This window comes from Mesoplodon bidens (assembly GCF_964165515.1).
Source record: "Mesoplodon bidens genome assembly, chromosome: 12".
Taxonomy (NCBI): Eukaryota; Metazoa; Chordata; class Mammalia; order Artiodactyla; family Ziphiidae; genus Mesoplodon; species Mesoplodon bidens.
Genome location: NC_138168.1, coordinates 79,490,959 through 79,634,423, shown reverse-complemented (window position 1 = coordinate 79,634,423; position 143,465 = coordinate 79,490,959). Strand labels below are relative to the sequence as shown.

Here is a 143,465-nt window from a genome sequence, read left to right as displayed (position 1 = left end):
TCTAGATTACCTAATACAATATAAATAGTAGCCAGTGCAAGGCAAATTCAAGTTTTGCTTTTTGGAACTTTCTGGAAATGTTTGAAAAATATTTTTGATATGCAGTGGGTAGACTCCGCAGCTGCAGAGCCCGTGGATAAGGAGGGCTGACTGTACAAGGCAGTAGGGAATATAGGAGGAACTATAGCTAGAGAGGCAGATAGGAGCCAGTTCACAGGGGCTTTTGTGGTCCAGATAAAGAGCCTAGATTTTATTCCAAGTGCAAAGCAAGGCCACTTTTCCTTCCTCCAAGACTAAGTTTCTCCCATGCCCTTATTCCATAGCCTTTGGCCTGGGTCTAAGTTTACCTCCAACAAACTCTCTTCAGTATCTTCCATTTCTTCCCTCTCCCATGTGCCCTTCCCCTCAACTTGACACATGCTTCAAGATCACCCATTAATTAAAAGAAATAAACGTCCCTTGATTCTGCTTCTCACTCCAACCAGTCCCATGTATATTTGTTTTCACTACACTTTCTTTAAAACCTCCTAATGATGGCAAACACACATAATGCTTATTTATGCCAGGCTCTGTTCTGACAGCCTTATCCTTAGTAACTCATTTAATCCTCACAACAACCTTATCAGGTGGTTATATGGTTATGCCCATTTCACAGATGAAGAAACTGAGGCAGGGGTCATTAATAACTTGCCCAAGGTCATCCCGCTAACAAGTGGCAATCCCAAGATTCCCAGGCAAACATTCTGGTGCCAGAGTCTTCCCTCTTAGTCTGGTTTGGTGCCCCGGGGCTTGCTCCTTGAACAGGACTTTTGTCTCCTCAGGTTGCTCAAGCAATTTTTTTAAGGCTGTTGTTGTTTTCCCTTCTTCCCCCACCTTCTTAAATTTCTCTGTCAATTTCATAGTGTTGAATACCTTCTCCATGGTGGGACACACTCCTCCCATGGCTCCTGTGCAGCTCACCTTTAACCCCCTTCTCCTTCCTCCCCGTGACACTAGCCCATTTCCAGAAACGAGCACCCGCACCCAGATCTCAGTACAACAGCTTCCTCACTGGTGCCGATCCTTTTAGGCTTCCCAGCTCCTAAACAGCTTCCCCACCACCGCAGTGAATGTCTCTGAAGCCCAGTTGTCACCAACACCCTGCTCAGATATATGCTCTGGTTCCACGTTTCCTACAGAACTGAGAGGTCATGGAGCCAGGTCAAGAAGACGGCAGTGGGCCTGGCCAGGTCAGTGGAGACTGGATGGAGGGGACAAGTGGCCCAGGAGCTGTGGGCCCTTTTGTCATACTCATCTACTGGGAACCTGATTTCTGCTTCCACAGGAGCAGGGGAACATGCAGTTTTCTTCATAGAAGTAGTTGAGCTTATTAACCAATAGATGCTCTTTAAAGTACGGTAAGGACAAAAAGAAGCATCTGTCTCTCCCTCCAGACCAGCTGTGCAACTTCTTTTCCTCACTTCTAACAGCTGAACAAGAGGGCCAGTATTTGGGATCCCCTGGGAATGGGACCTTTTTCTTTCTAATATCTCCAAATCTAAGATTTAATTTTTTTCAATGCAGTTTTTCTTCCCCACTACAGGTTTAAATCAATTTCAGAATGCCAGTTACTTACGGCGGACACATTTCAACAATTTTCTATGAAGAGCCCAAAGAAAGACACTGAAATTAGCCAATTTCTTCTCATTACTATAGTTGTACCAGTGGAATTTTTTTTCAATAATTTCTTAGTTTTTCAATGCAGTTGAAATTCTTTAGACCCTGACAAAAGAAAATGTAATTTTTAAGTGTTACTAGAAAATATAGAAGGAAATAACTGTCCAAGAGATTTAGGGGAATTGAAATAAAATAACTTAAATGATTTGAGAACTAAAATGGTATAAAATTCTTGTCTCTGTCTCTTTGTAGCAATCATTTGAGATAATATCTCTACATCCCTAAAAGAGGATATGGATAAGAATGAAATCACTTCTTAATATGCCATTCTGTTTTTGGAAAATGTGATAAAACATTTTATGTTAGCAGTCTGAGGTGATTTAGAAATCATTTATTTTTGAAGTATCTGAAACCTTTTAAGTCTTGGCATGGGATAAGGGAGGGTAGATCTATTTCTTAAAAGGAGAAGAAAAAGAAGGCTGGGAAGAATAGTGCTGGCCTAGTGGGATGACGGTGAGGCTAGTCATCTCTCTCCCTGCAAACACCCAGCTGTCACCCCCTGCCCAGCATCCTCACCTTCAGTTAGGTCATCAAGGCACTGGTTCTATACCTGCCGAAATCAAAGTTCACCCTGAATAGAAAATAAATGGTCAACAGTTACTCCCACTAAGCTCCAACCAGCCCAAGAGAGGAGTGGGGAGAGGAAAGAGCAGCCATGAGTAAACTTCTGTGTGGAAGACAGAGGAGGCCTTGCAGACAGCAGTCAAAATCCGCTGCCCTGACCATGGAAGAGCTATGTTTGCTCTGGTCCCGTGGCGTCCAGCTCTGGAGTCTTCTGCTTCCAAGTTCCGAGCTCACAATTCTCTACCCGCGTTGTCTCTTTAAAACAAAATCTCTCTGAGGCCAAATTTAATGATGAAATTAACAATGATTTATGTGTCATGACAGACACTTCTAAAAAACAAACCACTTTAAAAATCAGTTGCCTGGATGGCGCTTGGGTTCAAGTCCAATTCCCTGTTACCCTGCTATTTCTCTGACCCAACCCACCTCATTTTCTTGTTTAATGGAGGAGGCTCCCAGCCAGGAAAATAAGAGCATGAAAGCGACCGCGCAGGACACAGCTGCGAGCAAGGAAGAATACTAATTCTGCTCATTCTAAACTACACCCCTCCACAAAGAGAATTTCGGGTGCTCACAAAACTTGCTTTGATTTTTATCACCGCTATTTCTGTTCATAATAATAACAGTAATGCGACAAAAACATATTTTGAGAACTACAGGTTTTTGGCAGTTAGATTTGGCATATTTTCTACCTATTCTACAATTGAAGGCAGTAATTTGGAAAATACTTATGACTTTGTAAACCCAAACTCATCATAATAATAAAATGATTATGAGTGTTATCTCTTTTTCTCCTAAGACCATTTTCAAGACAATTCTCCATCTTCCTTTCCTATTTCCTTCTCAGTTTAGAAGTGGAAGAGTTTTGTTGAGGAAAAGGGTCGAAGGCAGAAAAAAAACAGACACATCAGATTTCTCTTAACTGACTCTAAGCAACAAGGCTGATTGGTCTCACAAACAAAAAAAGAGAAAACTTTACACGCGGGATAGGGAGATTGAGCTTGTTTTGCAAACTTTAAGAAAACAGTGCAGTTTGCATTGAGAAAAATAATTTACTATTTTTGTCAGGCAGGTGCTGTGTGTATGAACTTGTTTGGGTGCTCAATCGTTGACCTTTATCAGATGGGCTAGAGAGCCGGGATTTTGGCAGGTCACGCCGTCAAAGATAAATCTGTGCCTGGTATTTTTCTGCCAAAAGGAAAAGTACCTTCTCGTGTTATCTAAAGCGTTATCCTTATCATAACCTGATACATTTTTAATAGTTATTTCTTTGGTAATCATTTTTTTAATACGCTATAGGGTTTAATAGTAGATCACTTAGAAACTAAGTATCAGTGTTGCTTAAGTTCTCTAAATTAATTTACTTCAAAATATGGTAATGGTGTCCTTGTTTATTTGATCTCCCAGAAGGCTGACCTTCTCCCAGTAATCCATAAAAGCAGTGCTCACTTCCATCTGGTGGTAATACGAGTTTTCAGCATGTCCTGCAATCTAAATATGGTTTTCTCCATGGGATCTGTATTTCCTCACTTCTCTTCTTTGAAGCATGGTTGATTTACAATGTTGTATTCATTTCTGGTGTACAGCAAAGTGATTCAGTTATTCATATATAGACATATTCTTTTTCACATTCTTTTCCATTATGGTTTATGGTTTATTTATATTTCCTCACTTCTAAGTCACCATTTCAATCTTTTTCTTACTTCAAATTATGCTTACCTTTATCCACGTACCAAGAGTGTGATGTAACTGGCATGACATCAAAGGTAACCAGAGGGCAGTGGGGAAGCTGCTAAAACGCATCCAGGATCCTTCCTAGAAAGGACATCTTTGAAGAGCAGGGTCTGAGGCAGAGAGAGTCAAAGCAACCACCACAGAGAGAAGCCCACATTAAGCAACAGGGCTTCAGTGAAAACCTACATGCTCCAAGTTCTCTTTGGAGTTAATTTCCTTCACTCTTAGGCTGCTGATTCTTCCATAGTCTTATTTCTTCACTATCTGGAAGAATCGGTGCTTTGTTTTAGACCACAGCCATAGAACACATACAATCAGAACTTCCCTTGGGTATTGTTCTTGGGTGTCGGTCTCTAATTGTCCCCTGTTGTAAGGTTTTTTCTCCAACAAGATTGTCATCTCCTTGAAATCAGACAGTACTTTTTTTTGAGCCACGGTTAGCACCTCTCACAATCCTGGGGACAGGGTGAAAGCTCTCACAGGAAATGAATGGAATTGAACAAAGAAGGAGAACAAACCTAATTCTCACATCAGTGATTAATAACCCAAAGAAATGGCACTAATGCTTCAATTACTATGGACAATTAGTCTGAAAAAAAATTGAAACCAAAGGCACCAACCCTTTGGTGGGAACTAAGTCTGAGTCTATACTAGTCAGTTCTTACTAAATGTATTGAGAGAAATGCTGACACTTAGACTACGGTCCAGAAATCTCAGTTGCAGCAGAAGAAAAGGTCCCGAAATAAAAGTGGTGAGTAGATAAATATGAATGAGATGTTGAAGTACCCAACCCACAGGAAGATCTACAGGCCCTTGTTAATTAATTAACTAATTAATTTCTAAATCAACTCCTTCCTATAGTGGAGACACAACCTCAGACACCATGTGTCCCAGGTGTTGTATAAAACATGCCACATGTAATTGAATAATCACCAAAAAGGACACTGAGGCTCAAATAGGTGAGAAAAAGTCTCCAAGAGCATACAGCCAAATCCCACCTTACCGGTGGACTAGCCTACACCATCTGTTTAACAATGAGGATCATGACCCTCCGGTAGTTTAGGAGACTTACCCAATGTTACATTGGGTTTGGGGCCAAACCATTCCTAGAACCAGGCCTCCTGAGTCACACTTGAGGCATGCTTTCCATTATAGAATAAACAATGACTTAATTTACTAGCTGTACAAAAGTTTAACAAGAATTTTCCAGAGAAGCATGGAACACTCCACATTTTTTTTCTTATAAACAAAACACTTCATTTTCCAAATAACACGCTAAAGACTTTTAAAACTATTCTTTGCAACTAATGTTGAACAGAAACTGAGAAGTGGTGGAGTAGGTACTCCTTTGTCTCTGGTTCCTGGAGGCTGAGGCTCCTTCACTGAAGAGGAAGCAGAATCTCCAAACCCTTCCTCGTGATCCATCTCCTCTGGTTGTTGCCACTCACTGACCTGTGGTCTTCTCTGCTTTTCATGTCACGACCCATGGATTTGCTGACGCAGAAGTGGGGGATGAGGAGAGAGAGAGACCCTGGAGATACGGCACAGAGGTCGAGCTTAGCCCAAGACCCAGAGAGACCTGGGTTGGAAGCCTGCTTCTTTCATTTCCCAACTGTTGACTGAGGACAAATTATTTAACCTCTGTTTTCTCCCCTTTCACAATGTTGCTTATCCCAAGGTTGATATGAAGATGAAATGAAAATAAGTTCTCAGTAAGTATTAAACATGGTTATTATTTCCCAGAACTGGAAGTAAGGCTGTGTTGTTGTCCATTAAGTAAATGCTGGCAGCCTAAAGAAATGGGGAAGACATGGTGAAACTTTGGGTTCTGTGATGGATGGCAGACAGAGCTAATAATCACCCTGAATATACCAGTGAGGCCATGTTGGGGGTTAAAATACTGAAGTAACTCCATACCAGTTGTGTAAGAGCCACTAACTTGAGTCCCTGGAGTGACCTTTTGTGCCACCTGAACGGTCTTGTCTTCTCCCCCGGGAAGGCCTCCTCCCATTTCATTTCATCCAGCTAAAGGGTTAGCACTTGGCAACCTGGGAGATGGGTGGGGGGAGAAACCCAGGACTCTGCTCATATGCCTCTGGCCAGCATCCCTTCTGATTGATTGGTGCCCATAATTATTTTGGATATTTGTTTGCATTTGAAAAAATATTTGGTGGCATTAAGTCTTAAGCACCAAAATGAAAGCCATGCCAAGGTAAGTGCGTTTGTAACCTTTGTGCTAATTAGGAAAAAGCACTTCTTCCTCCCATTAGAAGCAACCCCTCACCAGGAGACACACCCTGGGGAGATGACTGGGTTTGAGCCTCCACTTATGTTTCATCTGGACACCCTGCTGCAAGGCATGGTATTATTATACAGCCGCTCTCCACTTCCCACCCTGATCCCCAGAATACATATTTCAAAACAGAAGCAACAGTAAGTTGCAAAATCTTTGTAAGGAAGTCCAAAGAAGTGTGGTTTTCCCCATGATATCTATTATATGGGTGCTTTGTTAAAAATATCAACTATCAAACTATTTCAGTTATTTTATTACTTTTTTTACTCTCTCTTCCCCCTTTAGTTTGCTTAGTACCTATTGCACTAGCTCTTAGAAAGTAATCCCAGTATTGGTCAATTTTAGCTTCACTTAGAATCAACTGGACAGCTTTTAAACGAAATACTGATTCTGGGCCCAAACCCCAAATCAATTAAACCAGAATGTCTCGGAGTGGAGCCTGAGCATTAGTATATAGTTTAAAGCTCCTCAGGATTATCTAACGTACAGCCAAGAATTAAAAGCACTGTCTTACAAACCGCTAGAAATTCAGAAATGAGGCAGGGTATTAGGGCTTGCCTGTGTGTGTGTGTGTGTGTGTGTGTGTGTGAGAGAGAGAGAGAGAGAGAGAGATCTCAGTTGTACTAATAAATAATTACTGTGAGTGAAACGTACATACAAAAGAATCTATATAACATATATATATATATATATTTAAATTACAATAGGAAAAAGAATATCTAAAATACAGCCCACTCAACCAAAGAACTGGAACATTTCCAAAATAAGCAAAGCCTACTTTTTTTGTTCCCTAATTCAGAGACTTTTCTTTTCCCTGGCTAGGTAACCACTACCCAGAATTTTGTTTCCATATTTCCCTTCTTTTTCTTTAAGTTTTTTTCCACGGGTGTATATTTCTTAATGAAATATTGTTTGCTTCTGCCTATTTTCAAATTTTTATGACTGGATTCCTACTGGATACATTCTTATGAGACTTCCTACTTTTAGCTCAAATTTATGTTTTGATGAATTTTACATGCTTTTCATTTAATCATCACAACAACCCCATAAATGAGGTTTGGAAGATGAGGAAACGCTTGAAAGGGCAAATAGTTTGATCAGAGCCACATTCCAACAGTGGCAGAAGTATCTTCAGAACATAGATCTGTTCATCTCAAAGTTTAGCCACTGAGCTATACTGACAAACCATTGTACTGAACTGGCCACAAAATCATAAGGAATATGAGAAATAAAGTCACGGGATAATGAAGTTGAGAGTTTAAGAACAACACAAATTATGCTAATCCATCATCCTAAGGTATGCTATGTTCACAGAAGTTGCCAGAGCAAGTCATAAAGTCCTTTGCAGAGTTTACTGGGAATTATACATTTTCCCCATAGAATGGATACATTCATTGAACCTACTAGGTGGATGTATAGAACTGATGTTCATCCTGATTTCTTTGAAAGTATTGAACTCCAAAGTGCTAAACTTATGACCATGCAGACACATCTACTATAAAATGGACATATTGCATATAGATAAATGCTAGTAATTCTCTTATTCTTTTTACCATTATAAATAAAGGTGTCTTTCCCACAAGCAATTATCAGTAACAATGTGTTATTTTCAGGTAAATTATGCCTATCAGTTCCTTATGTTTCTATACCTGTTGTCACCTTAATTTGGCTTTAATGATCAGCCATAATCTGCTATGAGTTTTAGGGGTAAACATTATGAGTTGATGTGTATATCACACACATTCTTTTTCTGTTCTTTTTTTTTTTAACTTAGTTGAGATTCACACTATAAACCTTTAGACTGTCATTTTGAATAGAAAGCTCTTGGTGTGGTTGGAGTGTTGGCAAGAAAGACATTTGCCTTCTTGACATTCCTATCAAGGGTCAGTCCCCAGACTTTGCTGACAACACAGGATGGCTTGCAGAGTCCTATAGAGCAACCCGCATACCCATTTATTCCTTAGTCATGAGAACTCAATGGTAAAAAGTGCTGGGACACTTGCATCATTGGGCAAACCAAATGGAAAACCATTTTATGAATGGAAGTTTGCAGGATAAACAATGGAACCAGAAAAGGGGAGAGTTGCTGGCTGATTCTATGTAGGAAAGACTAACCTCTGGGACTGAATGAGTCTGGGGTTCCAGTCGCCCCCTCTGTTGGTCAATGCATTGCCATTGCCTTGGCATTTCTCGATGCAGGCTCTTGGGGCTTCCCTTTAGTAAGTGCTAGGCAGGCTGTTTTCAGGAAAACCTTTTCTAGTAGACTTATGCACATATGTACTATAGCGTTTAAAAACCTGGATTTAGACCTAGGCTTGGCTGCTTTCCTAGCTCTGAGATCTTAGTTAGACATAAATTCTCTAAGCCTGGGTTTCCTTATCTGTAAAGCAAGAACGATGTTCCTTCCTCTTAGGATTATGTGAGGATTAAATGAGATTATAACTTGAATGCACTAAGAACAGAGTCCACCACATAGGAGGTGCTTAATATATGATATCTACTATTATTTTAAATAAAAATGTTAAAAGCACATATTAGTTATAAATATATATTTAATATTGGCATCTGAATTTTGCATGGAAGGGAAAATAATGCAAGGTTCTTGACTCATTGAAATAAACCGTCCTTAGAAAAGTGCTTTGTGCATACTGGGAATCAACTATTTTTATTAGGTAAGGAGTGTTAATAACCACAATTTTAATAAAATTACCAAACAACAGCATTGATTGTGTTTATGTGTAAGTAAGGATTATGAAATATTTCTTAAATTCAGAGTTCAGAAACGTAGACAGTTTATGGTTACCAAAGGGGAAAGGTGGGAGGGGGGAGGATAAATTAAGAATTTGGGAGTAACATATACACATTACTCTAAAATAGTGTATACTATTTATTATATATACTGTATTTTATATATACTATATATAAAATAGGTAACCAATAAGGACCTACTGTATAGTACAGGGAACTATACTCAATATTTTGTAATAACCTGTATGGGAAAATAATCTGAAAAGACTAGATATATATAACTGAATCACTTTGCTATACACCTAAAACTAACAAAACATTGTGAATCAACTAAACTTCAATAAAAAATTAATTAATTAATTAAAAAAAAGAAATGTAGAAGGGAAAAAGGATTTCAGAATCAATAAGTACTTTTGTGGGTCATTTCATCTACATGAAAGGAAATATTTAGAGAAACCAAAAAGGTCAAACTAACCTGAAGCCCAATTTTATTGACAAAAGTTTAAGTTACCTTTAGCATATTTCATTACACTGTAATCAGAACCATCAACAAATATTTACCAAGTGCCTACCACACTCAAGGCACCACAGTGTGGGCTGCATTCATGGTTAACTGATATGAAAAATTACTAAGAATTGTACAATAAGGTACCTGTCTCGGATGATTAAAATCTAACTGCGGAGACAGAATGTAGCATAAAAATAAATCTGTAAAAACAAAAAGTGACAAAAAACTATCCTACGAAATTTTCCAATGTTTTTTGGAATGTGCCTAGATTACCCTAATATTGAAAAATATTTTAAAACATAAAGCTTATGATGAGTAAATAATTCTCTAGTCATCACAAATTTTTGGTCAATAACCTCACAAAAGAGAGATTTTAGAATGAATGATATGAAAATGCCAATATTCAACAAATTTTTTAACATGCACAACCAGAAATTGTATATGGTTTAATTTCAGTGAGCCATTCTTTAGAGTCAGCCCTTATTTCTTCTGGGGCTTTTTCAGATCCGAGGTAAATATGTAGAGAAAAAAATTACATCATGTTCAAACTCAGAGACTGAAGAACTAGCACAAAAAGTTGATCAGTGTTGAAGAAAATTTCACTCAATACATTTAATAAAGAAAAAATATTTAATGCACATGGTAGAGCCACTCCAGTAACCTGTGTCAATGCAGTGATATTAACTAACAATCAAATTTAAAAATAATTTTCCCCAGAAAAGGACTTGTTTTGCTTAGAAGATTATGCAGTTTGCAAACATCTGTGGGCTACAATTGCTACCCAAAATATTTAACTTCACAGCAGATTGTAAGTAGTTTCAATGTAATATAATGGACAAAGTTTTATTTTTAAAGGTTCATGTCTTCAGAAGTTGTCCAGTTTGACTAATGTCCCTTTTTCCATGGTACAGTGGATCTCGAAATTTGAAATGCATCCATATGTTGCCATGTATTTTCAAAATAATTTTTAATTCCCACACAACATTAACTTATTTACAACCATAAATCTAAAATCTGAGTTTTTAAGAAGAAAGACATGTGATAACCTTACCTGAACAGACAAAGAAACATTTAAAAAAACAAATAATTAAAATGTGTTCCCTGTAAGTAAGAGATAGACTAATTTAATATAGTTGAAGAGTTGTTTCACTATCATTTGTTGATCTTCTAAAAACTCTCCTAATGTGAAAGATTGTCTTCATAATTTAGGAGCACTGAGAATCTAGGAACCTTGTATCTGCAAGTCCTTGAAGACACGAAACATTGTGCCCACTTATAGCCCACACTTACATCTCAGCATCACTTTATAGGAAACAAATTCTTTCTGCCTTGTATGATTGTAACCCATTCTGTGAGGCCTTGGTCTGATTACATCTTTTCCTAGCATGTAGATATTAGATTATCTGAAATAAATTTAATCAAGGAGAAAAAACTTAAAACTTAACCTTCTTAGAGAGCTAGAGAATATAACTCCTAATCAAATGAATCGGTTTCAGATTCTGAAGATATCTGAAGCTACACATTCATTTATCTGACTGATCAGAAATTTAGACCTACCAAAATAAAATCTATTAACCAAATTTTTTTGGACAAAGCTAACAAACACAGTTTGTTTAGGCATTTGTAGTATGTCTGGGAGAAACACTTCTGCTCTCAGATAAATTTGTGTACTGAAAGAAAGCACAGAACAGCTGTCTAAAAAGCCATCAATAATTTTTCCAAAAGATGACAAATATTCACAGTAAAGGGAAATCCTGACTGCCACTGGTATTCATGGTCAATACATCACAAGTTACTGAAAAATTGGTGTATAAAGTAATCAGCTTACATTCTGAGACTTAGAGCTAAAAAAAAAAACTGTATTTAGAAAAGAGATCCTGCAAAATACTAATTATAATAAGCAATGGGTTAATATTTGTAATATATAAAGAGCTCTTTAAAATTCTACTCAATACTCTGTAATGGCTTACATGGGAAAAGAATCTAAAAAAGAGTGGATATATGTATATGTATAACAGATTCACTTTGCTGTACACCTGAAACTAGCACAACGTTGTAAATCAACTATACTCCAATAAAAACTAAAAAAAATTTTTAATCTATTTTTTTAAATAGAACATGTGAACAGGAAAATTAGCCAAAGATCTACAAAAAACAAAATACTAAAGGCCAATAAACATACTTTTTTAAAGTTCAACCCCACTGGTAATCAAAGAGTTACAAATTTTTAAAACTGTATGCTTCCAGTTTTGAAATGATATTTATGGTGCTGATGATGTACAAAATAAGCCCTATGGGATGGCGCTGGGGGCAGTATAAATTGTTACAATCTTCCTAGACAGCACTTTGACTTCAGTTCAAAATCTCAAAACAATCACGAGAAAGAAAAGCTTTCTTATTGTCTCATCTACAGTTTGGAATAAAATAATTGAAAAAGTATCCCACTCGTAAAAGCAAAAAAAAAAATCTTTTATATATATATAAAGGATTCATTATGTTATAGACTCAGAAACTTAATACTATAAATGTAATCTAATTTCCAAAATCAGTCCCTGCATTGAGGCCTTCTGCAAGAATAAACACATGAGAATAGCCTAGATATATCTGAAAGAAGTAAGGAGAATAGTTAACCTGTGGGAGTTCCCTGGTGGTCCAGTGGTTAAGACTCTGCATTTCCAATGCAAGGGACGCGGGTTTGATCCCTGGTCGGGGAACTAAGATCACACATGCTCTGTGGTGCTGCCAAAAAAAAGTATTTAAAAAAAAGTTAACCTGCAAGTTTTGTTAGGCATTATTATTGAACTAAGATTGATTCAGTAAGAAAGAGTTCATTAATACAACCAAATTACAAGTTTAAGAAGAGTACTGTTGCATCGGGCTCTGTAGGGCAATGGATAGCACATTGGACTTCTGAAACAGTACTGTTGTGAGCTGAATTGTGTCCCTCCCCCCCAAAAATTCATATCTACACAGCATCTCAGAATGTGATTGTATTTGGAGATAAGGTCTTTAAATAGGTAATTAAATTATAATAAGGTCATTAGGGTGGGCACTAATCCAAGATGACTGGTATCCTTACAAGAAGAAGAAATTTGGACACAGAACACACACAGGGAAGACAATGCAAAGACACAAGGAGGCCAAGGAGAAAGGCCTCAGTAGAAACTAACCCTGCTGACACCTTGATCTTGGACTACTGGCCTCCAGAATTGTGAGAAAATAAATTTCTGTTGTTTAAGCCGCTCAGTCTGTGGCATTTGTTACAACAGCCCTATAACAACCTGAAATACAAGAACCAAATATATTTAATAATTTAGTATACGATGAAAATGGCATTTCAGCTCAGTGGGAAAAGAACATAAGCAAAACATTCTCTGACATAAATTGTAACAATGTTTTCTTAGGGCAGTCTTCCAAGGCAGCAGAAATAAAAGCAAGAATAAACAAATAGGACCTAATCAATTCCGTGAGGAAAGGATCGATTCAAAAAATTATTTTGGAATAATATATTGGGAGAAAATGAATTATTTTGAGTTAATAATTTGTATCTATACTGTAAAGCATAAACCAAAAAACCTTGGTTGGTCTTAATTTTTAATGAAAACATTATTATAGTAATAGAAGAAAAATAAATATAACCTTGAGGGATGGGAGAGCTTTTCTAAGCAGAATCTATATAGGAAAATATTGATAAGTTTGATCTATCAGGCTACCTGTCTCATGTATCAAACTTCAATTCATGTATGGGACTGTTTATGGGCTTTCAAATGTATTAAATTCTACATAGCAAAAAATACAAAAAGCAAAACTAAATGTTATACCTCAAATGAAGGAAAATATTTACTATGTATATAGTGAGAAAGAGTTTTTTTAATATAACTCTTTAATATAAAGAGTTTTTAATATAAAGAGTTCTGACTATTCAATGAGAAACAAATATCACAGTCAAAAAAATAGCCATGAATGGACAAAAGAAAAAATAAAAATGGCCAAAGGACATGAAAAAATATTCATCTTCACAGTAGTAACAAAAATACAAATTAATGAATGAGATATAACTTGTACTTATCAAATTAGCAAAGACTTTTTAAAAATAATAACAATGAGAATCTTTTCTTTTATATTTAGAACTTCTTTAAAAAAGATATTATTCCCTACCCAAAGTTCAACATATAGTCACCAAATTTTCTGCAAAAAAATTAAAGCTTGGTTTTTGACATTTAAGTCCTTGAGACATCTGGAGTTGAATTTTTTATGTGGTATGACACAGGAATCCAATTTTCAGTTTTACCTTTTCCCATTATATTTAACCATTTTTACCCAGTAGAATAATCCCTCCTTGCCTCAATAATCTAGCATGCCACCTCTGTTATATGCCAAACTTCAGTTTATAGGCTCTCAAACATATTCTGTTGGTCAATTTGTTTATTTCTATGTCAAGATCACACTGTCTTTTTTATGCTAGGTTCAGAATAAGTCCTAATGTCTAATAGAGCAAGACGCTCTCTTTACTTTTCTTCTTTAAAATGTTCTAGCTATTCTTAGCTCTTTACTTTTCCACAAAAATTTAATAATTAATTTATCAAGTATCACAAAAAACCTTGCTGGGACTTTTATTGGACTTTCACTGAAATTATAGATCACTTTGAGAATTGACATCCTCAAAATATTGTTTTCTCATGGATGAATATAATATAAACCTACTTACTTAGTCTTTTAATATCTCTTAATAAAGTTTTATGATTTTTTTCTCCAAGAAGTCTTTTAGCATTTTATATTGTTCTCAAGTTCTTCATATTCTCTAGTGTTAAAGAGTCTTTTTTTTTCCTGTCATTTTTCCTAGTACATTGAAATGATATTGACTTTTGTATATTAACTTTATATCCAACCATTTTGCTGCCTTCTCCTATCGTTCTGAATAATTTTTCTGAAGGTTCTTTAAGATTTTCTACATAAATAAGAATATAATTTGAAAATGATGGAATTATTTCTTTCCAATCTTTACGCTTGAACCTATAGTTCTCATAATCTTTGCTTCATATATTTTGAAGAAATTTAATTAGGTGTATACATGTTTAGAATGTATTACATCTTCCTTGTGAGTTGAAACGTATGTACTGCCTCTCTCTATTACTAATAATGATATTTGTCTAAAAGTGAGTCTTGTCTGACGTTTATAGTTCTACCACTTTCCTTTGGTTAATGTCTGTTCATTTTCTCTATCCCCTTATTTTTCTGGTTTTGTGTGTTTTTATGCTTCGGATATGGTCATAAGAAAAACGTAAGTCTGGCATATTTATGATCTAATTTGATAGTTCCTTTGAATGGGCAAATTTAATCCATTGGTAGTTATTGTAATTAGTGATACATCTGTAAACCTTTCTATCATCTTATTTTATTCTTTCAATTTGATTCCGCTTTCTGGTTTTTTTGTTTTTATTTATAGTTTCTCTTACTTTTTTTTTTTTTTACATCTTTATTGGAGTATCCGCTTTCTGTTTCTTTTTAGTCCTTTCTTATTTTTTTTCTTCCGCCAACAAGTTAAGAATTAAGCATAATCTCACATCCCTAATCTTTCCCCTACATCTTCATCAACTCCCTTAATGTGGAATTGATCTAGCATTTTAAGCCTGGATAATTATGAATAAACCTTCTCTTTTTTTATTCTTTGGTACTGATTATATCCTTAAGTCAACAAATTTTACCAAGATGTTTGATCATCTTTACTTCACACATCTCTGTGGGTGTGAAGGTGAAGAGTCTTGAGTACCAGAAATTACAATTACTTCCTGCCCCACCAAACATCTCCTTGTGTCTGCGTTCATCCTCAGCTACCGACAGACAGGCAGCATTAAGACGAGGCGGTCCTTAAATCACACCCACCCCCTCTTCTTTCCCTCAACTGCCTGCTCTCCCAGACAGCTTCCTCACTGCCTGGACTTTACGTCTGAGGATACACACCCCAGCAGTCTGAGCGGCAGCTGTGGGGGCAGACCCTGAATACTCCAAGCAAAAGCAGTACTCTAAAAACTCATCTTCTATTTTATCATCCCACAGCCACACCTGGCTGCAGCCATCACCCCAACAAACACACACACACACGTACACACACCAGTTCAAAACAATCCTCCCAGTTTTTTTCTGAATCTTAATGTTTTCTTTCTATGATCTGTCCCGATGTGAAAGATGAGAACCAGTGGTCACTGCTAGTTCAGCATCTTATAAGAACTCAAATCGTAGAAAACTTTATGTACAGAAATGTGCATCACAGGATCTTTATAACATTGAAACAGTTCTTTTAATCCATAGTAAAGTTTTAAATAAATAAATTGGATATATCCATAAGATAGAACACAATATAGCCATTAAATTATGTGTAGAAAAAACATCAAATGATGTAGAAAAATAGTTTTAATGGCTGATAAGTTTTTTAAAAATCAGTTTACAAAACTAGCTTGCAATATGATTTGAATTCTCTCTCTCTCTCTCTCTCTCTCTATATATATATATATATATATATACACACACACACACACACGAACACATGTTCACATACAAATAGATATAGTAGAATGCATGTAAATAGTGACAAAACCTGAGAAGGTCTGTAGTTCAGTTGACAGTATTTTACCAATGTCAATTTCCTTATTTTAATAATGGTTATGTGAGATGTTATCATTGGGGAACGCTAGGTAAAGGTTACATGGGAACTCTCTGTATTGTTTTTGTAACTTCCTGTGAGTCTAAACTTATTTTAAAATAAAAGGTTTTGTAAAGTATACATTGTGACAGAACTTTTTATGGGGGGAGGGGTCCTGCTTAGCAGTCATTCCTCCTTTCTGAGATCCCTTGACTTCCCTTTGGAGATTAAAAGTGTAAATATTACCCCACCGTGCACAGACAGTCTTGATGGAGTCCTAATCCAAGAGGCTTTCAAACTGCCAAGCCAAATGCATCCACAGAATCCATCACAGATGACTTCAGCAAGAAAATTCCTCTCATAGCCAAGGCCTAGAGACACAATCCAAGCTGGTCAAATCAGACCCTCTCTCCAGGGACTTTTCTTCTTGACCAGAGTGATGCAGCAAAGGAAGATGGTCAGAGGCTCTTCATTCCCAAGTACCCAAATAGCTCTTGTTGTCCTGGTCCTCCCATGGCGGTTACTCTATGATCTACGTGGCACCCATCCAACATAATCCCTTTTTGTTTGAGTTTACTGAAGCCAGCAAACAAAGAACTATAACTGAATAAATGGTGTCTTACCCATGCCCATTTTAAATAAACTGAAGTGAATTTGTCCTCCTGTGAACTCCCTTCCAATTAGGGACAATTGGTCACAGATTCTCATTTCTTTGAATAATAGCTCTAATTAAAATTTTTCCCAACTCTGCCAAAATTTAATAGATTCTTCCCATTTCTGTCTCTAGGGTCTCCAGACTGATACTTTCACAGAACACTTTTGTCTACCAGCTCAGTTTTTTGGCCAGACAGTCTTAAGATCATTGGTTTCACCTCAGGAAAATTCTCTGTCAAAACTAAAACACTTGTGCTCACAATTCTCTGGAACATTATTTAGACAAAGGACATCAATAGATTGATCACAGGTAAGACTACAAACTTTGGAATCAAACTGAGCTGACTGGAAGTTTGTCTTCACTCTGTGCTGGTGTTCATAGCTTGTGCAACTTACCTGGTCTCTTTGAACTTCTGTTTTCTCCTTCAAAAATGAAAGGTAATATCATTATCTTGTGGATTCTTTGGAGTATTAAGTAAAGAGTTTCTGTAATGCTCCTGAAACTGTGTCAGGCACAAAGCAGATAGTCACTGAACCTTTGGCTGTGCATCAAACAACTCAAGGAAGAAGAATAAAAAAATAAAAGAGGAAGAAGAGGAAAAAGAAAAGGAGGAATGAAAAGGGGAGAAATGTGCCCCTTCCTGTCGCATAAAGACAGAAGAATTAGAATGCTTTATGTTTTTGTATGACGTTATATACATCTTCTCTTTGTATCCTCACAACAGACTCATGAAATAGACAAAGCGAGTATTCTTTTTCCTGCTGTAATGAGGAGAAACTAAGGCATTGTGCTGAGTTAGGGGCAGAGCCAGGCCCAGAACTAAAGTTCTCACCCAGACTCTGTGATGTCCTCTGCCTGGTCCACATTTTTGAGAACATTTATAGATGACACCTACAACTGCCTAGTCCAGAAATATCTCCCTCCCATGCCAAAAATCAAGATAAGACCGTCACTGGTATTATAATCTGAACAATCTCTTAGGCTATGTGGGCAAAACAAAAAGTTTTATACGTGCAGAAAAGTAACAGATATAAAAACTGTCCCCTAGTCAAGTCATAAAATCAGGACAGCAATCTGCAAAATAGTTCAGACTATGTTACCTAGTGTACTGCAGTGTTATTCAATAAGCACTTGATTGTGTGACAGCGACAGGCCAGGACAAAATAATATGTATATTTTACGATGTATCATTATGAGCTGCATCAGCTCTCAAATCAACACAGGCATTTGATGTGTGACAGTATCAGGCCAGGACAAAATCTGACTTCGTAGTTCTCCTCTGCTGGAGAAGAGATGGCCTTGTAAAAAATTCTCTCTCCATGTTCTGTATTTTGTGATTTCAATAATAGCCCATTTAGGGTAGAAAAAGCAAATAATTCTAGCAAATGTATCACCACAATAAAGTATAACAATGAACAGGAGACACTTACATTCTACCACAGAATAATAGCTGGCTCTCATCACAACTTCAGTAATACAATGAAGAGTCTGTAGTGAACTTATCAAAATGTTTAATCTATAAGTGAAGGTACAATTCAAGGTAGACTCATAAAATGTTTGGTTTGAAAAAGCATTAGAAATTATTACCTTAACCACCATCCCCTTTCTCCATTTTTAGATCATGAATCTGAAGAGCAGAGAGGTTAAGTAACTTTCCAAGCTAACAAAGACACACCAAGTAAGATGGTAGAAAGATTTCAAGATTTGGAACCTGGAATATGAATTGTGTCTCTACATCATGACATTTCTATCACCTTTCTTATGTCATTTAATAATCTACACGTGAGTTATAATAATTCATATTTTGGAATTTGGGGGGGGGAATAGTCCAATTGTTTTCTCATAATAAAATGGTATAATGATAAAAAATAACAAAAATAATACCTATATCTTAGGCTGTAATGAGAATTAACTGACATGCCCTTTGTATTAAAAAGCACTTTGTAAACTGTAAATTTCCATGCAAATGTCAGTTATTAGTAATAGGATGCTGAGTGGTAGAAATTTCTTACTGCTTTCTCAAATTGCTGGATTCCACTGAGAGTTTTTAAAAGGTCAAGATTGTCTTATCCATCATTGTATCCTCAAAATCTATCAGAGTGCCTGGCATATAGAAGGCAGTCAACAAATTTGTGTTTTTTTAAATAACTAGATAATTAAATAGTGTGATGAATGTTGGAATTTGTTGAAAAGGATACTAATAAACCGTGAACAGGTTGGGAAGGGTGGAGGGGTGGAAACAATGGGATACCACTAAGGCACTATTTGGAGGAAAATTCAGAGCTCTTAAATGTATTCATTAGAAAACCAAAAAGACTAAAACTAAAGAGATAAGATTTCAACTCAAGAAATTGAAGAAAACAAAATAACATCTCCAAAAAAAATGTAGAAGAAAGAAATGAATAAATAAAAATGCAGAAATCAATAAATTTGCAAATAAAACTAAATGAGAAATTTTAAATTGTTGGCCAATAATACTTACAGCTTTTCTTTGAAAAAAAAAACAATAGGCATAATAGTATAGAGGTACTCTCTACAAGACTTGCTTTTTTCTATCCTCTCACTGCAATACTCTCCCCCAAATACTGTGCTCACACAAAGTGCCCCACCCTCTGCAACCCTGCAAAATTAGCATCAGAATAGCCCACTCCATCTGCTGTCACCACCATCTCTGATGCTCAGGGGAGACTAGCTCAACCAAGGTGCAAAGTTCTCTGACATCACAATACCTTGAAGGCTGTGAAAGGACAGTGCCCAGAAATAGAGGCAAAGATGGCCAGTGGGAGGGTGGGGACCACTGAGGATTCCCTCATTGCTGAGACACCTCTGCTGAAGTTCTGAGGGTGAAGCAAAAGATATCACAGTGATCTCTGGTGTTGACATAGTAATGAACCATCCTTTGCTGAACTTCACCAGAAAAAATTCTTATAAAAAGTACATCAGGGGTTTCCCTGGTGTCGCAGTGGTTGAGAGTCCGCCTGCCGATGCAGGGGACACAGGTTCGTGCCCCGGTCTGGGAGGATCCCACATGCCGTGGAGCGGCTGGGCCCGTGAGCCATGGCCGCTGAGCCTGCATGTCCGGAGCCTGTGCTCTGCAACAGGAGAGGCCACAACAGTGAGAGGCCCGAGTACCGAAAAAAAAAAAAAAGAAAGTACACCAACAATTACATAAAATTAACCAAAGATAGATGCCAGGAGATGAAACAATGCAGAATAAAACCTTTACAAGATGTGGAAAAAAGCAAGCACAAAAGCACATGGGACTAATAATACTCACACTAACGGTAGGTAGCACTTACCTGTACCAGACACGATTCTAAGTTCTTTACATGCATTAACTCTTAAATGTCACAGTATTGCACGGTAGGCACGATTAGGAACTCCATTTTACAAATAAGAAGCTGGGGCAGAACAGTTCATTTATTTTCTCTTGTTCACAATGCTCACAAATGGTGGAGGATTTGGATACATACCTTCTAGCTCCAGAATCTATGCTCTTAGCCACTATAAGTAACCCCAGTAATTAAAAAACAGACAAACAAACATGAATCTGGATGGCAATAGGATACCCTGACTCAGTAAATGATTTTATTTATGGATGGTTTTAAACATTAAAAAATAATTTTATTTATGGATGGTTTTAATGATTTTATTTATGGATGGCTTTTAAAAAGAAAAGTATTAATGCATCTGGCTAGATTGACAAAGTGTTATCATAACTGTGGCTATTGCTCTTCCTTATATACAGAACATCAAGATTTAGACAAATAATTGATATCACCTTGAATTCTATACATTTATTTGATTTCTATCTATTTGTACTAGGGCCTTTTTTTAAAATTTCATGTAGTCTATCCAAAATAAAACATCAACTTCTAAAAAGTGGGATAAAAAAGGTGATAATACAGAAATTTTGAAAAGTAAGGGCAGACTACATAAAAATTAGTAGTAAGAAAATTGAAATCTACACCATGCGGCTGAACTTCTAAAAATAATATGATTTATCAATATCGATATAAGAGTAAATGAACTTAAACATACCAGTAACCATAGAATAAATGAGAAAGTTAGTCAAAGTCTTCCTCCTAAGAAAAGCCCTGGGTCCAAATAGTTTTACAGGCAAAATTTATAAACCTCTCAAGCAACAGATCTATATAAACAGGCATCTCCTAGACCAGGAGTCAGGAAACTGAGATCAGGAGTCAGGAAACTGCAACGTAGGTTGGCCTGTCACCTGCTTTTGTAAATATAGTTTTATTGAAACACACACCCAGTCATTTGCGTATAGGCTTTGGCTGCTTTACTGCTATAAAGGCAGAGTCAAGGAGGTGCGAGAGGCCTAAACTACTTACTCTGTGACCCTTTACAAAAAAACTCTTCCTAGAGAGGGAGGAAATCCAATGGCCAATAAAAATATGTGGTAGCCATAAAAATGCACCACTCAGATCTGCTGTCGGGAACATACCTGACAGACTTCCTGGCTGTTGAGTTCACACCGAGACCACGATTCCCATGGGCTGCTTCAAGTCAGTGACTGAGCAAGAGGGCTGCTGGGTACAGGATTGCTGTGAGGCACGGGCACTGGACTGCTCTGACAGGTGACTTTGGTTCAAAGGCTCCACATCGGCCTGGGTGAAGCGTTCTAAGAACTGCACTGTGGTTGAGAGTCTGGCTCCCCAGCCCTCCTCTTCCCCTGCTCTCCTCCAAACTGCATGGCAATCCGACAGCTTCTACCACATCCATTGCTCTCTCCCCTTTTTTCCTTCACAGGCATTTTCCCTAATAAGCTTCTTGCACATCTGGTCTAGTCTTAGTGTCTGCTTCTCAGAGGACCTAAACTAGCATAACATGTAAAAATTGCTACCCGGGGCTTCCCTGGTGGCACAGTGGTTGAGAGTCTGCCTGCCGATGCAGGGGACATGGGTTCGTGTCCCGGTCCGGGAAGATCCCACATGCCGCGGAGCAGCTGGGCCCATGAGCCACGGCCGCTGGGCCTGCGCGTCTGGAGCCTGTGCTCCGCAACGGGAGAGGCCACAACAGTGAGAGGCCCGTGTACCGCCAAAAAAAAAAAAAAAAAAAAAAAAAATTGCTACCCTTATCTCTTCTTGCATTAGGAAAATGCAAAATGAAACAACTACACACCATTTTCACTCAGTCAGATTAGCAAGCTTTCTAAATTTGACACTATCAGTTGTTGATGACTGAGGAGAAACAGATTTTCCCATAATCTACTGAAAGTGAATTGGTTCTGCCATGTAAGAAGCCGTTTGAAAAGTGAGTGCACACTTTAACCCAGCAATGCTGCATCTCCATAATCATCCTAGAGGAGTACTTGAAATATATACAATAACACACATATAAGGTGTTTCATTGCAAGGCTGTTTATGATTGTGAAGAATTGGGAATATCCAACGGTATGATTAAATAAATTATGAAATATCTATGTTATGAAATACCACGCAGGATATCATGAGAGGGAAGATAGATCTATATGTATTGAAAGATCTCTAGACATCCTAGTAAGTGATGAAAGCAAGAGGTAGAGTAATACATACCATGTAATACCATTTACATTTAAAACTCCCAAAAACCTCTCTCCCTCTCTCTCTGTTTACACACACACACACACACACACACACACACACACGTATATATATTTATAAACTAATTATCAGTTTATTGTATTTAGGTAGAGGAATGAAATTAGGAGTGCTGAAGGAAATTTTAGCTTTACCTGATTTTTTGTTAATGTTCACATGGAGAATCTATTCATATATTATTTTCATGGAAAAAATCTATATTTTAAAAAATTCAAGTCGTATTAATTCTTTCTTTCTATGGGCTGCTGGGCAATATCGGAGGCTCCCTGAACACTGCACATAATGGCATGTATTCCATAGGTAGGATCTAGAAACTCCTCCAAAGAGCAAGGTTGAAAAGAAATCACATTATCTGGAGGTTCTGTTTCTATTAATTCAACAGAAACAGAAAGGCACTGCATGGTCATCAGCGAAGAATCCATAAAAGACTACTTCCAGTAAACTTTCTAATAGATAAGAGACAACTCATTCATGATAGATGGATAGATTGATAGACAAGAAGAAATACAAACACGTATATTCAATAGTTATCTAGATGTATCAAAATATACATCACACTATTTTTTGTCACTTGCAGTCAGTGTGACCCAGACTAAGCATCAAAGAGAAAAACCTGCTGTGTTTTTGGAGCAGGTTTTACAAAGGGAACTGACAGGTCACAAAGAGCTGTAAGAATCAAACTGTCTTCCTTTGAACGTGGTAACTACTTCTGTCCTCGAGACTCATAACTAGATACAGCGTTTTGTGAAGACCAAGCTTGGAAGCAAAGAACCTCACCTAGGCCAAATGCCAGTTCTTTTTCCACTTAGCCTCACTTTCATAGGACCCATTTACTGAAGATGAGATAGTTTATTTATCTGCCCAGGGTTATCCATCTAATCCTAATATCTCTCCCATGAAACCTTTTAATACTACATGAGCTGGACATCAATTCCTAAGAGCAGCTGGAGTGCATGTTTTGGCTTCCTCTTCAAAAAAAACAATATCTCTAATCATTAAGTTCTTGTCACCCTTAGCGCCCTCTTCCATGTTAGACTGTGGAGTAAACTGTGGAATCATGTAAGCAACAATGTTTTCTTAGTGCTTGGGGTTTTATGGCTGTTGATAGCAAACTAAGAGACCACTGGTTGTTATGAATCAATCTGAATCCCAGGATTGGGGACTTGGGGTTCTGTAGGAGCCTTGAGTAAGGTCTAAAAGGACTAGTGGGTTACTGCAGGCTGGCCATCTAGAAGTGAAGTTGGTCCACAGTCTTGCCCCTTTACCCACTTCTGCCCTGTCTACAGTCAGAATGTGCCTGTAGGGATACGTAAATGTAAGTGTCCTTGGCCTAAGGCCAACAGCCATATAGAGAAAGAATGTCAACAGAAAGATACTGTAGCCCAGGGCACCCTGTACCAAAGCAAGGCTCACTCACACCTCCTAGCACCATAGCCTTAATCTACCTGTGCCTCTGCATTCCACGGGTTTGCCTGTCTCTGCCAGCAGGACTTGGCATTCTTCCCTTTGCTGTGCCAACACAATCTTGTTTGTGCATCATGTTAGTTTACTTAACATAACAATGACTAACATCTCCTGAGTCCCAATCATAGGCGAGGCACTTTCCACCGGTGTTCTTATTTAATCCCCACAACAACCCCATGAGACAAGCATTACTTTTCGTCCCATTTTACTGCTAAAGATAAGAGTGACACATTGCCCAAATCAGCTTAAAAGTGGTGAATGAGGACTCAGCGCCAATCTCTTTGTTTTCAAAGCCCAAGCTCCCAACCACTATGTAATAAGATCTCCAATGTCTTAGCGCCACAAGTTGGTCACCAAATGACATTCAAGATTGTTTCTGACAAATCCAATTACATGGAAACCTTAGAGTATTAAATCAGTTTACATTCATTCATCCAAGAAACATTTACTACAGTTCCGCTGTGTCTCATTTCAGATGCAACAAAGATTCAAGCATCAGGAAGGTAATACATCTCAGGAACTCATAGTCTAGCAGAGGAGACAGACACAAAAATAACCATAATACAATGAGATAGAAGCAAAACAATGGAAAGACACTGACAATTCCCCTCTTCTCTCCAAAATTTTCCTATTTCTCAGCCTTAATTAGGTTACTCATTCTTTGATCATTTTCATAACTACATTTTTGCAGCTCACAAAGATTTTTTATTGTAATCTCTCTTGCACATAATATTATCAGATTTTTTTAAAAAACAACAACTTCCCAATTCTTTGCCCAAAATTTGATTATGGGGCTTCCCTGGTGGCACAGTGGTTAAGAATCTGCCTGCCAATTCAGGGGACACGGGTTCAAGCCCTGGTCGGGGAAGATCCCACATGCCGCGGAGCAACTCAGCCCATGTGCCACAACTACTGAGCCTGCGTGCCTAGAGCCCGTGCTCCGCAACAAGAGAAGCCACCGCAATGAGAATCCCGTGCACTGCAACAAAGAGTAGCCCCCGCTTGCCACAACTAGAGAAAGCCCACGGGCAGCAATGAAGACGAAACGCAGCCAAAAATAAATACATAAATAAAAATTTTTCTAATGAAACTAAAAAAAAATTTGATTATGATAGCTAATGGCTTTCTATTTGTTCTTAAAGTTTTTAAATGTTTTTGTCTACACAATGCTAAGACTAATTTAAATCTCCCAAAGGTTATTACCTTTAAAAATTGTTATGGGAAAAAAATTTGCAAAATACATAGCTGATAAAGTATTGTTATCCAAAATATACAAAGAACTCTTAAAAATCAAGAAGAAAACAAAAAACCCAATTAAAAAAATGAGCAAAAGATCTGAACAGACACCTCACCAAAGAAAATATACAGATAGCCAATAAACATATGGAAAGATGCTCCACGTTATTTGTCATTAGGAGATTGTAAATTAAAACAACAATGAGATACCACTACACACCTATTAGAATGACCAAAATCTGGAACACTGACAACACCAAATTCTGATAAGGATTCAGAGCAACAGGAAATCTCATTCATTACTGGTGGGAATGCAGATGATACAACCCCTTTGGAAGACAGTTTGGCAGTTCCTTACAAAACTAAACATTCTCTTACCATATGATCTAATAATCATGCTCCTTGGTATTCACCCACATGAGTTGAAAATGTATGTCCACACAGAAAATACACACAGATGTTTGTAGCATAACTGCCAAAACTTGGAAGCAACCAAAATGTCCTACAAGTAGGTGAATCAATAAATACACTGTGGTACATCCAGACAATGGAATATTATTCAGCACTAAAAAGAAATGAGCTGTCAGGGCAGCAAAATACATGGAGGAAACTTAAATGCATGTTACCAAGTGGAAGAAGCCAATCTGAAAAGACTATATACTGTATGATTCCAACTCTATGACATTCTGGAAAGCGCAAAACTATGGAGACAGTAACAAAGATCAGCGGTTTTCAGGGGTTGAGGGGGGGTGGCGATTGAATAGGCAGAGACCACAGAGGACTTTTAGGTCAGTGAAACTACTCTGTATGATACTATATTGATGGATACATGTCATTATACACTTGTCAAAACCCATAGAATGTACCACACCAGGAGTTGTAAAGCTATGGACTTTGGGTGATAATGGTGTAAATGTAGGTTCATTGATTGTAACAAATGTACCTCTTAAGTATAGGATTGTCATAGTGGTGAGGCTGTGCATGTGGGGAGAAGAGGTTATGTGGGAAATCTCTGTACCTTTCACTTAGGTTTGCTGTGAACCTAAAATGGCTCTTAAAAATAAATTCTTTTTTTTTATGTTCATTCAGAATTGATTGTTTTATCTATTCCATCCTAGCCATGGATTAAATGTATTTTCCCCAGAAGATTTATAATCCTCTCTAATGTCCAAATCACTCAAGTCATTTCATCTAAATGCAATGAATAAAAAGGGATTCAGCAAGGAAAGCTGAGTCACTGAGACACATCAGTGTTTGGTATACGTACTTCGGTTGGCCCATGTAGAAAGAGTAAGTCGCATGTCACATCTACTCAGCAGCCACAGTGCAAACAGGCTCTCATCCCTTCAAATACAATAACATTCAATATTATTTGGTCAACTTCTTAGAGCTCTCCAAAATAACCTAAGTCCTTACCCTACTCTTCTTACTAACCACATGTTTTGGAAAAACACCATTAGGGTGCAATTGGCACTGACATTTTCCAAATAAAACATTTATTTCTGAAAATATAAATTGTCTTATTTTTCTGTTGTAAACACTGGTTTTGTTGGCAAATGGAAATGTGAGTAGCAATTATCATGGTGAGGCAGTTGGAGTGTCTGTGGGGTTTCTTCGTATTTCCACAGGCCCAAGGCCACAGTGATGGCTTTCCCATCAGGCCTGAGTCCTGGCAACTCCCTTAGGTGCCTTCTGATGGACTTCTTGGCAACAGGACATAAGCCCACAATGTAGATGTGCTACTCTGAGCTCTTTGAAAACTCTTCTCTTTGCCCACAGCTGTCCATTTGCCATTGGGATTATAGAATTTGTGCTGCATTTTTATTACTATAGGTTTCATAAAAGGTGATGTTTCACAGTATTATGCAGACATGACAGAGGATGCTCCAATCATCTATTGCTGCATCGCAAACCAACCCCAAAAAAGCAATGGCCCAAAACAATACTAACTTATTAATCTCATGATTCTGTGGGTTCTGTTCATGACTGGACGCCCCCAGGTGGTTGCACTCAGCTGGAAAACTGGCTCAGGGTTAGGCTCACCCAGAACACTGGATGGCTGGGCCTCTCTCCCCGTGGGGTCTTAGAATCTCTCTCCAAAAAGACTAGCCGAGTCTGGTCTCTCTTGCATAGCATCTGGGTTTCAAGAGGGTAAGTCCCGATATGCAAGTGTTTATCAAACCTCTAGTTATATTACGCCCACTGATGTCCCATTGTCCAAAGCAAGTCACAGAACCAAGCCCGGAGTCATTGTGGAGTGGGGAAGGATTAGACAAGGGCATCAATACCAAGAGGCATGATTCACTAGTGGCCATCCATGTAACAGTCCACCCAGAGGGAGGAAAAAAATCAGTCTTTGATGATAGTGATTTAATCTAGGAACAAAGATATTCAATATGAAAGCATGATGACTGGACCTAGTAAGGGCTTAATAGTAATAATAATTTAATTAATATAATAATAACTAATATATACATAGACAATTATGCTATACCAGACATTGGACTAAACATTTTGTGTTATTATTTAACTTAACTCATAGCAACTGTAGAAGATTTGGTACCATTGTGAATCCTCATTTTACAGAGGAGAGAACTGATGCCCAAGTATGGAAGCAAACAGTAAAAGGTAGGGTCAGATGAGAATCCAGTGAGCACAACTCCATGGCCACGTTCTTCATCCCCATGGTATCAGACTTCTAAGCAAACGGTACAGCAGTCCCCACGACGGCGGCAGTAGCATGTCTTTTAAAAATAACCTTTAACATTCAGTTGAAGTCAATCTTCCTAACTCCCTAACCGGTGAGTCCGAGTGAGCTCCTGTCCACACAAAGATCTCTGTTGAGCAGACACCTTTCTTTCTTGGCCGCGCCCCTAGACTTCCGAGTCACCGGCTAATCCGCATACACAGATAAAGTTCCCATTCCCCTTCAGGACAGGGCACAGCCTGGCCAGGCCTCCACCTCCAGGGCCTGGCAGTAGGTTCCTCCTTGGAGGCGGCAGAAGAATGCAGGAGGAATAACAGTGGTTAGACCACCCAGTGCCCAGGGGAGCCACCTGACACTAGTCCCTTAACCTCCTTTAGACCGTTTCTTCAGCTTTAAAGTGAGGCTAGTAACAGTGTCTGCCTCAGAGAGTTTAGGAGAAGATTAAATTAGATAAAGCTTACAAAGCAGTCTCCGGTGCCTAAATAAATGGTTACTATTGGTGTTAAGATTAAGTACTTTTCACGGGCTTCCCTGGTGGCGCAGTGGTTGAGAGTCCACCTGCCGATGCAGGGGACAGGGGTTCGTGCCCTGGTCTGGGAAGATCCCACATGTCGCGGAGCGGCTGGGCCCGTGAGCCATGGCCACTGAGCCTGCGCGTCCAGAGCCTGTGCTCTGCAACGGGAGAGGCCACAGCAGTGAGAGGCCCACGTACCGCAAAAAAAAAAAAGATTAAGTGCTTTTCAAAACTTTTTTGCAACTCATCATATATGCTGAGAGGAGCGTCTAAGGGGCTCTATCATCTCTGCGGAGGACCTTCTAAGGACTATCAGCAGAGCCACGTAGAAAGAATCAAAGAAGAGTTTTAAATAAGCTACTTGACTTAGCTGGGGGGAAAAAAAAGAGCAGTGTGATTCTCAAAAGTATGTGGATCACGTCTCCCAAAGTCATATATTATATATCCTCTTGGTTTATATGTCAGCTCAACCTCTGTACTGAGGGTAATAAAAATTAAATTGCATCGGTGAAGAATCACATTGTAATGTGCTCTTTTTAATCTAGTATTTTACTTAATTTTATGTATTTTTGCTAAAAGAGGACAAATTCAAAAACAAATACTGAGTTAAGAGTCCAATGTTTCAAGAGGCATAAACACTTTGTAGACATTCTCCCCATGTTTTACCAGCTTAGCATTCCTCACACCGCTGCAACCAGACACAACTAAACTCCCATATATATGACAGGCCGTTGTATTAAGTTTACAGAATGGAGGTACCTAGGGAAGTCTTTTAGGTTACTTACAATTTCTTCCGGTTAGTTGCTTTAAACGTTATCACAAGCAAAAGGAAAGCATGAAAGATATGACACTAAAATAATGCCAGCAAATTGTCTTCACAATTCCAAATTGCTTGTAGATATCATCGCCCTATAAAAAGCAAAGTGTGTCTTAGAAAGCTTTTGGATAAAATGGGCAGCTCAAGTACCCATTAGAATGTCTCTTTTTCTAAAACATGAAAATTTCAGTCTTCCTAATACAGTCTGTTTTGAGTATTTTCTCACTTATACTCACCTTGAACAAATAATGAAAGCAACAGAGACATTCTGGTACAGTAAGAAAAGCAAGAGCTGTATGTCAGCCAGAACTGAGTGCAAATTCCACATTCTTCTACTTGCTGGTTTAACGACCTTGGGTGAGCCCCTCTTAAACACTTTAACCCTCTTTCGCCTCATCTGTAAAAATGAGAATCACGGTTCCTCCTTTAAGGACTGTTGTGAGGATTATAGGAGTTAGTGTAGATGAAAATCCTTGGCACAGTGGCACAGAATAGGCATTTATTAAATGTTTATTTTTTTCTGTCTTCTCAATAAACTTTTCTTTTTTCAAACCAATTACCTTCCAACCTACATTGCATTAGAAAAAAGTCCTTATTGAAAGACTTAATCATTGGCAACTTTAAGATTTGGCCAAAAAGCTCTACATTAAGGGATTAAATTCTTTACAAACCTTACCAGTGAAATTAACAATCACCTTCCATACATGGGGCAGGTGAACTACTCATACACTTCACGTTCAATATGCACTCTCACATTCTTAGAATAAATCATCAGATTTTACACCTACTTGCATAATCAGAAACTTAATTAAAGCCAACTCATGTTTTTTAGGAGTATAATAGTTGATTCACAACTGCATTTGCCATCAAGACTGCCTTGTGAGTTTAATCCCTCCTCTACTAAAAATTATAAGGTACCAATCACTCTTTTTCTCTGTTTTCCCAGGTAAGTGTCAATCAGGTCATTAAGCACACAGAGCTATTACAATATACCCATTTTCAAAAGGAGAAACTGCTGTCCCAAGGACTAGAACCCGCTCTCCTGATTCTCAATCCACTGTACACTGTATCAAATTATTAAGTCTTTTCCGTGAGCAGCCTTAAATCCTTTTTGTTAATTCAGGGACAGGGGAGGGAACAGAGTAGAGTAGATATTGTGGATTGGCACTCAATATCCATTTCTCCCTTCTTGTGGTGCAGTATTTTTCAAACTGCCAGTTGCCAACCATTAGTCATGAAGTCAACTTGGTGGGTCAAGACCAGCATTTCTTTCTTTTTTATTTATTTATTTGTTTGTTTGTTTGTTTATGGCTGTGTTGGATCTTCGCTGCTGCGCATGGGCTTTTCTCTAGTTGCAGCGAGCGGGGGCTACTCTTCATTGCGGTGTGCAGGCTTCTCCTTGCGGTGGCTTCTCTTGTTGCGCAGCACGGGCTCTAGGCACACGGGCTTCAGTAGTTGTGGCTCGTGGGCTCTAGAGCACAGGCTCAGTAGTTGTGGCTCACGGGTTTAGTTGCTCCGCTGCATGTGGGATCTTCCCGGACCAGAGCTCGAACCCGTGTCCCCTGCATTAGCAGGCGGATTCTTAACCTCTGCACCACCAGGAAAGTCCCAAGACCAGCATTTCTTAATGGAGTGGAGTAGCCTAGATTAGCATAGAATTGCACAGCATAGACCAGGATAGAAGCCATCAGGGGGCATCACATTGTCCTGTGAATCTTTTATTTCAGTTAGACATGAATGTGACTGCGGGTATGTGTGAGTCAAATGAATTTTACAGTAGAGTATGTCTTAAAGTTTGAAACACATTTTTCTGGTATGCTTTTCTGTACCTCTGACATTGAGAAGCTAAGTACTCTTGTTCCCTAGAATCCCTTGAAAAAGATTCTGGGTATAATTTATGTTTGGCCAGTCGGAGGCCCAAGGGTGCGATTTGGAAGATGGCAGTGGTCACACCTCTACTGCCACAGCTATTTTTCTTAGCAAGCATGTCACAGACACTTTGCATCTTCTGGGGCTTCATTAGCAGAGGTCCCACCATACGGTCATGAGATCCCTGGGTACCAAGAGGCAAGACGCAAGGCATCCATTTCCTGGCCCAGACGGCAGCAGTGGCAGTGAGGTTCTGGAGTTAGCAGTAGTAGGGGAGCCACTCTGAAAACCTGAAAATGGTGGCTTCCAGAACCTGGTGATATCGATGATATCCACTGGCTTCCTGGTTGCAGAAGTAGCAGCAGATGTCTTGGTGGTTTAGTTCTGTAATGGGCCTCTGGAAATTGTTATGGAAAGTTCAACTTCAAGTCTGTTCCTTCAGCCTTCACATGATTCTACAATCCACTTAAGACCGTGTAATAAATCCCTTCTAGCTTAAGCTACTTGGAATACCATCTATTCCGTACCCTGTTGAAACTGATAGGAAATGGAAAAAAAATAAAATATTTTTTTGATATTCAACATTATACTGGAATCTAGTTATGAGTCTCTATAGAGAATTCTGGAAAGGAGCAGAAAAATCAAGTAATTTGAGAGTTATAGATATTTTCAGTTTTGTTTTGTTGTTTTGTGTGTTTCAGGTCTTACATCACCAAGTGATCAATAGTTGTTGACTGACTGATTGATAAAAACCACATGTTGGAAAATCCCTACATGGTACTTTCATAACTAGTTGCAAGGAGAATGAACAAATCTGTCTTAGGTCAGGCTTCCTGGAAAGACTCTGAGATGGGAATACGGATGCAGGGAGTTTGTTGAATTGCACATTCAGAACAAAACCTGTAAGAAAATAAGAAAGCAGAAATGGGCAGAGGAAGCAGTTGCACTGTGATGCGGTTACAACAAAGACCTTAGGTGATCTTATTGGGGGAGGGAGGAATTCTGAATCTGAGATGATCCTTCAGAGTGGTCCTGTATGGAGGGCAGAAGACCAGGTATTTGTAGTCCCTCATTGACCAGTCACTGGATTCAATGCCTGGGAAGGGTCTGAGACCCAGGGTGAGGTATCCCTTCAGCCAAGGGCGAGTCCTTGCAAGGGATTCAGCTGTGGGTTTTCAGGAGCCGGTAGCTCTGGGCAGCTGGAGGATGAGTGCTTCAGTCCTGAAGGGGGGACCTAGGTAGTGAACCACAGCACCTGCTCAGAAGCCAGAGAAGTTTCATCATGTCCTGCAGCTTCCTCTATGCCTTGTAAATACATTCAGTCCAGTCCATACAGGAAAACAGGAAAGGTATGTTTTCAGTATATAAATGACTTTCAGCATGACTGTAACAATAAAATCTATTTTCCACTTAGCAATACACTCAGCTAAGCATGTTTTTCACATAGAATTTGTGAGTCTGGAGCCAAAGAGCATGAGTGTAAGTTTTGTCCCCTATCTTCTGTTTCCAGATCAACGGTGGATATGATCGCTCCACTTCTGTTTATGGGCCATTACCACTTTAAGGAGTAGAATTTTTTTATGCCATCCTCTACCCTACTTTCTGCTAGGTCAAGAATTAACCACAAGGCAATTTTATGAAAAGGAAAACTCATGGGACCAGGATTCAGGGAACCTCCCTCTTTCTCTCTCTCTCTCCTCCTCTCTCCCTCTCATTTCCTAGGAATAACCATACCTGCCCCATTGTATAGATCAAAACAAAGGAGTATACATGAAAATAGTGTGGTAAGAATTACAATACATCTGTAAGCTCTTTTTTACTGAAGTATAGTTGATGTACAATGTTTCAGGTGTATAGCAAAGTGATTCGGATATATATATATATATATATATATATATATATATATATATATTCTTCTTCAGATTCTTTTTCATTGTAGGTTATTACAAGATTTTGAATATAATTCCTTGTGCTACACAATCAGTTCTTTATCTATTTTATATATAGTAATGTGTATCTGTTAATCCCAAATTCCAATTTATACCTCCCTCCGCCTTTCCCCTTTGGTAACTATGAGTTTGTTTTCTACGCCTGTGAGTCTATAAGCTTTTATCATTAACAGCCATCTGCCCACTTTAAAATTACTCATACAAATCATTATGCAGTAAGAAACAATCCAATCATCATACAGTTTATGTTTTGGAACATAAAGAGAGGAAGAGTCAGCCCCCTTCAATATTCAAACTCCATTCCATTGGCTGATTTACTCATACATTCAACAAATGCTCATTGAGCATCAACTATGGGCTAAACACTAGATGCACAGTGAACAAGCCTGTAGGAGGCAACATGGCTGAAAGTGAACACTGTGGACCTAGAAGTAAGAGTAGCCCAGCTTTCAGTTCCAGCTTAGGTGGCTATAACCTTCACTTCTCTGAGTCTTGGTGTTTCTTTGCCCATGAAAAGGGATAGAACCATAAGGGACTGTTGTAAATAAGTGCTGGTACAGTTACGCACAAGACACCATGGAAACCCATAGGTGGGTGACCTAACCTAGCCTCAGAATAGCAGGGATGGCCATTCTGACTGGTGTGAGATGATATCTCATTATAGTTTTGATTTGCATTTCTCTAATGATTAATGACGTTGAGCATTCTTTCATGTGTTTGTTGGCAATCTGTATATCTTCTTTGGAGAAATGTCTATTCAAAAAATCTAGAAACAGGGCTTCCCTGGTGGCGCAGTGGTTGAGAGTCCGCCTGCCAATGCAGGGGACACGGGTTCGTGCCCCGGTCCTGGAAGATCCCACATGCCGCGGAGCGGCTGGGCCTGTGAGCCATGGCCGCTGGGCCTGCACGTCCAGAGCCTGTGCTCCGTGACGGGAGAGGCCACAACAGTAAGAGGCCCACGTACAGCAAAAAAAAAAAAAATCTAGAAACAGTAAATGCTGGAGCGGGTGTGGAGAAAAGGGAACACTCTTGCACTGTTGGCGGGAATGTAAATTGATACTGCCACTATGGAGAACAGTATGGAGGTTCCTTAAAAAACTAAAAATAGAACTACCATATGACCCAGCAATCCCACTACTGGGCATATACCCTGAGAAAACCATAATTCAAAGAGTCATGTACCAAAATGTTCATTGCAGCTCTATTTACGATAGCCAGGACATGGAAGCAACCTAAGTGTCCATCATCGGATGAATGGATAAAGAAGATGTGGCACATATATACAATGGAATATTACTCAGCCATAAAAAGAAATGAAATTGAGATATTTGTGGTGAGGTGGATGGACCTAGAGTCTGTCATACAGAGTGAAGTAAGTCAGAAAGAGAAAAACAAATACCGTATGCTAACACATATATATGGAATCTAAGAGGAAAAAAAAGATCATGAAGAACGTAGGGGTAAGACGGGAATAAAGACACAGACCTACTAGAGAATGGACTTGAGGATATGGGGAGGGGGAAGGGTAAGCTGTGACAAGTGAGAGAGAGGCATGATCATATATACACTACCAAATGTAAAATAGATAGCTAGTGGGAAGCAGCCACATAGCACAGGGAGATCAGCTCGGTGCTTTGTGACCACCTAGAGGGGTGGGATAGGGAGGGTGGGAGGGAGGGAGACACAAGAGGGAAGAGATATGGGAACATATGTATATGTATAACTGATTCACTTTGTTATAAAGCAGAAACTAACACACCATTGTAAAGCAATTATACTCCAATAAAAATGTTTAAAAAAAAGAATAGCGGGGAAAACTCTTTGGTGAGGGTAACATCCAAACAGAGACCCTAAGAATAAGCAGGAATCAGTCAAGTGTGGGAAGAAAAGACAGACAGTCCAAAAGGTCAACAGTTGCAAAGGCCTGGAGGGAAGAAAGCATTGGGGAGACTGCAAACATTGTTTTATAGGAAGCATGGCATCCATAGAGAAGAAGGAGAGGAAGACAGCCCTGTGTGCTGTGCCAGCAAGGCTGGCCGCTATCCAGAGAGCAGAGAGAACAACTGATGGGCATAAAGCAAGGAGTCATGGGATCCTATTTGTAGTTTTTTAAGTGATCACTCTGACTACAATGGAGAAGGGAGAGGACAGTCCCTCATGCCAGGAACATTAAAGCAGAGACTGAGCGAGTTAGAGGTAATGGTGTATAACCCACTGTGAGTTAGAGATAATGGTGTGTAACCCACTGTAGTGTTAATGGTGTATAATGGTGTATAGTGGTGTTAATGGTATATAATGGATAGATGAGGGAGAGGCGGGTGGAGGAACAGACAGGATTTAATCACATTCACTGACCTCTTGTAACACCCATGTTCCAAGCTATGCACCTTATATACGTCAACTCACAGAATCGTTACAAGGACTCTATGAGGAAAATATTCTTGCTATTCCTGTTATAGTCATGAAGCACCATAGTGTTCAAAAAGGTTAATCAAGTAGCCCAAGTCACTCACGGGAACCTGTATGTGAACCCAAGTCTATTTTGCTCATACCCTGTGTGTGCCTCCTCCACACCATACTGCTGCATAGATTGGTGTGCAGATCAGGACAAAGGTCTTATGTAAAGAGATAAACGCTGGCATCATTACCACACAGATGATCATTAAAGCCATGAGAACAGGAGGAACTGGTTAGCAATATTTACAGGCACTGAGTATTCCCTATGTTCCAGAATATTTTCTAAAAGCTTATCATTGTTTAATCCCTACAGCAACCTTGTAAGAGAGTGTGTTAGTTTCCTAGGACTTCATTAACAAAGTTCCACAAACTGAGTGGCTTAAACACCAGAAATTTATCATCTCACAGTTCTGGAGGCCAGAAGTGTGAAACCAAGGTATTGGCAGGATTGGTTCTTTCAGAGGGTTGTGAGAAACAAACTGTTCCATGCCTCTCTCCCAGCTTCTGGTGTTTTGCTGGCAACGTTCGGCATTCTTCAGTTTGTAGCTACATCACCCCAATCTCTGCCTTCATCTTCACAGGGTGTTTTACCTGTGTGCGTGTGTCTTTCTCTGTGTCCAAATTTCCCCCTTTCATAAGGACACCTAACATACTGGACTAAGGCCCACTGTAATCACCTCATCTTAATTTGATCATTTATCTGCAAAGACCCTATTTCCAAATTAGATCCCATTCATAGGGTACTGAGAGTTAGGACTTTAATGTCTTGGTGGGGGGCGGGACACAATTCATCCCATAACGGGTAGATATTTTACATCTATTTTACAGATGAGGAGCCTGAGGCACAGGGAGATAAGTAACTTGCCTCAAGTCAACGGCTAATGCACTGGAGAGTGTATGAAGTATGGGAAAGAGGGACTAAGACAGACCCCAATGGAACACTTAAAACATCCAAGAGGCAGACATGAGACCCCACTTCTGTGACCACAGTAGATGGACCAGAAATGGGTGCCTGATCCAAAGAAAACCTATCTACAGGCTTGTCGCTGCTGGCCTGCCAGGCGACATGGTGTAAAAGTGCTGCTCACACGGAAGAGTGATGGATTAAGCCAACCAAGTTCTCCTTCCAGAAGCAAAACAGAGAGACAGAACAAGAGCAGTTAATGGTGGGAGCAGAAGTGGGATGTGCAGAAAAGCCAGGAAGTACTAGAAAACATAAAAGAAGAGGAAGCCCAGAATAAGCAGAAGCAGATGCGAAAGGTGGAGAGAAGAATGGAGAGCTGACAATGGTATCAGCAGCAGCAGTAGAAGCAGAGGCAGGGAGATGTTGAATCATCATGGCCTCAAAGGACACCAGCATTCATGGGATGGGTAAGAGAATCCAGCCATGGCCACTGCATGGTACCCTGAAACTGGCACTCTAGTTCCTGCACTAACAACTTGTTCCAGTTTATGGGATGTGTGACTGATCTTCATTGGGTTCTCACTGTGAGGTCAAGATTCCCACCCACAATTATACCTACACTTATCCTTACACAAATCTCTCATTTCAGTTTTGTGTCTGATAACCTTAATAATCTAACTCAAGCACCCAGAGAGGCAGGAGAAAAAGGAGTTGAATGTCACAGTATGCAAGTTAATGGAAGAGAATGTTTCAAGAAGGAAATGGTCAATTGAATCAAATGTTACAGAAAGATCAAGTAAGACGAGCACTTTAAAAGGAACAGGGCTTCCCTGGTGGCGCAGTGGTTGAGAGTCTGCCTGCTGATGCAGGGGACACGGGTTCGTGCCCTGGTCCGGGAGGATTCCGTATGCCGCGGAGTGGCTGGGCCTGTGAGCCATGGCCACTGAGCCTGCGCGTCCGGAGCCTGTGCTCCACAACGGGAGAGGCCACAACAGTGAGAGGCCCGCATACCGCAAAAAAAATAAATAAAAATAAAATAAAATAAAAATAAAAGGAACAGAGATTTGCTAACAAAAATGTGAGAGCTGGGTAAGTGGAGAGAGAAGCCAGGTTGCCATGGATGATGGCATGAATGGGAGGTAAGACCAGAAAGACAGCAATACACACCACACTTTCAAGGCGTTCTACTGTGAAGAGAGAGAAAAATAAGGCTCTAAGTCGTGGAGTAGGAGTGATATTTTTTAAGATGAAAGAGGTTTGAACATATTTAAAGGCTGATGGAAATAAGCTACTAATGAAGGCAAGGTTGAAGACAGCTGAGAGAAGAAAACAACGAATAGGACTAAGATGCTGAAGATGCAAGAGGCCAGGTAGAGGGAATAACCCAAGACAGGAGGAGAGAAGGAGGCAACAAAGGGCGGGAACACGTATGAGGCTATGTTAGGATCAGATATTAAAGGTGTTTCCTGGCTTCTATTTTCTGGGTGAAATAGAAAATGAGATTATCTGCTGACAGTGAAGAAGGAAAAGACAAGGTAAGAGCCTCGAGGGAATGGAGAATATTTGCAACAGTCATTTTGGAGAATGGCAGTGAGATCTAACCAGGAAAACGGTGAAGGATTACCAATGAGTACAAAGGGCTCAAGTGAAATCAAAAGCCGTGGATTTGGCATACCACTTAGCAGTGCTTTCATGTGATTTCCTCCAGTCTCCTTCAGTGGGGCAGGAAAAGCAGCAAGAACATTGGTAGTTGGGATTAGTTCCAAGCTGAGGACAGAAAGGCAAGGGAACAAGAAGTTTAAGGTGTTAGGAAGAGAATGACTGAGGAAGTATGTCGGCTGGCTCCAGAGGGACTGAAGACTAGCAAGTCTAGTAGGGAGAAAATATGAGGACCAAGGGACCTCAAAGAACAGTTATTTGGTAGTAAGAGATAGAGTTCTGGGATAATAAGAGGCTATGGAGAATTTAAGATTTCAGAGGTGGAGAAGTTCTAGGTGATTCTAAGATCCTGAATTTGGCCATGTGTCATAGATGTGTGTTGTCTGTCTGTCCAGCTTCTCTTTCTTTGGGGAACTTTCCCTCTGTTACTACATGTGGTTCTGGTTGAACAGATTATTCTGGAGCCTCACCCCATCCCACCCTCACTGCAGGGGTTGGCATAGGATGCAAGCCAGTGAGTTCATCCTTCTGACTAGAGTGATTGGCTCAGGGGTATGTGACCAAGAAGAGATGATCAAACTATTCTGAGATTTCTTCCATGAATGTTAGAGGCAGAGAATCTCTCTTTCTCAGCTCAGTTCCTCACTTGTAAAGACTTTGTAACTGCTTATGACCATCTTTCTTGGCAACATAGAGAAACCATCTCCAGAAGGAGCAAGTGAGTCCAATATACAAAGACAAGCAAATCAAGCAGAGACAAAGATGAATAAAAGCAAAAAGGATCCAGAAAACAATGTTGAATCCCTGGATCTAGCCACGCTGAAGTTAGTCTACCCCTGAGTCTTTCAGCTGAGCATCCCAAAATCTCTTTGCTTAAGGTAGCCTACATTGGATTAATAGAAACTTCAGTCTAGGAGTTGGGTGGCTGAAACCAAAGGAGGCAAAGGTATGAGAGCTGAAAGAACAAGAAACTAAAGATAAAATGTTGCATGGGTTTGCCTTATAGGCATGAAAGTCACCTAAGATGAAGGCAGTACTTGATGAGAGTGGAGAAGACACCTCTGGACCATTTCAACAGTCTTACGTAGGAAGAATAGACAGTATGTTAGTGAAATAACTGCAGTAAGGACCGGAAGAAAGTTATATATTAGTTAGCGAGAGCCTCAAAAGAATGATGGTTCTTATACAAAGGTGAAGGAATAGCAGCATGGAAGCTGCAGAGGGGAAAGAGAAGCATACAGACCCCACTTGCTGAGAAGAAGCTAAGTGGGGTGTGCAATAAAGTGGGTAAGATCACTACTGTGTAAAGTGGGCAGAGCCTTCCCAGTCAAAGGTAACTGTGAAATGCTTCCCCAGTGAAAATTAGACTTCATTTTCTAAGTCCTAATTGTTACAATATCAACAATATAGACATTCTTTAACAACTTACAGCCCACAACCCCTTGACCTTGAATCACTCACTGTTCATCTATAAGATAAATTAAAACTGGAAATTTAGATGGATCAAGTTAAAATTTTTTTTCTAATTGAGACATTCTATGCATATATTCAAATGTCTCAGACAATGATCAGAATAACAACCTCAGCAGCAATTATTACTCAAGTGATTTGGTAGAAGAGTTAATGTTAAATATTTTAAAACTCTATTTAGAAAATCACATCACACTAATGCATTTTATTGGACAAAATGAAATATACATGGATATTATAGAAGAACAAAATCTAACACAAAAATGTGAAGCTGGCCTGCCACCTCCGGAATGAAGGCCACAGAGGGAAACCCGACAACCAACTGGCACTTCAACAAGAAGGGAAACGGCTTTATTAAGGGATTCTCAAATTGTCCAAATGACAAATAGTTAATGCGCATATGGACATATATACATAGACAGAATTTATTTTTCTTATCCCATATAGTCTTTCCACCAGAAATTCCTAAGGATTATATTCAAACACTTTAAATATTTCTATATATATTAAAGATGATTGTATCTATGCTTGAGTTATATTTTGGAAATATCATATAAATGCATATTTAGATAAATGGAACGTAATTTTGTGTAATAAGGAGAAAGTTCAGGACTAACCATTTTTAGTATGGACCATTTTTAATCTCTTATATGAATCTGGAAATACAATTAATGATAAGTCAAAATGGAAAAATAATATTATGACTGTATGTTTTTAAAGTGATGTTGTTAAAAAGCATCTTTGACGAGTGTCAAAAATAAATTTACAAAGAAAATAAATGAAGTTCATCAAAGACTGTATTTGGAAAATGAATACAGAGAGAATGCACAAAAACAATCTCCCCCAACCCTGGGCCCACCCGCCCACCCCGACCCCGTCAACGACGGCTTTCTGTGGCCTGGACGGAGCAGAGTCACTCAGCAGTTCTATCCCCCAGAGACCCGAGGAACGAAGTCACCTCCTCCACTCCAGGTGAATGTGGGTCCGGAGCAGCAACCACTGCATCTTTGGAGCATGTGGAGGGATCTCCAGAGACCGCAGACCTTCCCTTGGGAGAATACATGGCTACCTCCCCTACTGTTGCAGACCTGTTCATGTCCTAAGTCAGGGCTGTGCAGTAGCAAAATGCACACGACAGAGAAATCCAGGCAGAGACGACCCATCCCCCAGCAGAGACCCTTGGTCACTCTCCCTCTACGTCAGCTGTCATCCAAACTGTCAAACTCACCTCCTTTCTTTTAGAGTTTTCATTTTCTCTTAATGCTTGGGTGTAATCTATTTTTTCCTTCTCCTTTAAATTAGACATTAATGCTCTTTTAAGGGACTATAAAACTTTTTTCTTATGGCATCAATAGAAATGAGACAATCACCCAAAAGAGAAACAGGTTTTTCTTGGGAAGTTAAGAATATGGTTTCCTGAAAAATATTTGTGAAATAGAAATTTAAAAGGAAGACAGAAAATGATAGAAATTCACTATAAAATCTCGATCCTGAAAAAGTATCCCTGCTGTCAGCACATTTGATATATCGGTGAATAAACTGTGTACGATTTCTTCATCTTACCAGTATTTAATGTTAAAGCTTTCATTTTTAAACTACTGAGCTCAGTTCTGTTCAAACATTAATGATTACCACCAAACATGATCTGGTAGCAACATTTATTTAAAAGAGGACCATTTTGGGCTTCCCTGGTGGCGCAGTGGTTGAGAGTCCGCCTGCCGATGCAGGGGACATGGGTTCGTGCCCTGGTCTGGGAAGATCCCACATGCCGCGGACTGGCTGGGCCCATGAGCCATGGCCGCTGAGTCTGAGCGTCCAGAGCCTGTGCTCCGCAACGGGAGAGGCCATGACAGTGAGAGGCCTGCGTACCGCAAAAATAAATAAATAAATAAATAAGTAAATAAAAGAGGACCATTTTACAGGACCTCAGATCTACGTATGTTTCATCCACATAATTAGGTGTATGGCTTTTTAAAGAAATCATGTGGGTTACACTCATAAATCTCAGTCACTTTTGGACTTCAATCCTTGATTGTACAGATGTTTTCCTTCCTTTGTGATGAAGGCAATGTCCACTAGAATCGCAGGAATTCAGGAGAAACAGTAGGACTGTGAAACAACAGAGAAGGTGCAGTCTTTGCTACTGAGCCGACCTGGTGTTCATTCTGGTTCTGTCACTAACTAACTGCAATCATAGGTAGGTAACCAAGATCACCTCTCAAACCCCAGAGAGGTTGTAAAGTAAAAACATTAAAGTTTCTCCACATGGTTATTATGAGAATTATATTGGGTAGTAGAACTCCTGACTCACAATAGAAACCCCATAATTGTTAATTCCCTACCGTCATTTCCCATTCTAGATACACAATCTAGTGAAATTCATCTGGGTCCCAAAGTGCTAGCAAATAAAATAATAGGTGTTTTTAGTGCCAAACATTTACCTAAGGCTGGCAGCTTTGAGATCCTTTTTTGCCCATGATCAATTCTTGCTCTATCATCAAAGTATACAATATTCACACACTGATCAAACTTCAAAGGTTTGGGGAATTTGTGAAATTGAGAACTCTGTCCTATCTCTCATCTCCCCCTCCCTCAAGAGATATGGTGTTCAATGAAGAAGTTGTAAGTGACCTTGTGGGTGTCCATCTTGCCTTGTGGTCACATCTTTGAGGCAGGCACAGGTGACAAAGTGATGCTGGTGTGAATGGATCAGTCTTTCAAGACATTTGATGATTTCATCGTCGGGAAGAGCGAGACTGGTCATATTCAAGCCCAGAATTTGAGAAACCACCTCCCTGAAGTCCACCAGCTGCAATGTCAAACAGAACCACAATGATTGAGAGAACAAAATGTATCAACACGGCTAGACCAAATGCAACCCAAACATCTGTGGAAAACCCAGGTTTGCATGAGTTAGGCAAATTACTTACTCTCATTACTCTCTGATTAATTCTCTCATTTATGGAAGGAGGAGGAGAAGGAGAAGAGGAAGAGGAAGAAGAAGGAGGAGGAGGAGGAGGAGGAGAAGAAGAAGAAGAAGGAGGAGGAGGGGGGAGGGGGAGGGGAGGAGGAGGGAGAGGGGAGGGGGAGGGGAGGAGGAGGAGGGGAGGAGGAGGAGGGGGAGGAGGAGGAGGGGGAGGGGGAGGAGGAGAAGGAGAAGAAGAGGAAGAAGAAGGAGGAGAAGAAGAAGAAGAAGGAGAAGGAGAAGAAGGAGGGGGAGGGGGAGGAGGAGAAGGAGAAGAAGAAGAAGAAGAAGGAGGAGGAGGAGGAGAAGAAGGAGAAGAAGAAGAAGAAGGAGAAGGAGAAGAAGCAGGGGGGGAGGAGGAGAAGAAGAAGGAGGAGGAGGAGGAGGAGGAGGGGGAGGGGGAGGGGAGGGGAGGAGGAGGGGGAGGGGAGGGGAGGGGAGGGGGAGGGGAGGGGAGGAGGAGGAGGAGGAGGGGGAGGAGGGGGAGGGTAAGGGGAGGGGAGGAGGAGGGGGAGGGGAAGGGGAGGGGAGGAGGAGGGAGAGGGGAGGAGGAGGGGAGGGGAGGAGGAGGAGAAGGGAGGGGGGAGGAGGAGGCAGAGGGGAAGAGGGGGGAGGGGGAGGGGGAGGGGGAGGACGGGAGGGGAGGAGGAGGAGGAGAAGGAGAAGAAGAGGAAGAAGAAGGAGGAGAAGAAGAAGGAGAAGGAGAAGAAGGAGGGGGAGGGGGGAGGGGGAGGAGGAGAAGGAGAAGAAGAGGAAGAAGAAGGAGGAGAAGAAGAAGAAGGAGAAGGAGAAGAAGGAGGGTGAGGGGGGAGGGGAGGAGGAGAAGGAGAGGAAGAAGAAGAAGGAGGAGGAGGAGGAGGAGAAGAAGAAGGAGAAGGAGAAGGAGAAGAAGGAGGGGGAGGAGGAGAAGGAGAAGAAGAAGAAGAAGAAGGAGGAGGAGGGGGAGGGGGAGGGGAGGGGAGGAGGAGGGAGAGGGGAGGAGGAGGGGAGGAGGAGGGGGAGTGGGAGGAGGAGAAGGAGAAGAAGAGGAAGGAGAAGGAGAAGAAGAAGGCTAGCCTGCTAAATTACCTCTAAAGTCCTTTCAGACACCAACCTTCAGCAATTTCATAACCACTTTTCTGATGAGCCAATTAATATGGTATCGGCTACCAAATCAAGAAGCCCAGTTCAGCAACTATGAATGAGATTCTGGCCTTGATAAGATTTCATTTTCCCACTTCCAGGGTGAATGACTAACCATACCTTTTTCCCAGGGTTGTTCTGAAATTTGGATCAAATGAAACGATGACTGTGTATGTGTTCTGCCTACTAGGAAATGCTCTACAATTGTTGGTGTGGTTGTGTCTCTTGTGTTATAAGCATTCATGCCCAGATGTTAACTGGGCAATGAACCTCTTAAATGAAAGGAAGAACAAGTGGCAAAAAAAAAAAAAGTATGAGCTGATGAAAATGGAGAACTTCTAAGTGTTGATCAAATCACATCACACAGATTGCCACCTCACAACCCACAACACTGGACTCTCTGGGACAATTATTTGTCCATCACAAAAGGAAAAATGAGAGTTGTGGAGCTAGAGAAAATGGACAAAATGTGCCTTATACCCCTTCAAATTCTCATTGACTGGTTGCTGTGATTCTAGGCAAAAGCAGAAGCAGATCAACTAGAGGTGGCCAGACAACCCCTCTCCAGAGGTACCTTCCATTTTAGAAAAGGTGTGATCCAATCCGAAGGCAGATGTTTCCTCCAGAAGTGCCTTCCAAACATCCTCATCATGTGCTCATTCACTTAAGAGCATCCTTCCTATGCTGAATCCAACTCGGGAAACAGGACACTCTTTCCAGCCTAGTCTCCCTGATGAAAACGTTTTCCCCAAACTTTTCCACCCTTTTGAATATGGCCAATGCTCTTAATGGATGAGAGGTTTCCTCTGAGACCACTCACTCTTAGAGTTTGGCCTTCCTCAACTCGGCCTGACACATGAGCCAAAGCAGAGGCAGCCAAAGAGAAAAAATATCCTCGGATCAGAGTCCACTCTGTGCCCTTCTGAGCTGCAGAAAGAGACTGAGATAAAAGCCAAAAGCAGGGGTCAGGCTGCCCAGGACATGTTTTTTTATGCTTGACCTCCTGATGGGCTCACCAGATAAAACTCCTCCTTGCAACCAGCGGGCGCATGAGTTCTGTTTTATGGTTTACATCTGGGCTTGGTCGGCCATCAGGTCTGGGTGCCACTGTTTGAGAATTGGGATTGTTTCCTGCAATTGATCTCTGCTGGAGATAAAATTTCCCTCCTGAGGCTGCAGCCCTGGATAACGTTAGAAGATCTGGGATAACGCAAACTTCAGAGGCAATCAGCAAATATAATAAAAACCTCTTCACAGAACCTGGCTTTTCACAGGCTTTCCATGGCTTTGATAAAAATGTCTTTTTCTTTGCTACAGTTCGGGCCATGAAAATGTGAATTGTTTTTCTTAGTGGAGTAAATCATAATGGTTCTTTTAATGCCATAAAGATGGTAGAAGACAGATAGATACGTTAGAATGATATAGAAAGCTTGAAAAATTGGTTATGAAGAAATGTATGAATAATTATCAAGCTTTTGAATTGCCCCATCTTTCCTAAATAAGGTTTCACTGCCAGATTTCTACTCACCTGCTTTTCTCTCTTTTCTGCTTCTTCCAGAGATTTTTTTAATGTCTTCATTTCACTGGTTACCACTTCTAGCATGTTCCTGGCCCTCTCTTTACTCTCCTTAGCCCCATGCTCTGTAGTCTCCAATTCTGATTTGACAGACAGTAGCTTTTTCTCAGCTTTCTCCTTCATCTTTTCCAGTTTGTCTATGGATTTATTTATGTCTTCAATGGCTTTGGTCTGTTCTAAAGTTTTAATCTAAGCAGTCAAAGAGAATGCTGATAATTTCTTCTGAATTTATTTAGGAAAATTGTATAAACAAGACAAATCAGAAGTCAGTGGGGACTTCCTGGTAGCACAGTGGTTGGGAGTCCGCCTGCCAACGTATGGGACACGGGTTAGATCCCTGCTCCGGGAAGATCCCACATGTCGTGGAGTAACTGGGCTCGTGTGCCACAACTACTGAGCCTGCGATCTAGAGCCCCCAAGCCACAACTACTGAAGCCCGTGCACCTAGAGCCCATGCTCCGCAACAAGAGAGGCCCGCCCACACGCTGCAGCAAAGAGTGGCTCCCGCTCGCCACAATTAGAGAAAGCTCGTGCGCAGGAACGAAGACCCAACACAGCCAAAAATAATAAAATAAATAATAAAAAATTTTTTTCAAAGTCAATGAAATTCATTTAATAACTCTTTTCATGAATAAAGAATGGAATCCAACCCAGTTATACAGAATCTGCTAAGCATACAGACTGGACGAACATGTCTTAAAGCAGTTATAATTTATGAGCAAATATTAGAGTATCATTATGTGGAAGATTGATGAGATGAAATGGTAGATAGCATGATTCAGGGGTTAAATGTTATAACAAAGTCTGTGGTACTCACACATAGACTCTACCGAGCTCCATAGATAAAGCAACTTGCACTTTTTACCCCTGCCAAGGGGTCATCCCTGGTATAAAAACATTAGAAAGAGCAAAATGTCTCCTCTTTTGGTGATTTACCACAAGGAAGCCCCACTTAAAATCTCCTTGGCAAGTCATCAGTGTTGTGAGGGAAATTAGCAGTTTTTCTGAGAAAACGTCTTCTGACTTTACCACTGAGTATGGGAACTGGGAGGTGGCCCCAGCACCCACCGCAGGCAGGAGGGAAGGGTGGTACCTCTCTCTCAGAAGCTAACCCAGGATCTTAAAGCCAAAACAGAGCATCCTCAAGTATGAGGCACATTTTCTGTATTAGTTTAGTATTTAAAATTATACCAGATCTGCCGACAAAAAGAATTTGAGTCAAAGAAATGAAGCCTCTGATACATACTATAGCATGGATGAACTGTGAAGACATCACTATAAGTGAAATAAGCCAGACACAAAAAGACAAATATTGTATAATTCCACTTCTGTGAGTTACCTGGCATAGGCTAATTCATAGAGCTAGAATGTGGACTAGAAGTTACCAGGAGCTGAGGGAATGGGGAGCTCTTGTTTAATGGGCACAGAGTTTCAGTTTAAGATGATGACAAAGTTCTGGAAATGGACAGTGGTGATGGTTGCACAACAGTGTGAATGTACTTAATGTCACTGAATTGTACATGTAAAAATGGTTAAAATGGTAAAATTTTATGTTCTGTATATTTTACCACAATTTTTTTAAAAAAGAATTTGAGGTAGTTTTGCATAATTAGGCACAAAATTTTTTAACTGACCATTCAAAATAAATATGAATGAGCTACCACTTATCCACTGGATGACTATAACCAAAAAGATAGGCAGTAACAAGTGTTGGTGAAGAAGTGGGGAAATTGGAACCCTCCTATACTGCTGGTGAGAATGCAAAATGGTGTAACTGCTGTGAGTAACAGTTGGCCAGTTTTCAAATTGTAATCATAGAGTTGACTTATGACCCAGCAATTCCACTCCAAGGTGCATATATCCAAGAGAAGTAAAAACTTACGTCCACACAAAACCTTCACAAGAATGTTCGTAGCAGCATTATTCATAATCACCAAAAAGTGAAAACAGCCTAAATATCCATCAATGGACGAGTAGATAAAAAGTTGTACTATATCCATGCAGTAGAGTATGACTCAGCAATAAAAAGGAACGTAGTACTGATACATGTTACAACGTGGATGAACCTTGAAAACATTGTGTTAAGGGAAGTAACTCAGTCACAAAAGACCACTTATTATATGATTCCATTTATATGAGAGATCCAGAAAAGGCCAGGGGTTGGTGGGAGCAGAAAATGGGGAGTAACTCTTCCCCATTTCTTTTTCAGGTAATGAAAATGTTCTGAAATTAGATAGCAGTGATGTTTATAAAACTGTGAATATACTAAAAACTACTGAATTGTACACTTTTAAAAAGGTAAGTTTTATGATCTGTGAATTATATCTTGATAAAGCTGTTATTGGAAAGTACATTTACAAAGAAGCCTTTAAATGCATCAAAAGAAATTACTTTGAAATAAAGAAGTACACGTGGGATGGACAAAGCGCAAATACCAGCAGAGCTCTGAATTTAGTTCTGAGTCTCCTAACAGTTCAGACAAGGCCTACAGGCATATTCTCAAAGAAAAAGCATAAATTTGTGTTTTAATTTTGTTGAAAAGCATTTAAAGGTTCCATCTGAAAATAATAAAAAGATACCAGATAATGAGCGTTTGCTGATTTCTCCCTTCCCCTTTCATTTTATCCCTTCTTTCCTAAGAAGGAAAGATGCTTTCTTGCTGCATCTACTCCCATCCTGTTGTTTCCAGGGCAAATCTGAGTAATGGGGAGAGTGTTGGGGAAGAAGAGAGCCTGAGAGACTAAATTGATCTACCCGATAAAAAGCTGAGAGAGGAGTGGGAAGAAAGAGTCTCTGCTAACTAGGCTGCAGAAAGTGTTTCTGGAAGAAACTTGGGATGATGGAAGAGGGACTTGTGAGGAGATATAGGTGTCATGCAGCAAGGAAACAAGAGAGAGAGAAAACAATGGAAAAGACGCTTTAAAATATTGCTACCCTTGATGAATGAAATCCTCCTTTGCTTTTCTTTTTTCCTTGTTTTTTTTTTTTGAGTAACAATAATAAAGCAACATTAGCATTTAGTTTCTGGACTGCTGATTATTTATTGATGAAGGATTCTAAGATTGTTGCAATTTACCCAGACTACATTTGGAGGCTACTGTCAGAGATTAAAATCTTGACTGAGTCTCGGGGTTAGAGCTCATATTCATGGAGTCTGAGTTCCAGAATTATGGCGTAAGGAGCACAAGCTGACCTGACCTAAACTCTGAAGGGTCCTCCAACACTTCTGGAAAGTCAGAGGAATGGTAGAAGCTATTCTAAGATTGGAATTATGACATGATATGGAGGAAAGGTGCCTGCTTGGGATATGGAGGTCCAGATGGAAAATCAGATTTATACTGTCTGGGTAATGTCACTAAACTGAGAAAGCTTGAGTCAAATACCTAAACTGGAAACTTGTTTTTACCTACTATCACACACACAGATTCTTAAGAAATTAAATTCCTTTCCAGGCAGAGAGGAAGTCAATGGCAGACACTCTTGGACAAGTTCAAAACTTTTGAACTGGCTTCATGCAGGAGAGAGGAAATCTCTTGGGAAACTGACAGCTGCTTGCAATCCAGAAGGTGTAAGAACAACTGCTGTAGCTTGGGAAATATGCAGGAAGTAAAATGCCAGCAACAGCTGGGGGAAGGGATTCTGAGTCAGCTTTTTAGTCAATGAACCAGCACCAGTAGGGCAAGCACTTGAGACAAGGAAATGGTGCCCACGAAGTGCAGGTCTACAGGGGCCGACCTTGGAGATCATTCATGGATTCCAGGTTATCAAAACCCATATTTGAATGTGGACTGTATATTAGTATGAGTATATTAGAATATTATCTCAATGTAGATTCCTGAGTGTAACGACTGCACTGTGGTCACACAGAAGAATTCTCTTGTTCTTAAGATATACCTGGTAAGTATTTAGGGATGAAGTGTCATGATGTCTGCAACTTACTCTCAAATGGTTCCTGTCTCTGTCTCTCTGTATCTCTCTGTCTCTGTCTCTCTCTGTCTCTCTCATTAGGCAAAATATAACAATAAGTAAAATGTTAACAATCTACATGAAAAGTAAAAGAATGTCTGTTATGCTATTATTGCAACTATTCTATAGATTGGAAATTTTTCAAAATAAAAAATTGAGAAGGGAGCTTTCCCATGAGTGATTGATACATGTGTAATGCATCCTATCAGTAAAAAAATCTGAATATATATGTACATTTATTTATAAATTATATGAACAAGTGCTCTAAATAATATATTGTATAGATTTTCAAATATTTTACAAATAGGGGACATTACATGAGCGAAATCAATATTAATTTTAAAACAAGGTTATCTCCCTTTAAAACATAAAGATTCCCTTCACCTGCCAACTACCTCGGTGCTGCAGAGAAAACATGGGGCAAAACAAGAAGTTTCTGGGATTGCTATGTTGCATTATAAACCTTATATTAACAGAAGAGGAGGTACATTCAGCCTTTCTACTCAGATTGCAAAAACATTTACAGTGGGCCATCTACCAAAGGAGGTGGAACACAGCTTGGAGAGTTAGAAGCACATAAATCAAGTCCTAATGAGAAAAATTTATAGCCAAGAATTTCTCAAAAATATGAGACTTTATCACAATCCTGAGGGCTGCCTGAATTCTTGTTGTCAGGGAGAAAGTAATGGACTCCAAGCCAAGCCACCAGGACCGAACTGGGAGCCAGCGGTAGGAAGTAGGCCTTAGGAGGCCGAGATGAGCAATGAGAAATTGATGCAAATGAGATTGCTGGGAGGATGGGGGGTCGGGGGTGGGGAAAGGGGGCCAAGGCAAATGGGTTTCTAAATCCAACTAAGGGGGCTTATCAGATCCAGCCCAGAGTTCAGTGAGAGACTGTGCCCACCATTTTTTCCCAGTGGGACAGAGATGGTCATAAACAAGACTGATGTGCCACCCAGACCCCAGGGAGGATGGACCAGCTTCCGAGTCTGCTTCACTTCCAGTGAATACCATATCTGGCATCTGCCTCCTTGAGGGAAAGCATTTCAAATCTGGTGAACAATTCTCTCGTGTTATAAGGGCCAAAGACCCTGAAAGAGGAGGTGATTAAACGTAAAATCGGACCTGTTGAATCTGCCAGAGGATCTAAATTCTCCACCTGGAGGATTTTTAGGAGATCTCACTGAAAATAGGACCCTGCAGGGGCCAGGCACTTCAGGAGGGCTCTCTAAAGGGGGTGGGACAGCAGTGGGGGAGGGTCGCCCAACGATGCTGTGCCCCTCCTCAAAGAACCACAGAGATTTCACTAGGAGGGAACCATAGCGGAAATCAAAGGAAGATGCTCCACTCTGCAGGCTAAGCACACCCCAAACCCCTCCGCAGCACCAAGGAGGTTCTTTCTCACAGGTTCTGCTTGATGTACACATTCAAAGTGGGGTGAGTTCAGGGCAATTCAAGGTCAATGGAGCTACGTAATCAGAGCTGAGTTCAAGATGGTAGGTTCGGGGAAAATAATATAAAGAAAGGCCGCGGGCTTCCCTGGTGGCACAGTGGTTGAGAGTCCGCCTGCCGATGCAGGGGACACGGGTTCGTGCCCGGTCCAGGAAGATCCCACATGCCGTGGAGCAGCTGGGCCCGTGAGCCATGGCCACTGAGCCTGCGCATCCAGAGCCTGTGCTCCGCAACGGGAGAGGCCACAGCAGAGAGAGGCCCGCATACTGCAAAAAAAAAAAAAAGAAAGGCCGCACTGGCTAGATTGGAGAAAGTTCTGGAGTGTGGGAGGAGCATAGGAAGCAGCTATCTTATGTGGGAGATTATCAAGAAAGTTAGAAAGCAGAAGAGAGCTTTGCTGGTGGCTGAGGAATGTTACCCTCTTTGGGTGTTTCCTTGAGAGACTACAAGGAAGATAATCATGGCTTTCCACTGGTTTTTGGTTGTCTGACTACCAATTTTTGGCCACAGCTCCCTAGTAAGTTTGAGCCACGTGGTACAGGCTGAAAGCTCACCACCAAATATCTATTCTTCCTTTTTTTATTACTTCCCAGAATAAAGACCCATTTCTTAGGCTGACTTCATCTAAGTGAGCCCCAGGGACTAAGTTCCAGCCAACGAAGACTAAGAAGTGTTGTATTACTCCTGGAAAGTGGTATACAGGATGTCCTTCCACCTTTCCTTCGGCCTGGTGCCTGGAATGAGGCCAGAGCCCCAGCAGCTAGCTTGCACTAAGAGGTGGCATTGAGGAGGAAAGTTATTGCTGGATGGTGAAGCAGAAAGAGAGAACAAGCCAGGATCAGCGATGAACATGAAGCTATCCTACTAAACATGGAATGACTACGTGCATGCTTTTTTTGCAGTGAGAAAGACGTAAACATCTTTTCTGACCAAGCCACTGTTACTGTGTTTCAATCTACTCAGCTGAAACTATTCATAACCCATGCCGGCTACAAAGCAACTGGCGTTGCCTTGGGCAAATCCATAGAAACAGAAAGTAGATTACTGGGTTATGGAGTTTGGGGAAAGGATGAATATGGAGGGTTTTTGTTTTTGTTTTTTGGAGGTGAGGGGATGATGGACATGTTCCAGAATTAGGGAATGGTGATAGCTGCACAACCTTGTCAATATACTAAAAACTACTGAATTCACTGTAAAAGAGTGAATTTTGGAAGTTCCCTGGTGGCCTTGTGGTTAGGATTCCGGCCTTTCACTGCCATGGCCTGGGTTCATTCCCTGGTTGTGGAACTGAGATCCTGCAAGCCACGTGGTGCAGCCAAAAAAAAAAGTGAATTTTATAGCATGTGAATTATATCTGTTTTTTAAACAAAACACATAGAAACGTGTCCAAATTATTACTTTGTATCGACCCTCTCTAAATGGTGAAATTAATGCCTAATTTAGTAAGAGTGCCCCCCCTCACCCCACAAAAGACATGTCCACCCAGAACCTCGGAATGTAGTCTTATTTGCAATTTGCAGGTGTAATTAAGATAAGAAGCTTGGGGCTTCCCTGGTGGTGCAGTGGTTAAGAATCTTCCTGCATGGGTTCGAGCCCTGGTCCAGGAAGATCCCACGTTCCGCGGAGCAACTAAGCCCGTGAGTCACAACTACTGAGCCTGCACTCTACAGCCCGCAGGCCGCAGGTACTGAGCCCATGAGCCACAACTACTGAAGCCCGTGTGCCTAGAGCCCGTGCTCCACAACAAGAGAAGCCACCGCAATGAGAAGCCCGTGCACCGCAACCAAGAATAGCCCCCGTTCGCCACAAGTAGAGAAAGCCCACGTACAGCAACGAAGACCCAACGCAGCCAAAAATTAATTAATTAATTAATTAAATTTTTAAAAAAAAAGAAGCTCAAGGTGAGATCATCCTGGATTAGGGTGGGCCCCAGATCCAATAATGGGTATTCATATAAGATACAGAAAAGGAGAGACATACAGATGGGCAGGTCACATCAGAATGCAGACAGATCAGAATTATGCAGCCATATGCCAAGGATTGTAGGCAGCAACCAGAAGCCAGGAGAAAGGCATGGAATGGTTCCCCTCAGATGCTCCAAAAAGAACCAACCCTAGCAACACCTTGATTTCAGACTTCTGGACTCCAGAATTGTGAGAGAATAAATTTCTGTTGTATTAAGCCACTCTATCGTGGTACTTGGTTAACAGTAGCCCTAGGAAACTAACACAAGAAGGCCACTTTTGCTAACGTCAGAAATACTGCTTTATGGATAGTAAAATTCACACAGGGATAAGCATAGGTAATGTACAAAGATGGAGAAATGATACCATCAGTCTGTCTTGTATACTATTATGTCTCAAATAAAACAATAAAAAGCTGTTTTGTAGTTGAAATCTTATAAATTCATGAAGTTAGCATTTACTGTGTTAGTAAGTTATAGAGATCTCTATTCTCTACTGGCAGGCAGACTTTGCACTCTAAGTGTTTAGGGGCCTGAGTGACTGCTGAGTCAGTCAAATCCAGTCTCTTCTATACCTTACCTGTAGAAATATGTGCATCTCTTTATGCATCTCTTTATTATCTTCCAGGGTAGTTTCCCCACCCCCACCCCCCGGGATGGGGGGTGTAACTTTACCACAATTAGTATATATGGTGCAGAATTTCATGCAAATGAGGTGTGCCAGCAGTGTGATAATTTAAACATATTTAAAGAAAAACAAAAGGATGGATGCACAAACTTGCTGCTGCTTAGATCACTGCAGCTTCTAGGACCCAGTTTCTTTTACTGATTTCAAAACAAAACAAAACAAACAAAAAATAATAAAAAAGTTGTGCCTGAAATGAATCTTGTTTTTTTTATATAAGTAGCCGCCTGGTTCCTGTGTCCTGTAAAATGTACAGGCACTTGACCCTTGGTGTAGCTTCTGTTCGGCTTTATATCATGGGAACGGATTGGTCTGATTTCTTGGCCCTCATCTTGAATTGGCCACGTACAGGGTCCCTGGCCAGTGGACTGAAGGCTTTGTCTAAGATGACAAGGGTCAGCTCAGGGGATGTGGGGGAGGGTGCTTTTATCTTCCCCGTTGTTGTTTGAGGTTTTGATCTTCTCTGGGTAAAGAGGCCATTTATCTTTGTAAACACGTAACACTTTTGCTTTCTCCAGTTTTCTGTTAATGGCGAAAGAATGGAAGCGAATAAAGTTTTACTGATTTTTGAAAAAAAAAAAAAAAAACAAATTAAACACACAAGGCAACTTTATTTACTTTCCTGTCTCTCCTTCCCTTTTCATCCAAGTATTCTAGAAGACTAGGCCGCCATCTCTGTTTCTACTTCTCTTTCATTTCTCAGCCTACTGAAACTTGGCTTTTTGTCAGAGTCTTCACTCACTACCACCATGATCTGCTATTATACACGCTCAAGCCTTAGATGTCCCAAAGCCAAGTGTAGCAAACAGTCATTCAGTCTTCATCTTACCGCTGCACTTGATGCTGTTGATCACAGCCTTACTCTGGAGTCCCTTTACTCTCCTCATATCTCTGTTTCTTTTCAGTCTCTTTGCTGACAATTTCACTCGTCTTCTTGAAATTCTCCAGTGGCTCCCCAGGACCCAGATGAAAAGCCCAAGCATCCTAGCATGACGCACGAGGCCCTGTGTGATGTGGCCCTGTCCTCTGCCCCGTTTCTTCTCCCAGTGCTCCAACTCGCAGAAATTATCACGGTGTTAGCAGCAGCCAATCACCGGCTTATTGCATTTAATTATCACTCATGTTCATTCTCTTCTCCAATCTGTCTATATTTCAGTTATTCCCATTCTACCTCCACAATGTTTACCTATCCACATGTCACCTAGATGATCCATTTTCTTCTTTAACTTGACCACCTTTTTAACTTAAAGGAATTTAATTATTTTAAAGGGAATTTTATATGATTTCAACAGAATGTGCCACAAATGGGAGATAACAATAAAACAAACACTGTATTAACAATAAAAGAAAACGGTATTAGTAGGTACTATGGCTGGTACTCAGCACTGAGCACAAGGCTTATTCTTTGTTTAAAATGTAGACCAGCAAGTGTTCCAGGACATAATAACCGCTAAGATTTTCTCCTTCATGGTGAAAGAATTGAAAGAAAAACTAAAGGGAACCCATTTTTTTTACTTCAGGATTGAACATCATATAATACCCCATCCTGTGTCTCCTAGAAGCATTCTGTATACAGTATACTTCTGCTCTCTTCCTGCTTCCGCTCTCTTCCTTTTTCTGTTCTTTTCCTGCTTCCGCTCTCTTCCTGCTTCTGTTCTCTTCCTGTTTCTGTTCTCTTCCTGTTTCTGCTCTCTTCCTGCTTCCGCTCTCTTCCTGTTTCCATTCTTTTCCTGCTTCTGCTCTCTTCCTACTTCCGTCCTCTTCCTGTTTCTCTTCTCTTCCTGCTTCCTCTCTCTTCCTGCTTCCGCTCTCTTCCTGCTTCTGCTCTCTTCCTGCTTCCGTCCTCTTCCTGTTTCTGTTCTTTTCCTGCTTCCGCTCTCTTCCTGCTTCCGCTCTCTTCCTGCTTCTGCTCTCTTCCTGCTTCCGCTCTCTTCCTGCTTCCGCTTTCTGCTACACGAAGTGCGGGCTCCTCTCACCCCAGCACCACTTCTAGTTCACAGGGTTGTCCTGGCCCAGGCCTCCTACGGCTACTCTCACTACACTTAGCCAGGATCATGGCTTAGCGCATCTGCCTGGGAACCTCTGATGGCGAGTCACTGTGTCCCTCACCTGAGCGGGCCACCGCCACCTTTTCCCACAGTGTGCTCTCCCAAGCACATCTTTAGCTACCTTCCGTATCCCCCAGGAGCGCAAATGGAACTTCAGGCTCCGGGACATGGGTGCGATCTAGGCCCCCTGCGCCTGCACCTCCTGTGGCCCCTGCCAGCCAGGGAGAGAGCAACTGTGTGCTGACATCAGGGATTCTCCCTGACCCACCAGACACACACCCCAAAGGTCAGTCTCAAGGTGTGAGGGGGTGTCCAGGATACTTACATCTGATATTTTCTCCGCACCCAGGCACCCTATCAGATGCCTTCCCTAGCCTCCCCCTTCCTTTACATTCAAGTATGTCCACTCCCCTGGGTGGAGTCTGCCCTCCCCTTCTCCAGGGAAATAAGCCTTTACCTAGTGGCCTCCTCCTGATGCCAAAAGGGCTTCAGGGGGAAAAAAGCTAATGACTCAGAAGGGAGAAAAGAGTGGGAAATATGCTCTAAAATATTGTCCTGCTACACAGATTCAAGTGCTGGCTTCATTCCAGATTCCTTTTCCCAACTGGTCTGTTTCCAGATTCAGAAACATTCCAAAAGTCCACTTCAGAGCCCGTGTCTGCGAAGAGCAAGGACATCACTGTTGCCCGTTTTCACGACACGGGTATCTGCCAGGGGCGACATGCGTACATGAGGTTATGTATTATTGCCAGTGGCACACATACGTGATATTAAAACATTTTTTAAAATCCCAAGTTCTAATTTCGTTCTCCTCTGTATTCATTAGAAGCCGAACACCTCGAATCCAGGAATCACATCACCCCAACCTGTCTGCCCTCTTCACCACTTGGTGTGACACATCGCACAGCACAACACACACCTGCGGCCCCCTCTTCTCCGCGAACACTTCTGTTCATTTTCTCATTTTCTCTAAGCAAATTCCTATGTGAAAAATCCCTACATGATCCCTTCCATTAGAGTCACCCACACTTTGAAGAAATGTTTTTATTTTCTGTACATCACATCACCCCTTTCTGACTGACTTTTCACCCAGCAACTATGGCTTCATTTCAAATATTGAAGAGACACGAAATTGATCGACTATGCTGATTTGTGGAATATTTGCATTTTTCTCACAACTCTAGAAAATCAGAGGAAATTTTCAGCTTTTTTTTTTTCTGGTGTGTCCCTTTAAAGGCTGTCACGCTTTTGCATAAACTTTTATAGAAACACACACAGACAGTGACAAGGAAATGCAGCTGGGCACTTGCCTTAAGCTCATTGGTGTCAGCCAGTTTGGCTTTGGGCTCAGTGTTCAATTCTCGACACACACTCAGCTCCTTCTGCAGCCTCTCCACCTTCTTCTGCAACTTCCTGATGGTGACATTGGCCTCGTCCCTCTCCACAGCCGATGCCGAATGCACCTGCTTCTCTTCCTCCAGCTGGGCTATTTTTTACCGGAGGAGGTTCATGTGCAGCTCTTTGCTCTCCAGTCTTTCTTTCTGAGTCTTTAGCTAGTTTGATACAAACAGGGATTTTTTAAAAATAATCATTGAATAGTCAGTAAATATAAATGAATTACTCAGATAATGTTGATCTTTATCTACACTTCAATAAGACTAATTTGTAAACCATCAGATTTTCCTGATTGCATTTTTCTATCCCTATTTTTCCAAGAATTAATTTGGTAGCTGCAAAGTATGAGACAAAAGAGCCACAGAAAACGCACAAAGGAGTAGGCTTTCAATGTCTGATTCCCTCCAACATTATGTGCATCATAATAAAAATGTAAAATTACTTTTAAAACTACTAAAATGGGCTTATCAAGAGCAGAACATAATAAGACAGACAAAATCCTCTCCAACACCCCATGGCAACTATACTTGTACTGGTCTTTTCTGAAAGAAGATAAAGTGTAAATTAGTCCAGAAAACCCAATGTGACTAGTTTCAATCACTTAGAACCAGGTTGAGTGGCACCTATATATATATATATATATATATATATTTTGTGTGTGTGTGATACGCGGGCCTCTCACTGTTGTGGCCTCTCCCGTTGCGGAGCACAGGCTCCGGACGCGCAGGCTCAGCGGCCATGGCTCACGGGCCCAGCCGCTCCGCGGCATGTGGGATCTTCCTGGACCGGGGCATGAACCCGTGTCCCCTGCATCGGCAGGCAGATTCTCAACCACTGCGCCACCAGGGAAGCCCTGGGAGTTGATATATTTTTAAAGTAAGCCATATGAAGGAGATTTTGAGGAAAGCTTTCTTTGTATATTGAAAATCTTAGAAATAGAAGGGACTTCAAGAAGGCATTGCTTCATTAGTGTCTTTACTATACGCCAGACCTTACACCATCCACAAACCAGGCTGAAGAGGGCCTGCAAATAGCACTTAGCATCGACGGTCAAACTGGATGAAAGAAATTGTAATGGTTTTTAGAAAAAGATTATGGACTCTAGGAGGTGAAAAAAATCCTCCTGGGCTTCACATGTCACAATTAGTGAGTAGAATATTAAGTACAGGAACCTCTTTCATCTCTTACAAACACTGGGAATTGGAATCGTGTAGAATTATAGATGGTTAGAGCTAAAGACCATCCCATTTTCCCTAATTACATATTCTGCACTAGTAAAGTGTTTGAAGGTGTGAAGGGCTCACTGAAATGAGGGCTTAAAGATCTTGTCTCACAGTGACAGCAATGTCCATGCCCACATCCTTTTTTAACAAGGCGCTTTTAGTATTTCTCTAACTAAACTCCCTTTCCTGAGCTTCTTCATGTCACATTTCACTCTACTGCAAATTTACCGTGGTAAGTTCTGTACACTGGTGATTTTAATAATTTTATAATACTTAAGAAGGAATAATATTGGATATTGAGGAAAAATCAATTATCTGAGAACTTCAGAAAGAGTTGTAGCTCAGTTTAATGTCTCTGATGGTACTAGGGGTTGTCTGCTTTCTTTTATAAAATATTCCTTAAGATACAGTAAATGGAGAAGAGGTCAAATATGAATAGAGCATCCTCTATGAACCAAGAGTACAAAAATGCTATTTATTAACAACCTCATGAGGTAGGTATCATCCCCATCTTAAATACGAGGAAACGCAGACAGAGAAGTATATAATTTGCCCAATGTCACACAGCTTGGTTGAACCAAACTGAGAACCCAGATGTGACTCATTAAGCAGCCTATATACGATAATTCTACCATAGAATTTTCTCCTAAGAACTATTCTAAGGACACATCTGTGTTTTCCTCTTTCTTCCCCCAATGCCAATAATTACATAATAATTATGTTTTTATGTTTCATCCATTCATTCATTTATGTCGTCTAAACTGTTTCTAAGTCTTCCTTTGAGTGAGTGGAAAGTAAACTCTTCTCCTCTCTACTTTCTAGCGCAAGACAACTTATATAAAGGTGAGACTGCTGGATGTTGCCCAGCTCTCCCCTTCTCCCATAGTCATAGGAACTGACTTTTTCAGCTAGACAAATGGCTACCCAGAGTACAGGCTACAGTTCCCAGCCTCCCTTGCAGCTAGGTTTTGCCATCAGAACACATTCTAGCTGTGGGATACAACACAAGTTCACATAGAAAACTCTGGGAGCCTCCTTTAAAAGACAGCTCATGCATGTTCTTTTGCATCCCTCTTCTTCATCCCTTTCTTTTTTAACCTTCTGCCCGGAACACAGATATAATGGTTCTAGGCACCACTGTGACCCATGACAATAAGGACCACCCTAGGGATGGGCAATTACTGTGCTGAAAGGAGCCTGGGTCCTTGGAAACTTTACAGAGTAGAGCTGCCAACTCACTCTAAGCTGCTTACCTCCAGAAATGGATGTGAGAGAAAAAAGCACCAAAAAGACCACTTCAACTTGTTTAAGCTATTCACAGTCAAACATAACCTTAGATGATACACTTACTTTCCCTTCAGACTTGAAATAGAGACTTGGCTTCTAAATACATATTTGTATAATATGTTTCCTAGCCACACTGGCAAATATGGTGGAAATAAATTATTTTTCAAGATTTAAGTTTCTCAGAATTTCCTTCTCTCAACACCAGCAATATCCCCTACCTTTCTGTGTAAACTGTAGGCGATCGTCTTGTTTTCAATGACTGTGCGGCTCTCGAGGCGGACCAGCTGCTCTGTGTGAGCTAAAACTACATCCAGACGCGAGTTGAAGCCAAGTTCAGCAGCCATCTGGTCCAACTTCATTTTCTCTGAAAGCTGATCCAGAAATTTAAGATACTAAACCCAAGAACAAAAATGAAAATGGGACACAAAAGTAGAGTTAACAGGTGATCTCACAGAATCCTTGTCTTTCTCCCAAGCTTACAGGTAGTTCTCATTAAACCCAGTACAGAGCCCAGGCCCTGACTCCAGTGCTTGGTGATGAATTCTTGAACCACCTTGCCAGCTCCATGTTCTGTTCCTTGTCCAAATTCTCTTGACTCTCCTGGTCAGTGGCCTTGATGTTCAGTCTAACATTATACACTCTTCTTAACCCTGCCACCTGACAAATGCGGCACGCTCCTGACTGCATCTGCCTCTCTCTGCTTTGGGTACATGCTGCTACTACCATGACCCTCCCAGCTCCTGGGATCTACTGGCTAATCCAGCCCCTGCGATCCACTCATCCACATACCTTCCATGGAAATTTTGTCCACCTAAGTGGGTCCTGGCCTCCAAGGTGGAAATTGACCAATTAGCCGGTTGCCATTTTACACTTCTTGGGTTCTACAAATCATGCTAAAACCAGAGCTCTCCATACAAACAAACTTGGGCAACATTTTCGTTTTTGTAAGTTAAAATTCTTTAGAAAATGTCTTTAAAAGTTTTTAATGTATCAAAGTTAAAGGAACAACATTCTAAAATTGAGCTGTATCAGGGAAGTCAAGGTTCATAGTTTAACAGGTTAAAGTTACAAAACTACCCTAGGATCTTCCTCCACTTGATTTCTGTGGCTTATCTCATCATGCCAGACATTAATCCTTACTAAGTGCCTGACGGATAAATAAATCCATCAATGACCTTTCTATAACATAATTTCATGATCTGGGTTCTATCTTTGAAATTTCCTTCTCATTGCAATAACTCATCCATCTGGCATTTTTAGGCAATTATATGTTTAAATAAGTATCATTTCCTGATGACTAAAGCATGCCAGCTCAAAGCACAGAACTATCTATATCTCAGTCATCAGAATGAAATTATTTGTGAGTGTATATTTTCCAATTTTGTTGAAAAGCATACATAAAACTTCATCTCTCCTGTAAGTCACAGCCATTACAGACATTGCTGCTGTATTGTGTGACAGGACCACCACAGGCTGTTTTTGTCTCTGAATCATCAGTTTGTCACTTCTTTTTTTGGCTGTCTTGGGTCTTCATTGCTGCGTGCGGGCTTTCTTTAGTTGCAGCAAGCGGGGGTTACTCTTCGTTGCAGCATGTGAGCTTCTCATTGTGGTGGCTTCTCTTGTTGCAGAGCACGGGCTCTAGGCATGCGGGCTTCGGTAGTTGTGGCTCGCAGGCTTCAGTAGTTGTGGCTCGGGGGCTCTAGAGCACAGGCTCAGTAGTTGTGGCACACAGGCTTAGTTGCTCTGCAGCACGTGGGATCTTCCCTAACCAGAGCTCGAACCTGTGTCCCCGCATTGGCAGACGGATTCTTAACCACCGTGCCACCAGGGAAGCCCCAGTTTGTCACTTCTTAATGTTGGGTCAGCCCCCCTCATGGACTATTTCATTTCTAATCTATGCAGATGAAAGCAAAATAACCGCTACTGTTTGTATTTTAAATAAAATAGAGTTGGTACCTTTCATGCGAGGGTATAAAAGCCTCTCTTTCTATTTCTACATATGACCCATCCACTCAGCATTCAAGGATCTACAGCAGGCCAAAGGGGATTAAGACAGGACTAAGCCAAGACCCCACAGAGAAAGTGCCTTTTCAAGGATCTTGGCTAAGCCTCAGAAAGTAAGGTTGCTGACAGGATTCCTGTACATTTTGTTCATTTGAATCACAGTCTAGCATGAATATATTCTATGTCGTATAATCCTCGATTACCTGTATTTAAATTTAATCTCTATACACCTTTGCTTTTCAATCTTACATGCCTACTATTTAAATTTACCTCGGGGCTTCCCTGGTGGCGCAGTGGTTGAGAGTCCCCCTGCCGATGCAGGGGGACGTGGGTTCGTGCCCCGGTCCAGGAAGATCCCACATGCCGCGGAGCAGCTGGGCCCATGAGCCATGGCCACTGAGCCTGTGCGTCCGGAGCCTGTGCTCCGCAACGGGAGAGGCCACAACAGTGAGAGGCCCGCGTACTGCAAAAAAATAAAAATATAAATAAATAAATTTACCTCAATTACCTGTATTTAAATTTAATCTCTATACACCTTTGCTTTTCAATCTTACATGCCTACTAGCCTTACTAGGCAGTAAGGCTACTATTACTATTTTATAGGCTGTTATCTATGAAAGATTCACCATGGGCAGAATCAGTTTACACACCTTGATTGCATAACTGAAAGCTATTTTGGCATAACCTCAATTAAAACTAATGAGTCATCCTAACGAAGGCGGGAAGAGACAACTATCGACCTAAAAGTCTTGCCTTTGATATGCTTCTTCTATTATTTAAATAATATTTATTGATTCTTGCTCTAAGCCCTGGAAAAATCCAGAAAAAATTATTTCCCCGGGCCTCAAGAAGTTCTGAGTTGATTGGAAAAGACGAATTAAGACATGGACACAAAAAGGGTGATTAGTGCCGTGACAGAGCCAGGTACGTGTTGCGTGAAGAACTAAGCCTCTGAGGAAAGGCTTCCAGAGGAATTGACATTGGAGCTGAGTCTTGAGGGAAAGTTATTCCTAGAAGAAGGTAAGGAGAACATTTTCTCAGAGAGACCAGCAATGTGCAATATGGATTGCCAAGGGGGCCTTCTTTTCTTTGGCCACATTACAAATTTGAATGTGGATGTCTTTGGACTCTGACCACTCCCCGCACACCCTGCTGGTCTCAGGAGGGCTCTGACTTTGCCACCATTGGCTGGAGAGATTGCAGGTGAGAGAGAGCCTGGACTTGGAAACTGGCCAGGTCACAGCCATGTAAAGAAAGAATCAGGACCTGATCGTGAGAACCATACAGAGCCCTTGACCAGTTTTAGGATGGAGGAAGCTAAGATTAGACACGCATTTTATTAAGACCACCCTGGGAGCAGTGGGGAGATCAGTTAGAAGGGTTTTTCTGCAGTCCGTGCAAATCATGCTCCGAACCAAAGCACTGCTTCTAAATCAGAGATGGGGGAGGGGATGTTTGAGATCTTTTGAGGAGACAGAATTTACAGTGCTTAGGAATTGGCTGAAAAGAGGGAAGCGTTGCAGGTGCCTCTCAGGATTTTGGCTTGGGCGACTGAGGCAGATAACCTCACCATCACTGAGGCAGGAGAGGGACACGTTTGAGGAGAGGGAATCATTTTTGTTTTGAATATGTTTAGTGCAAGGTGTTGGTGGAACATCTAGGTGTAGAGGTCCGGCAGTCAGATATCTTCCAATTTAATGCATTATACTCAGGTGCAGGATTTCCTTTCAAGCTCAAAATTTCAATCAACACACCTTTTTCAGACATCCGTTCAAGAAATTCCCTTCACCCTCCCAAATTCTTCAAATCTATCCCCATCCTTACAAAACCCCTACTTGATCCAAACCCTTATTATCTTCTGATCAAAACTATCCTAAGAATCCCCCAACGGGCTCCTTCCTTTAGCCTCTAGACTCTCAGAGCCACTCTGCCTTCAGAAAAACCTTTCTTTTGGTCAGAACCCTCCTGTGGCTTTCCGTTACCCACAGGATAAAGCCTCGCGTAATCAGCCTGCCCCGCCTCAGTTATTCCTGCCACCTTGAGAGCTGCCTCCTGTCTCTGCCTCAGCAAGCATCACGTTCCAGTCTCCCTGTCACCCTCTATTTCTTCATCTTTCCTGCCGTCCCCTCTGCCTCAAATTCCTTCCCCACCGCTTCTGCCTGCCAAGTTCCTACTCATTCTTTCGGGCCCCTCTCACATGTAACCATTTGTGTGAATATGGCTCATTTCCTCACACACAGAAATAGGGAAGAAGTAATTACTCCTTTATCTGAATTCCTGTGGCATTCTATACCTATCTTGATTGTAGCACTAACTGTACTAATTGTGCCCTGGTTTGCCCATCTCATCCATGACGCTAGGATTTCTCACAGACACCTCTTAGGCATCTTTGCATATCCAACCCTCAACACAGGCATGATGCGTCCTCAACTTTTTTAAGTACAGAGAATGAAAATGCATGAGTGTCCAGAGTACAGATTTTTCAACTGAAGAGTATTTTTCATGCCAAACTCTGCACCTATGCTCTTGTGCCCATTTGTCTCTCTTTTCCTTCCCCTACAGATGCCCGTGACAAGGTACAAACATGTACCTTGCCATTCTGTCTGATAAAACCTTTCCCTGATCCTGTTTTTCTCAGCTTTGGCTTCATGCCTCTTTTCTCTTTGCTCACCAGACTTGGTAGTCGTCTAAGTCTCTAGCCCTTCTCTTACTGGTCACCCCTCCTATTCCCCACCGCTCTACTAAAACTGCCGCTCAGATGTCACCAATGGTCTTCCCAGGGTCAAATCTTGAGCTTAGACCCCATCTCTTCTCACTCTACTTTCCTTGTCTCCCGCTGGGCTATCACCACTATCATTTCTGAGTCTCTCCACATGGCAATCCCAGCTCCACAGTGATGAGATCTTTCTAAAATACTGTGATGTTCAAAAGTCACTTATTGCACATCATAGTCTACAGAATAAAGATAACTCAACCTTCATAACCCAAGCCAGTCCAGTCTGCTCTCCTGCCAGAGCCTCACCAAGAATGCCACGTTCCAGCCACATGGGAACAGCTACTCTGAGCTCTCTGAATATACTTATGCACTTGCAACTTTCATGCTTTTGTTCAAACTGTTTCCCCTACAGTATCTGCTCTTTCTCTCCACTAAAATCCTACTTATCCTTCAAAGATGAACTTGATTATCTCCTCCACTGTAATATTCTCCCCTCATCCAGAATTTATCACTCCCTTCACTGGACTCCTAGAGCACTCTGTTGATCAATACATCTATTATAACACTTATAGCCTTATAGTACAGCAAATTATTTGAATGTCTGTCTCCTCTATTGAATCATGAGGTTTTATGGTCAAGAACTGCATGTTATACCTTACCCTCCAAACCTTCAGAGTCTCATATATAACAGACGTTCAATAAATACCTGTTGAATTTAATTGAAGTAACTTGAATCAAGGAAGCTCCAAACAATAGGAAGGAACACCAAAACAATATCCACTGTTCCTTGAAATTTACTCAGAACTCAGAACTTAACCAATCTACCAAAGTACTGTAAAATTCAAAATATTTGCAGGTGAAATTTTATACTGCAGCAGATGTTTCCACCCATGGACATGCCCTCAGGTTATTACTTTTTGCTTCTCGAAATTCAAGTTGTCTCGCCAAACGTCTCCAGAGACCAGCTCTCCCTCCAGGTGTGTCAGCTGACCCTGAAGAGGCTCCAACTTGTTTTCTGCTTTCTGGGCTCTCTGTAGAGCTCTCTGGTGAAACCCAGACTCATTTCAACAAGCTCAGATATTTGGGCTTCAAGCTGGGAGACCATCTGGAAACAAAGAAACAGAACAAGGATAAGCCTTGTTTCAGATGCAACAAAGTGTTAAAATCTAGTGCTTAGAGGAAGGGACAAAACTATTTATAACACCAGCTTCCAGATTCTTTGTAACAATTAACTTAAAAAAAACAGGTAATGGATAGCTGTATTTGCCTCTGCTTGAAATAAACCTACATTCGTTAGCTAATAAAATATTTTACTGGTATTTTTAATTTTTATATAATTCCTTAAACAGGTTCCTCGAGAATTATTTAGGGAAAACACTTACTCCTAAAACTACTATTAATTTAGGAGTTTCAAAGCTTAGTTGGAAAAAGAATTCAGACAGAAAGTACTTTGAAAACTTTGAGTTTCAAAGTACTTTGAGTTTTCCAGAGAAACTCTTTCACCACATATACCAGATTAAGATTATACAATGAGGTAATCTTGATAGGTAACCTTGAGACGTTATCAGGAATTCAAGGCAGAAAGATATTTTTTCAAGTTTTTTTTAGAACTTTCTATTGCATATTGGTTACTCATGCACTAAAGTGCAGTGGTACTGCGTCTGTGCTGAATACTTTTGGAGTATGTCATCGTTTTAGCATTTGAAAGGGCAAAATTCCACTAATATAATGACTCTAAATACGGTCAATAGCGGAGTATAAGAAGGCAAGGAAATCTGATCACCACCTCCTCGTCTAAAGCATAAAATCACTATTTCTCCATTAAAGGACCCAAAACTCTACACAACCCCCTACTTTGCCAAACACTTCCATCCTTTCCTGGAGTTTCCCTCTTTGTCCTGACCTTCCCTTAAACCAAGAACTTAAATTTACCAAACAGCTCAAGTACACTTTGAGATTACTCAAATTGATTCTGCCAAATCCAATTTTCAGAAAATGCTGAATTCAATAAAAACACCAAGTTTGAGGTGATACATCTGTTTGGCTCTGATGGTTTATTTTGGAAGAAGAAAGGGAAATGTAGTAGATATTTACATAATACTCAGTACCATTCTCACAGAAATTAAAATATCTTGACGGTCTCAGACTTACAGTCTCAGGTTTAAAAAAAATAAAATTCCTGTTTGCCTATCTACAAACAACCAAATTTAAAGGCAAGAAGACATTCAAGCTGTCTTCAACTATTTTAAAAAGCGATTATATAGAAGAATAGTAGGATTTGTTCTGAGTTGCCCTCAGAGCTCAAGATGAGGACCAAAAGGTATAAATCAAAGAATCTTATGCTAATGTAAAGAATCTCCCCCAGCCCCAATAATTTCAAAGTGATACATACTCACTGTATAAGAAGATTCATTACGGACAAAAACAAAAGTGTAAATAAGCAAAGCTAATTCCCATGATCCCACCACTCAGAGGCAACAACTATTAATATTTTTTAATAATTTATTTGTATGTATTGCTAAAATATAGTTGAGATATTATATATGCAATTTTGTGGGTTTGTTTTTACCTCATATTTTAAGCATCTTCACGTCAGGCAGTGGAGGTCCCAGTCACTGGAGAAGGCTAGAATTTGGCCAATCATTTGTTAAGAATGTTATGGGGGGCTGAAGTGCTACAATCAGGAAGGTTAAATTACTTAATCTCTGAACTCTCTAATTTTGTCCTTCTAAGGCTCTCAAGGTCCGAGGCCTATAATTCAATTAATTCTATACTCCTTTGGGTGTTTGAAATCAGCTATTTGATGGCAAGCTGCTCAGCATCATATCCAAGGAATTCCATTTCCAAAGGAAATTTATAATTTCATTATAGACTATGAGGCTCTAAGAACCCTCATTTCATATTTCCTACCTTTAGTGCAATAGTAGATCTGACCTTAATGCATGAAATGCATTAAGTACCATATACAAAGTAACCTACAGAACAAGGGCTATCAAACAACGTCCTCAAGATACTGGCTCCTAAGGGGCTGTCGAATGATATTATGTTGTACAAGGGATGACACGTTTCTGTGCAACTGATAATGTGGTTTCACATTGGACTCCCAGTAGAAAGTAAGTCTTTCTACCTGAAGATCCTTCCACAGTTCTCCTATCTCACAGTTGACCTGGCAAAGAGAATGAAACCAAAGAGCTAACAGATGCAGAAAATCTCAGCTGGAGAGATGGAAAACTGTGTGATCACTTAGCCACAGTCAACACGCTGCAGACCTTACCAGAGGAGAGCAAAGTCTTCAATGGAAGTCAATCAGTAATGACCTCGAGCAAGTGCAGTAACTAGACTCAGAGAGTGATAATGACCCTGAAGGAAGAAGCAGACACCTGATGTAGACCAGACTGTGGAACAGGGACTTTAAAGTCAGACAGTCCTGATTTCAAGTCCTCACTCTACCACTTACCAGCATGTTAACTGAAGCAAAAAATTAACCTCTCTGAAACTCATAGACTTTGCTATGATGAGCAGATGAGCTAAATTAGATAATTCGAGTAGCCCAGTATTCCATACCCAACTGAAGTTCAGCATATTGCATCCACTTTTTTTTTTTAACATCTTTATTGGAGTATAATTGCTTTACAATGGTGTGTTAGTTTCTGCTGTATAACAAAGTGAATCAGCTATACACATACATATATCCCCATATCTCCTCCCTCTTGTGTCTCCCTCCCACCCTCCCTATCCCACCCCTCTAGGTGGACACAAAGCACCAAGCTGATCTCCCTGTGCTATGCGGCTGCTTCCCACTAGCTATCTATTTTACATTTGGTAGTGTATATATGTCCATGCCACTCTCTCACTTTGTCACAGCTTACCCTTCGCCCTCCCTGTGTCGTCAAGTCCATTCTCTACGTCTACGCCTTTATTCCTGTCCTGCCCCTAGGTTCTTCAGAACCTTTTTTTTTTTTAGATTCCATATATATGTGTTAGCATACGGTATTTGTTTTTCTCTTTCTGACCTACTTCACTCTGTATGACAGTCTTTAGGTCCATCCACCTCAATACAAATAACTCAATTTCATTTCTTTTTATGGCTGCGTAATAGTCCATTGTATATATGTGCCACATCTTCTTTATCTATTCATCTGTTGATGGACACTTAGGTTGCTTCCATGTCCTGGCTATTGTAAATAGAGCTGCAATGAACACTGTGGTACATGACTCTTTTTGAATTATGGTTTTCTCAGGGTATATGCCCAGGAGTGGGATTGCTTGGTCATATGGTAGTTCTATTCTTAGCTGCATCCACCTTTATCATCAGTATTACTCCTCCAGTATGTGGGTTCACTCAGTTCTTTGCTTTTGTCATAAAGAGTTTATGGAGCCTTTCAGGAATTATATTATATCATGTTTCTCAAACTCTTTTCAGCCCATAGAGCCTGTTTTTCAACTAGAAGTCTTTCTGGGAAAGACAAATAAGGAATAAGGTGAGGGGGTCCCTCCTGCATCCTCACCCTGGGTGGATCTGAAAGTGTTCCATGGAACCTGCAGACTCAGAAGAGTATAACTTTTAAAAACACCAGTATGGCTGGCCTGTGCAGAGCCTACCCAACCTCCCTGCCAAGATTCTGGCATCCAGAGAGGAGCAAACAGCTATGAACTTCCCTATATTCTATGCACCACAGAACTTACTTTCATACGCTTACCTAGATCTCCATGAATATGATACCACCAAGTCTTTTCAAAGTTAAATTTACATATTTTTATTCAAATAAATTAACATTCCAATCTGACTCAGTTCTTAGGAACATCAAATGCCAGTGCCCCGGTGAATATATGTGTCCCATCAAAACTGTAAAGTTGTTGGTCTTCCCTGGTGGTGCAGTGGTTGAGAATTCGCCTGCCGACGCAGGGGACACGGGTTCGTGCCCCGGTCCGGGAAGATCCCACATGACGTGGAGCGGCTGGACCCGTGAGCCATGGCCGCTAAGCCTGCTCATCCAGAGCCTGTGCTCCACAACGGGAGAGGCCACAACAGTCAGAGGCCCGCGTACCACAAAAAAAAAAAAAAAAAAAAAAACACAACAGAAAATGTCAAGTTGTGTTGTGTTTCTCACACCAAGAAATGTGATTTTCTTTCCTTTTTTTTTTTCTCCTCCTTTTTCTTAGTGTCATTTGTTAATATATCCCTGATACTCTGTGGGACAAGATGTGCCAGGGATTTCAACACTAGAGATACATGGAATAGGGCAGGGAAGAGGGAGGTGGATTGTAATAAAGAATACATATCTCAATTTTTAAAAAACAAAAAGAAGGCCCTGAAATAAACCATACTTCAAAAACAAGAAGCTTGGATTTTGGAAGTGAAGTCATAATGCCCTAACAGAATTAATTTACTTCCCAAGGACAGGTAGTTGTTGATTTTTCCAGAGAGGCACTTTTGCCCTAAGATTAAACCCAATGGAAACACGAGAGCTCAAAACTGAAGAAAGAGCTACTTAGGTCACTTAAGGGCCAGTGCCTTTTGGACATGAACAATTCTCTTCTGATTATTCAAACCAGATTTTCACTCAAGAAATATAAAAAATAAGTTATCAGGAGCCAATCAAATTATCCTTCCTTCTTGTCAGTATGTATGGCCAACTTTATCGACAGGCTAGCCCTACACCCGTCATACATAATAAAAGTATGACATACATAATAAAAGCTGTGTATGTCAACTTTTATTATGATTTGAATTGGGTCACCCTAAAAGAGATGTGGGGAAGTGCCCTGGTGCCTCAGAATGTGACCTTATCTGGAAACAGAATCTTTACAGAGATAATCAAGTTAAAATTAGGTTTTGAGGATGGGCCCTAATCCAATGTGACTGGTGTCCTTATTAAAAGAGGAAATTTGGAAAGAGAGACGCACAAGTAGAAGGAAAATTACGTGAAGACACAGAGAGATCATGTTCCATAAGCCAAGGAATACCTGAGGCTACAGAAGCTAGGTGAGAGGTGTGAAACAGATTCTCCCCTGCGGCACTCAGAAGACACCAATTCTAACACCTTAACTTTGGACTTCAGGCCTCCAGAACTGTGAGACAATAAATTTCTGTTGTTTAAGCCACCCAGGTAGTGGTACTTTGTCATGGCCATTCTAGGAAATTAATACACTATAGAGGCTGGGAGAGCTGAAATCTCTACCTGTGTACTTTCCCAGATGTCCTTGTAGCCAGGGGTGACTATATAACATAATACTGGACAATTAAATGTCAAAGGAAGTCTACTTGAAGCTTCTGGGCAAACGTTTGGTTTAGGATATTGGAGGATTAAGAACAGAGCAGAATGATGAGATCAGAAGGGGGAGTGTGGGAGTTGCAGAAACATCTCAGGTCCTTTATGGCATCGGATTGCTTCCCCAAAGCTCCCACACCAGACTGGAAAAGCTCCAGTGGAGGATGTACAGCCTTGTGTCTGCTCTAAAGCAGAACAGACGAGCTGTCTAGATAAATTTTTGTAAGGTTGTACTAATTTGTCTCTAATTACGGAGACGACATGGAAAATCACTCATGGTCCTGTCCTCTCTGTACAAATCAATTCTCAGCCAGGTGATTAGCCAGTTTGGAAACATCTAAAAATTAAAAAAAAAAAAAAAAAAAAAAAACTTTGCCTCAAGATTCTAAACTAAAATCTGAAAATGTCACGGCTTCCTGTCATTGTGTAAGAAATCATTATTTCAAAAACACTTGTTACGAGTGTCCTGAAATTTCAGGCTGCATAACATCGAAACACTCATTTAGAATTCCTGGGAACCCGACAGTAGAACATTCCTCTAAGAGATTGGTTTTCAACTAGGGGCGATTTCACCGCCCATCTCCCACTCCCCAGGGACATTTGGCAATGTCTAGAGACATCTTTGCTTGTCACGAACTGGGGAGAAGAGAAGGTGCTATCGGTATCTAGTGGGTAGAAGCTGGAGATGCTGCTAAACATCCTACAATACACAGAACGGCCTTTACAACAAAGGATTATCCAGCTCAAAATGTCAATAGCTGAGACACCCTGCTCTAAGATATAGTAAAGCATTTAAAAAGAAAATTAGATTTTGTTATAATCAGAAAAGCATGGAACAAGTAGAAATGACTTACTGAAAAAGTGTGGGTGGTGTCCTGAGTTCTACCCCGAACTGCAAATAGAGGAGAGTGAAAATGAATAGCGAGGAGGTAAACAAGCAAAGCAATGTTCAGTAAGTAGGAGTCACGGTGAAGGGGAGAATTTGCCAGGCCCGGAGCACAAGGGTATTACTCAACAGTGGACTGTGTGTTTATCCACGGCAGCTGGCAGGGCGTTGCAGCCTCCTCAACAAACAGATTCATCAATCTGCAAAGCTCCCATTCTTCAGAAACATTTCTAAGACAATATATGGAATCCATTTTCTCCTGATTTTACTTGAAGATGAGTCACACAAGATGCCAGCTATATGCTTGATTTCAGGCTTTTAAATAGTGAGAGCAGCTATTGAAAAAAATTACAGGGTAGGAAAGGCAGACAAAGGCACTAAACACACTGAATCATTCTCATTTTTATGAGGAGAGGGAGAAGGCATATCCAGCTTAACCAATTCACATCATTTTGCTTTAGAAAATAAACATATACTTCATGCTGACAACTTTATGCCATGTTTCACATGCTGGAATTAAAATAGTTTTAGGAAAACATTTGGGAAAATAGAAGAGGGAACAATAAAATGAAATGGCAAATATCCATTAGCTATTGAAGTACGTCTATTACTATTCAAGGTAAGTCACTTGAAGTTTTTCCCAGTCCTATAAATAATTCCCTTCCCCAGTCCAGGACCTATATGTGTACTGCATCACAAGATAAACTGAGTCACTCTCAGAGACCCACACATGTTACAGGGGTGAACATTTTATATCCACAGAGAATCCTACACTTGAACAAAGGAGTCACCAGGGCTGCTCCTGGAGTACATGTGAATTTTGCAGAGTTTTAAACGGAATTAAAAATGTTTTATCGGGACTTCCCTGGTGGCGCAGTGGTTAAGAATCCGCCTGCCAATGCAGGGGACACAGGTTCAACCCCTGGTCCAGGAAGAGCCCACATGCCACAGAGAAACTAAGCCCGTGCACCACAACTACTGAAGCCCACACGCTCTAGGGTGCACCACAACTACTGAAGCCCACGTGCTCTAGGGCCCACGAGCCACAACCACTGAGCCCACGTGCTGCAAATACTGAAGCTTGTGCACCTTGAGCCTGTGCTCCACAACAAGAGAAGCCACTGCAATGAGAAGCCCGCGCACCACAACGAAGACCCAATGCAGCCAAAAATAAATAAATAAATAAATTTATTCTTTAAAAGAAGTTTTATCACTAAAGGAAATTTACAAATGCAACCCCGAACTTTGAGTTAGTGATCACTTTGAGTTTTTTAGGATCATTAAAAGGAGGGAAAGCGCATTTTCTCCTTTCAAGCAAAAACATGAACTCAATAGAAGAATAGTTCCTAATGGAATTATACATAGAATTTGGATATTATTTACCTTAAAACTTCATTAATTAGGACTTCAATAATCTGGATTTGAGGATAGTTTAAACAGAGTGTGGGCTGAAATTAACTCAGCTAAGCTTTTTTTTTTTTTTTTTTTTTGCGGTATGTGGGCCTCTCACTGTTGTGGCCTCTCCCGTTGCGGAGCACAGGCTCCGGACGCACAGGCCCAGAGGCCATGGCTCACGGGCCCAGCCGCTCCGCAGCATGTGGGATCCTCCCAGACCGGGGCACGAACCCTCGTCCCCTGCATCGGCAGGGGGACTCTCAACCACTGCGCCACCAGGGAAGCCCCAGCTAAGCAAACCTTTATAGAAAATGAGAATTGTTAAGAATATAAATAAGGTAACAAAATTAAGGAAGCTTCAATCATATGTGTGATTTAAACCATTTTTAAATCCACTTGTTAAATAGATATCCTGAAAGACTGTTCCAGGTACCAACACATCAGGAAAAGGAGGAGAGAGGGGAGAGGAGGAGAGAGAGGAGGAGAGGCCGGGGCAGCAATAGTTAATGTTTCTTGTTGCTATTTGCCAGACAGTGTGTTAAGGACTTCCTAACAATTTTTTTTCATTTAATGCTTACAACAAACAATAACCTGAAGAGGCAGATACAGTTACAGGTCCAGGAACTCTTATCCACAATTCCAAAATCCAAAAGGATCTGCAAGGTGATGGTTTTTTTCCAGAAGTTATTTGCTAGCAAAGCTTGACCTGACAGGATTTGGCAACAAACCCTGACCTGAAGTGACCGAGGCTATTCACAGTCTTGGTGGGTCCCACGCAGCAGAGCTGCTCACAGCTTTTGCCACAGAAGATGAATGTGGTGATTATGGGGTGCTGTCCCAGACCCCACTGAGGAGGAATGTGGAAGGGTGCTTTCTCCATTACCTTTCTGGGGACAATTTTACCTCCCTACACACTGAAAAATTCTGAATTCAAAACCACAGCAGGCTCCAAGGGTTTCAGACAAGGGGTGTGGACCTTGGGCTGTTCCTGTACAGCAGGCCAGGAAACAAAATCTCAGAGGCTGTCCTCTCAGGAACCTGCCCAAGGTCACATCTGGAGCAAGTGAGTGTGCAGTAGAGACCAAGATTCAGCCCGGGTAGCTCTGAGTCCAGAACCCGCATGGTAGTATGCGGTCGGGCTTCGGGAGTATAATATATAACTGAAAGTAGTACAACCACATTTAAATGCTACTTTTAACTAACTCAGACAACCCACTCACTTACTGAGTATGCTGAATGAAGGAGCTGACTGTCCTTAAGGAGCTTGTACGCAGCCATCACCCACTCACCCGTTTCCCACTCTCTTCGCGGCCGCCCATTTCACGAATCCTCTCCAGAATGGCATCCTCCGTGGGCCTAAGCGTGCCCGAGCTGCTCCTCAGGAGGGCTGCAATTTTCTCCCTAAATGAGGAGTACTTGCTCTGCAAGGCTGCGGCTGCATCCACAGTGGCCTTCAAACTCTTCTCCAACTCCAGAGAGCTTCTCTTCAAGAGGCTCAGCTCCTGCTTTGAGGCATCCCAGCCCCGCTGGCCAGCAAGCAGCCTTTCTTGGAGGATCTTAACTTCCCTTTCAAGAGCTTCTTTCGCCTCTACAGCACTGAGCAAGTCCTAAAATAATTTCGGAAAGTGAGGACAATAGCATTATCAGCCAAGGAGGGGAACCTGCATTTGCTTCTCATTTACTTTGCTTGCTAATGAGTTCAAGGAGTTAGGGTTAAATGCTCATTCCATTTTTAATTTTAGGTGCCCTATCCTCTCTTCATAAAGTTGTTCAATTGTAAAGCTATGTTAGGTAAATTTAGATGTCTGAAAAAGAGAAGGGATATAAAATCAGGGCTAGAAAAAAAAAGAAGGAAACTGACATATAAGTCTTTTCTATGTGGACCTCTGGAAAGAGTTAATAAAAACAAATCATTGGCTAACATACTAGTAGATTCGATCCATATACAGAATATGTTTACAGGCCTATGTGTTCTTAAGTTTGGTATAAGTGGAAATTGATGTTGAGTTAACAGTAAACCCTCAGAGTCCTAATAAGTCACTAAAAGTTATTTGAATGAAGATGTCTCCCCTTAAAACTATTTTAAGTAACAGGTAGAATTATCATAAAACATCATTGTATAAAGGAGATTAGGGCTTCCCTGGTGGCGCAGTGGTTGAGAGTCCGCCTGCTGATGCAGGGGACACGGGTTCGTCCCCCAGTCTGGGAAGATTCCACATGCTGCGGAGCGGCTGGGCCCGTGAGCCATGGCTGCTGAGCCTGCATGTCCAGAGCCTGTGCTCCACAGCGGGAGAGGCCACAATAGTGAGAGGCCCACGTACCGCAAAAAAAAAAAAAAAAAAAAGGAGAGTAAAATCTTTCTTTCAATATTCACTGACTGTGTATCCCCCGTCTCATAAAAATAAAACCAATACTGATAGAACCTGCAGAAAGGAAATAGAAAGGAGTAGCCATTTGGTGGGTAGGAGGATTAAAAGTTAGAGGGAGATAGAGTACCATACGGAGAAGAATAATTTCAAAGAATATGATATGTATGATTAGGTTTGTAAAAATAAAGGGCATTGAGAAAGTTACCAGTACATCTACTTCTATTTACTATATGTAGAATGGTCGAAGGAGGCATAAAAAGGATATCTTTAAAATTCATTTAAAAACAAAACACTTGTGGACATCAAGTTCCAAAGTAAGTGAATTCACATCAAATAAGGTTAAGCAGTCGGTTAGCCAGCACTGCTATAATACTGTAGTCTAGGTAAATGGCAAACATATTTTTGGTTTTTATTTAAAATAGTATGTTAGGGGCAAAAATAACTAAAAAGAAACAATATTGTCAAATAACAGATTCTACGTCTAAACTGGCCAGTTAACATTTCAGGCTGCTAGTTAAAATGCAATCATCCCTTTTGCATTAGAGCTTGAAGACAGGAAGAATGTTACTTGAAATGCTACCTCCTATTTTTTATTTTTAAAAAAAGAAAGAGAATATCTTCCTTTTTTTTTCTGGTGATTTTTTTTTTTTTAATCAAGGAAGTCTTGGGCATCAATTTGAATGAAAAGTCATCCAGTGGATGTAGGTAGTTAGAGAAAGCTGCTCCTTTCAGAGATGTAACAACTAAACTAATTATAGAAACTAGTTTGTGAAATGCTTTGCTTCTCCAGGTCCTGGTACCAGCTCCATTTCCCCACTCCCTTTCCAAACCAGTCGTCTGTGCAGAGAAGTCCCATTATTACTGCTAATTAAATTATGTACACTTTGTCAAAAATACAATATTTTAACACTTTACAGATTTCTTTTCAGATAGTAATACAGTAGCTGCTCAATTAGAGTAACTAGTATCAGCACTGGCGATAATAAATTGGGCCCATGTATTACTTAGAAACTACCATCTAATGTGTGGTTAGAAAACTGAGGTCCTAAATTCGATGACGCAGGGATGAAAATTAATCCTAATCCCCTCAGAGTTCTAAAACTTGATAGGAAATTACATATTAACTTTTACATTGAAAGAAAAGTCCCTAATGCAAAAGAGGGGAGTTTCCATGACCAATGGAGAGATATTTTTAACCAGGAATTTACAAAAGATCCTAAAAATACACAAAAAATATATCAGACACTTGAGTACTATAGACTTACTGTCAGTTTGGAATAAACTAATCAATCGGCAGCTTACACCAGGAGACCAATAAACACAATTAAAATATTTCCGCTACGAGGAATTTTTTCCACCCCAGTATCAGACTGTTTTCTCACTGCCTTAGAGACCAGGGTCAAAACAGTCTTCTTTAACAAATCCAAAGCACCAATGCTTATGTCTAATAAAAATCAGAAAATTCTTTTGTGGTCATAGAATAGAGTGGCACATGGCAGCAGGTCAGATTCTTTTTTCTGGACACATTTCAGCCCAGTGAACTATATGCTGTTCCTCGTATGAAATGCAGACTCGGGAGCCAGCGACAAGGCCTTGGGGACCTGCTCCCCCAGTGCTCTGATTAAGCGCTTCAGAATTCAGAGGCACGCGGCCGATCTGCTGGAAACAGATGTCCTCAGACTGCAAATGCAATTACTTGTAGAGCTATTGGGAGACAGCGGCTAGAGTGGAGTCTGGTTGCACGGCTACCTCAAGGATACACTGAAGTAATGTGACATTGGTGTCGCTGGCCAGGACCTCGGGATTGCTGTCAGAGCACACTGACACACAGAACAAGAAACAAGTAGCTCCCTCAGAGCAAAATCAGGGCTGACCTCCACAGAAGACATCGCACTGGCAAATGAGCACAGACCCTATCGAGACAGTGAAAGGGATCACTTTAAAAAAAGTTTAAATTAACAAATCTTTAGATTCAGTGCTACTAATGCAATAAATGTATAATGACCCCCTCACAATTACCTTTAACAAAAACATTTGTAAATAATATGATCAAGGTGTTCAATTTAACTTCCCAATTAAATGCATTAAGTAATGAAATCATTCAAAGGTTTGTGTTTTTAAAACACAATTGATTCCTATTACAATGTTGCTAACCCTCCTATGGATTTGGATATGCCTGAGATCAAACTGCCTCTCAAAACTAAAATGACTAATTATCATCAGGGTAGAAAACCTCTGGCTTGAGCTTAATTCATCCAACCCTAGACAAATTTCATAAAATTTAAAATTCGTTGGTTATTTCTACCTACTGCAGTTAACGTTAACAAATAAACTCAGAAATTCCCCCAAACATGTCCTCTCATACATTGCTGGTGGAAGTGTGAATAGGTATAATTTTGATATAAATATCTAAAACATGTAATATGCACAATATTCTTTGGCCCAGTAATTCCATGATCTATTAGAGTGGAAGCTGCAGAGTAACATTTTACTTCAAAATGAGGAAGAGCTTTCCCAAATCTGAGCTGTCCCAGTGGCATTATCAACCTTGGAAAATAATAAGAATTCAACTTAAATTTGAAATTCCCATTATTGACAAACCCGATACAAGTTAACAATAAATTTAACTGTCCAGGAGGCCAGTGTGTTCCTGGGCTTCACTTCAGTACTGCAAAACACTCTGCCCTGAACTGGTCAGACTGTGCCTGGAGGACCATGGACAGTTCCCAGCTGAAACTTTAAGAGGGACATTGTCAAAATGGAATGAGTTCTGCATCACATGCTAGGATTAGACCCATAATAAAAATATTTATGCAATCATGTTATTTTAAACTCTGTTTTAATTTACTTTAAATGTGTTGAATGAACCTAAAGACAAAGCATTGAAAACTTAATTATAGTTACAGAACAGAATGAAAATATTACAAACCTTGACAAGGTAAACACAATAATAAAATAAAAACTGGAATGCAAAACGATGGGAGTAAAAAGTAGGAGACATCAAATTCATCATATATCATAGCAGAACGTCTAAAACTACTACATCAGGTTGTTGAATCAGGAACAGAAATGTATTGTTTTAAAGTCTTAATGGTAATATCAGAGGTTCAAACAAGAGTGTAAAGTGAGGCTAGAAGTGGAAGGAGAGATGATTTTTAATTTTACTTTGGAGCCTTATGAACATTTTTAATTTTTTATAATATGAACAGATATTATTTTAGTGTTTATTTTCATTTTAATTACTCACCATTTTAGAATAGTGAGCTCCTGTAGCTTATGAGCGCCAGGACCCAGACCTACCCACCATCCTGTTGGCACCAGTCCTGGGATGCCTCAGGCCAAGTAGCTACCTGGGAAGGGATACAGCACCACTAGTAGGCTGGCTGGCTGCCTTAGGACCCCATAATCCCCTAGCCCACCCACCAGAATGCCCAGGACCAGGCCCCACCCACCTGTGCACCTGCACTAGCCCTGGAACCCCCAAGACCCGCAGCCAGCTGACATTACTTGGCCACAGCCACTAGGAGGCCAACACCAGCTCTGAGATACCTTGGGCCCCTCAGCCAGCCACCCCAGGAACCAACCCCACCCACAAGCAGGCAGACAACAGACCCAGGACCACTGCAACCCAGGAACCTGCCATGTCAGGACCCAGCCCACACACGAAGGTGCCAACACCAGCTCTGGGACACCCTGGGCTACTCAGCCAGCCCCAATTCCTAGAAACATACAATCTTCCAAGACTGAATCAGGAAGAAATAGAAAATATGAACAGACCAAACACCAGTAATAAAATTGAATCAGTAATTTAAAAACATCCAACAAACAAAATTCCAGGATCAGATGGCTTCACAGGTGAATTCTACCAAACATTTAGAGAAGAGTTAACACCTATCCTTCTCGAATCGTTTCAAAAAATTGCAAAGGAAGGAACACTTCCAAACTCATTCCACAAGGCCATGTATTATCCTGATACCAAAACCAGACAAAGAATCACTAAAAAGAAAATTACAGACTAATACCACCGATAAACATAGATGCAAAAATCGTCAACAATAAACTAGCAAATCAATTTTAACAATACATTAAAAGGATCATACCCATGATCAAGAGGGATTTATCCCAGGGATGCAAGGATGTTTCAACATCTCCAAATCCATCAGTGTTATATACTACATTAATATATTGAAAAATTAAAATCATATGATCATCTCAATAGATGCAGAAAAAGATTTTGACAGAATTCAACATCCATTTATGATTTTAAAAAAAACTCTCCAGAGAGTGGGCATAGAGGGAACATACCTCAACATAATAAAGGCCATATATATGACAAGTCCACAGCTAACGTCCTACTCAGTGGTGAAAATCTGAAAGCATTTCCTCTAGGATCTGGAACAAGATAAAGATTCCCACTCTTGCCACTTTTACTCAACATAGTATTGGAAGTCTTAGCCACAACAATCAGACAAAAAAAGAAATAAAAAGAACCCAAATTGTGAAGGAAGAAGCAAAACCATCATGTTTGCAGATGACATAATACTATACATAGAAAATCCTAAAGATGCCACCAAAAAGCTACTGGAACTCATCAATGAATTCAGTAAAGTTGTAGGATACAAAATTAATATGCAAAAATCTGTTGCACTTCTATATACTAACAAGGAACTATCGGGAAGAGAAATCAAGAAAACTATCCCATTTACAATCACATCGAAAAGAATAGAATATCTAGAAATAAATCTAAGGAGGTAAAAGACCTGTATTCAGATTATAAGACACTGATGAAAGAAACTAAAGATGACAGAAACAGATAAAAAAATATACCATGCTCATGGACTGGAATAATTAATATTGTTAAAATGACCATACTAGCCAAGGCAATCTACAAATTCATGCAATATCTATCAAAATACCAATGGCATTTTTCACAGAACTAGAAAAAATAATTCTAAAATTTGTATGGAAATACAAAAGACCTCAAATAGTCAAAAACCTTCTTCAGAAAGAAGAAGCTGGAGGTATCATGCTCCCTTATTTCAAACTATTACACAAAGCTACAGTAATCAAAACTGTGTGGTACTGGCACAAAAACAGACATGTAGATCAATGGAATAGAATAGAGACCCCAGAAATAAACTCACATTTATATGGGCAATTAATCTACAACAAAGAAGGCAAGAATATACTGTGGGAAAAAGACAGCCTCTTTAATAAATGGCGTTGGAAAAACTGGACAGCTACATGCAAAAGAATCAAACTGGACTACTTCCTCACACCATACACAAGAATAAATTCAAAATGGATTAAAAACCTAAATGTAAGACCTGAAACCATAAAACTTCTAGAAAAAAAAAAACATAGGTTATATGCTCTTTGACATCAGTCTTAGTAATATTTTTTTGGACCTGTCTCCTCAGGCAAGGGAAACAAAATAAAAAATAAACAAATGGGACTACATCAAACTAAAAAGCTGTTGCACAGCAAAGGAAACTATCAACAAAATGAAAAGGCGGCCTATTGAATGGAAGAAGATATCTGCAAACAATAAATCTTTTAACAGGTTAAAAGCCAAAATATACGAAGAACTGATACAACTCAACATCAAAAAAAAAAAAAGAGAACAACTAGATTGAAAAATGGGCAGAGGACCTGAATAGACATTTTTCCAAAAAGAAATACAGATGGCCAACAGATCCATGAAAAGATGTTCAACATCACTATTGAAAATCAAAACCACAATGAGATATTACTTCTCACCAGTCAGCACAGTTTTTATCAATAAGACAACAAATAGCAAGTGTTGGTGAGGATGTGGAGAAAAGGAAACTCTTGTTCACAGTTGGTGGAATGTAAATTGGTGCAGCCTCTGTGGAAAACAATATGGAGATTCCGCAAAAATTTTAAAATTGAACAACCATATCATCCAGCAATTCCACTCCTGGATATTTATCCAAAGAAAATGAAAATACTCATTAGAGAAGATATATGCACCCCTATGTTCCTTGCAGCATTATATATATATAACTCAGCTATAAACTCAGCTATAAGAAAAGAATGTTTATTACTCAGCTATAAACTCAGCTATAAAAAAATAATGAAATCTTGCCATTTGCAACAACATGGATGGACCTAGAGGGTGTTATGCTAAGTGAAATAAGTCAAACAGAGAAAGACACAGAATCACTGTGTGATTCCATTTATATGTGCAATCTAAAAAACAAATGAACAGACATAACAAAACAGAAATGGAGTCATAGATACAGAGAACAAACAGGTGGTTGCCAGAGGGTAGGGAGATGAGGGAAGGAAAGAAGTAGGTGAGGGAGACTAAGATGTACAAACTTCCAGCTGCAAAATAAATAAGTCATGGGTATGAAATGTACATTGGGGAATATAATCAATAATTTCATAATATCCTTTTATTGTGACTGACAGTAAATAGACTTACCATGATGATCATTTTGAAATGTATAGAAATATCAAATCACTATGTTGCATAACAGGAACTAACATAGTGTTGTAGGACAAATATACTTCAAAAACAAAGTCATCCCACTAGAGGTGGGAGGTAGGGGAAGGGGGAATTGGATGAAGGCAGTCAAAAGGTACAAACTCCCACTTAAAAGACAAATAAATCCTAGGGATGTGATGTACAACATGATAAGTATAATGAACACTGCTGTATGTTATACAGGACAGTTGTTAAGAGAGTAAATCCTAAGAGTTCTCATCACAAGGAAAATATTTTCTATTTCTTTAATTTTGTATCTATACGAGATGATGGATGTTCACTAAGCTTATTGTGTAATCATTTCACGATGTATGTAAGTGAAACCATTATGCTCTACATCTTAAACTTATACAGTACTGTATAGCGATTATACCTCCATAAAACTGGAAAAAAAGAGAGAACCAGGATGAGGACGTGAATTATAGGGATTTTGATCCTGACTTGCTACAGTGAAGAACTGTCAAACAATTAAGACTGCACAGAGGAGGTGGACCTTCTGTGAGTTCCCTGCCTCTGGAGGAGTTCAAGGGAAGGCTGGGTACTAGCTAGACAGGGACATTTTAGAGATGATTCTTATTTCAAATAGAGAGTTAGATGATCTAGATTCTAAAAGACCTTAGGGTCACTTCCAACATTGTGATTCTATGATTATAAAGAGATCTTTAACTTCTTTAGTAATTTATCCTGTCTGATAATTTCTCATTTCCAGAAACTCTTTCCATATGTCTGTACTCTTAAAATAACCATACATTTATTTTAATCCCTAGATAAAAGTAAATAACTAGGAAAAGGAAATTAAAACACTGAGCATCAATTATGTGCTGGGCTTGTCTTGAGTACCATATGTAGATTACATCATTCAATCCTAACGATAACTGTAAGAGGTAGATCCTTAAATTATTTTCCCATTTTACATACAAGACACTGAAGTTCAAAAATGTAAAGTCATATGCCTCAGATCACACAGCCAAATGATTCTGGAGCCTATATTAAAAACCCAAGAGCCTCGCCTCTGAGCCACCCTGCTCAGTGTGTCTCTCTTAGCCTCTCCCCTCTTACACACTCTGCTGTAGACAACAAACCAAGAAAGCAGAAGGGACATCCTTCCAAACCAAGCCTGCTGATTCCAAAATGAATATTTTTTCTCCTAGCTTCAATTCTGGCCATTAGAGTTAAGGAAAATGTGAACAGTGTGAAGGAAAATAAGCTGTTTTAAATCCATTATGTAAGTTTAATTTCTGATTCACTGATTGAAATGTCTGGTCGATAGGAAACGTGAGTGGCTAATGTAGATAAAGTGACTACTTTTCTCAGCATTAGATTATTTCGAGACAACAACAACAACAAAAGGTGCCAATCTATAAAAGCTTTTAAAATGTACTGCAATTTTAACTATTAAAGATTGTCAAATAATATATTATCCATATGTATAATAAATCACCTGGATTTTTATTTGGGAATTTTCATAAGGTAACTTAAAAAAAATCATTAAGATAACAAGAAAAGCTGAGTTTGGTAGAAACACCACCCCAGCCCCGTGGATGCTTCTACCTCTGCAGTCATTCTGGACTTTATTAATAAAGTAAGTTTCCAACCTCAAAAACAGAGCTTTAGAAAGCATTATGAAAACTCTTCCTGAGACCATTAATGTGTCAGTAAAACCACTTGACAGTGTTTTTCAGTAGTAAATCTTTGGAATCATAATCCCATGAATGAGCACTTTATTAAAGACCTCAAGTCTTTTACTGCCCATATTTTTTTAATAATTTGTATTATTTTGGCAGGAACTTGATCCCAAAGTGAATGTGTTTCACAAGTCTGAACAACATTGCATCATCAGTCATTTACAAGTAAAGACACATATAAAAGAGGAATAAGTTCTGTATCTTTAATGTGCTTTTGCAATACATTGTCATTTCCTACTGCTCATCTCCAGGAACGCACTTTTATAGACAAACTCAATTCTTCATAATTTTCAAGGCTTGATAATTTAATAACTACTATCTATAATCAAATTAAAATCATTCATTCACTGAGGAAATTTGCATAGCTACTTATTTTTATTGTTCCGCTGACAAATAGTATTTGGCACCAGACTTGTATGTAGGAAGTAGCTGTGAATATACATGTAAAGGGGATTACTGATAAAAGCACAACAACATAATGACTAGGGTTCAAGTCACTTTGCCAGTTAATAGCTGTGCATACTTGAGAAAAGTACATAACCTCTCTGAGTACTTAGCAAAATGACTATGTTAATGGCAAGTGATTGATAAATGGTGACCATTATACTAATGATTGCTGCTAGTACTAACATAAAAAGTCTGAGAGTCTTAAACTTCACCAAGAAGGTTTACTAATAGTTAGAATATTGAAAGTGTAATTTTGAAAAAATTTTATGTATATGGTAAGACAAAGCAAATGAGTAAATATTATTGTTAGGATCCAAAAGATACTAATATAAAGTTAAAAGATATTAATTTATTAATAAATTAATTAATTTAAATTTTTTTAATTTTTAAATTAATTAATTTTAATTAAAAGTAATATTCTAATTAACTCTAGAATATTACTTTTAATTAAAAATATCAGTATTAATTTATTACTAAAAAAAGTATTTCTAGCTCTGTCCACTGAAAGCAATGACACCCCAATAGCAATGAGCACACCTAAAGCCTGAATCTTGGTTTCTAAGCACCATTCCCCAGTAAAAGGAGCCAAAGCTCCATAGAGAATAGGCTGCTTTTAGTTCTGTGGTCTGAAAATTGTAAGTGAGCCTAAGATATCATCTTTTGTCAAAAGGCAAGGAAACATTGAAAGACTAAAGGAGTCAGGTTATAAGGTCACAGAGACCATCTTGAAGGGACTCGTCCTGGCCAAACATGGAGGATTGGAAAGCCAAAAGGAGAATAATTGATTGTAACATAGTAAGTATCAATAAATAAAAATCCATGTGTCCATAGAATTGAAAATAAAAGGTAAGAAAACAAAAAGCTTTTCTTTATGTAAGAATGTCAACTAATAAGTAGAAGGAAGGATGAAATTAGAATATTACCACTTTGCCACCCCTGATGTAAGTTAATCCAGAAAAGAATCAATGGATGATAACATCACTAGGTCAACTTGATGCAGAACAGAAATACCCTGCCAATGATCACCCCACAGATACCTGACTTAACTGCAGGAAAAAAAAAATGTACCTTTACACTAGAGATATGGGCAATCAAACTTAGTTTCAGCAACAATAGAAAAATCTAACACTATCTGCTTCTAATGCAATGCAATATGAAGTATACAACTTTAGCTTTGAAATATTCTTGCCAAAAAAAGTTTAACCTGGGGACTTCCCTGGTGGCGCAGTGGTTAAGAATCCGCCTACCAATGCAGGGGACACAGGTTCAATCCCTGGTCCGGGAAGATCCCACATGCCGCAGAGCAACTAAGCCCGTGCACCACAACTACTGAGCCTGCGCTCTAGAGCCCACGAGCCACAACTACTGAAGCCCGCGTGCCTAGAGCCCGTGCTCTGCAACAAGAGAAGCCACCGCAATGAGAAGCCCACTCACCACAACAAAGAGTAGCCCCCACTCACCACAGCTAGAGAAAGCCCATGTGCAGCAACGAAGGCCCAACGCAGCCAAAAATAAATAAATAAATAATTTTTAACAAAGGTTTAACCGGAATCCAATACAGCCCCTAGATCCAACTTTAAGTGTATAGGGCATAGATAAGCAAGTTAAATAACATCTTGAAGAAACAATCAGACCACTGCTCTGTACTCTGTACAAGTCAAGAATATTTTTTGAAAAACTATAAAAGGCTAAACATAACAAATAAATGCAATGAATGAACCTAGACTGAGCCCCAATTTGGGGAAGAAAACAGTTATAAAAGACATTCTTGTAGAAAATGATGAAATTTGAATGTCAATATTAGGTGGTTATTGATTATCTATTGCTGTGTAACACATTAGCCCAAATTTAGTGGCTTAACACAACCAACATTTATTATCTCACAGCACTACGGGCCAGAAATCTGGGACTGACTTAGCTGGGTGTTTCTGACTCAAGGTCTCTCAGAAGGTTAGAGTCAAGCTGTTGACCAGGGCTACAGTCATCTCAAGATCCTCTGGAGGAGGATTCACTTCCAAGCTCACTCACATGGTAGCTGACAGGCCTCGGTTCCTGGGCACCTGGGCCATGCAACAGGCTACCTGAGTGCCCCACCACATGACAGCCGGTGTTCCTCAAAAGCAATGATGCAAGGGAATTCAAGAGAGTGTATCTAAGACAAAAGCCACAGTGCTTTCATAACCCAATCTCATAAGTGAGATCCCACCACTTCTGACATATTCCACTCACTGGAAGTGAGTCAATTCATCCAGCCCACAAGGGGAGGGGGATTAAATTCCACCTCCTAAGGAGTACAAAAAACGTGTGGGTCTGATAACGTCCAAGGAGGATATTGTGGCATTATTGTTGACTTTTAGATGTGATAATGGTATTGTGATTGTGTACGGTAATGTCCTTATTCTTAGAATATATATGCTGCTGTAGTCAGAAACAATACACACGATGTCTAAACCTATTTTGTGTGTGTGTGTGTGTGTGTATACAAAGTAATAAAGCAAATACAGCAAAATGCTAACAACTGTTGCATTTGGGTGGGTAGTAAATGGATGTTCATTGTATTCCTGTCTATACATGTTTGAAATTTTTTGTAAGAAAAATTTGGAGAAAAATAATTGAGTTATTTGAATTGTGTCCGCTCAAAATTCATATGTCGAAGCCCTAGCATCCAACGTGATGGTGTCTGGAGATGGGACCATTGAGAGGTAATTACATTTAGATGAGGTCACTAAATGTCATTACCTCCCAGCCTCCAGAACTATGAGAAATAAATGTCTGTTTTTTAAGCCACCCAGTGTATGGCATTTTATTATAATAGCCGAAGCAGACTAAGACAAGATGCTCAGATGATTGAAGTGACTTGATAACAGTGATAAAATTTTACTCATTTCACAAAGTTAATGTGACAGAAGAAGAAATCCAGTGGTAAGAAGGGCTTTTGATACAGAGAACTGGGGGGAAATAGAAACTATTATCATTGCTGTGGATCACTTTCATATTCCAACCTCTCATCTCACCTCGGCTTGGCAGTGAGGTCACTGTAGACCTGGAAGACCCACGAGATGATCCCACAAAGATGGCTGCTTCTACTGCATCCCACCAACTCCAGAACCCCCGTCACAGCCTGTGGGACACCACTGAACCTTCACCCTTCATGGAGCCTCTCTTTTTCAGCATTAGTCATTCCTTAATTTTAAACTCCATCTCCTTTAACTCTTCCACTTTCTCCTATGTATTTTATTAACTGATTGCACTAGCTCACTTTTGCTTTTGGAAATTAATTGTTATTATTAATCCCATAATTAGTTTCCTTGACACAAAAATTTAAAAATATAATTAAAGGATTATGTAGTGTTAAAAAAAATACAGTATTAATTCCTATGCTCAAACAGGCCCCAGCTAATTTAAAAGGTAAAGCAATTCATTGGATAAATAAAAGTTTGGAATTAAGAGTCACTTCCCTTTGGCAATATCTCTCAAAATTACAAACCCCATATCCTTTGACCCAGCAAGTCTACTTCTAGGATTTTTGTCTTGCTGATATAGTCTCACATATGAGAACTGATAGATTATTCATAGCAGCCTTGTGTAATAGTGTGTAGTGTCTTACCAATTTTTTAAAAAGTAAATAAAAACATAGAGGTGCAGAGTATGTTGCCATTTGTGTTAAAAGTAAATAAAAAGAATAAACATATGCATATATATATATGTAGAATATTTCTAGAAAGGTATATAAGAAATTGTTAACAGGTTGCCTCTAAAGAGACCAACTGGGTGGCTGTGGGGAAGGGATTGGGGGACACTTCTCATCACACTCCCCTGTGTCCATTTAGAATTTTGTATCTTATGAATGCGTTACCTATTTGCTCAAAAATTAATTTAAAATTTTTGTAATCCTTACAGTTTAACCAAATAAGACGTATTAGCTACAAACTTTTTACTTTTAAGTGTTTTGTATTTCTTTTTTTCTAATTAGAAAAAAACTGTATCCAATGGCCAGATCAGGGCACTGACTCCCATGGGGCCCCAGACCTCCTGCTGAGAGGAGCCTTTGAAATTGCAGTCAATAACACTAGTGTGCCCATCCACATCTGGTTTTCAATTTCTGCTTCATAAACATGATCACAGATGCACACACACGCTCCACATACTGTACCTGGTTCAGCTTGTCTTTCTCTTCAACGCAGGAGGCAGCTTTTTTCTGCTCTCTGTTTACTTCTGAAGCCAGCCTCATGATTGTTTCTCTGCTAGCTTTTGCCTCCATCTCATGGACACTTTTAGTCTCTTCAAGAGTAACAATTTGTCCTTTCACAAATGCGTTTTCCTTGCACAGCTCTCCAAGCTGAAGAGAAAGCGATCACAGCTGTCCCATAAAAATTAATAATTTCATACCACTCTAAGCAATTCTGATCTATAAACCCCAATGATCGCATTATCACATGAAAACAGGAAAAGAGCTATCCCCCTCCATCCACTCAAAAGGTAACTTTTTCAAAGGCAGCCTCTAAATGCTCCTGTTATGCGCAGACCCAGTGGTCAAATTAAAATTAATCAAAAGGTAGCTACAAGGCAACAATGATGAGAGTTCAGCCAAAAGCTTCCAGACAGAACAAGCATCAGCAAGTCCCTGGCTGCTAAATACTCAAGGGCCGGTGATGCTCCTGCAGAGTTACAGCAGGCAAGGAAGCAAGGGCGTTCTATTCAGCCCACGTCCACTGGCACCAACTGCCTGCAAGGCGTTACCTGGCACAGGGTGGGGACATACAGAGAAGAAAGCAGGACTCTCTTTTTTTAAAAGAAAATCCTTCTTATTAATATAAGCATAGAAAAATCCTGAATAACATGCTTAAACAATGCATTCGAGTGGTTAGCTGGGAGAATAAGGCTTGTATGATTTATAAGGAGGGAAAAAAAAAACCAACCAGGCTCCTTGGCCCCAGGGAAACAGCCACGCAGACAGCTCAAGGATGCCTGTAGAAAGACCCAAAACTCCTCATGACAGGGTCAGCATTTGTGTTAGGACAATCAGGGGATTTTAGCCTCAGCAATTTGCCAGCATGGTGCCCTGCTCCTGATTCAGTGCTGTTCCCTCTCTCTTGAACGCTTTTCCTCAATATTTGTATGCTTCTTCTCCAACATCCTTTCAAAGTCCCCAGCTCAGAGGGGCACTCCTCGGCCAGTCTACCTAAAGTAGCATCCCATGCCTCTAACCTGCTTCACTCTCTTTCCCCATATCCTCATTTGTTTTTCTTCTTTGCACCTTTTACTACATGGGATAATACTGGATATTTGTTTATTTCCTCAGCATCTTTAACCACAGCAATGGAAGCTCTAGGAGGGCACAGACTCAGTCTCGTCTCATTCACTGCTGTAATCCAGCACCCAGAACAGTGTCTAGCATACTGTAATCACTCACTAAATGTATGGGAAATGGATGAATGAATGTCAAATAAGGAATCCCTTCTTTTCTACTGTTTCCTTAGAGTGTGTGTGTACATGTGGTTATAAGGGCGATAAAAGTAAGGGAATGGCTTTGAAATTGCAGTGGTTTTGTTCACCTTCTCAGGGGAACACCTAGTGACTGTTCAAGACAGTAGCCTTTTTGCTCTTGGCCAGTGAGTTTTTGGTTTTTGTTTTTTTTTTTTAAGACAGGGACTTGCTCAGGTGATTGGGATGCTAAAACTCTAGGGTCCCAGTATCTGTTAAAAAATGTAGGTTATATTATCATTCAGGTATGGTGAGGCCAACAGATCAGGAGACACTGAAACTGTGTTACTCACAGTTTCTGAGACGAAGGGGCACACGATGCCATGCAGGGCCACCCAGGGAGCCCCAGGGCCAGTCAGGAGACAGAGAGAGCCAGGGGAAAACACGTTTTCCACAGGAAGGAATGGGTGAGGCAGGGAGAGCAAGCTTAGAATTGCCTAGTTTGAGTAATTTCAGTGGGTCCTGGAGTGTAGGAGCCGTCTCTAGTTGTCTGGCACCTGACCCTGGGGTGATTAGTTGGATAGTGGCCAGAGTATAAAAGCCTGATAGAGGACGTGGCTGGGGTATGGGCTCTGTATTGGTTGGTTTGCATATGAAAGCTGGGCACCCAGGAGAGTCATTTACTAGGAATTGGCTAATCCTGGGACCCAGTCTTTCCTGGGTCAGCAAGGCCCCAGATGTCAAAGCATTCGAAGTACAGAATATAAAAAGGCAAGACTAATACAGTATTAACACCCAGATCAGCACCTGGAGATAGTCTCTGATGAGGGAAAGGGTGCCTGAAAGAAAAAGCTTCTTAATTGGCTTTTCTTTCCCCCACCACTTGGCTTTAAAGATAACCCCCCAAACTACAATGTGAAGTGGACTTTTATTGCCAGGCTCCTGGTCACATGATAAAGAGGAGGAGCTGAATCCAGCACCTTGAGGGTATCAGACAGACCCCAGGCCTGAGCAACCAAAACCCATGAGTGAGGTGGAACTTCCTGAATCAAAGTGTTATCATTTCGCAGCTTTCACAGAGTTCACGTGGGACGCTTACTAATAACCCACTGAGGGGAGGCCTTTAAGAATGGCTGCATCGGGCTTCCCTGGTGGCGCAGTGGTTGAGAATCTGCCTGCCAATGCAGGGGACACGGGTTCGACCCTGGTCTGGGAGGATCCCACATGCCACGGAGCAACTAGGCCCGTGAGCCACAACTACTGAGCCTGCGTGCCTGGAGCCTGTGCTCTGCAACGAGAGGCCACGATACTGAGAGGCCCGCGCACCGCGATGAAGAGTGGCCCCCACTTGCCACAACTAGAGAAAGCCCTCGCACAGAAACGAAGACCCAACACAGCCAAAAATAAATAAATAAATAAATAAATAAAATACAGGCGTCCATGTATTTAAAAAAGAATGGCTACATCCCCAGTGGTCACTGCAGTGCTGTTTACAATAGCCAAGACATGGAAGCAACCTAAATATCCATCAACAGATGAATGGATAAAGAAGATGTGGTATATATACACAATGGAATATTACTCAGCCATAGAAAAGAATGAAATAATGCCATTTGCAGCAACATGGATGGACTTAGAGATTATAATACTAAGTGACGTAAGCCAGACAAAGAAAAATATCATACGCTATCGCTTATATGTAGAATCTAAAAAAAAAGTTATCCAAATGAACTTATGTACAAAATAGAAATAGACCCACAGACATAGAGAACAAACTTATGGTAACCAAAGGGGGAAGGGGGGAAGGGATAACTTAGGAGTTTGGGAGTAACATACACACACTACTATATATAAAATAGATAACCAACAAGAACCTACTTCATAGCACAGGGAACTATACTCAATAATTTATAATAACTTATAAGGGAAAAGAATCTGAAAAAGAATATATATATATAATACATATATATATTACTGAATCATATGTATATGAATCACTTTTCTGTACACCTGAAACTAACACAACAGTGTAAATCAACTATCCTTCCATTTAAATAAATAAATAAATATTTTTTAAAAAAAAGAATGGCTGCATGGAAATCTATCAGGAAGCAAGGATATGAAAGGTTTATAAATGAGCAAAGATATGGTGTCCATTCAAATAGCTTCAGGCTCTCTAATGAATCACTACAGTCCAGGTAGTGATATAATTAATTTCCATCTCCATGGCAACCTACCATTAAAGTAGGATTTTTATTTATTTGGCTTTAGTGTAAAATTAAAAAGTACTTTAGAGATAATCTTAACCTTATGCTCAAAAAGTATCCCAAAAATGACACACAGCTGGTTTTGGTTTTGGTTGTGTGTGTGTATGTGTTTCTATCTGTAACTAAAACAAACAAAAATCTTCCTAAAACAAATCATTAAAATGAATAATTCGTTGTATTTGACAACCTAAACACATTTTAGACAAAAAATTCAATCCCTTCTGGAGAATAATTAATCTCAAATAATGCTAGAAAGAATCTTGGAATTGAAGCTCAGAGAGGTGATATGGTTTTTCCAAGGTCAGGCAGTCAATTAATACTGTACTAGGGCTCCTGTCCTGTTCTCCTGCACCCCCAGACTCAACCACAGCTCTTCCTTTATGGCACACTTCAGAATGACCACTAAATGTATAGTCTTTTTAATCTCCATAGTAATACCTTTAGAATTAAATCTTCATCTGATGCCTTTTCATTCTTCTTCCCTGGATCTAAGCAGTCATGAAGTTGAGCCAGGAATTCCTCATGTTTGCTGCAATTCTGTGAGACTTGATCCTTATTCTCCTCGTTTTCCTTTAAACATTTTCTGTCGGGCAAATAACAAATAAGTCAAGTTTTAACACCAAAGAAGATAACATTCATCAAAGTTCAGAATTCAAGCTCTCTGTTGGGAAATAACCAATAATCATTTCAACACAACACAGTTTCCCAGACACAGAGCATGATATCGTCTTGCAAGCCCAGTTAAAGAGGGAGAAAAGTGGAAACAACTCTGGGGCACGTACACTTTGCAGAAATGTAGGGAGATCTTTACGGCATCTTAGCAAGGGAGACAGATTATCTGCCTCCTGTTCCTGACATTTTTGGATCTGCAGAAGTGGAAGGTGGTTCTCTAGATCACACATGGATCCACTCAGCCATGAGTCTCTGCTGCGGCTTCATGGGGAAGAAAGAGAGTGATGCTACATTGGGTCTAGAGACCATGCTTTGGTCACTACACAGTGATCCATAAGGGTTACTTAGAGCTTTCCCTGGCTCATGGCCAAGCATAACTATAATAAAAAATACATCAGAAGCAGGGGATATGCCCACCCCTGGAAAAGAGAGGTGTTCAATCATCAGCAAAGATCACTACTAGTTTTTGCACATCCAGAATTTTTAAAGAGTATTGGAATGGGCCAATCAAGGAAAATCAGTCAATTTATGCTCTGCTGTGAATATTTTATTTCAATCTCAGACAGGTTTGCTAAAATAGCATAGTCTATTTCTAATTCTTTAAATGTCAAAAACTAAGAGATCATAAAAAACAGACATATTTTAAAGGCAAATTAGGATCATTTCAATAATTTGGCATCATTTTTTAGTACCCTAGATAATAAACATGATTATTGCTTTCCCTTTTTACCATGTTGAGTGTTTACTGCAATTCTTTCACGCTATTCAAAGATTAACAAAGCATGTAATTGCATATACTCAAAAGCATATCATATTTCTATTTAGAAAAAATGTATCACAATAAAAGACCAACATCAATATATCTCTAAGTTCTTATTTTCAGCATATGAAAGGTAATATTTATTCAGTCTCTCTCATTCATTTAAGTCATAGTTAATGCTATGGCTCTGATTTATTTATGTATATGATTCTATATATTTACTCTAAGATTTCAGTCTTACTTCTCTGTTCCAGGAGTTTCTAAATTATTTCCACTTCTATTTGCATTTCACTTTAACCCAACAAAGTCCCAGGCATCTATCATAAAGACATAATCACATAAATGTGAAAATATGAATGCACATGGGTACTCACTGCATCTTAGTTTATAATAATTTTTTGACTGGAACTAACCTAAGTGCCTAAAGGAAAGAGCCAAAAAAACCGGTTAAGTAAATTATGATATTAACAGGCAATGGAATATCACTGGCGATTTAAAAATGATACAGTGAAAGACTTTTTAAGTATTTACAACATATTATTCAGGAAAAATAGTTCACTACATGATGCCATTTATGTACAACTGTCTGAAGATCTGTTCAACAAAATGTTAACTATAGCATTTCTGGAATTGTAAGGTTGTGAGTAATTTTAATTTTGGGGGGCACTTTATTATATCTTTAAAAACTTTCTTATAATGAATATATATCATTTTATTACTCATTTGTTTAATAAATATTTATTGGGCACTTACTATACTACTTACTATGCTTAAAGGTGCTAAAGATACAGTAGTAAACAAAACAGATAAACATCCCTCATGGGGCTTACAACCTAGTTGAGAAGATGGACAATAATCAAAAAATAAATGTATGTAAAATGTATAGTATATTATAAAAGGGTTGGAGACAAAAACAATTAAGCAGGAAAGGGAGTAGGAAACATTTGGGAGGAGTGGGGTGAAATTTTAGATGTCGTCGCTAAGATCAGGTTAGTGGCAATGGGAAGTGTCAAAATTTAGACTTATTTGGATGGCAGAGATAGATGATGAGATTTACTGAAGGATCAAGGAAAGAGAAACAAGGATGATCCAAGATTTTGGCCCTGATCAACTAGAAGAATGGAATTATCATTAAACGAGATTAGGAAAAGCACAGGAGGATTTTGTGGAAACACCAGGAGGTATTTTGGACATGTTCCATTTGAAATGCCTGTTAGACATCCGCATGGAGATGCCCAGTAAGTTGTAAGATATGTGGGTCTTGAGCACTGGGAAGAGGTCCAGGCTAGATCTAGAAACTACATGCTCGTGGGGGGTCGCAAGCATGTAGATCATACTTTAAGTCATGAGGCTGGATGAGAGTGAATTTAGATAGAAAGGAGAAGAAAGTCAAGGACTGAGTCCTGGGGCACTCCAGTACTTGGAAGTCAAGGAGATGAGGAGGACAAAGCAAGAGACTGTGACAAAGCGGCTAGAGAGGTAAGATCAAAAGCAGGCACGTGCAGTGTCCTGGAAGCTAAAACAAGAAAGTGGTTCAGGGAGAAAAGCCAACTGTTGGCTCATGTACTGGAAGGTCAAGTAAGATAGGACTGATCACTGAATTTGCAACGCGTGGTCACTGGTCACCTTAATGAGTGGCTTCAGTGGAGTAGATCTGAGAAAGGAGAGAAACTGTTACAGTGAGTACATATAAACATGTTCCAGGAATTTGGCAGTACATGGAAGGAGAGAAAGGACAGGAGCTGGAAGCAATGGGTTTTTGTTTTTATCTTTTTTCTTTTTTTCCAGTACGAGGGCCTCACACTGTTGTGGCCTCTCCTGTTGTGGAGCACAGGATCCGGACGCGCAGGCTCAGCAGCCACGGCTCACGGGCCCAGCCACTCCGCGGCATGTGGGATATTCCCGGACCGGGGCACGAACCTGCGTCCCCTGCATCGGCAGGCGGACTCTCAACCACTGCGCCACCAGGGAAGCCTTGTTTTTATCTTTATAAGATGAAATAAGTAAAACAAGTATCAAGTATTTTATTAGTAAAGTGATTTAAGTTATTATACACAGAATTTTTAAAGTGCATCTTAAGAACAGGTAGCTCCCAATTTTATCTCAATAATCAGAACTAAACCTAGATTTCCTGAGTTCTCTGCATAAACTGGCAATAAACCCTAATGAGGAGTGTTCAGGGTGGTCTGGGGTGTTCTGGGTTTCTGGGGTATTTTTATAACTAGCTTCTGAATAAACCCTTCCCCCTGTGCACTATTCCAGCACCTCCACTTAAACCTCTACTTAGAGGAAATCTTCCAAATTGTATATATCTAAGAATTTGCACCCCTAATCCATAGGGCATAAATATGCTTAGGACAACGCCATGTTTGTTAAGATTCTTGGTGACATTTAGAAATGAGCTTGGAAAAAATTTTCAAGACTCCAAAGATATGTGAGGTCAATGATTTTTTTTTTTCAAAAATGCAGGGGACACAGGTTCGAGCCCTAGTCCAGGAAGACTCCACATGCCGCAAAGCAACTGAGCCCATGCACCACAACTACTGAGCCTGAACTCTAGAGCCCGTGAGCCACAACTACTGAGCCTGCGTGCCACAACTACTGAAGCCCATGCGCCTAGAGCCCGTGCTCCGCAACAAGAGAAGCCACTGCAATGAGAAGCCTGCGCACTGCAACAAAGAGTAGCCCCCCCTCACCGCAACTAGAGAAAGCCTGCACACAGCAGCGGAGACCCAACACAGCCAAAAATAAATTAATAAATTTATTTTTTAAAGTTAAAAAAAAAAGAAGTTAGTATTTTAACACTAGCCCCACTGAGAAGTATATTGAAATATCCTCACTGCAATTTCTCGTCCAGTTCTACAACTTTCTTCTTTAACTCCTGGCTCTCCTTGATTGCAGACTGAGCTGTGATTTTAGTTCTAAGTTTAGAAGTGGAGAGGGCCGCTGATTCTTCTTCTAGCTCCTGAGCTCTGTCTCTCAAAGAGGTGAGGAGAGACGATTTTCTGGCATTGTTTTCTCCATAGTTCTCCATTTCAGCTTTCAACTCTTGACAGGAAACTTCTTTGGAAAGCATCTTGGATTGCAGTTCTCGAAGCTAACATGGAAAAGAAGTAAAAAGAGGGAAAAGATGTCAGTGGTATAAGTTGGAAGTACCTTGAAAAAATCCCAAAATCATAATTTAAAATTCCGATCTTTTATTCATGACTTCATCCGACTTTACTTTTTTTTCTTCATATTTGTTTCCATCTTACCAGCTGGGAAATTATGCCTAAATAGTGGACTTCATAGTCTGTCTTTTTCAAAAACCAATTGAGCAATGTCTTGTGGTAACTGAGTCTCACTCAAGAGACGTGTGGTGTATTTTGCAAAAAGCAATAAAATATTTTGCAATGAGAATTCATTTTCTAAATCTGTACTACTGCTATTGCTGCTCACGATGAAACAAGGAAGCTGCAAGGTAGGCTATTTGTAATTTCATGGCCATAGCTGTTTCCCAAGTCAATACAGACTATGCGATGTATCACAGCATTTCTCCCCCTGGCCTTCTGGACCCTTACTGTGGGTGATAAAGAAAAATAATACTCGGATTTCTGGAAAAAATATAGGAGAAAAGGAAAATCATTATAGGATTTATACAAAGGAAACGTTTTAACTTTTATGAATTCTGTGGCATCAAAATGCTGAACACAGTAGGTGCCTTATTAAGCTACCAGATCCACCCCCATTAGAAAACTTTATGAATGCATCTATTTTTTTGGAACTGTTAAGTATGCATGCATACACACACACACACACACACACACACACACTCAACTCATCTTTCAGTGGGATCCTGGCAGCCTAGTGAGACTGCTAGTTACCTCACAGGCAAGCCTAGGATTCCTTGGGGCCATCAGGCTATAAGCACATTGAGTCTACAGAGAATCTCCCAGAAACTCCACAATAGACCTGATCCAGCCCAGAGGGTAAATGGATCCCAATCATCTTCCTAGAATTTCCCCCAGACAACCAGAACCACAAGAAAGGGATTCAGATTACCAACCCCAGAGCTCCAGATTGCAAGCAATCCACATTAAAGGCAGCTACTCCCAGGGATGCTTACAGCCATCCAAAGCCCACACAGCCCAAACCCCAAGTCCCCAGGTGCCCCCAGGTGCTCTCAAGGATGTAGAGCTCCCCTGAGATCCAGAATCTAGCACGGCAAATGCACCGCCTTTCAGGAGTTCTCCACAGCTAGAGGGTAGGGGCACAATAAGAGAATAAGCGTAAACTTTGCCAAAAAGTTTAAAACTGTTTCCCTTTGTCCTATTTCTAATCACCTCTATACTCTGCTTCGCTCCATAAGAAGCTAACAAGGCCATCTGTGAGTTATGAAGACACAGACTCTCACCTCAGACTGAGCAGATTCAAATGTGACCAGAGTTGCTGCAAGTTCACTCCGGGCAGCCTCGGCCACATTCCGCTAGTGGTTTAACTGCTCCCGAGTAACTGCGACTTCCAAGAGATGATCGTAAGTTTCCTGAGAGGGTTCCCCAGAAGACAAAATATACAAAGGAGAGTTAAACAATCTTTTCCATGCAGCTGTGCAAAGCAAGATTAAGTACAGAAGCATTCTTTGTAGTCCAAATATGTTGGAAAGGCTGCCCAGAGATGTGCTTGGTTCAGATTATTTCATTCTCCTTCTCAAAATTCTAAGGGAAGCAGGAGGCCGCCCGGGAACGAATGATAGGCTCCCCCAGGACGGTAGTGGAGTTTGACATTGGTGGTTTCTCTTATTGCAGAGCACAGGCTTCAGTAGTTGTGGCTCAAGGGCTCTAGAGCGCAGGCTCAGTAGTTGTGGCACACGGGCTTAGTTGCTCCACGGCATGTGGGATGTTCCCGGACCAGGGCTCGAACCCATGTCCCCTGCATTGGCAGGCAGACTCTTAACCACTGCGCCACCAGGAAAGCCCTATCTTGGGGTTTTGAAGGTTACTCGGATGAATGCCTGAGGCCAGAGATAGTGGTCATGCCTGGAGTCCTTCTCCATCCAGAAGGGAACAGCTCTCAGCTCCACTGATGGCTGCAAATGCAGAAATATGGATCCCAGCATGGCCTCATTACTCTAATTTTGCAAGACAAGTCCTATATTTGGGCTTTTTGAAGTAAAAATTCCCAGTTTTTGCCTCTGGGTAACTAATTTAAATTGAAAAAAAAACACCATATGATCCCAATAAACACATCTGCAGAGCAGATTTGATGGGTTTGGGCTGTGGGTCCGGATGTAACCTCGGGTTCTGTTTCTGTCCTATTCATGCCATAACACCTGCTTTCTGAAGGAATTATTCCAGAGTTTGGACAGATACCCACCTCTATGAAGTTTCCAGGGCCTGAGGTCTTTGTGAAAGACATACAAGAATGCCATTCATTTTTGAAGGAATATGAAAGAGGTCACATAAAGGAGGGTTTCCCTGGAATATCTAGTGTCCTCGGGGGACACACCAGTAAAACCTGTTTATGATTCTGCCCGGCTACTGAACTGCCAAAGACTACTGTTTGGAAATACTCATGAATGCAAAAGTCATCCTAAAGCCCGAACTTCACAACAAGCGTTGTCATGACGAGTGTGTTTCAATCCACAAAATGCTAAACAAAACCTTCAGCGCACTTAGTAACAGCCAATGTTTGTCAATTACAACATATGTAAGAAGATGGTAGGCATGTACTCCTGGGGACAAAGCATAAAACAATTAACTGCATCTGTTAAGAGAACCATATCCTGTTCAGCCTCACCCAGCATTCAGAAGGAACTTTTCCACCCTAAACACTCCAGCAATATTTTCTAAAATAAGCCATGTGAGGACCTAAGTCACCTACAAGAGGTCTGAGCTACAGCATGTATGGACCATTTTCTAAAATTCCTTAGGGAAATAAGTTTCTTAATGGCTATGATTATTTCTTTCCTTGACTAACATGATTTTTGAGGACATGACACAGTCATACTCTAATTTTATATCTCTTTCTTATGAAAAACTATTGTGTCCGTTGGATATAATATTAAGAGCCCCTGAGACAGTTCAGAAGTGGGCCTTTATTTGAGGAGGTTACAGTGTAATGCAGGACACCACCAAAAGCATTAGCATCTTCACATGCTCAGGGGCAAAAGAAACCACATATTAAGATATTATTACCTTTGACACTGGAGCAGGGCCTACATGAGGAGGACTCTTGATTACTGAGTTTAGAAGACAGTTGCTAGGGTCTAAATCACCCTTCAAAGTCCAGCAGACTCGAGATTATTCATCAGCAAATGTTTACAAAAAGCCTATTCTGGGTCAGGCACTGAGCTTACAGTCTAATAAGAAAAAGAGCATTTATCAAACAACCACACTGGTGATTGTGTAATTACAAACTGAAATAAATTCAAGGAAAGAAACAAACAGACAACAAAGGAAAGTGACTTAAAATTAGGGAGGTGGAAGGAAAGATGTCCCTAAAGAAGTGATGATTAAATAGAAATTAAATAGGCAAGAGGTACTGAAACAGGAGCAACCCACATCTTTCAAATAGCCAAAAGTCCGAGCAAAGGTCCTGTGGCAGGAGTATGCCCTGTGTGATCAAGGATCAGAGAGAAGGCAGTGAGGCCTTCTGAGGGGTCAGAGCAGGTGAAGAACACTGGCAGCAGGGCTCGAAAGACGGCCCTGAGCCCATTGATTTATTTTAGTACCTGATAGGGCTTCTTTTTAAAAATATTCCTCCTTGGCTATTCTTACGTGTTCATTTTACCATATGAAACTTAGAATCAGCTCATCAAATTCCAAAAAATCCTGTTGGCATTTTTATTGGGAGCATGTTAACTTTATAAATAAACTTAAAGAGAAGTAACATCTCTTAAATGTTGAGTTTTCCAAATAAAATTCTCTTTTTTTCCATTTGTTCAGGAATTCTCATATGTCACATATGTAGCTGTGATGGTTAATTTTATGTGACAACTTGACTGGGCCACAGGGTGTCCAGATATTTGGTTTAAACATTATTCTGGTTGTGTCTGTGAGGATTTTCTGGATGAGATTAACATTTGAGTCACTAGACTGAATAAAGCAGGTTGCCCTCCCCAATGTGGGTGCGCCTCATCTAATCCACTGAAGGCCTGTATAGAACAAAAAGCCTGAGTAAGGGAGAATCTGTTCTTTCTGCATGTTTTTGAGCTGGGACATCAATCTTCCCCTGCCTTTGGATTCAGACTCAGACTGGAATTTACACCTTCAGCTCTCCTGGGCCTCCAGCTGGCCTACTGCAGATCTTGGGAATTCTCAGCCTCCATTATTACTCAAGCCAATTCCTTGTCATATATATATATATATATATGTATATATGTATATATATATATGTATATATGTATATATATATATATGACATATATATATATACATATATACATATATATATATATATATACACACACACACACACACACATATACATACATATACATCCTACTGGTTCTGCTTCTCCAAAGAACCCTGACTGAGCCCCAGAGACCTCTGTCTTGAGCTGGGCTCTGGAGTATACCACACTGACATAAATCATACCAATGTTTTCTTTTTTTTTTTCTGTTGCTATACCAATATTTTCTTAAGCAAAAATAAACAAATGGGACCTAAACTTATAAGCTTTTACACAGCAAAGGAAACCATAAACAAAATGAAAGACAACCTATGGACTGGGAGGAAATATTTGCAATGTGACCGACAAGGGCTTAATTTCCAAAATATACAAACAGCTCCTACAACTCAATGACAAAAAAATAAACAACCCAATCAAAAAATGGGCAGAAGACCTAAACAGACATTTCTCCAAAGAAGACATACAGATGGCCAATAGGCACAGGGAAAGATGCTCCACATTGCTAATTATTAGAGAAATGCAAATCAAAACCACAATGAGGTACCACTTCACATCGGTCAGAATGGCCATCATCAAAAAGCCTACAAATAACAAACGCTGGAGAGGGTGTGGAGAAAAGGGAACCCTCCTACCTGTTGATGGGAATGTAAATTGGTACAGTCACTATGGAAAATACTCAGTAGTATCAAGGTTCCTTCAAAAAAAAAAAAAAAACTAAAAAGAGTTGCCATATGGAGTATACCACAGAAATCCATTCCTTCAAGACACTCTGAGGTAGCTTGAAATGAGGAGAAATGCACAGCAGTAGCATGAGAGGATTATAAGGATAAGGAAAGACAATATGAAAACTGAAAGAAGAATACATGAATTTATTTATTTATGCCTATGCTTTTCCTCTTAACCCTTCCTTGGCTGTCCCATAGATCCTTATGTAGTGTTCTTCATATTTGGCTTGGATTTCTTCTTTGACCTGAGTTGTTTTAAGGGCTTAGTTGTTTTTGTGGCTCTCTGTTCTCAGAATTTGTTACGATGTCTGTTTTATTGCATTGTGCTCAGACAACCCAACTGTATTCCAGGCTGACATTCACGGGTGTACACCAGTGGGGTGGACCAATGTCCATTCAGAACTGGGTCCATTCAGACTGGAAGGTTGTCCTTCTTATACCAGCCATTACACATTTTCACCATCATCCTTTTCTATATTATTTCTACTTCAGGGAATTTATCAAGGTTTTTGTGAATACTCAATTTTATGAACATCCAGTGGGTATTTAAAAGGAAGGTATATTCTCTATCTTCTGAGCTTGAAATTCAATATGTATCAGTTAGTTCTACTTTATTCATCATTTTAATTAGGCATTTCTAGTCTTGTCTAATTTCTATCCTTTTACTCTATCATGGCTCGAGAGAGGTGAGTTAGAGCCTCCTATTACTACTATAATTCTCTAGCACCTTGTAGCACTTGTATTCTTGCTGAATGAATACTGGTACTGCTTGACTTGGTGCAAAGATTCAGAAATTTCATATATTCGTTGTGAATTGTACCACGTAGCACGATAATGTGCCATTATTTGTCTGACCCTTTTTGCTCATAATTCAACTTTTTCCAGTATTGAGATCATGACTCCTGATTTCTTTTTGTTTGCATCTGACTACGTATACCTTTGTTCCAGCTTTTTATTGTCAACCTTTGTCACTTTGTCTTGGGTGTCTTATATGTAAATAAAGTTGGTTAAGCCCTTTGGATACCCTTCCAATTACACTATATCTATTAAAAATTTAAATGTAAATACTATGACCCAGCAGCTCTACCTCTCAATTATCTCCCCTTGAAAAATAGTCACATATGTGCATAACGATATAACAGCAAAAAAGAGGGGGTGTGTGAAACAATATAAATTCCCATCAACAAGACAATTACTAAAAAAGGCACTCCCAAACTATGAATACTAGGCAACAAGCAGTAGGAGATCGTGCTGTATGTTTGGGCATAAGAATATCTCCAAGATATACCACTGAACAAAAGTAAGAAAGTACAGATCCAGAGTTTGATACCTTTTTCCATAAAACACATAGGGAGGGAAAGCACTATGTCTTTTCTATAAATATGTTTAGAGAAGAAAAAGAGAAAAAGGTCTGAAGGGACACACATCACCTTAATAACAGTCCTCACCTCTGGAGCCAACAATAGTATTGGAGCTGGGAGGGGAAAGGCTTTGTTTTTTTCAAGAAGGATATATTTATGCATTACTCGTATAATTAAATATGATTTAAAGAAAAGAAAAATACTGGGAAGAAATGTTACTGCGGTTATCTTTTAGTTATAGGACTACCTTTTATTTTCTTCTTTATTATATGTTTTTATATTTTCCAAATCCTTTATAGTGACTGTACATTAATTTTATAATCAGAGTAAACATCCCCCCTTAAATAAAAACAAGAGGAATAAGGACAAGAATAGACAAAAATCACAAAACCTGCCATGTGGTGCCTTTATGGAAAACACAAGGACAAAGAAACAATCCCAGTAGCATAGGAATTTGAATGCATGTGAGAGCAGACATCTCAGGGGTTTGCCCTTTTAATTAAGCCCCCTAAAGTTAGTAAGATTTGTGGAAAATTCTTCAACTTTTTCTATAAACATTAAGCACTCTTCACCTTAAAGAAACTAATTTTACCCTATTCAAAATGGCAAGATTAAAAACTCATCCATTTGTCCTCACATGAGGACACTCCAAGTTATTAGGTCTCTCTCAGCCAACCCATGAAGCAATTTTACATTAATTTTAGAAAGCCAACTACCTATGATTTGATTCAGCTACTGATATTATGATAATGATTGAAATTGCCTCACAGGGTGGCTCCTAGGCTTTTCAGAATAAAGGATAGTTTCAAAGCGCAAAGGCAGAAAGAAGAGATCAGCTTATTCATAATTTAGTACACAATGTGTCCAATTATCTGACCTGGGGACAGTGTCTTGGGCCAGTCTTGCTTCTATGGTATTTAGTTGTCTTATTTTCCCATGGACAAAAAATAAAAAGAAAAGAAAAGAAAATGAGAGGAAAATCACTGCCTACCTCTGACACACAAAAGCACCTAAATCCATTCCTATCTTTCTATCCCATAACCAACCTCCCCTTTGTTCCAGCATTATTCCATACTGCAGCGCATGACTGTGTCACCAAGGCACTTCCACTGTGGAATGCTTCCTTCAGCCTCTCTCTCTCTCTATCTCCTTCCCTCTCTCTCCCCATCCCTCTTTAAGTCTCCAGTGCTGCCCCAGTGAGCAATCCCTTCTAAGACTCTCTCCCCTACTCTCCAACTTCTTCCCCCCAAGTAGTTTCTCCCCTAATTTACAGGGCATAAATTAAGTCTTACAAATTGTATTTCTCCAACCAATGCCAATTTTGACTACTCATTAGTTCTTCTCCAGACTTTGAAGGATTTTCCTGGCCCTCCTGCTTTTCCTTCTTATATCTGCATTTGGTTTCCGGGGTTTACTAGTGCCTGCAGGGGACAGTGTGATGGGTGTGGAATTCAGGAAATAAATCTGAGTGTCTACATTTTAGCAGCTGTGGGACAAATTTTGGAGGAAGACATTTCTGCATTAAATCAAGTTTTGTGAAGAAGCCGATCTATTATTTTTCATTGTTCTCTAATGCCTTTTTTCTTGGTGTCACTTAAAAACCCTTCTAACTCTATATCTTTATTGCAGAGAATGCAGTATTCCAAAATGTTCTTAATACTATGGCTCTGCTAAAAGAAACTGAGTCCATATTTTCAGATGGGGAAGGGTTGCAGTTAGAAAAACTTAGATGCCAAACCTTTTGAGAGTTTGCTTCAAGTACTAATCCTGACATAACAATATATATTAAATATGTATCTTATATATACTTATATATTAGATATGTATCTCATATATATACATATATATATGATCATAACTAATATTCACTGAACCAGGAACTATTTCTCTTTTGTGGGGGCGGGGGGGAACTATTTCCATTCAATCTTCACAACAGCCCTATGACTATTCTTTTTTTTTTAATTTATTTATTTATGTACTTATTTATTTATGGCTGCATTGGGTCTTCGTTGCTGCGTGCGGGCTTCCTCTAGTTGCTTTGAGCAGGGGCTACTCTTCGTTGCAGTGCACGGGCTTCTTATTGCGGTGGCTTCTCTTGTTGCAGAACACAGGCTCTAGGCACGCAGGCTTCAGTAGTTGCAGCACGTGGGCTTCAGCAGTTGTGGCACATGGGCTCAGTAGTTGTGACGGGAGGGCTTCAGTAGCTGTGGCTCACAGGCTTTAGAGTGCAGACTCAGTAGCTGTGGTGCATGGGCTTAGTTGCTCCGCGGCATGTGGGATCTTCCCGGACCAGGGCTCAAACCCGTGTCCCCTGCATTACCAGGTAGATTCTTAACCACTGAGCCACGAGGGAAGTCCCCTATGACTATTCTTATCCCCCAGGGACTGTTCTTATCCTCTCATCCAAAAATGAAGCTATTAAGGACTAAAAAGGAAATTCTTTTGCCAAATAGCAAACAACTGGTAGTAGATCTGGGAGCAGTGATTGCTTTTCTGTGCTATATAATTTTAAAATTAAGTTTAAAGTAGGATTAATGAATGCGCATATAAAATGTCCCTGCCACTGCAGGAGACACTTCGGCATATACCCCGTGACCCACAATTCTACTTGTAATTCTACATGAATGTTCGTGGTTCGCAGTGTCCATCAATACAGGAATTGGTCAACAATAGTACATCCATAAGATGGGAAACTAGAAAGCAGCTAAAAGAACAGAACTAAACCTATTTAGAGCAGCACAGATAGATCTCAAAAACATACTGTTTTTCAAATAAAGTAAATCAGAGAACAAACCTGATAGTATGATACCGTTTATGTTTTTAAAATACATGTTAAACAAAATAACATATTTTCTAGGTTTAAGTATGAATGCAAAAAGTATTTTTTTAATGGTCTGGAGGATACTCACCAAACGTATTTAATAATTACCTCTGGTGAACAGGGGAAGGGTGTCAGGATTAGAGATGATTGACAAAAGGAACTATAGTTTATATGTAATGTTCTCATTTTTAAAGGAAAAGTGGATATAATTGTAATATTAAAATCAAGTTCTTAATTAAGTGAAAGACAACTGAAAGCATGTTTAAAGAGGCCAATTTACTATGTTCTCAGCTTTCACATCCTAATCTTCAGACTTAAGAAACTGAATACCATGTGAATTCTTTACTGGCTGCAGAGGCAGCTGGAAACCCTGAACTTGAACCTCAGCGTGCACGAGGCGGCAGAGGTAAAAAGAAGAATCACTGAATTTCCAGCAATACTTGGAATGTATTTTCTGGGCAGCAAGAAGGTTGTGACTACATTTCGGACAGGACGTTCACCACAAAAATGAACGGAATAATACAATATTATAGCCAAAACTGTATCTTCAAGGATTAAAACAAGAATTCAATGATTCTTAATGTTTTTAACAACTCTAAAAAGTTCTCCAATTAACAAAGGACAAGCCAGAGAGAGAAAACAACCTAAACAACATGTGTTGCACTAAATCCCTGCTTTCTCTTCCAACGTAACTCTTAGCTCTGCCCAAAGAAAACGCAACAAAAATGATGCTGCTTCACCATTCTGATACTATTTCTTCTGTTAAAAGGAGGCCATGACTTCCAGCATACACACTCCTGCCAGTGACAGTCTCCTGAGAGACGAATTTTGTAAACGAGAAGACTGTGGAGCGTTAGCATATGTAATCTCTCCAGGTTTCACATTAGAAAGAAACCAAATAATTTTTAACCTCCTCATAAGAATTGTTGCAAGGTGACGAAGCAAGATGACAAGGCAAGATCCACAAATAAGTTTTCAGAATTCATTTTTCTCTTTTGCGTCCAGAATAAAACGGGTTAAAAGCAGATTTCAAATCCCAAACCACACTGCTTAGCAACTCTCATTACTAATCATGAAGAGGACAAGGATGTCCTCAGCACACTCTAGAGGACAGACTGGAGTGGGCAGACTCCTGTTTAGGAAGCCCTTCCTTTCTAAAGACAGAACCCCTAATCTCACCCTCTCCCCTCCCCAGGACCTGCATCACATCATCCCTAATAAAGAGCTCAGCAGGAGGCAGCTGGTGAAGATCAAAGGAGGGGTCAGAGGCCACAAGAAAATCAACTAATGGACAGTGTATTCACCTGAATAGTAAACCTCTCGGGACTTCCCTGGTGGTCCAGTGGTTAAGAATTCGCCTTCCAATGCAGGGGACGACGCAGGTTCGATCCCTGGTCAGGGAACTAAGATCCCACATGCCACGGGGCAACTAAGCCCGTGTGCCACAACTACTGAGCCCGTGCACTCTGGAGCCCATGCATCACAACTAGAGAGAAGCCTGTGCACCATAATGAAAGATCCCGCATGCCGCAACTAAGACCCGATGCAGCCAAAAAAAAAAAAGAAGTAATCCTCTCACTCTTCTCATATTTGCAGTTTCAAAGTCTTTGCACTCCATTTTTCCCTCTGCTTAATTTTCTGAAAGACTTGACCAATCAAAATTCCCACCTGACCACACCACTATCTTTCAGTTATTGTCTCATACAGCCTATGCTTCTCCTTCACAGCACTTACACAATGGTAAGGAATACATTATATGTGTAATTAAGTATTTAATGTCTCCCTCTCTCAAAAGACTGTGATGTTCACAAAGTCATACCTAGCACATAACCAGTACCTCACAATGTAAATGTTCAATAATTATTCGTAGAATAAGTGAATGGATGGATGGATGGATGGATGGATAGATGCTCTTTTTATTAATATCCTAGTCCTCCCATTTGATTCACTCCACAATCTCATCCTGTTCTCATCTGCTATACCAAGTTCCATCAGTCTCTGGAGCTGGCTGGTTTCTACTGCACACCGAGCCCCAGCAATGATGGGCTAGTTTAGGAAACACACAGATTCTCCCACTACGACCCATCGCAGCCTGTCCCTCTCCAGTAGCATTAGTATCCAGACACCATGGATGTATCACATAACCATAAGCCCTGACAAGAGAAAAACTGTCTTGCCTTTGACTCTGTGGGTGTTCTGGAACATACCTCCCAGTCACTGAATAGCTTCTTCTATATCATGGCAGGATCATAAACTAAAGGCTAGTCCCCACCCCACTAGTGTTTCCTGTAATTCCTATAATCTTCACAGTTTACCAAAGGTCAAGATCTTAGAGAATGACTTTAACTTCCATGCAAAGTTTCAAGGTTATTTCTTATCCAATGTCAAAACAAGAAAAACAGGGCTTCCCTGGTGGCGCAGTGGTTGAGAGTCCGCCTGCCGATGCAGGGGACACGGGTTCATGCCCCGGTCTGGGAGGATCCCACATGCCGCAGAGCGGCTGGGCCCGTGAGCCTCGGCCGCTGAGCCTGCGCGTCTGGAGCCTGTGCACCACAACGGGAGAGGCTACAACAGTGAGAGGCCAGCGTACCGCCAAAAAAAAAAACAAAGAAAAACAAAAAAGGAATTAAGCAAATGGCAGGAAAGAAAGATTGAAAGAGGGAACGAATAAGAGGAAGCGAGTGTCCTGTGTGTGCTGCTGGTGCCATGCACTTGTTAGGGGTGGACCAGTGTGACTTGGCTCTTCCAAGCAGATCAACGTGAGTCACACAATCTACCAGAACCATGAGGTAAAGCAAACAAGTTGCTCGGTAACAGGACACCTGTTCACTACAGGAAATCACAACAAATTTCAAAACCCGTGGAACAATCCAATGGCATAATGCCAAGCGTTTGTTCAGTAAAAGCGCTTCTATAGCAGGGTCAAAACAGTGGAGTCCAAATAGGCATCTCTCTCGGGTTTTGTTTTTTCAGGGATAATTCTGAAGTAGAGGAGAGAATGAATGAATGCAGCTTCTTCAGTCAATCCTCTGAATGTCATTGGACAACATCGGCTTAGTTAATACCAGAAACACATTCCTGAGACCTCTTGTATTAAGACTCATCATCTGGATCCAGCCTCCTGCTGAGACCAGTAAAATATGTCCTGCTAGGTGAGAATAGAGGCTTCATATATCTGACTCCAACTTGCCAAGCTCTCCAATGTCCTATGTGCTAAGCTGATGTAATAATTTTAAGGCATCTCAACATTAGGATTGAAAATGGCTCTGCCAAAACTGCATCCAAAAGTAAATGTAGACGGATGCCACAGCTACCTCACTCTCCTCCCTTCCTCGCATCTCCTTTTGGGCTGATCTAACCTTCCCACTGCTGCAGAGTAGACGGGATGAAATGCACACCTGATCAGGTCCCTCCCTACCTGCCAAAGCTGCCCATCTTAGACAAGGTAAGGGATAATCTCCTTAAGTTGTACAAATCTCCTGTCAATCACCAAAGGCCTGTTATCAGTGTTCCTGCCCCAATGTCAATATCTAGCCTGACCTTCAGTCACAAATGAGATCTGTCTAAACATGCCATGTATCTTTCATAACTGTTCCATGCTTGAGGTTCTTCTACCTCCTTCCCAGTCTCTTCCTCCACTTGAGAAACGCCTGGACTCAATTCTAGAGTTAGAATTGGCTTCTCTGTGAAACTTTCCTAGCGTACCCAGGCAGAATTCTTTTTTTTTTTTATTTTTATTGGAGTACAGTTGATTTACAATGTTGTGTTCGTTTCTGTTGCACAGCAAAGTGAATCAGTTATACATATACATATATCCACTCTTTTTTAGATTCTCTTCCCATATAGGTCATTACAGAATATTGAATAGAGTCTCGTGTGCTACACAGTAGGTTCTTATTAGTTATCTATCAATATTTTATATATATTAGTTTGTATGTGTCAATCCCGGTCTCCCAATTTATCCCTTCCCAACCCTTACCCGCTTAGTAACTGTAAGTTTGTTTTCTACTTCTGTGACTCTATTTCTGTTTTGTAGACAGGTTCATTTGTACCGTTTTTTTAGATTCTTTACCCAATTTACCACTCATCCTCAGCTTGTTTTACTTATTTTGGTTAATAATTCTCTGATTGTCTAATCAATGAAAAAAGATAAATGTCACCCACATTCTTACCAGAGACAATACTGATATATTTTCATGCATTTCTTTAGAGTACTTTTCTTATACATATATACTGTGTGCTTTTTAAAAAACATAATTGGGGTTACACTATAACAATAATTTGGTATCCTATCTTCTTCGCTAAATATTAATATTTTCCCAAGTATTCTTTTAAAATGTTAAGAGATGCACAACATTCCATCATAAAGCTGTAATTTAATTTCACTATTCTATTGATAGACATTTAGTTCTTTTTCCTATCTGTCACTATTACACATCTGTTAGAATTTCTGATTGTTTCCTTAAGACAAATTCCTGGAAGGGAAACAACTGGGTCAAAGTGAATAAAAAGTTTAAGGATTGGGCTTCCCTGGTGGCACAGTGGTTGAGAGTTCGTGCCCCAGTCTGGGAAGATCCCACATGCCACGGAGCGGCTGGGCCCATGAGCCATGGCCGCTGAGCCTGCGCGTCTGGAGCCTGTGCTCCGCAATGGGAGAGGCCACAACAGTGAGAGGCCCGCGTACCGCAAAAAAAAAAAAAAAAAAAAAAATTTAAGGATCTTCGTACATATATCAACACATAAGTAGCACTAATTTCACTAATTTACATTCCTACCGATAATTTATTATAATAGTTTCATGACACTAAGGGTCACTGCTTACTCAGTCCCTTCCCAATATTTCTCTATCACTTTAAAGATGTCTGCATTTTAATATTTATCAAATGAATAACACAGTAAGATGAGTTATCATTTTTTGAGGATTTGAGCTACATAAGCACAACATAAGCACTGTACTAACACGATTGCATTCAATCCTTACAATTCTTACAGAAGAGAATTCTCCTCCTCTCCCAGGCTTGCCCAACAGATAGTGAGTGACAGAACCTGACAACAAACCCACAGCCTACCTGACCTAAATCCAGGCTTTGACCAGTGGGTCTACAAATGTTTTTGCTTATGCAACCTATCAGTATCAATTTGTAGAATAAATTTGAATATTTATTTATGTAAAAATACACTACTGTCATATTAGGCATATTACCAAATATACACAAAATACAAATCAAGATGAGATTAAAATAATAATGCAAATATTTTCTTCCTGAACCTCTCATAAATCATTTTGCACACCTCCTGTAGACACAAGCCCACTTCTGAGGAGCACAGCCCTTATCGTCTACACTAGTTTTTATGTCTACCACTAGGACATAAGCTCCATGAGGGCAGGCCCTGTGTCTGTTTTTTAGCACTGTATCTACAGTGTCTACACTGCCTGGTACACTAATGAAAGACATGTTGAATATTAATAAATGAATAAATGATTCAGCTGCAAGGTTGTGGGTTTGAGGGAAGAATCTAGAAATCAGTTATATTTGTATCCCTAGCACCAAGCACATTTCCTAGCACATGATGGACACCTCTATAAATGTCTGCTGAGTGGATATACATTTGCTGTTTGATGAGTAAATGAGTGAATGGATGGATGATGGATGGACAGATGGACAAACAGAATGGAAAGGCTTCTTCCCCTCTATTCACATCTCTAGGATTAGCATATCAAAGATAAAAATACCTGGCTGAACTTATTTATTTAATTTCAATAACACTTTACTACTGCTAAACAGTGGTCCTGTTGGAACAAGTATAGGTGGAGTTTCACTCATGTCTTGTAAAAATAGAAAGTAACAAGCCTCATATTTTTAAAATTAGACCTGGTGAGAGATCAACCTAAAGCAGAGATATGAGCTTCAGAAGAAGATGGGAGGGAGAGGAGATAGTTGACCAAGATGCACTGGGGAGGAAAGGCCATGAATTATTTATTCATCCACATCTTGTTAGATAAGAATAAAAGTTTAAAAGACTGAAAAAATACTTACCTTGAAGGAACCAAAATTATAACTCAATCCTTGTTAGGGTGAAGGTCTCATCCTATCTAATTTGTAATTTTTCTGTATCTTGTTATGAAAATATCTTGGCTAATAAAATTGCAGTTGTTTCTTTAACTCATCCTGTCTTTAGAAGCTTATTGTCACTCCCTGTGTAACAGCTATTCTTAATCTCAAGGTTTTACATGCTACATGGACATGAGGAGAAATTACATTAATCCACACTCTCAGTATCTTTAGTTTGTAACCTTGCTGATACGTCACTTACATTCACTTGTTAATCAGAAAACATTAAGATGTTTTGTCTTGCCTTTTTCTTCAGTTGTGACTGTAATTTTAAAAATCATTTCAAAAATGAGCATAAATGTGGAAGCTCTTCAAACAGCTATTAGCCTCTCTTTGCTTATTTCCATTCTTGAGGTGGATACGATTACCTCACCCAAATGTAAACTCCATGAGGGCGTTATTATTTATAGACACCAGGTAGTAAATGCTAATCATGCTAGCTCTGTATTAAGCATGATTCAAATACAATGCCATTTAATCCCAAGTGCAACCATGTGAAGCTGTTACAACTATCCACATTGCATAAAAAAGAAATTTAGGTTCAACGATGATAAGGCATTTGATCTGAATCCCACAGCTGTGTTTTCTGGCTCCTCTCTTCCCCTCCCCTGCTCTCCCCTCCCCTTTCCTCCTTCCCCCATCTCCTTCCCTCTCCTCTCCTTTCTACCCTCAACTCTAACGTCTTACTCTGGCTCGCTCTACCTAGCCACTGTGACCTGTTTTCAGTTTTTAAATCAATGTTCCCTGAGCCTCAATCTAAATTAGTTTCCTGTGTTATTCACTCGCATGTCGCCTAACACTTATCCTTCGTGTTATCACCAAATTAACTATTATTTATTTGTATGATTATTTACTTAATATCTATGTCCCCCACTAGACTATGAGGTCCACAGAGGCAGGAAAATGCCTGTTCTGTTCACCACCGTGTCCCCAGTGACTGAGTATCAGTAAAGATCACAGAGTGAATGAAGGAGTGAGTGAAATGGCACAGCCAGAATTCAAACCAAAGCCTATCTGACTCCAAAGTCCATATTGTTAATCACTATGTTATCATCATATATAGATATGCAATCATTTCTCCCTAAATTGAATTCTTTTCCGACCTTCATTCAATATTGCTGTCTGCAAGGCAAGTAGGGCTGCTGTAGTAATGAGGTGCATTTCCATAACTAATTTTAAGTTCACAAAATTTAACTTTAATAAATTCATAAATCTCTTTCCAACCACTTTTTGGAAGATTCCTGGGGGAAGGAATAAATGGGAGATTGAGACTGACATACACCCACTACTATATAGAAAATAGATAACTAATAAGAACCTACTGTATGGCACAGGGAACCCTACTCAATACTCTGTAATGACCTATTTGGGAAAAGAATCTTAAAAAGAGTGGATACACGTATAAGTGATTCACTTTGCTGTACAGCAGAAACTAACACAACAGTGTAAATCAACTATACTCCAATAAAAATTAATTTTAAAAAACGATTCTTGGGACTTCCCTGGTGGTCCAGTGGGTAAGACTCCATGCTCCCAATGCAGGGGGCCTGGGTTCGATCCCTGGTCAGGGAAGTAGATCCCGCATGCATGCCGCAACTAAGAGTTCACATGCCGCAAATGGACGATCCCGCCTGCTGCAACTAAGACCCAGCGCTGTCAAAATAAATAAATAAATAATTGATTAACAAATAAATAAATAAATAAAAAGATTCCTTCTGCTTTCTACAAGTTCCTGAATGTTGTACAGGTCGGGTCTAGTCAATTTAGAAGCTTATATTTTCACTTAATATAAAGTCTTTTGAATTTTTTTTTAATCTGTTACCAAGTTATCTGTTACCAAGATAACTTCTTAGTTAAGAAAGTCACAGGCAAGTTAATTAATTTCAGGTCCTATTTTAAGTGACTAGCAATTTCTCAACATTTATATGGGATATATCTCCATGGGAAGTATCAGGTGTAGCTATCAAGGCTAATAATGAATGCAGATTTGGGAACACTGTCACATATGGAATAGCTTCTGTGAGTGGAAGGATGGAAACAAAAATCTCTGTTAACAACTAGATGGGACATTTTATTCATTGGAATCCTGTATATATCTTCTTGCATATTAATGATTCTAGAACTCTTCCCAAGTGGGATTTTTTTCACTCCATCTATTATCAAACACTTGATAAATTATCTTAAAGTGAAAATTTTTCCAAGATATAATATTTTACTTCCTATGCTGAGTGGTGTGTTTGAAACTTTAATAAGTTGTCTATTCAAGGTGCCTCCTCAGGAATATTTCCCTTAGAATGAACTTGAAATATAGCTTAACCCATCTTCCAAAAGAGCAATTCTCCAGTGCAATAAAATTGTCATAGGGAGATTTAAGTCTTGTTGGACTTCATTTCAATACTCATCATTTTATATCAACCTTTAGGAGAAGGAATAAGCAATTTTAAGATAAAATTTTCTTCAGCATTTCTCACAACTCACAAGACATGGAAACAACCTAAAAGCCCATCAATGGACGAATGGATAAGGAAGAAAATGTGACATATTTATATCTATCTATATCTAAATAATGGAATACTACTCAACCATAAAAAAGAAGAAAATCCTGCCATTTGCCACAACATGGATGGACCTTGAGGGCATTATGCTCAGTGAGATAAGTCAGACAAAGACAAATACTGTATGATCTCATATGTGGAATCTAAAACAAGCAAAAAACTCACTAAAAAAAAAAAGAGGATTTCCCTGGTGGCACAGTAGTTAAGAATCCGTCTGCCAATGCAGGGGACACGGGTTCGAACCCTGGTCCAAGAAGATCCCACATGCCTTGGAGCAACTAAGCCTGTGCACCACAACTACTGAGTCTGCACTCTAGAGCCTGTGACCCACAATTACTTAGCCCACGTGCCACAATTACTGAAGCCCGTGTGCCTAGAGCCCATGCTCTGCAACAAGAGAAGCCACCACAATGAGAGGCCCGCGCACCGTAACGAAGAGTAGCCCCTGCTCACTGCAACTACAGAAAGCCCGTGCACAGCAACGAAGAGCCAACACAGCCCAAAAATAAATAAATTTAAAAATTTTAAAAAGAGATCAGATTTACAGTTACCAGAGGTGGGGGGCTGTCAGGGGTGGGGGGATTGGAAGAAGATAGTCATAAGGTACAAACTTCCAGTTATAAGACAAATATACGCTGGGGGTGTAATGTACAACATAATGACTATAGTTAACACTACTGTATGATATATTTGAAAGTCCTAAATATATTTGAAAGTTCTCATCACAAGGAAAAAAATATCTTCTTTTTTTGTATCTATATGAGATGATAGGTATTAAATTTAAGTTAACTAAATTTATTGTGGTAATTACTTCACAATATATTTAAGTCAAGTCATTATGCTGTAAACCCTAAACTTACACAGTGCTGTATGTCAGTCGTATCAATAAAACTGGGAAAAAATATGTTCTATTATCTATGTCTTCGTATCATCTCTTCTATTGCTTAACAATGCTTTCTATACAAGGTTTCTACACACAGTTTCATCTCCCTACAGGGCTACATTATAAATTTTGGGGGTCCTATGCACTTTTACCTTCATGGTCTCTTTCCTCCATAAAGATATTAAAAATTATATTTTATAACTAATTGGTATAAAGAACATATCAAAATATTACATATTAAAATATTTTTTCAACTTAGAAGTTATTTTTTCTCTCTCTCTCCTGATTTTAAAAGAAATTAAAACACTCTCATGGGTCCCTTAAAATATGGTGGTCGCCAGTGACACTGAGGATAGATTGGTCCTGTCTCTCTAAGAAAATCAGGCAGTAGATACGACAAACTCTCCCCAGTTTTCTGCTGTTGATTATTAGCTTTTGTGTTTGTGTATTGAGCACCTTGCTGCACTGTCCTTTGTGGTGGACTATAAACCCATTGGTTCTCACAACCTCCTCAAGCATGGAAGGACTCAGCGAAGTACCCTGTGTATTAATTAGGGTTCTCCAGAGAAACAGAGCCAATAGAATGTAGATAGATAGATAGATAGATAGATAGATAGATAGATAGATAGATAGATAGATTTTAAGGAATTGGCTCACATGATTGTAGGGGCTGACAAGTCTGAAATCTGCACAGTGAGCTGGCAGGCTGGAAACCCAGGGAAGGGTTGATGTGGCCGTTTGAGTCCAAAGACAGTTTGGAGGCAGAATTCTCTCTTCCTGTGGACCTCAGTCTTTTCTCTCAGGCCTTCAACAGACTAGGGGAGGCCCACCCACATTATGGAGGCTAATCTGCTTTACTCAAATCTACTGATCTAAATCTTAATCTCAGCTAAAAAATACCTTCAACAGTGAAATATAGGTTGGTTTTTGGCTATATATCCTAGCCTAGCCAAGTTGACACACAGAAGTAACCATTACTTTGCTGTACATGTGAAACTTAACACCACATTGTAACTTAACTATACTTCAAAAAAATGTAACCATTATACCCTGTATTTTCAAAAAAATATGATCTTGAGGTTGCTACCAGGCTGTTACACAAGGTTACAAAGATCTTCATGCAAATATCACTGCCAGAATAGAGAAGAAATAAATTGTCTCAAGGTCAAAATAATGTGAAACAAAACTGTATCACCTGTGTCTTGAACAAACCTAGCCTTGTAAAGTTGAATAAATCTGAAAATTTTGATTTTGCTTTTAAGTAAATGTCAGCCTGCCCATTTGCCTTTATGAACAGAAGTGTAAGCATTCTTCTTTACCCAAATAGCATGGTTTTTTGTTTTTTTTTTTGCTGTATGTGGGCCTCCCACTGCTGCGGCCTCACCCGTTGCGAAGCACAGGCTCCGGACGCGCAGGCTCAGCGGCCATGGCTCACGGACCCAGCCGCTCCGCGGCATGTGGGATCCTCCTGGACCGGGACACGAACCCGTGTCCCCCGCATCGGCAGGCGGACCCCCAACCACTGCGCCACCAGGGAAGCCCCAATAGCATGGTTTTTAAACCAGGGACCAGAAATGGCCTTAAAATACTTAGTTAATTACCATCAGAAAGGAACATTTAACAGCCAGTATGGACAAAACCATAATCATTGGTTTTGGCAGCTATTCTCAAAATTCAAACTGTCAATTCTAAATAAATCCAGTGGAAGTGTGGCTCCCACACATGGGAAAAGGAGGACCAGAGGGAGATACGACCAGTGCTTAGATGATGCCGGCCCTAGTGCGACCTAACACCTGCCATGAGGGGTGCAGGCTGCGGGCGCTAATGAAGACCCCAGCTAATGCCCTTGCTTCCCAGGATATGGCCCTGGAGTGGAAGCCTCTCACAACAGCCCTACAGACGGGAAGCTCCCGGGCGTAGAATGAATGGCGATGACCGAGTGTTGTGCCCACTGGGAAGCCCCCCCACCAGCACCCACTCCTCAGGCAAGGAGGGGAAACCATACCCTGGTTTCCCTGACATGGAGACACTATTTTTTTAATTTATTTTTTAAATTAATTTTTATTGGAGTATGGCTGCTTTACAGTGTTGTGTTAGCCTTCACTGCACAACAAAATGAATCAGCCATGCACATACAGATATCCCCTCCCTTCTGGATAGACAACTCATGGGAACATACTGTACAGCCCAGGGAACTCTACCTAACGCACTGTGGTAACCTATATACATTATTGATACTATGTATAAAATAGATAACTAATGAGAACCTACTGTATAGCACAGGGAACTCTACTCAGTGCTCTGTGGTGACCTAAATGGGAAGGAAGTCCCTTTTCCCAAGTAAAGCAAAAAGGTAAACGTAGATAAGACAACAGACTTAAGGGACTTGGGATGGAAATAAAGAGCGTACAGCATGGCTGAACCTTCAGAGCCAGGGCAAAGTTAAGGATCTCAGTAGAGACTGCTGTCCAAGTCCACGAGGGAAGTCGGGGCCAAATGGAACAGGGGATGGTGCTCAGCCCAATGCTCCACCCCACCTTCAGTGCCAAGAAACTCATAACCAACTCCACTCCCACCTGCAAAGACTTAGTTCATCTAAGGGGAAAGGGAATGAGGAAAACAAATGGAATAAGTTTCCTTGAATTGACAAAATGGTATTTTTCTTCTAAAGAGAAGAAATAGTGTCTTCTGAGCTAAGCTGAGTTGTTATAAAATGTTACAGAATTTTTGCCCACCTAAGTTACATCGTCTCTAAACCTTATACTCACTGTATATGTAGTAACTGAACTGCAGTCACTCACCAAAGGGAGCTATCCATCACGGCTAAATACATAAAGAAAACCGATACATACGCAGAAAAGTAACAGAAACAAGTTAATTAATCGCTTCAGGTTCTACAAGCTAGAATGGCAGAAAGTTTATTTCTCTAGAGAAGTGAATTCGCTAAGGTACAGCATAATACACTTCAGCCTTTAGGGATAAATGTTATGAGGAAACTTCATATGAACAAAGTTGTGCAATTAAAGAAAATGTCCATTATGTTCCATCATAGTAACACTTTATGTTTATTGGAAAGACCTCTGTGGTGTGAGTTCTGAGCACGAGTGGTTGTACTAACTTTAGCAAAGGCTGACTATTAGTCAGCTCGCGCTGTTGTAACAAAATACCTCAGATGGGTGGCTTCAACAACGCATTTATTAACCTCACAGTTCTGGAGGCTGGGAAGTCCAGAATCAAGGTGCCAGGCAATTCAGATCCTCCTGAGAACTCTCTTCCTGGCTTGCAGATGGCCACCTTCTCACTGTGTCCTCACACGGCAGAAAGAGTCCTAGTCTTTCCTCTTCTTATAAGGACATGAATCCCATCACGGGGGTCCCACCTTCATGAGCTCATCTAGACCTAATGACCTCCCAAAGGCCCCACCTCCTAATACTACCACATTGGGGGTTAGGATTTCAACAGGCAAACCTGTGGAGGACACAAACATTCCATCCACCACAGACTGCACGTTGAATTGCATGGAGTGGGAACAGGTAAATCCAAAGTGTAGGCAGTGGAAGGGCACTGGGGGTGAAGGCAGCCAATCCACGTTCTGTTCATCAATTAATCACCCCGAGTTCTCCCCACTTCCTCTTTTTTTTTTTTGCGGTACGCAGGCCTCTCACTGCTGTGGCCTCTTCCGTTGCGGAGCACAGGCTCCGGATGCGCAGGCTCAGCGGCCATGGCTCACGGGCCCAGCCGCTCCGTGGCATGTGGGATCTTCCCGGACCGGGGCACGAACCCGTGTCCCCTGCATCGGCAGGCAGACTCTCAACCACTGCGCCACCAGGGAAGCCCCTCCCCACTTCCTAATCCATATCCCTAACTGGCAATTCCAAGCATGGAACCTTCCAGAGGTCTCTGGGAAGAACAATTCCACCTCCACTGCTATCTTCTCCTATGCCATTTATTCACCAGCATGACGCCACTGCCTTTGTATTTTCTAGAATGGTTTAAAAAATTAAAAAATTTTGGTCTTATTCCCAACAGTGTTGGAGAATGAGTCTATGATCTATTTTTTCTCCTCTTTTAATGGGGTTTAGAGAAGCAGAGGGCATAAACACATGTACTCAAGTCCAGAATCTTGAGCAAAAAGCCCAAATCAGCTATTAATAATCCCATTTTCACAAAGAGGACACTGAGGCCTAGAAGGGTTAAGCAACGTTTTCAAATGGTGGGGCTGACTTACACCATAGCTTCTAACTTACTGTCTTATACATAGTTCTTTATAAGCCCCCTCAAATTATTTGGGAAGTTATGGTTAGTTTATCAATATTTCCTAGAAAATTTAAGGTGGAAATTAACCTTAAAACATCCAGAAACCAGACCTGGAGAAAGTGAGGAATGGGCTCAAGACAACAAAATCAACTCATTTCAGAGTCAACAAGATCCAGGGTTCTTGACTCCCTGGCTAATATTCTTTTTAGGCCAACAGACGTTTGCTCAATAGATGACTGAGTTGACAAGCCAACGATTTTCTAACGAGGTGCCCATAACAGGGAGAATTTGTTCCCTTCATCTGTTCCTCTCAGTTTCCCTGGTCTGCTTATCCTCAACCATCACATGGCAAATTTCACTATGAATTTAAAAATCCTTCTCACTCTCTCCCTAGAAAACCTCTTATTTCTCTGGCCTTCCTTTACTCATAACTTCAAGAACCATCTAAACGGTGATGAGCCCCATCTATCAGACGATCCCCAGCCAAAACCTGTCTTTTGGGCTCAGGATCTACCTAGCTAACTGCCTTCTGGATATAACATGGAAAACAGACAGACCCTTCACACCCAACATGTCTCCATGTGAACTCATGCTATTTTCCCCCATCTTGTTCTTTCTCCATCTCGGTGAACAGCACCACACATCCACCCAGTTCCTCCAGCCAGAAACCTGTGCTTCACAATCTCTCCCTCCCAGTTCCAATGCATCTGTCTTGTGGACTCTCACCCCCAAATAAAGACTCACCCTCAACCTCCTTGTCCACCACCCAAGTCTCGGTTACCATAGCAGCCGGCACACAGTCTCCCCGACGTCAGGTTTATTCCCCACCCTCACCACTCACCTAGCCTCTAGTCCATTTATAGCCAGTGATCTTTTCAAAATGTAGAAGTGTGCAATATTCCCAAGGCTTGAAATTCTCCAGGGACTTCCCCTTGGCCTCGGGACAAAATCCAAATTCCTACGGAGTCCTCTATAACCTGACCCCCGCCGACCTCACCGGCTTCGTCTCCCACTACCCTTCCCACCTCACGGTCTCTCCCAACTACACTCCTGCCCCAGTGGCTTCCACAGTTGCCTGAACGGACTTTGCTTCCTTCCATGCCCCACCGTGTGTGGTGGGGAAAACTTATCCAGCACTCCCAGCCCCGATCCTTTGCCTAGCTAACTCCTACTCACCTCCCAGGGCTCAGCTGAAATTTCACTTGCTGGGGGAAGACCGCCCCCAGCACCAAGTCCAGGGGACACTTTCACTCCTTACCTGACCTGACCTCCCTCTGGCGCTTGCCACACAAAGGACACCCTCCTTGACCTCTCCTGACTCACCCCACCCCGCGCCACCACTCTCCCAGGCAGCTCCTCTTTTCTCTGACGCACCTGGCCCTCCTCTGCCAGTCCCTCCTGTAGCTCATCGTCCTCTACCCACTCCAGCCATGCTTGCCTTCTTCCTGTTTTCAAACTTTTATTTATGACCCCATTTATTAGTTACTTAACTATACTGTGAGCTCGATAGTTACAAACAGCCTCTTCTACTTAGTATCCTGATGTATTACAGGCACGTACTTTCTTTAAAGTTTTATTTCAGTCTTATAAGAAAGTTACAAGAATAATCAAGTATATGCTTCAGATTCATCAGCTGTGAGAACATTTTGTCACATTTGACTTATTCCTTTCTCTCTGTACATTACAATCATGATAGCCGAATCATTTGTGAGTACTTTGCAGACATCATAGCCTTTAACCCCTAAATACTTCAGCATGTATCTCCTAAGAACAAGGACAGTCTTTTGCATACAGCTGTCAGATTCAAGAAATTTAACTATGATACTGTATTATTCACCAGTTACCTCGATAGTGTTCCTTAGAGCAACTATAAATGTGTGGCATGTATTGTCAGGTATCTTTAGTCTGTTTAATCCAGTTCTCGGCCTTCCTTTCTCTTTCATAACATCAATAACGGGATAAACTGACATATGGCTCCTGACATGAAGCACTGAGAAGTAAACAACGTGTCTCATATAGAATCACCATAAATGCCAAAAGTGATTAACTTGAATCGAAGGATGAGGAAACATGAAGCAAACCCAAACTGAGGGACATGCTACAAACTGTACTCTTTTTAAACACATTGCCCCTAAGGGCCTGTAGTTGCCCTTGTTATTTCTGAGAACACTCCCTCCCATCATCACCGACAACTCCGCACAGATGTCTTCTTGGAGAGCCCCCTGGACCCATTCCATCCCCATCCCCACCCCAGTCAACCTCCATCCTGCTATCCCACTTCATTGCCTTTCGAAGCATTTAACACACTTTGAAATTACTTTGTTTATCTATTTGTTTTCTTTTGTTATCTATTTCCCCCACTAAAATGTAACTTTTATGAGTAGTGGGACCTTATCTAAAACATTGCCTGCTTTAGACTAGGCCCTCACTTTTTAACTGCTGAAGGAAAGAACTTCCATATCTTTGGTGCCCTAAGACTCAAAGAACGTTCGCCACATGGGTGACTCATGCAATGTATGATTCACCAAGCAGAATTTCTCTGGTTCAGGTTACTTCCCAAGTTCTCATTTTTGCTTACTCCAAATATTCACAAAATTTCAACACCAAGACTTTCCTATTTGATTCTCCACTCTACCCATTTCATTTACCCTTAAGTAGAAAAGACTTAGGAAAATGTGATAATTATAGTCAGTTCCTAATATTGTTCCCCTTTGCACTGATGTTGAGATTAGATGATGATGACCTGGAAATGCTGAAAAATACATTTCTGTACAAAGCTAACAGGGAAGGTTCAGGAGGGACAGCACAAGGGTAAATTCAGTCAACAAAAAGGAAGTTATTTCAGTTACTCAGAAATAAAATTCACATATTTCCTTTTATTAGCAATATTTAAAATATTCAAGCATATCTAAACATGTAGAGATAGAAGCCATAATCAATAGTGGTGCTGGTATCAGTAAGAGAAAGAGTGCAGTGTTACTGGTCCACCTCAGCAATGCTTTGAACTTCTCTGACTTAGATCAAAGTCACCAAGGAACCAATTTCAAAGGGAAAAAATTGGAAGCGAAACAAAGAAAAAAAGAAATCTTGGGTAAATAATCTAGCATAAATAATTCCTAGTACAGCAAATGTTACTCCCTTTTTAAATTAAAATTTTTAATTGTCCTTGAACACAGAAAAAGTAAGTCTTTGTAATGAGTCAACTTAACTCAAGTACAAACCAAGAAGCACTCACTATTGTTTCAAATACGCTACCCATTACATTTGGCAACATTGAGTAAAGATACACACGACCTTTTTTAAAGTACGAAAGGAAAAACATGCTCTCTGTTTGGTGTTCAAAAAGGTTTCTCCTACCTGTTCTTTGAATGCTTTCCCTCATGCTGCATTCTAAAGCCAGGTGGTCAAAGAATAATTAGATACCAAGAGAAATTAAGTGTTACAGTTAAAATAAAGTTGGATACACAAATGAATTAACTGGTTATCATTCCATTTTTTAGCTGTTTATTCTGAAGTAATTTTAGACCCAGAAAAAAAGTTGCAAAATTAGAACAGAGAGATTCTGTATACCCTTTACCCAGTTTCCACTAATGTTAATTACATAACTGAAGTCCGCTAAAACCAGGAAATCAATGTTGATGCAATACTATTAATTAAACTACAGATCTCATTCAAATTTCACCAGTTTTCTAATAATGCCCTTTTCATGGTCCAGGAGTTATCTCAGGCTCCCACATTGCATCTAGCTGTCATGTCTCTTTAGTCTCTGCCAATCATGACCTTGACACTTTTGAAGAGTACTGGCCAATTATTTTGCAGAAAATCCTTCAAGGTTGGTTTGTCTAATGTTTTCTCATGATCAGATTGTTATGATTTATTTTTGATAGTATAAAGCTCTTTTTTATTTGAAACAAGGGAAAACATTTAGTTACTTGTCTTGTTCAATCCCTACCAATAGAGTACACTTTCTAGGAGTTTGTCCAATTGATTGTTTCATAGTCTAAAGGTATTTATTCCATTGGGCAAGGAGAAAAAGTCATCCTGTTAACTTTGACAGCCATATCCCAAATATTTTATATACTTTTCTTCTTCTTTATAATGACTTAACCAAGTTTGTATTTTTAGCTTTTTAAATAGTTCCCTTACCAAATTTTTGTCTGGTGTATCTCTCAAATACTAACAGAGGTATGTTAAAAGTGTTCTACTGTAGTTGTGGATTTGTTTTTATCTCCTTATAGATTTTTGCTTCTGTCAATTTTTGTTTTATATATTTTGAGGCCATTTAATTAGATGCATACACATTTAGAATTGTTAAAGTTCCTGATGAATAAAAATTTTTATTATTATGTGATAGTGATGTAATTTGTGTTATTATTGTGACTTTCTTTACCTCTAGTAATGCTTTTTTGCCTTAAAACTATTCTGTATATTATTATGCATAATAAACTTTCTCTTGCTTATTATGTGTCTGGTAAATCTTTTCATACACTTTGCTTTCAACTTTTCCACATACTTTTGTTTATATGTGTTTTTCATAAACAGCATATACCTGGATTTTTAAAAAATTCAATGTGACAGTTTTGTTGGTTAACTGAGCATTTAGTTCATTTATATTTATTGTAATTACTGGTACATTTGTATTTCTTTTCATCATCTTTTTTTTCTTAGCTTTTTCTGTTTCTTTTTCTCTCCCTTCTTACCTTTTTTGGGAAGCTTTAGGGTTCTTTTTTTTCTTTATATCTAGAATATGGAGGCTTCTGACTTAAGTTCATATGAAGATGTGATTAGAGTCAGATCTTTTCTTAACGTGGATTAAAAGGAGAAAACCAAAAAGAACAGAGAAAATCAGAAGAGAGAGGAAATGGTTCTTTAAAAGGTGGAAAATAGGGACCTCCCTGGCAGTCCAGTGGTTAAGACTCCATGCTTCCACTGCAGGGGACACGGGTTCAATCCCTGGTTGGGGAGCTAAGATCCCACATGCCACACAGTGCAGCCAAAAAAAAAGAAAAAAAAAGTGGAAATAGATACTACCTCACACCTAATAGGATGGCTACGAGAGAGAGGGAGGGAGAGGGAGAGGGAGGGAGGGAGGGAGGAAGGAAGGAAGGAAGGGAAGGGAAAATACAAGTGCAGACAAGGATGTGGAGAAACTGGAACATTTGTGCAATGCTGATGAGAATGTAAAATGGTGTATCCACCAAAACAGTATGGCAGGTCCTCAAAAAATTAAAAATTGAATTACCAAATAATCCAGCAATTCCAATTCTTATACCCAAAAGAATTGAAAGCAAAATCTTGAAGAGATATTTGTACACCCATGATCATAGTAGCATTATTAACAGTAAAACAGTCCAAGTGTCCTTGTACTGATGAATGAATAAACAAAACATGGTATATACATACAATGGAATGTCATTCAGCCTTAAAAAGGGAGGAAATCCTAATGTGTGTTGCAACATGGATGAACCTTGAGGGTATGATGCTAAGTAAAGCAAACCAGTCACAGAAGGACAAATACTGTATGATTCCACTTATATGAGCTGACTAGAGTAGTCAAATTCAGACACAGAAAATAGAATGGCGGTTGCCAGGAGCTGGGGTGACGAGGGAATGCGGAGTTATTGTTTAGTGAGTACAGAATGTCAGTTTTGCAAAATGAAAAGAGTTTCAGAGGTAGATGGTGGCGACAGTTGCACAGTAATGTGACTGTACTTAAGGCCACTGAACTATACACTTAAATATTAAGATGGTAAATTTTATATGTATTTTACCACAATTTTTTAGAAGTTTGAAATGGTGGGGAAATAAAGGAAAAGTGACTTGACTTCCTTCATAATTATACATGACCAGCTCTAAGTCCTTTACTTTAAGGAACTATAGCTGTTGATTTACATTCGCTTCTCAACACAACCCCATCAGACAGCAATTCTAATTAACCCTTGTTTTACAGAGAGGAATGAAACGCTGAAATCTCCAGTATATACTGGAGCCATAACTTTGGTTCAGGTCTTCCAAATACACGAAAACACTGACACAGCAAAGTAGCTCCATATGTTTTTTGGCCTCTGAGTCCAAATCCAAGCAGTTTTCACCAAATGAATGCTAGAGCTTTTTGCTGACTGATGATGTAATTTGGTGACTTTTTCCAGCTTCCATACCTTATTTCAGATGCATGGCAAAGTTACACTGTTCTGCTCAAAGTGACATCTGTAAATTTCCCCAAAGCATGTTTCTGTCTTCCACGCTTGAGCTGTGACACTTCAATTCACACAATATTGCTCTTAGTATTTGTCACCTTTCCTAGCCTAGTAAAGCTCTGCTGATGATAAGGGGTAAATCCAACTTGAGAAAAATGCAACATTAGATTTGGTGCAGGGATGATACTACAAATGACACAGTCCTGTTATGGGTTATTGTAGACTCTTGATTTTTCATTGACACCAGGGACTGTGTCAGGTTCATTTCTGTATCCTCAGTCCCTCACACAGATCCTCAGTAACGGACTGCTGACGTGGCCCTGAGGTAAGGATGGAGGTGTCAGGGATGGTGGCAGTGGTGTTGATGTACGGCAATCTCACAAGTTATAAAGATTAATAATAGCTAATAGATAAAATAGATAAACAACAACAAGGACCTACTGTGGAGCACAGGGAACTCTACTCAGTATCCTGTAATAAGCCATAATGGATGAGAATCTGAAAAATTATACATTATATATATATAAATAACTGAATCACTTTGCTGTACACCTGAAACTAATACAACATTTTAAATCAACTCTACTTCAATTTAAAAAAAAGAAAAAAGAATAAGAAGAGCGAATATTAAGAAGCATTTACTCTGTCACTCTGTTGGGAGCTTTACATATATGAACTGTGAATCCCCAAACCACACCATGTCATAAGCATTATGATCCCACGTTTCAGATGAAGAAACTGAAGTTCTGGGACATTAAGTAATTTTTTTGCCCAAGGTGTCACAGATAAGTGGTATACTCAAGGACTGCTTGAAATCAAAGCGAACACCTCCGGTCCCTGCAGTATTCTACTTCCTCATACAATTGCATATTATCCCTGCTTTGTGTTTTAATCAGTTCTTCAGTGTCATAATGGTGTGGTAGGAAAAGTACCAAACTTTCAAAGGAAAGATATTTAAGTTCCCGCTCCATTATTTGCTAATTGAGCAAGCAATATCATCTGTATAATGGGAAATTTCTGCCTTGCCTATCTGAGTTATAAGATTGTCTCAGATGAAGTATTTTGGAAACTGAAAAAACAATTATAATAAATGCTGGCCTTTTGCTTCTACTTTTATTCTCAATAAAATTTAGGTCTTTCATAGCAATTAAAATCTTGGGCTTGGTGGATATTTTCCTTTATGTAGGTAGTAAAATTTATCCTAAAAATCTCAATATGGGGGCTTCCCTGGTGGCGCAGTCGTTAAGAATCCGCCTGCCAATGCAGGGGACACGGATTCGAGCCCTGGCCCAGGAAGATTCCATATGCTGCAGACCAACTAAGCCCATGCACCACAACTACTGAACCTGTGCTCTAGAGCCCACGAGCCACAACTACTGAGCCCGCGTGCCGCAACTACTGAAGCCCGCGCACCTAGAGCCCATGTTCCGCCACAAGAGAAGCCACCGCAATGAGAAGCCTGCGCACCGCAGCGAAGAGTAGTCCCCACTCATCCCAACTAGAGAAAGCCCACGCGCACAAATGAAGACCCAATGCAGCCAAAAAAATAAAATAAATTAAATAAATAAATTTCTTTATTTTTTAATCTCAATAAGATTGCCCCAAATGATTACTTATTTATTACTAATACTTACTTATTTTTCCACCTTTACAGTAGAAAACTCTGGCACATACCACCAGTTAGGAATATCACCAATAGTGGGACAAACTGACATCATGCACCTCTGGCTGTGACACACTGAGACACACCACTTATATAGTATTCCTACCCAAAATCTTATCATGGAAAACAATCCGATAAACCTATTCTGCAGAACAAATGACCTAGAGTCTGTAAAAATATCAGTATTATTGAAGACAAAGAAATGCTGAGGAACTGTTCCAGGTTTACAGAGACTAAAGACACACAAGTAAATATAATGTGTGATCCTGAAATGAAAAAAAAATTGCTGTAAATGGCATTATTAGGACCATTGGCAAAATTTTAGCAGATAGTGTACATTAGAAAATACTACTACAACAATGCTAAACACCCTGAATTTGATCATTGTCTTTTGGTTAGAGAAGGCCCTTGTTCTTAGGAGATACACACTAGAGTATTTAGGGAGGAAGGGCCATGAAGTTTGTAATTTACTTTCAATTTGTTCCCCAAACAAATATAAATAATATAAAAATTCTACATACTCATGCATGGGCTAATATTCTTAATTCACAGAGGATACCAAATAGGGATAAATATGCAAATGTCCAGTGGAAGAAAAATTAATTTTATTTGTACAAGACGATACTAGTTTTCCAAAAATATACCAGGAATCAGAAAAATCTAAATGTAAGTAAGGCACTATTGGGTCAGAGGTAAGGCAACAATCAAAGCTGCTGAATAGACCGCCTGGAGGGGTGGGATGGGAAGGGTGGGAGGGAGGGAGATGCATGAGGGAAGGGATGTGGGAACAGATGTATATGTATGACTGATTCACTTTGTTATAAAGCAGAAACTAATTAAAAAAAAAAAAAGAGAAATCTAGAAACAATAAATGCTGGAGAGGGTGTGGAGAAAAGGGAACACTCTTGCACTGCTGGTGGGAATGTGAATTGGTACAGCCACTATGGAGAACGGTATGGAGGTTCCTTAAAAAACTACAAATAGAACTACCATATGACCCAGCAATCCCACTACTGGGCATATACCCTGAGAAAACCATAATTCAAAAAGAGACATGTACCAAAATGTTCATTGCAGCTCTATTCACAATAGCCCGGAGCTGGAAACAACCTAAGTGTCCATCATCGGATGAATGGATAAAGAAGATGTGGCACATATATACAATGGAATATTACTCAGCCATAAAAAGAAACGAAACTGAGCTATTTGTAATGAGGTGGATAGACCTAGAGTCTGTCATACAGAGTGAAGTTAGTCAGAAAGAGAAAGACAAATACCGTATGCTAACACATATATACGGAATTTAAAAAAAAAATGTCATGAAGAACCTAGGGGCAAAACGGGAATGAAGACGCAGACCTACTTGAGAATGGACTTGAGGATATGGGGAGGGGGAAGGGTGGGCTGTGACAAGGCGAAAGAGAGGCATGGACGTGTATACACTACCAAACGTCAGGTAGATAGATAGTGGGAAGCAGCCGCAGAGCACAGGGAGATCAGCTCGGTGCTTTGTGACCGCCTGGAGGGGTGGGATGGGGAGGGTGGGAGGGAGGGAGATGCATGAGGGAAGGGATGTGGGAACAGATGTATATGTATGACTGATTCACTTTGTTATAAAGCAGAAACTAATTAAAAAAATAAATAAATAAACTTAAAAAAAAAAAAAAAAAAAAAAAAAGCTGCTGAATATTACAACTCCTACAGCATATTGGAGAATCCACCCCATGTTTTGAATTGAAGAGTGTGCCCCAGGGATTTTTGTGGTCAGTACAGCTGGGCTGAGGACACCCTCTGGGGCTAGCAGTTCCGCTGAACACAGTTCCCCCGTGTCTCTGGCAAGCACCCCTGACACACTCTATGCCTGGTGGGCCCCTGGTGCCAGGTCCAGAAGGGGACACTTAACCCAGGCTGAGCCTCAAAGTCCCCAGTGCCTAAGTACCTCCTGGGAGTAAATGGAGCCAACGACAATCGAATGACAGTTTCTGGAGTGACTGGCAACCAGAAGGCCAGCGACTTTGCCCAAGACTGGCATTAATCCTGCCACCTCAGACTTTGAAGAAACTGCTCTGAACCACGTCTTAGTAGCTAAGTAGTCGAAGTTAACTGCAAGAATGCTTTGCTCCGGCGGCGGGGAGGGTCTACAGGAGCCAGACACACCGTTTTTAGAACTTAACCCGTTTAAATGGCCAAGAGAAGCAAACTGGTACAACCTCAAAATTCAACAGCATTTCACAAACTCACGACTTGCCCCTAACTTCCTAAAATTAACCGGCCGCTGGCAATCCCAGTCCCGTTCCGACTACGATCTCCCCACGCCATCGAGAGGAAAGTTTGCCGGCGAGGAGCGCCCAGCACAGCCCGGGCCGCGCAGCCGGGGCCGAGCATCGCCGGGGCCGAGCATCCCCGGCGCCCTCCCGGGTGGAGACGGGCCGCCGGTGCCACTCATGCGCGCGGCCGCGAGCTGCGACAGTACCTCGGGCGCTGGCGACGTGACGCCAAAGGCGGCGCGGCGGGTGCGCTGCGGGCGCCGGCGGCCGGAGCAGCTCATGGCGGCCGGGGCCCCGCCGCGCGCTCGGACCCGCGGGCAGCGCGGAGCTAAGCGGGCGCGGGAGCCGGCGGTGCGTGCGGTGCGTCTCCTCGGGCAACCGGTAAACACGGCGGCGAGGCCCGGACGCACGCTGCGCCCGCGAGACCCGTAATCCCGGCCCGGCTGCGAGCCGTCCGGGCCTCTGAGACGCGCCCGGGGACGCCGGACCGACCCCGCTCCTCCCGAGGGTGTCCCCCCCGGTGCGCGGCGCAGCGGCCGAGCGGCCCCATCCGGCCAGGATGAGGCTCGGACACCCGCCGGAGCGACTGGGGACAGCGGGGCTGGAGGCTGGTCTTCACCGCGGGACTCCATCGCGAGCGCAGTTCCGGGTCTTGTCCTCAGGTCAGGGACAAGTGATAGCGAGGGGTCAGTGTTGACAGGACTGGCGGCGTGCGCTGTCACGAAGGTGAATGAGCATTTATTTAGCGCCCACTGTGTGCCAAGGCTTCTGCGTCTTCCAGCGCCGGGCCGCTTGCTGGGTGTGCGATCCGTGCAGTGGCACAGGCCCTGCTCTCAGAAGGGCCTCACACTTGGTTTAACTCCCTGCTGTCCCACTCTTGAAATTCTTAGTGATTTTTGAACAAAGGGGCCTACATTTGCCTTTTGTACTGGGATCCGCAAATCATGTAGCGTTCTCTCATTCAACCTTCTCAACAACCCTGCAGGGAAATATAAATATTAGTAATACTAGTGTTAGAACAGCCATAGCTTCTAGTTATAAAACACTTACATGTGTTCTTTCAAGAGCTGTTCTAACTGCTTTCCAACTAAGATTTCATTACTGAAAACAAGATTATGAAGTGGATGTAAGAATGATCCATTTTAAGGTGAGGAAACAATCACAGGGAAATGAAATAAAATTGTCCAAAAGTATACAGCTGGTCAGTGGCAGAATGATGATCAGACCCCAGACCATAAGACTAAAAGCACAGAGAAGGTGAGTAACGTGCCTAAGGTCCCACTCTTTGTAGCAGAACGTCAAACTGGAACCCGCATTCACCTCACTTCAAGGCCCCTGATGGACCTCCCTGTGTGCTGTTCTAAAATTAAATGAACTCACAGATGTGGCAGCTTTTCTTAGATTCCATCCAACCATCGTACTCTGAGGACTTCTTGGCCTTGAGGATGGCTTTTGATTTTTTTTTAATATTTATTTTGTTTATTTGGTTGTGCCGGGTCTTAGTTGCGGCAGGTGGGCTCCTTAGTTGTGGCATGCAAACTCAGTTGCAGCATGCATGTGGGATCTTGTTCCTTGACCAGTGATGGAACCCAGGCCCCCTGCACTGGGAGCGCGGAGTAGTAACCACTGCGCCACCAGGGAAGTCCTGATGGCTTTTGATTTTACAGTAACATTGCCACGTATCCAGTCCAGAATCACCTCCATGCTTTCACTTGAAGCAACATTAAAAAAAAACAAAAAAGTCCTTAATGCAAATGAAAGCTTTCAGAAATCTCCTATTAATAGTATAGTTTGTAGTAAACATGCTTTCAACTTGCAGTTTTTCCTTGCAGTAGAATCACTACACACTTGTCAAATTTTCTTTTTTTTTTTAATTTTATTTATTTTTGGCTGCGCTGGGTCTTCGTTGCTGCTTGCGGGCTTTCTCTAGTTGCGGTGAGCAGGGGCTACTCTTTGTTGCCGTGCGTGGGCTTCTCATTGCGCGTTGGCTTCTCTTGTTGTGGAGCACGGGCTCTAGGCGCGTGGGTTTCAGGAGTTGTGGCACGTGGGCTCAGTAGTTGTGGATCACGGGCTCTAGAGCTCAGGCTCAGTAGTTGTGCACGGGCTTAGTTGCTCTGCGGCATGTGGGATCTTCCGGACCAGGGATTGAACCCATGTCCCCTACATTGGCAGGCGGATTCTTAACCACTGAGACACCAGGGAAGTCCCACTTGTCAAATTTTCAATGCAACAACACTGCCCGAGGAAACACAAAAGCTGATTGAAACCTCAAGCCACCTGGAAGAGAAACTGTCTGAAAAAGTCCCTTCTCCGTTAACTGCACGTCCAATTGTTGCAGAATTCAGTTTCATAAAGTCTAATTCTGGTCACTGTGGTCAAGCTTGTAACTCTTCTTCATGACACCATAAGATATGAATTTACCCAGTCTTTAAAAATCGGTGTTGGTGATGAATGTGTTAATTAAAGAGATGGGAGGAATCCTTTCAAAATATAACTTATATCAAGTCACCACTATGCACACCTTTAATATCTTACCGTTTTGTGAGTTATACCTCTATAAAGCTGGGCAAAAACAAATACAATAAAAGATTTTAAATCAGTGTTAAACAGATTCTTCTCTATGAAAGCAATATAGTTTTGCAGTAAGTGGGAAAAGAAAAAGTACCTGGCCTGACCCCTCCCTGGACGCCTGCAAACTTTCTGGGATGTCAAGACATGAGCCAAGTGATCCTTCAAGGTAGCACCCGATGATGTGTCCCTTGAGAATTGAAAGGAGGACCCTGCATCTGGATGTACGTCTGAGCTGGACCCTGGAAGGGACTACAGTTTGGGACTGGCTGGCACTATGGTGATAGAATACGCAGGCTAGCAGTGGGGGGAACTCTGGGTATGATGATAGTTTAAGCAAGGCCTGGGGGGTGGGCACAGTAAAAAAATGCACAAAGCGCGTTCCAGCCCAGATTACTCACAAAACTGCATGTGTGGGCAATATATTATGATTTGTAATATCTCGGTACAGACTTCTATTTTTCTTTATAATGACAACAAAGTCAGGAAGCTGCCAGCTGTGTGACCTAGTCCACCTCATATACCTGCTTCTTTATAGAAGAGGGAGGTTCCTTATTAGATACCAGGCTAGTGTATAGGAACCCTTCAGCTGGCCAAGTTTTTAACCATAGTTGATTAACAATGTTGTGTTAGTTTCAGGTGTGCAGCAAAGTAATTCGGTTATATGTGTATATTCTTTTTCAGATTCTTTTCCATTACAGTTTATTATAAGGTATAGTTCCCTGTGCTCTACAGTAGGACCTTGGTGCTTATCTATTTTATATATAGTAGTTTAGGCCAAGTTTTTAAACAGCAACAATACAAAGGCTGCAACCAAAGGAAGATAACGGGGCAACAGTAGGTGGGATACACAGGAGGAGAGAGAGGGAAGGCAAGGTGGGCTGCAGGGGGAGCTGTCACAGGCCAGGTGACAGGAGGGACTGGCCGGCTGGGGGCGGTCATGGTGAGGAGGGGAAGATTCGGACGGAGGTGGAATCCACTGGAGTCTGAGTTTACCAGCCAGGCTGAAAGCATAGTGAGGCCTGAAAACCAGTGAGGACATAAAACAGAGGAGGGAAAAGGAGAGAGAGTTCAGTTTGGGACACATTTAGTCTGAGGTGCTCATAGGAGAAGGCAAACAAATATTTTGTAGTTTGGGAATGGGAAGCCCTGGGCACACCCAGCTTAAACCAGAATTTCCGGCTCATTCTGCTATAATGTTACATTTTACCCTGAAATATGTTTACAAAGCTGGCACGTTGAGATATACATCCAATAAACATGATATCTGAGACAAGATAAAAAATGCCTCATCAGTAGCTCTGGGAAGCGATGAAGATCTACATCTCTCTGGCACTTGGGCTTTTATTCTGGAGCTTTCTTGTGGTTTCGTAAGTTTATTTCTCCGGTTTCTTCCTTTTGTTTGTTTACTTGTTTATCTTGCAAATATACAAGTTTCTCATAGGAAAAATCTGTAGTAGGAAACTTTGGGGGCTTTCAGTGTACTTAGAAACCTGTCTGGAAAGCACTCCTATAACATTTTATTTGTCTAAAGATTGTTTTCAAAGAATGTTTGATTTAAATATTTTCCTAACCTGAATGAAATGTTGCCAAACGCTGCAAACTACTTTAGTCATCCAACACAAGATTCCTTGGTAAAAGACCACCAAAACCTACTTCTATCCTTTAAGTGACTGCATTTAAAGGACTTTATAACCATTCTCAGCCCTTTCTTAGACTTGTTTCAGTTGCTTTGCTGATTTCTATTTGATCTCTCTAATAATTAGTCCTTCTTTAGCAATGATTATTGTTTTACCAATTCATCCTAAAACAAATCCCCGTCCCTTATTTGTTCTAGTAGGACAACAGAGCTAGTTGTAAAACAATCTATCCCTGTCACTTCCAAAGTTCTTCATAAATTTTCATATCATTTATTTTTAAAGTCCGTTTTCTTTTCCCAATACATATAACTGTTTCCAACATATTTTACACCTAAAATAAATGTGATCCATTTTATAACTTTATGATAAGCTAAGCTTAGAAACCACTGAGAGCTCACTTTGTAAAAAATAACCAATTCAAGGACCTTTGGTTTCAGCATTAAAGTCAATCACAGACTGCTCTTTTTAATAAAAAAAAGTAAAATCCTTATCAAAAACTTAAAGTGCTTTTTAAAAGATTTTAGCTGTGTAAGTAGAAGGTTCTGAAAAACATCCATGATAAATATATACTTTCGAAACTCACATGATTTTTATCTCACTTTAAATTCAACATACTTTCATTCAATTGCAATCTATATTTCCTCAAGTCATCAATGAGATTCGTTGTACATAATGCCATCCTCCATGGCCTTACTGAAGCAATTCTTCAGTTGTAAAGTTGCAAGTTTAAAATAGTTCAATATTTTAGGAAAAATTTGGAAGGATTAATCATGCAGTCAGTGTTAATATTTTTCTATCCCAAGGGGACAGTAAACTTTCCGGCAGACTGTCAGAAGAACTACTTCATCATGTGTCTCTTTACAGGAAAAGTGTCAACCAGTCAGGAGGATTATGGCAAGTCTGGGATGAATCAAGAGCCCTAAGGGCCTTCTTTGACTGCTCTCTCCTCCACATTCCCTTGCAGCTATGGGTCTTTTAGATAAGTCTTTCCCCTTTGGAGTTAGTTCCCCAGGAAGAGCCAGTGGTCAGGATTCGTAAGGAAGTGGTTTACTGAGGAGTGCTCCTAGGACAAGCAGGTGAGGAAAACAGGATAGGGCAGGAGAACGAGCTACTCCAGCATGTGGGGCAAGCCTGGAAACTAACTTCCCACTTTGGTTCCAGGGGGCTGGCCCTTTGTACCTGCAACCCCCCTCCCCCTGCCCCATCCCGGTCTCCTGTCAGTCAGCCATTGGCAGGAGCACAAGTCTCCAGCGAAAGGGACAGCCTTTTACAGCTGACACTCACAGCAGCTGTTGGGCGGAGGGGGGGATCCCAGCTAAGGAAGGGGGTTCCAGAAAGGATAACATCTTCAACTGCACAGTTCAGTCTCTGAAATAACTCTTCAGTCTGTTTCTCCTTTCTCCATTCTTGCTATCGATTGATTGCCTTAGACTAGGTTTTAAGGAGTTTTTTAGGGCTTTTTCTGTTTGTTTTTTTTTAATCTGGGACTTTATACCAGTCTGCTTCTAATCCATTTTCAAACCAACACAAGAATTATTTTTTAAAGACCCCAATCTGATCAGATGATTCCCCTGTTCTAAAACTTCAAGGAAACCCCACTGCTTATAGGAAAAGAGGGAGAGTCTTAACATCATATGCCTCTTTTTTTTAATAATTTTCATAGGTATTTTATTTTTCCTCCTCAAATCAACTCCTCTGAAGTGGGTATTATTATCCTCTTATTACAGATATAAAAACTAAAGTTCAGAGAGGGAACTTGCTCACATGCACATGACATAAATGGCAGTACAGGTATTTCAAGTGAGATCTCTCTGCCTCCAAGTTCTCTACTCTTTATAACTGATGTTATCTAACAGCATTTCTCAAAAGTTGAACCCATCCACTCTGCCTACTGTTCTTCCCCTATGCAACCTAGCTACAATCCAGGCTGCCATATATGGTTGGTCAGGTTGTGCACTGCACAAGGGCACCACATTTTAAGGGACACTGTTCAAAGCAGACCACCTAGAGGGGTGGGATAGGGAGGGTGGGAGGGAGATGCAAGAGGGAAGAGATATGGGAACATATGTATATGTATAACTGATTCACTTTGTTATAAAGCAGAAACTAACACACCATTGTAAAGCAATTATACTCCAATAAAGATGTAAAAAATAAATAAATAATATATATATATGTGTATAAAAAGAGTGGTTACTGCTGACTCTATAGGAAGTATTTGTATTTTCTATGTTCTTTTCGTTAGTCTATATTTTCTAATTTTCCTAACATGAGCATTAACATGTTAAATAAAATAATTTTTAAAAATTAAAAAAAAGAAGACATTTTTGCTATTTTGAAATTTCTTTGTATTTTTATTACACTTGTAAATTTTGAAGATGGGCAGTTTGTACATTTAATATGACATCTTTTTCAACTGATAGAAATAAAATGTCTTTTCTAAAAGGTTAGATATGTACCAGCTGCTTTGATCTATGAAGGAGGACTAACTTTGATAAGTGAATAATAACTAAAACAACTTGGGTTTCTAAATAAGAAACTGGTTTTCTGACACACTGATCAGTGTATATCTCTAAGTTTTACAAATACAGTCAATCCTTGCTATTTGTGGATTCAATATTTGCGAATTTACCTACTTACCGAAATTTATTCACAACCCCAAAATCAATACTCACAGAGCTTTCTCGGTCATTCACTGACGTGCACAGACTGGTGAGAAATTTGAGTCAACCGACATGCATGTTCCCAGCCGAGATCAAACAAAGCGACACTCTGCCTTCTTGTTTCAGCTCTCCGAGTGTAAACAAGTGTCCTTTTTGTGGTCCATTTAGTTCCACTTTGTTTGTTTGTTTGTTTTGCATTTTTTTGCTTTTGTGTGTTTGTGTGATTTTGCTATTTTAAATGGCCCCTAGGCACAGTGATGAAGTGCTGTCTAGTGTTCTTAAGCCAACAAGGCTGTAATGTGCCTCACAGAGAAAACAGTGTGTTAGATAAGCTTCATTTAGGCATGAGTTACAGAGTTACTCATGGCTGTTGGTCATGAGTTCAGCATTAATGAATCAACAATATATATTAAAGTGTCTCTAAACAGAAACACACATAAGACAAGGTCTTGTATTGATCAGTTAATGAAGATGCTGTGACCAAAGGCTCACAGGAACCTAAGCCTGTATTTCCCCTGGAAGCAGTGGATCAGTATTTGCTAATTCAGTGTTTAAAATGACTTTATAGAATATAACTACTGTGAGTAACAAGAATCTACTGTATTCCACTGGAATTAATTGCTGATTAAATTTGACACTCACAATGCAGTTTGTATCATCTGCTGTTTGTTTTTTGTTTAGAATGGTATCTTGGAGTTAACAATTTAAATCTACAAGTGTTTTCGTTATGACAACTGCCATTAAATAATTCATATTTAATAATGCAATAATTATGGGACTTCCTGGTGGTGCAGTGGTTAAGAATCTGCCTGCCAATGAAGGGGACACGAGTTTGAGCCCTGGTCTGGTAAGATCCCACATGCCTTGGAGCAACTAAGCCCGTGCACCACAACTACTGAGCCTGCGCTCTAGAGCCCGTGATTCACAACTACTGAGCCTGCGTGCCACAACTGCTGAAGCTCGCATGCCTAGAGCCCGTGCTCCACAACAAGAGAAGCCACCACAATGAGAAGCCTGCTCACTGCGACGAAGACCCGACACAGCCAAAAAAAAAAAAAAAAGCAATAATTAAATGGGATAAGTCAAATGTATTTCCTGCCAATTCAGTTACATGACTTTTAATATGAATTTTTAAATTCTATATTCTTGTTAAAAAGTTATCCACCTGAAGTAAAAATAGATTTTCCAAAATACTCTATAGGTAGAAAGTTTTGGAAATTTATCACACATTACAAAATGAAAAAAATCTGTGAGTCCTTGTGATTTTTTTTTCTGTCTCATAGTATTTTTTAGTCTACCTATATTTTAAACCCTTTAGGGATGAAAAAATGAAGCGAAGAATAAAAATGAGTTCAAAGATTTGCAGCATTCATCATGTATTCTAAAAAGCAGGCCAAACGTTACTTCAAAATAATAACTTTTAAGTGCCTTTGCTCTGTGTTCATTTGGTATGATTTTAAAAATGAGTGTTATCAGCAAAATAATGCAGGAATTGAAATTCATTGTGCATGGAAGCATCAAAGAGATTAGGAAATTCTCTGAATAAAAAAAGAAGCAGTGGTGTTTACAAAAATATTTTTGGTTGTTATGTAGCAATACAATCTTTAAAAGAGAGGTTTGCGATGTTGAAAGAATATCACTGCTGTATCACTTCAGTAGATGTATTACGGAAAAATTAGAACTGATGCATAAAGTTGGCAGATTTTTCCCAGATGAAAGCCAGCCCTCCTTGGTAGCTGGAAGTAGCAGACTGACTACCCAGTGAAACTCTGTAGGGTCAAGCATTTCCCCTGCTTTAACAAAGTTGTCAATCAGTAGATATACCCTTAATTGAAATCAGATTATAAATGAGATCTAGTTCTTTTCATATATATGAAAAAAAAAGCACCAGTAGAATATAAACTTGTATGAGAGGTCTTGTCCTTTTTTAAAAAATACTAAAAGTCCTTGAATTTATCTCTGGCCTTGGAGGCCCTCCAACAGTGGTTAAATGGACAGACTCTGGAGCCAATCTGCCTGGGATGAAATTCTGGCTCAGCCACTTCCTAGCCTTGTGATCTTGGGCAAATTTCTCTACCTCCTTGGACCTATTTCCTCATCTGTACCATAGAGGTAATAACAGTACTTAACCCATGGAGTTGTTGCGAGGATTACATGAGTTAATGCAGGTAAAGTGCCTAATACAGACCCTAGGACAAAGTACAAAGTAAGTGTTAGCTATTCGCATTATTATTTTAAAACAGAGTAGAAAATTCCCCCACAAGACACTGCAAAAAAGCACTAGAAAAGCAAAGGGTTTGCTCTTATTCTAAATTACTCAGAACTTTGGACTATCACAGGATTTAAAAAAAGTTTTTTTTAACTACTCAGTATATAAGAATAAATTCTTAAAGCATTTTCATTACTTTTGGAAAATAAGGATCTTAGAAAGAGGCTGTAGGTAGAAGCAACAGAGGCACCTCCTCTCCAAGAACTTAGAAATCAATTGCCCTTGGGCCTTCCCTGGTGGAGCAGTGGTTAAGAATCCACCTGCCAATGCGGGGGACACGGGTGCAAGCCCTGGTCCGGGAAGATCCCACATGCCGCGGAGCAACTAAGCCCATGTGCCACAACTACTGAGCCTGTGCTCTAGAGCCCGCAAGCCACAACTACTGAGCCCGTGTGCCACAACTACTGAAGCCCGCACGCCTAGAGCCCGTGCTCCGCAACAGGAGAAGCCACTGCAATGAGAAGCCCGCGCACCTCAACAAAGAGTAGCCCCCGCTCACCACAACTAGAGAAAGCCCACGCGCAGCAACGAAGACCTAACACAGCCAAAAAAAAAAAGGAAGAAATCAATTGGCCTCAAGGTATGGAAGCAGTCAAAGTGTCCATCAACAGATGAATGGATAAAGATGTTATATATATATATAAACTTTACATGTGTATATATATATATATATATATATATATGCTTTATATGTATGTGTATATATATACACATATACATATGTGTGTGTATATATATATTTACTTACACAAAGGAATACTACTCAGCCATATTAAAAGTGAAATTTTGCCATTTGCAGCAACATGGATGAACTTGGAGGGCATTATGCTAAGCGAAATAAGTCAGAGAAAGACAAATACTGTATGATATCACTTGTATGCGGAATTCAAAACATACAACAAACTAGTGGATGTAACAAAAGGGAAACAGACACAGATATAAAGAACAAACCAGTGGTAACCAGTGGGGAGAGGGAAAAGGGCAGGGTCAACATGGGGGAGGGGAGTAAGACGTACAAACTACAATGTATAAAATACGCTACAAGGATATGTTGTACAACATGGGGAATATAGCCAGTATTTTATAATAACTATAGGTGGAGTTTAACCTTTAAAAATTGTGAATCACTATATTGTACACCTATAACTTATATAATATTACTGTACATCAACTATACTTCAATTTAAAAAAAGAAATCAGTTGGCCTCATTTGATTAAACCAAAGCAGAGATATGCAAAACCCCTTATAAAGACACTGTCTCCCCAGCCAAGACAGGACTGTAACTTAATGGAATATATTAACATATAATAAAGAAAATGGTAACCACAAGAGAGGTTATTGTCCAGTGGAGGCTCAGGGGAAAGATACTGAACCTCAACTGTTAATGTCATGCCCATTTGATAACTTTCTCATCTACATTAATAAATAGGATTTCAAGTTTTTAAAGAGCAAGATCCCACCCTCACAGCCTACAAGCCTATGGACACCAAGTCCTCCCCAGGGACCTGGCCTTCCCTCAGGATGGTCATCCATACACAGGACGTGTCCGGTGTTGAGGACAACAGGACCCTCATGTCACAGTTCTGTTTCGACAGGGTCACTCCAAGACAGTGATGAAAACAGGAATGCAGTTCTTCGGGTTCTTTTTGCTCCCACAAGTTGAAGTTATTGAAGGACCAATGTCACATTCCACCGAAAAATATGATAACTTGCCAAACAAATGTTCCATTAAAAAAAACATCTTTCAAAAGCAAATGTGGTTTCTAAATTAAGCAAAACCCCAGCTTCTTCTGGATCTTTACAATGTCTTTATTATTTTGGAAAATCTTATGGCTTTGGGTGGGGGAGTGTGGGATTTTCCTGACCCCATTTTAGACATGCTTTGGGTTTCTTTTTAAATGATGCCAACTTTCCTTCAAAAAGCAACAAATAATTCTTGTTAATAAAAAGTTTATAAAAGTTGAGAGAGAAGACTGTTCCTCGTGTGCTCTGGGTCTTTAGTATCGATTCTAACTTCCTGTTGAGGTTTGTGCAAAAGTATTCAAAAACATTTTGAGGATTTTTCTGACTCAGACCAGGCTAGATTTTATTACCAATTCGATTTAGCCAAACTTATACATACGTATAAAGTCATTGTAATCTACTCCTCTCAACAACATCATCAAAATAAATGAGTCTAATTTTTGGAAAGAGATTTGAATCTTCTGCTGAGTCACAGATTTGACCTCAATTAAAATACCCTCTTTATGAGCTTGCATGATGAGTCACAAATTTCCTTGGTTTCTAAAACCTCTAATGAAGAAGAAAGAGGAGGAAGCAAGTTACAGGAAGCTGAGTCTTTGGCTAATCATTTTTTCAAGAAATGAACGCCTCAGCCTTTTCAGGGACAGACGTCTCTTGAGGCGTTTCCAAACTACTGATCTATGAGTGTAAACTGCCTTTATTTCATTTGCTAAATCAGCCACAATTACTTAATACCTGCTCTTGATACAGAACGGTGATCAGAGTGTACAGTGAGTTCAAAAGAGTAAAAGGTATTTAAGTCTAACCTCGAGGACTTTCTGGTTAACGAGGAATGATAAGATGCAGAAAAGAGAAAAACCATAAAACACAATCGCAAAACAATTAGTCACCAAGCCATATTGCAAACATGGTAAGTCATCATGGCTGGAGTTATAAATGTACCTGATGGTAGGTGAAAGACTTCACTAGGGAGGTGAATCTTCCCAGAACTCTGAAAGATAAAATGAGGAAAAGTCAGAATTATCCTCATTCCTTAGCACACCATGCTTCAGAGGCAGCCATTCTATAACATACCTGTGAACAAAACTCTCTGAATCCGTTCTTACACTTTTCAGGATTCACATATAGTCACAAACACTCAGACATAAATTCAGCCTGACTTGTCCCGAGGTGAAAACATAAATCCAGGGCCCAAGTTTATGTTTTCCAATTATTATATCGCAATCATGTATGTGTCAGGGACAGGTTAGCTGTCCACTAAACATGGTTAGGCGTGACCTTGAATTTCTGGCCTTTGGTACGTGGGCGGAAGTAAAGTACACCACTCTCAGGTTGGGCCTGTAAAAACTTCCCGTGTGATTCTGTACGGCTCTCTCTTCCCCTGCGATCTGGGTAGATCCTGATTCCAGGATGGCATCTGAAGCCACACATTAAATGTGGTCGAACCTCCATCAGCCTGGGTCCCGGAATGTCTGCATAGAGCAGACAACCCCCTCACCTCCCCTACACGCGTCCTGGCTGATTGGACTTCCCATTTGTTAAGCCACTGAGCTTTGGGTGCTTATCTGTTATAACAGCTGACATAACCTTGCCTATATAATGTATCATAGCTGAAAAAAAAGAAAGCATTTCATTTTTGAAAGTAAAAAAATAAAACGTGAATGGCAGGTAAAATCAAAACTCTTAAGTGTAAATATGTTTAGAAGAAAACATGGAGTGATACAATTATTTGGGGGGCAAATTTTTTTCTAATGGGGTCAGATCTGTAATACAACTAACTGTGCCCTCTTGCTCCCTGCCCCCTCCCTGCCCCATGCCCCCGGCGGTGCTGTGGGACCAGAATAGCTTCTGTCTGTGGAGAAGACTAAGACTCTTCGTTCACTGAGTAAGACTTTGGGGTGTGTGATTTCTTACACAGTAACCCCGCTCCTTTACTTTTTCCTGTGTCATACCTTGCTCCAGTGAAATTTTTCAGGGAAGCAAATATATAAAACAGATCATCTTGGCACCGCTCTGGTTGAACTGGGAGTTGAAAATGCAGCTCCAGCCCCAAACTGCCCCTGCTGCTCCTGGAAACACCTTAACAAAACCCCAGAGGCTCTTAGGAGCACAGTTCAAAGCCACGATTTACATTGATTCAATCGCAAATATTAGGTACAGTCGCACCAAGCATCCTTAGTTTCCAGAACTTACAATGGCCTTATCATCTGCCATGCATTACCTGCATTTTTGGAAGTTATTTAAATTTTCAACCTATGTATATTCTTAAGACGATAAACTCCATTTTCCTCTAAAATATTTCTTTACGTTTATCTTTCTTCAATTTTTCTCTATCATCAGCCTAGTTCAGGCCCACATTACATGGGCCTTTGCCTCAGTTTCTCCCCACTCTCCCAATCCATCCAGCACACTTCCTTTTAAGAGTCTATTCTCTGTCCGTGGATAAAGAAGATGTGGTACATATATACAATGGAATACTACTCAGCCATTAAAAAGAATGAAATAATGCCATTTGCAGCAACATGGATGGACCTAGAGATTATCAGACTAAGTGAAATAAGTCAGACAGAGAAAGACAAATACCATGTAACATCATTTATATATGGATTCTAAAATACGATGCAAATCAACATATCTACAAAACAAAAACACACTCACAGATATAGAGAAGAGACTTGTGGTTGCCAAGTGGGGCACAGGTGGAGGGTTGGATTGGGAGTTTGGGATTAGCAGAGGCAAACTATTATATACAGGATGGATAAACAATAAGGCCCTACTAAATATCACAGGGAATTATATTCAATATCCTGTGATAAACCATAATGGAAAAGAATATGAAAAAGAATATATAACTGAGTCACTTTGCTGTCCAGCAGAAATCAACACAACATTGTAAATCAACAACACTTCAGTAAAATTAAAAAAAAAAAAAAAAGGAGTCTATTCTCTGTCCAGCAGCACAAGTGGCCCTTACGGAATATGCATCTGAGCAGGTCACTCTTGCTGGAAACCCTCCGATGACTACCCATCACACTTTGAATAAAAATCCAAAGGCCTGGGCTTCCCTGGTGGCACAGTGGTTGAGAGTCTGCCTGCTGATGAGGGGGACACGGGTTCGTGCCCCGGTCCGGGAGGATCCCACGTGCCGTGGAGCGTCTGGGCCCGTGAGCCATGGCCACTGAGCCTGCGCATCCGGAGCCTGTGCTCCGCAGCGGGAGAGGCCACAACAGTGACAGGCCCGCGTACCGCAAAAAAAAAAAAAATCCAAAGGCCTTTCAATGGCCCCTAAGACCCCACATGACTTGGCCTCAGCTCCAACCTCCCGGCCACTGCACCTCCCTGTTCTTCCTCAAACGTGGCAAGGATGCTCCCATCCCAGGGCCCCTTACACTCACGTTTCCCTAAACCTGCACCTCTCACTTTCCTGATGACTGGCTGGCGGCTTGCTGATGTATTTCATCCAGGACCAAGATCAGATCTGGCCTGTTCAAAGGCTGTCCCCGACCACTTTGTGCGAAACAGCCTCTTCTCCTTTATGCCCCTACCCAGAGTATATCATTTCCTGACATTAGATCACACATGGGCCTGTTTCCCCTCACTTAGACTGTAAGCTCTTTGAGGAGAGGATTTTGATTTTGTTCATTACTCCATCCCAACACCTAAAACAGTACATAACACATATCTGTTGCTCAGTAAATAATTCTATAAGGGGATAAATGAACGAATTCCCTCAGAGAGTTTGTAGCACCTAAT

General features: G+C 40.4%; 1 protein-coding gene across 1 annotated transcript; it reads right to left on the bottom strand.

Moving 5' to 3' along the window:
- Window positions 1–41,769: 41,769 nt before the first annotated feature.
- On the bottom strand, window positions 41,770–129,424 carry CCDC170 (coiled-coil domain containing 170). Its single transcript, XM_081251263.1, is given in 15 exon segments — window positions 41,770–42,313; window positions 45,120–45,356; window positions 56,592–56,774; window positions 56,778–56,834; window positions 59,405–59,578; window positions 64,821–64,972; window positions 64,975–65,011; window positions 73,749–74,066; window positions 87,628–87,813; window positions 91,604–91,748; window positions 95,438–95,694; window positions 96,991–97,062; window positions 97,066–97,119; window positions 129,035–129,258; window positions 129,261–129,424. Coding segments are annotated over 15 exon segments (2,415 nt in total). The 5' UTR covers window positions 129,379–129,424; the 3' UTR covers window positions 41,770–42,112.
- Between the last annotated feature and the right edge of the window lie 14,041 nt (window positions 129,425–143,465).